The 109,251-nt window shown below is 42.5% G+C and overlaps 3 protein-coding genes across 3 annotated transcripts; all 3 read right to left on the bottom strand.

Moving 5' to 3' along the window:
* Positions 1-22,651: 22,651 nt before the first annotated feature.
* Positions 22,652-66,737, bottom strand: LOC139474974 (uncharacterized). Its single transcript, XM_071258176.1, has 4 exons — positions 66,374-66,737; positions 35,317-35,413; positions 26,270-26,330; positions 22,652-23,087 (listed from the first exon to the last, which is right to left on the bottom strand). Exons 1-4 carry the CDS (start codon positions 66,380-66,382, stop codon positions 22,904-22,906), a joined length of 351 nt encoding a protein of 116 aa, XP_071114277.1. The 5' UTR covers positions 66,383-66,737; the 3' UTR covers positions 22,652-22,903.
* Positions 66,738-86,608: 19,871 nt separating this feature from the next.
* On the bottom strand, positions 86,609-92,546 carry LOC139473565 (fibrinogen-like protein 1). Its single transcript, XM_071256224.1, has 4 exons — positions 92,209-92,546; positions 91,611-91,686; positions 86,846-87,398; positions 86,609-86,702 (listed from the first exon to the last, which is right to left on the bottom strand). Exons 1-4 carry the CDS (start codon positions 92,503-92,505, stop codon positions 86,609-86,611), a joined length of 1,020 nt encoding a protein of 339 aa, XP_071112325.1. The 5' UTR covers positions 92,506-92,546.
* Positions 92,547-96,356: 3,810 nt separating this feature from the next.
* Positions 96,357-103,159, bottom strand: LOC139474749 (ficolin-3-like). The gene is made up of 3 exons (XM_071257867.1): positions 102,850-103,159; positions 102,595-102,670; positions 96,357-98,461 (listed from the first exon to the last, which is right to left on the bottom strand). The coding sequence occupies exons 1-3, from the start codon at positions 103,141-103,143 to the stop codon at positions 97,800-97,802; spliced, it is 1,032 nt and encodes a 343-aa protein (XP_071113968.1). The 5' UTR covers positions 103,144-103,159; the 3' UTR covers positions 96,357-97,799.
* Between the last annotated feature and the right edge of the window lie 6,092 nt (positions 103,160-109,251).

Below are 109,251 nucleotides of genomic sequence, written 5' to 3'. Positions count from 1 at the left end.
AAAGTTTATCATTCATCAATTCAAATCTGATTGAAAATAAAGTTTTGAATGTTTAATTTAATTTATTTATTTCAAGAGAAGTGAACGTAACTTAATTTGAAGGTGATTATTGCCTCTCATGGTTTATTCTCCCTTTAGCGTTTTTTTGTACGATAAACAACTCCCACTCGTCGTTTACTTCTCATATAAGATATCAACATTATATACAGCCTCTTTAAGGATGTTGATACCTGTACCAGCGTTAATAACATTAACCCATAATTTAAATAATGATGACTCCCTGAACAGAATTCGACATCGGAAATGTCGGACAAGTCCATTTTAAGAATAGACAGGTTAAGTTGGGTATTTCCCGCACATCCTCACAATCCTCACGTCGATTACCTGTACCTTTTCTCCTAATACCGATTGTCATGTCTCTAACACATTTGGATGCGATCGTTCGGCCACTGCGTTTATCTGCGTACCCCAGCTACATCTGTGGGGAACAACTTACTTGACACTTCCCTCTCAAAAATAACATCGTCCAATATATGACGTCATCAAGTTGCGTCGCATATTCGAAATATGAACGATGATAGAACGATGTTTTATCGTGAAATAAACCACGCTTCGTTCTTCATTGCTCTTTGCGATTTATCGCGTAGCTATATATATATGAATGAGTGAGCGAGTGAGTCAAAAGTTAATATCACATCCACACTATCTCGGGTAAAATCGAGCATGCTCTTTCTACGAAGATTTCAAAGAGCTTTATAAGACTCTTACTCCGAAGTTGCTTTAAGAGCGTTACAACATTCAAGGCCTCATTAAAGCTTTCAAAAGATTTATGGTAGCCATTTTCTCGTGCGTTTTTCAGGTGAACAGTTTGATGTGCCTTTGCATGTGTTTGCGACGGATGCCATCGGTACGGGCAGGATACGCTGACCTTTTTGCGAAAATCAGCTATCTTTGTAGAGAGTTTATTTCCTCCATAAATAATACATCAGTGAATTGTGAGTGACTCGCGTAATCTAAAAGCGTGGTAGATATATTTAGCAAGTTGTGTAATAGTGTATTTACATTTAGAAGACATAAGATTTACAATTTTTTCATAGGATGGATTAGTGTGAAAATATATATATCAATAAAATGTAAACGTAATGTTGAATATGAAGTACAAATAAGAAGGAAATGATGCTCATTTTCAATGTAGTTGAAGTCCAATTTTTGACATTGTGGGCAAAATCTTTTGTTTTCTTCTGTATTGGTATGACGTCCAGTTTCGATCATAAGTTTATGGCAGCTGCATCGGAATCTTGTTAGGGTTTCTTGATGGATCTTTTTGTTTACTTCCTGAAGGTACATTTCTATTGTTAATACCGATTTGAAAGTTAAATATGTTTTAAGTTTTGATTTTTGAGATAGGTTTTCAATCCTACGTTGTTGCCCACAGTCCACGATACGTTGTTTGAATTGTGAAATGAATATTTGCGGATCTCCAACATCTTGAATTATCCAGGCGTAGCCAAATCCATACTTGAAAATCAGCTATCATCACTATTTGATAGTGCTTCATGCTAACACATGATATAGTCGGAATCGCACAATTGACTACGCTTTCTTGTGAGATTTATTGTGGTTATGGAAAGGGTTTTGTCACTTTATTTAAAATAATTCCATCCAATTCAGACACACACACCCACCCACCTCAACTTATCACAAGTGTCAAATCCACTCATACACGTACTTCAAATTATCTAAGGATCGGTAAATGTATCTTTCAGGCGGGGATATCTTGCCAACATAATCTAGCAAAGGAGGTGAGGTGAGGTGAAATGGGGTTTAACGTCGCGTTCAAGATTATTGCACTTATATAGCGACGTGCATGCACGTGTGTATGTGTGGCTGCTTGTACTTGCCCGGACTGATGCCGATTTATAGTGCTAGTTCACTGAGATACCATGCCGCAGTTTAACATGAATACCCCACTCAGACACAGTATACTGACTCCGAGCCGACCAGTCCCTCAATCCCAAGCGCCAGACAGGGTAACAACAAGTACCATCATTTAAAGTCTTGACCAACAATCCAGTGATTTACATTTTGACACCGACAGCATAACATACATAAAACGTCCCTCCTTCATTGTACATTTGACTATCATATTTACAATTGTTGCATCATTTCTTTAATTCTTTCTTTTGTTCGTGCGGAATTGGAACTAATAATATCGTTTGATACAAATACCTTTCAGAAGCTGGACCAAAATTTACAATAATACACAATCCAGCATGTTTTGCTCTCAATCATATCCCATTATTGTCGTTGAAAGGGTTATGGCGCCTGCTGAAATCTGCTGGTATTTTATTTGACACAGAGAAGTTGTAAATGTTGTGCTGACACTATCTATTTAATATGTACTTGTCTGTTGGAATCTATTTCCTTCATCAGGTAATAGGTGATGTGAGGGCTGGTAAAATTGGGTTTAACGTCGCGTCCAAGATTATTGCGCTTATATATTATAGCGACGGGCATGCACGTGTGTGTGGCTGCTTGTACTAGTCCGGACTAAGGCCGATTTATAGTGCTAGCTCACTGAGATACCTTACCGCAGTTTAACATGAATACCCCACTTGGACACAGTATACCAACTCCGAGCCGACCAGACCTTGTTTTAGCGCCTTTATGCCGAGCGCCAGACAGGGAAACAACAAGTACCATCTTTTAACGTATTTTGGTATGACGCGGCCGGGGATCGAACCCCGGACCTTTCGCCTTCCGCGTGGACGCTCCACCTCTAGACCACGGAGGCGGTCTCAGGTAAGAGGATACTATTAATGAGACCTCTCGACGGGAAGTCCATTCGTCACCAACTCGTCTCTTTCCGTTACGTGCAAGGAGACCAACCAAGCAATGATATGAGCGAAAAAAACGACAAGCCAACCAGAATGCGCGTATAAGAATAAGTACTCTGGTCAAAGAATCCCTCCTCAATATGTTGGTTTGTAGGTGTAGTCTATTATCTACAACTAAACCAAAGTGACCGTCACGGTTGTTTAACAAGTGGTGTAAAATAGCGACTGTGTTATATTCACATAATGTCCATGTAAACTTAAAAAAGGCATATGTGGTACATCTTCCCGAAGCAAGGGCATTAACGGACTATTAAAAATCCAGTATCTACCTTTGCCGAGGTTGGCTGGAATTCCGGAGTTACGTTTTGGCTGGACTACGAGTCTAAGCACAGGCCAATCAAAACAGCGTAACGAACTAGACATCCATGCAGATTTTGGTCGACTGCCGGTTTTGCAAAGTATTTGTACCGACAACTTGGTGTCAACAGATATTTCCCAAACCTTTTCATGTTTTTAAAGGTGCTCAAGTGGTTATGCACCCGTCGTGTTACAGTATAGATCTTGTTTATCGATCAGGTCGTCTTGACTGGGCGCCGCCATTTTGTTTGAAGCAAATCCAAGAGGTGAAATCTGATTGGTCAATTGGAGGGCCACTGGTAGCGCTACGACCGAGCCTGGAAATTCCAGCCTATTTTGGCAAGGGTGGAAACTGGATTTTTATAGTCAGTTAACGCCCTTGCCTCGGGAGGATGGATGTGGTACAACACGTTGATAATTTGCTTCGCTGTTCCCATTTGAGAGAAGAAACAAAGTTGATCAAATGAGTAAGAGAGTCGCCATTCAGCTTGTTCCGGAATAGCACGAGTTGTCACGAGTAAGTGAGTTGGATTTTAACGCTGCTTTGAACACTATTCCCGTAATATCACGGCGTGTCATCTTGATGAGGGAGGAAAGCCCGAAGGTCTCAATGCAGGTCTCAGACGTTTTCACTTGGGTGAAACCCATGTGCACAGGTAAGATTCTGACAAACCTAGAAACAGAATCCGGGCGAACCGGGATTCGAACAAATAATCACAGGTTTCTCACGTGCCAAGGGCCACAACTTTGCACAGCGAATTGCGGCGTATTAGACGACTGGGCCACCCGTGCTCCCTAACAAATCAGAACAAAATTTCTTAGTTAACACAATGCTATAACAGCTAGTATTTCAGTAAAAGAACATCTCATGAAGTGTTTACTTGACACACATATACACAAGGTGATCAATTTAGGATAAGTCAACATGGAATTAATCTGCCATTGTTGATTTTACAGCTAAATGGTATCTGTCGTACATAGAGTAGTAAGGGTATCCAGGAAACCGGCATGCCTACAGCTGTGTAATCATGGCATTGTGTGTCGTTATGTTATGTGTAAACTCGCAGAGTATGAAATTAATACTGTCGTCCAAATATCATATTGTCATTTGCCGTCATCGTAAATTCACAAAACATGTGCATAACAACGTGACCGGAGGTTATAATTGGTCAATAAATAAAAGTGACAAAACCTTTTTCCACATCCATCAGGAATCTCAGTAGATTGTACGATTACGTATCCTACCCAACCGCTGGCACACGTCACAAAAACATGCAAGGCAAGGCAACTTTCCCCTAAAATAACACGGGGACATATGGTACAAATTAAAATAGGGCAATGTATAGAGGTCATTAACGGGATCGGGTGGTCAGGCTCGCTGACTTGGTTAATGCATGTCATCGTATCTCAATTGTACAGATTGATGTTCATGGTGTCAATTAATGGATTGTCTGGCCCAGACTCGATTATTTACAGACCGACGTCATATAGCTGGAATATTGCTCAGTGCGGAGGTAAACAACAAACAAGCATTAACCACGCATTATAAACAGCAGGGGAAAAGATAGTAAACACTTGAAAATTGGATTTGACCCCAAAAAAATTACAACCGTCACTGGGGTGGAAACAGTCGCCGAAACACGCCATACTTAGGTCCAAAACACAACTATGATATTCATATCACAATCATCGAATAATCATTTTTCTCTTGTTCCATTTTCAACCACCATCTAACATTGATGTACACTTTTTTTTGGCAGTTTATATCAGCAAAGCTCTGAATATAATATTTTCCCTTGTCGTCCAACATCACCACGTTTCACGATGCATTCTTGCTTTTATTGATTTGTATGTAAATAATTGACTATTATGTTTTCGTAGATTTATTGTTTGGTCCTGTAGATGAACATGAATTGAAAAGAACCAAATATATTACCTCCCTGAAAACTACATACTATCTGAAGCTACAATGTACCCGTGATTGCAATGATGTTTGTTTCTGCCAAAATGACATTAGAGATGAAATAATGGTGGAAACGGAACTGGAAAAAAACTACACTTTCAAATCCAGCTGTCATCCAAAGTCTGGCTGCTGCAGTTTTTAGTTGTTCCCACTGACAAGCCTCAAATAACATAACCTTTGTATGTTGTTTGTTTGTTTGTTGTTTAACGCCGTACTCAGCAATATTTCGGCTATATGACGGCGGTCTGTAAATAATCGAGTCTGGTCCAGACAATCCATTGATTGACATCATGAGCATTGATCGACGCAATTGGGACACGATGACATTCATCAACCAGGTCAGCAAGCCTGACCACCCGATCCCGTTAGTCACCTCTTACGGCAAGCATAGTCGACTTTAACGGCAAGCATGGGTTGCTGAAGACCTATTCTACCCCGGATCTTCACGGGCCCCGTTATATGTAAGCATCACTACATTAATGGTTTGATGAAAGAACTTAGTATAAGTGACATATAAAATAATGCTACATATACATACGTTAATTTTATTTAAACCGACAATTCCAGTTCCATAATAATAGAAATCTCCACTGCAAGCTTAGTACAGTGTACGATTACGACTAAATCATCATGTGTAGGGCAGGCCATGCTTACCCTTTTCGCGTACACCTGGCGTCATCGCTGATTTTCAGTGGTCCATTCATATAATTTTCACAGCTATTTTACTATTTACGTCAATCGGATTCTGTTTCGGCCGCGGATAATCTGGACTGGTTATTCTCTTCAACTGACAATTTATGTCTATGAATCACTATCAAATGGTGATGATACCAAATTTTTGCAAAAAAGGTGAGCGTATCCTTCCTTACCAGTGGCCTCGTCACATACACATGCAAAGGCAAGTCAAATGCTACTCATTTGCCCAGTATATTGACTAAGGTAGAAATCTGCCCAAACCCACGCGTCAGTACTATTACCCTTTTTATTCTAAAACCCAAAGACGTGTCCATTCCTCTTTTTCAAGTTCCAAAAAAATCTGTACAAAGAGATAATGTACGCCCCAGCTAATGTACCACTAAAACCTTATCTAAAACAATCACCATAATCCTTAAGACAATCAAGGAAGGTCTTTTTATGTATGTTGTGGTATCGTTGCTCCAATATAGATCACTGGATTGTTGGTCCAGACTCGACAAATATAGAAACAACCTTCAATAATCCCGGTTATTTCCACTCATGTTCTAGTGGTCTAGTTGTAGAGCGCCCGCCCGGTGAGCGGAAGGTCCGGGGTTCGTTAAAATGTAAATCACTGGATTGCTGGTCAAGACTTTGAAAGATGGTACTTGTTGTTACCCTGTCTTGCGCTCGGCATTAAGGGGCTAAAACAAGGTCTGGTCGTCTCGGAGTCAGTATACTCTGTCTGGGCGGGATATTCATGTTAAACTGCGGCATGGTATCTCAGTGAGCTAGCACTATAAATCGCCATCAGTCCGGACTAGTACAAGCAGCCACACACACACGTACATGCACGTCGCTATATAAGTGCAATCATCTTGGACTCGACGTTAAACCCCATTTCAGTCGTATGATGCTCTTTGAAATCTTGGTGAAATGAAGACATTTAAGGCTGGAGCTGCTGGAATATTGGTAGACATTGAGGGAAAGTTGCCTATTGGAAAGTTCAAGTCATCCCTCTTGTCATACAGTCTTGTGGAGAGTGTTTTTACACTCTGAACCATTATGAATAGATCTAAATGTGAATCAGATGAGGCGGTCTCACTGGTCTCCTTTATTTCTGGTTCCGTTTGGTAAACCAGTGGAAGTGAATTGACTGTTTGATGATTATTGAACGATATCAGATCCCCTTAAACCATCAGTGGAAAGGAGTTGGCTATTTGATGATTATAGAACGATATCAGATCATCATAAAACCATCCCTACGTCGGAAGTTAACAAGAACGCTTTTCAAAAGCCATAACCAGAACTCTAACTGTCAAGATACAAAGTTGAAAAGGTTAACAGTTTTGAATGATGCTGATTCGCAACACCAATCTTACATCTGTTGAAAAGTAGCAAATTAAAACAATAGAAAAATACAACTGCCATCTCCATGTTCACTTCCATCACAATCCATCTGTTGAGGTTCAAGTCTAATGTGGATAAACCCCTTCGGGGGAAATCTGATTGCTGTGCGTTAGAATGGGGGAATCAATCTGTACAATCAACGATGATCTTAATAAAAACTACACGTGGGCGTTCATTCAATTAACTCGTTTTCTCTGAGGATCGGGACTTAAAGTTCTGCTGAAAATAATCATTCGACTGTGTCAAATTGGTTCAGTTATTAAATACCGAGACGAAAAAGCGATCGACGTTTAAAATGGCATCAGTGAACATTATTTACTTTGGGCATTCTCCCCAGACTTGAGCAAATTGATAAATTACTGCTATTCAAAACAGATTAAGGTTTCTGCGTGCAGGGTTCGAGTCAATAAGGACACAGTGCCATTGTACGTATCGTAATAACGTCATGCTTTTACGTATTATCGAAGGAAACGTTTTGTTATAGAGGCATGACATCTTAATATGTTGGTTATCGATGACTAAATAGATCTTTAATGCACAATTGCGCTGCCAAAACATCCTACACTTCACGGATAGATGACGCAGCATAAGAATAACATTGTTGAATATATTGTGGAAAGGATACAAAAAGTTCACGCTAGGCAATCATCGACTATCAGCTCAAACAGATTATGTTGGGCGTAACAGGCATAGATCGGGACAAAATTATATAAATGGATCGCTGAAATCAGTGATGACACCAGGTGTTCGCGAAAACGGTGGGAATGTATGTTTGCCACGGCAGTCGAGTATTTTTCGAGGTATCATTTTCATCGGTGGCTGAGCTCTGTGCAATAATACCTCGCTAGTCCGGAGACCGTTAATGCAGAAACTTTACCTTCTGGGGGTGTACTGCTTGGAACGTTAACATGCAAACACAGTGGCATTATTCATGTCAGATAACTCCTTAATGCGGACATTTGTTAATCCGGACGATTTCAGTGATTTGGAAAACACCCGTATTAACGGGGCCTATCATCTTCACTTCGTCCTCAAACACACTTCAAAATGCTATCAATAGTTTTAAGTCATAATATATGAACGTTTTATTGATTAAAAAAATAATCATGTACCATTGGTTATTTTGGTTTAATTATGAGGGGAGGTGAAGTGGGGTTTAATGTCGCGTCCACGATTATTGCACTTATATTGCACTTATATAGCGACGTGCATGCACGTGTGTGTGTGTGTGTGTGTGTTCTAGTCCGGACTGATGCCGATATATAGTGCTAGCACACCGAGATACCATGCCGCAGCTTAACATGAATACCCCACTCAGACACAGTATACTGACTCCGAGCAGTTCTTGAGCGCCAGGGGGGCACGGGTGGCCCAGTCGTCTAAGGCGCCGCGATTCGCTGTGCAGAGTTGCGTCCCTTGGGCACGCCAGAAACCTATGATCGTGGGTTCGAATCCCGGTTCGCCCCGATTATGTTTCTAGGTTTGTCAGCACCATACCCGTGCTCGTGGGTTTCACCGAAGTGGTAAACGTCTGAGACCTGCATCACTTCGGGCTTTCCTCCCACATTAAGCTGACACGCCGTGATATAACTGGAATACTGTTAAAAGCGGCGATAAACCCAACTCACTCACTCACTCACTCTTGAGCGCCAGACAGGGTAACAACTAAATGTGCGGTTAGAGCTGCGTTTCATTTCGGCTTTCATTTGAGTTTCACGTTAGTGTTTATGAATACCATGATGCACGGACAGCACGTGACACGCCTTTGAAGTGGCGGAGATATCGCTGTGAAGAGCTCGTGGAAATGCAGGCGTACATGAAGTATGACCTTTCGCCACAACTCGTATCTTTCCGTAACCTGAGGGGGGCAACGAGGCTAATATCAACTGTAAGTAAAACCATTTTTACTAGGGTCTGCCAGCTCCCCCAGAAATAATAAAAAAGATGCTCTGAAACGCTAGTTCCTCTATTTTGGTGACCGTTTATGTAAGGTTTTATTTCAAACAAATATTATTAATTTATTTATCGCATTGTTTTATTAGTAATTAATATATACGAGTTTCACCCACACATTTTCGACTTTCGTTCAAGAAACATCTATGACCAAAAATGAAATTTGAAAAATAAAACGAATCGATAATATTACTTTTATGTGTTTTTACATGTTCATTCTTAATATAATATGGTTATTTATTATTTGTTCATATTTTAACGTAAGCCGACCTTTCATTATACTGAAAATAATTGTGTGAGCGCGGTTTGCTAACGTTACAAACCATCTTCCAATAAAATCATTAAGTTATAAAATTATATTTTCTAGTTAGACAATAAATATCACGTTCGACATGTAGAGTTTAAATACATAATTTACTGCACAGATGATAAATTGAGGTTTACTTCTATAAAAATGTACTTTGTTTAAGGTGTAAACAAATTGTGTTTTGTTTTAAATGTAAGCAATTTCTTTTCAGCTACAATGGTAGTTTCAGCACTGAACCTGTTCAATTAGCTCCATTTGTCGAAAAGTAGGATACCAAAAAAACAGCGTGTGAGGACTGTGATACGGTAGATTCTATTCCCGATTGCTAAAATTAATAATGACAATATGAGATGTTTTAAATATTCTAAAAATCATACTCCGCCGCTTTTATACTGTAACGTATGTGAAAAACAAAATGTTCAATGAATTGTGGATGTTACTTGTCGGACCAGGGGCGGTGTAGTAGCTTAGTGGTTAAAGTGTTCGCTCGTCACACCGAAGACCCGGGTTCGGTTCCCCACATATGTACAAATGGTAAAACCCATTTCTGGTGTCCCCCGCCGTGATACTAATGGAATATTGCTAAAAGCGGCGTAAAACCATACTCACGCACTCACTTGTTGAACCAAACCTTGTACAGTTATAGTGAGTGAGTGAGTATGGTTTTACGCCGCTTTTTTTTAGCAATATTCCAGCAATATCACGGCGGGGGACACCAGAAATAGGCTTCACACATTGTACTCATGTCGGAAATCGAACCCGGATCTTCGGCGTGACGAGCGAACGCGTTAACCACTAGGCTACCCGACCGCCCCTGTACAGTTATAGAATGAAACGAACACGTGCGTTTGATTCCATTCAGGAAACGCCTGATTTGCCAGCTCATCTCTACGTTGGCCCATAAGGGACATGGAGTCATATTTGTATGACAAATCGTGTTAATTTGCAAAAGGTTTCGATAACAGTAAGTGAAATATCAAATTATTGAAAAACCGACTCCATGTCCCTTATGGGCCACCGTACATCTATGATGGAGCTCTCAGTGTGATAACTAGGAATATTTGAGTGTTGCTGTAACTGACACACGGAAATGGGTTGTCACTCTTATCGAGGAAGGACGCGTGTTGGTTGCGAATGAAACCATGACCTCATGACGGTGCTAGCCCTCACCTCCAGACATCCGCCATACTACTTAATTTGTTTTGGCACTCAGTTTATGAACTCGTAAACACAGCTGGGAAAAATGAATTAAACTTTTTTCACGTACAATGCATGACCATGTACGACCAGTGACGACGACTACTACTACTACTACTACTACTATTACTACTAATACTACTTCTGACCCGTGAAGATGCGAGGGAGAACAAGTCCTCAGCACCCCACGCGTGGATCGATCACTGGATTATCTGGTCCAGACTCGACTATTTACAGACCGCCGTCACATAGCTGGAATATTGCTGCGTGCGGCGTTAAACAACAAACAAACAAACACACTGTCTATCATCTGCAAAGCGTAAACACACAAACAACTGGCAAACCAATAAATGGTTGGCAGCCCCGATCATGTGATTAACAACAACTCATACGTCTTTGTGATGATTACTTGTTAACCAAGTACCCATTAATGTACTTGAGTGAGTGAGTGAGTATGGTTTTACGCCGCTTTTAGCAATATTCCAGCAATATCACGGCGGGGGACACCACAAATGGGCTTCACACATTGTACCTATGTCGGGAATCGAACCCGGGTCTTCGGCGTGACGAGGGAACGCTTTAACCACTAGGCTACCCGACCGCCCCTTAATGTACTTGAACTGCCATTAATAGTAGCATTGTTTAGATTCAATACCATCGCAATCTTGACTAATCTTTCAATGCGTCTGTTGTATTCAACTTTCATCAAATACATGTAGACCTAATGCTGGTAAAATCCTTCGGTTGAAGGTACATCGACGAGCAGCAGTGAACTGGGTTCCGTCTGTGAAACTAATGACAGTCGTAATGAAACTAACGCGGGGGCGGTGTATTCAATAAACCCATTTTCCCCATGGAGCAGGATTTAGATATAAACTGCAACTTACCTATCGAATGCGTGGGAGTAAAATTTGTGTTTCCAATTATTTAGTACTGTTCTCTAATAAAACAGTGCTCTCGAAACAACATTCAAAGTTAAAGTGATATTAGGGAACATTATTCTGCTTGAGGTCCTGGCTGCTGATTGAACCAAATTGGATATTTGCTTCTATTTTGGTAGGGGGGGAAAGGTTTCTAGTCCGACTGAACAGTACCGTGTCAGCCAAATAGATCACCTACGCACAAGTTTAGTCCGACATAATTACAAGCATATAACGTCAACGTCAGAGAATTGCATCGGGTTGAAAAGGCAAAACAGCCGTTAACATTATACATACTTGTTTGTTTGTTGTTTAACGCTGCACTCAGCTATATGATGGCGGTCTGTAAATAATCGAGCCTGGACCAGACAATCCAGTGATTGACATCATGAGCATCGATCCACGCAAATGGGATCGATGACATGCATCAACCAAGTCAGCGAGCCTGACCACCCGATCCCGTTAGTCGCCTCTTACGACAAGCATAGTCAGCTGTTACGGCATAACGGTTTCTGAAGACCGATTCTACTCCAGATCTTCACGGGTCTGTATATACGAATAGATCACTGAAAAACAGTGATGACATGTGTTCGCGAAGACACGTCCTCGATGACAGACCCATCTTGAAGGACTGTTCAGGGGGGCCATAATACACAATAATAGGCTTATCTAGCCCAAGTATGCTGGAGATTATACCTCGCATGTTCCAAATATCAAATACCTGTGAAGATCTGGGATAGAATAGGTCTTCAGCAACCCATGCTTGCCTAACAGGCGAGTGTGCTTGTCGAAAGAGGCGACTAACGGGATCGGGTGGTCAGGCTCGCTGACTTGGTTGATGCATGCCATCGTATCCCAATTGCTTGGATGAAAGCAAATTATAATGTTGTCGATGTGTATGATGTTTCAGATGATGACCTTGAAACCTCTACCGAAAGAGTGAGTGAGTGAGGTAGATTTTACGCCGCTTTTAGCAATATTCCAGCAATATCACGGCGGGGGAAACCAGAAATGGGTTTCACACATTGTACTCATGTCGGGAAGCGAACCCGGATCTTCGGCGTGACGAGCGGACGCTTTAACCACTAGGCTACCCGACCGCCCCCTAACCAATAGAACACATAATGTTGAACCAAAGCACTTCGATCATTTAGATGTTGTGCAGACTTTAGCTTCAGACAATAAGGACATTTTATATTTTCATATCAATATTTTGTTTCTAAATAAATATTCAAGCCCCTGCTTTAATGAAAGAATACGAAAGCCTGTCATTATAGGAAAAATATATATAATTTGCCCTTTTCTTGCAGACACGTGTCCACAGAATACAGCCCGTTATTTTTATATATTCTATAAAGACATAATTTTATACCTCTTTATGTTGGATATAATAATTGAGATCCTAATATTGAAAAAGAATGCCGACCCCAAGCCAAAATCCGCCCAAACCTGACAAAAAATGGTCCCTCCCTAAGTTTTCTTTCCTTTTAACCTATTTACTCTTAACCATTACACAAAACATATTTCATTATGTCCAGCTGATGTGCTTAGGTCTGGCGGTAATCCTTCACAGTAACATCCTATTTGACAGAAGACATAAATTCATAACATAGAAACTGACAACCAAGTTGCCTATACATATCAACTGGATTATGTCCGTGTCTAGTGTAGCATCCATCATTCCATTATGTTAATTCCCTACAAATATAGTTTCATCACTTGATATAAGGGCGGACGCCACGGCTGCACAAAGACCAATAATTGGATTTGTTTCAGTGCAAGTCTTCATATTGGATGACCTATAGAGTTATAAGAATCGCGTTTCAATTAAGTTGCTCACAGATCCAGCTGACTTATTGCCATGGTGGATTTTATAACAATAAATATAAGTAACAAAACCCTTTCTATATTCATAGGAAATCTCTGCTATTAGCAGAGTTGATTGTACGATTCCGACTATATCATTGGCATGAGGTTATGAATCACTCTCAAATAGTGATAATACCAGGTTTACCGAAAAGGTGAGCGTATCCTGTCCGAAATAATGTCGACTCGACCTAGCAATATCATCGAAATACGTATGTTTTATTATTAAAGGCAACAAAAACATTTCCATAATCTCAAGAAATTTAAAACAGAGTCCGTTGTACGATTCCGACTATATCATAAGCATGTTTATGAATCACTAATAAATATGGATTACACCAGGTGTTTACGAAAAGGTGAGCCTATCCTGCCCCACCAGTGTCACAAACACATGCAAAGGCAAGCCGCCCTGTATAAATAATAGCACATTAGCCTTTCGCTACCATACAGACGTTTACCTTATACTGCATGTTCAGTTAAGAATTCTACCCTTTGTGAAAATACAGGGACGTAACGTCACGTTGCAGCAGGATAATGCCCTCCCACACGTTGCACGTGTAGTAACAGACTTTTTTTGGACAAGTCTCTTGTTACATTTCGCTCTAAGTAGTATCCGCGTTGGAAAGTGAAATCGCGGAAGTTTTAACTTCTATGGTGTCCAATATCAAGTAAAAATGAACTATTGAAATGACCAACACACGAATTCGATCTAGTTCAGCTATATAAAACATAAGCACGATTCCTTGACCCAGATGTATATAAGGCGGTTAATTTATGTTTAGATAATCTGGAACCTATAATCCTGCCATTGTTGATTTTCTTGATCACCTTCTATCATCACTATTTGTTTTGGTTGGTTTGTTTGTTGTTTAACGCCACACTCAGCATTAGTCCTGCTATATGACGGCGGTCTGTAAATACTCGAGTCTGGACAGGATAATCCAGTGGTTGACTTCATGAGCATCGATCCACGCAATTGGGATACGATGACATGTCAACCCGATCCCGTTAGTCGCCTCTTACGACAAGCATAGTCGCCTGTTAGGGCAAGTATGGGTTGCTGAAGACCTATTCCACACCGGATCTTTACAGGTCCATCACTATTTGATAGTGATTTATAAACACATTCTCATGGAATAGTTGGAATCGTACAATCGACTCTGCTTTTAGTGAGGATTTCTTATCGATATGGAAATAATTTTTGTCGCTTTTATTGACAGCAAAACCCGTGTCCTGTGTACACAGTAGGGATGAGGTGGCCTTCCGGTTATTGAACATCCCCCAAATGGTTCTTGAAATGTGGACACAGTCAATGTATGTTTAAATAAGGAACAAAACAACCTGCCATTACTGATCGTTCACCCAGAACTCAACCCTGTGTAAACCATAGGACGGGACGACAGCCTTGAAATACACACGCCTAGAAGCTATACAATCATGACTATATTTATTGCTTGTCTCTGACTCTCAGAGTAGGAATTTCATAACACAGTCCACCAAATATTACGATATTATTTTCAATACGTCCAATAAACACATTGTCAGTTGCCGCCAAAGCCACTGTGAATGGTTGACCTTATCTCTTTAAATGTGTTTTACATTAGGATAACAACTGACTGTTTATCAACTGACACTTGTCCACAAACATCAAAACATTCCCGACGCATTCACTGGTTATATTTCTGTGGACGACTGATGTGAACAAACGATTCAAGTTTTAACTTATCGTTTTTAGTTTCAACAAAATCAGTAAGAGCTATCGTCTTGCGATTTTCGTTTTTAATGTTTTGTAGCTCAATTGTTTAAAAAATAGTTTATTTAAAAATAAATTAAATGACAAACCGTATTCTTTGGACACTTTGATATATTCTGCAAGAAAAGCGAACACTAAGCTTTACCAACAATGCGAGTCATGTTATTATTTTCCTACAAACAGGCTTGATTATTCTTTTGGACTCGATTTTTTACAGATCGCCTTCATATAGCTGGAATATTGCTGAGTTTGGCGTTAAACAGTAAAAAAACAACAACTAGAAATTGAAGAAACACGACCTCTAGGGATGGAATCAACCTGTTTTGTAACCTCCGGAAATGCAAGGGTCACCAGAGGTAAGACGGCTCAAACCATCATTCTTCATAAGACCATTCTCAAACCAAAACTCTGTATAAAATAACTTAATTCGCTAAATTTGACCTCAGACGACAGGCAACACGACATTGTATCTTCTGTCACTTTCTGACGTTAACAACGTCAACGTTTTGCCTTGCTCAGCTCACTCTCCTGACATGTTGCCAACTGGAGATATCTGGGACCACCTTGATCGTCACACGAGAAAAACCCTCCCGCAAACAGCCGTAACTTAATACAGGGAATAATGGCCCGGGTTACCGAATGACATAATCTGACGTCAAACAAACTCGGATTGGTGAAGTCCTGCTTTGCCGAAAGCCTAATGTGGTTATAAGAGATTAAAATACACGGTTGGTGATTTGCTGGTTATCGTCTGTATTAGTAGGTAGTACTCATTTTCAGTCATCCTAGCCTCTAGCGACATGTGAACTGTGTTCTCTCATATAATCCGGTACTGAACTCGTATTTCACAGATTTTGAGACAGCGGCCCCGAATACAACCCGTGCCGTGTTCGAGTGCCAGATGAAAGGTCGCATGTTCCATTTCCGACAAGCCGTTTGGAAATGTGTGAAGAACTGTGGTCTAAGAGGAGCCTGACAGAACAACGATGGTTTGAGACTATTCACCAAACGTGCCTTCGCTCTACCCGTGTCAAGATTGTGATATTGAGGACTTGTGGTTGTATTCCTTGGGGCAGGTAGATCTCCACGTCGTGTGTCTTGAAACCAATAGACACATGCGCTACCGACTGGTATCATTTCAATTTCATCCACGCAGAGTGACTTTAATTTCAAGTATATTGTGTTTACAGGTACTGCAAACTGACAGTATGCCCCAACGTCTTTGTTGGCAAAGCAAGTTCTTCATTTTCGCTGCCAGTGCCTTGTAACTGTGTCATGGTGTCTGTTTGGTTATTACATGACCTCAAACGCTCCCCTTGGATGACACATGATTCCTGATGGTATAGTTTCTGTTCCTGTGAGAGTATAAATCGACGACATCAGGCAGCTGTCTGGTGACCAATGGCTCATGGCACGTGCTTCATGATGGTATAGTTTCTGTTCCTGTGAGAGTACAAATCGACGAGTTCAGGCGGCTGTCATCCTCTCTGGTGCCCAATGGTTCATGGCACGTGCTTCATGGTGGTATAGTTTCTGTTCCCGTGAGAGAATAAATCGACGAGATCAGTCAGCTGTCACCATATATGGTGTCCAGTGGTTCTTGATACATGCTTCATGATGGTATAATCGGTGTCAGGATCGGGTGGTTATGGGTCTGCTTACGCTTATATTACGCAAATACTGGCCTCTGATGTCTGTGCAAAGCCAGCTAACAGTAACACGGTGACGTATGAATGTCCATGTGTAGCTGTGTGATCCCCACATTCACCTCCATAATCCGGTGTCTTCGCGATCCTAAAAAAATATGTCGACATATTTTGGTAGAATATATAGCAAGATCGGAGTTGAGTATTAAATATTTGATATGTTGTGTGTGCTCTTATATGATTCGTGACCGCCTCCGTGGTCTAGTGGTAGAGAGTCCGGAGTTCGGAAGAGCGGAAGTCCGGAGTTCGATCCCCGGCCGCGTCATCCAAAAGACATTAAAAGATGTGCCTACCTGGTGCTCGGCATTAAGGGGCTAAAACACGGACTGGTCGGCTCGGACTCTGTATGCTGTTTCTGAGTGGGATATTCATATTAAACTGCAGCATGGTATCTCAGTAAGCTAGCACTATAAATCGGCATTAGTCCGGACTAGCACAAGCAGCCACACACACACACACACACACACACGTGCATGCACGTCGCTATACATATATAAATGCAATGAATCGGACGCGACGTTAAACCCCATTTCACCTCACATCACCTTATATGATTCACAGCACATGACGACACAACCTTTTCGTTGCACTGAAGGAGACATCGCTGTGAAGAGCCTAAGGCATTACAGGAGCACGTTTGATCTCGTGAGATTGTCGTAATGTGCGTGGTGGTGCGACATACTTTTCATTTTCTATACGTTAGTCCTAATTCCAAGTAATGTTCACTTCTGGAATTTTGAGAGAATTTGCCCCTAGCTACGTCTGCTTGTCGTACTTAAATATCTGTCACAAGATGGCCTGGTGGAGACCCGGAAGTTTACGGGCCGTCGTCATGTAGGGGCTGTTTACGACACTAATCAACAAGGAACACGTGATGTGACCAATGTTACTTTACATCAGTTAAGACAGCAATACAATTTGAATTTTTTGGAAGATATTTGCATGTCAGGAGGTGTGTGTGTGTGTGTGTGTGTGTGTGTGTGTGTGTGTGTGTGTGTGTGTGTGTGTGTGTGTATAACGCGACTCTTTTTTTAATTCATGTTATGTAAGACAGTTAGCCTTTTCCCCAAAAACCTGTTTTGCAAAATACCAGGCCCACAACCAGAAGATAATATAATGAAAAATCTCGGTAATTTTGAACCCAGAAATGACATGAACCTTAAACACTTACTTCCAAGCCTCCCAATGGGCTGAATGCTGGGTATTGCAGCGGTCAGACATTGTAAGCACCCGTGTGTGTGTGTGTGTGCCTGCGTGCGTGCGTGCGTGTGTGCGTGCGTGCGTGTCTGACTCCGAGCTATTTTCCTTTAATCATTCTTTTAGCCCCTTAATGACGAGCGAGAGGCAAGAGTAACAACAAGCATCATATGACGAGTGCAGATCGAACCCCCAACCACCCACTTTCCGCAGACGCTCTATCTACTAGCGTCACAAGTTATACATGGAGACCATTGTCTTTATTTGCTGAAATTCTCAGGATACCCGTCTTAAACACTCATGTTTTCCCAGCAACAATCAACAACCCAATGACAAACAACTGCGACTAAAAAGACATGTTTTCACTAAATACACGTGCTCCACTAACCATGATACCTGATGCTGACGCTTGTCCATTTGACGACATTTGACATTTCCATCACAGAAAGACAGCAAACGTTTGTATAACCTGAATTCCCTTCTTTACAGTTGAAGTGCAATATACATGTATGATTTAAACAAACGAATTTGACCTTTAGTAACTGGTAAATTATAAATGTTACTGAGAACAGTAAATCTAGACTGAGATTTGAAGTTTGATGAACTGATACCTGATCATGTACCTTTAAGTTCGGTTTTAATATTCAGCTGGCGAGAAGCCAATGTCTGTCGGATACTAATCCCCCTGCAACTGTGTACGTAAGAAAAATAATCGATCTAGAGAGTTGCAGTTAAACATCGATGGGGTTGGAGAGTGGCGTGTGTATGCGTGGGAGGCCATATGTTATAAGCAATAAATATACCATCAACTATTCAAACTACAGAGACGGTTCTTTCTCCGAAGCAGTTGCCTACATACATAAACTTGCAGCTCAATGATCTTGTAACGTTTCATGTTTCGCCAGCATGGCTTTTTCGTAAGGAACAAATATCCATCGACTATCTGAGAAGCAAGTCCTCTGACATGTCAAACATTAACATAGCTTCACGGATGTCTGCTTGAAACAGCACCGGGTTATCAATGTGTTAACTCCAACAAACGAACCCAGAAACGAATGAATTTTTTCCCTTGTTACCGGACACAACAGTAGTTAAAGCGTTCGCCATTTCACTTCCCAGCGCGGATACGACGTAGAGCGAAAGGTAACAAGAGACTTGTCCAAAGAAAGTCTGTTACTACACGTGCAACGTGTGGGCGGGCATTATCCTGCTGCAACGTGACGTTACGTCCCTGTATTTGCACAAAGGGTAGAATATGATCTCAGATGATGTCGTTCTGGTAGCATACGCCATTCAAATGGCGCATTAACAATGGTTAGTTGTGTTCTCCCATGATTTGTTGTCTATGGTTTTACGCCGCTTTTAGCAATATTCCAGCATTATCACGGCGGGTGACACCAGGAATGGGCTTCACACGTGTGGGCAATCGAATCCGGGTCTTCGGCGTGACGAGCGAACGCTTTAACCACTAGGCTACCCGACCGCGCCGTGTGACGTGGAATCAGAAGTGGGCGTATCGCTGGACGTCGATTGCGTACGGTTCTTTCACTAATTGGCTTCCATCTTACAACTCGCCGTGCTGTTGATGTGGGAGTTTGGTTTCAATGCACCAACCGAATATGGTTGTCTTGACATTACATCACACGTTGACTTCCGGCCCTTGGCGTGCGCGCACACACACACACACACGCAGAGAGAGAGAGAGAGAGAGAGAGAGAGAGAGAGAGAGAGAGAGAGAGAGAGAGAGAGAGAGAGAGAGAGGCATGCACGTCGCTATATAAGTGCAATAACACGGAATTACTGGTAAACATACATATATTTCCTTCTTACACTTGACCTCAACACATATACCATCCCGGTTCGATACAAACGACGTCAATTAGAGTGTTTTCCAAACGAATGTTGATGCATTTACCATTTACCGGACAAAACGCCGCCATTCATATAACACAAGGAACTCATGCATGGAGATTTTGGCATTAAACGTCGGTATAATATACACAATCCTGGAGAGTGGTTGATATTAATCAATGTCAGATTCGACGTTCAATTACCAGTTAAGTGGTATAATGTATATGGCCATGAGCGCTAAACTTGGTCATTCATTACACGTCATGTATCGACATTCTCAATGAGGTTAAACCACCGCTTGATTTGAAACCATGCTATTGTTGTCTAGACATGTTATCATTACATTACATTTCCTTTCAAACAGAGTAATTATTCCATCATTTATTTCGATTAATAATCGTCCAACCAAAGATTCAGTGAATGAAATACTTCAGCCTGATAGTTGTACGGCACGATGACTGCGACCCCAGCTGTTGTTATTGACCGAATATCAACTTGACGTATACCTGATAATCCAGATATGAACTAATCACGACAGTGGAAAGTTTCCCACGAAATGAATGACTTTACCGTGGTGGGATATTATAAGTTGCAGATAGACCATGAGGGGCACAGGGGTTTATGCGTCCAGAGTGAGGTTTAATGCCACCAGCCGGAGGCGAGGGACGCATTAAACCCCATGTACCCCGAGTGATCCTACTAGAACGAATTAATCTTACCGACATGTTTTAATGTGCCATTGTAAAAGAATTCACACAAATTCAAAATTAATAGAAAACGGCTTTTTCCACTGAGCTGAGGTTAACTTGTGCTATGTCACGTGACTTCCGTTGACTCGGAAAAAGCGGGGGCGTTTTGCTTTGAAGCGGGGTATAAGGGATTTATTCTGCCTCTCAGAAATGATCACGTGGACCAATCAGATCTCATCATTCTGACATGGAGGTATGATAAAAGGGTATCAGAACATGATAGGATTTTTAAAACATATTTGTAAGGACCGATTACTTTGACTGCCCCAGCCGTCTATTGCAACACTCTGTGTATTGTTCTAATGACATGAAACCCTAATGATACATCAAACCCTAACGATACATCAAACCTTAATGATGCATTCAAATCTTTATGTATCATCTGATAATGACATCATTATAATCGGTTATATAAAACTTTCGTTAGCCCATCATTAATGTGTTCCTATGCGTTCAAACTTTATATTTACAGTCATATGTTTGTTGAACATTCATTACATTAATGTCACTCCACTAACATCACGACGGCGTTAAACTTTCATACAACGGAATTTAGTCCACATTAGTTGATTGAGGGTTAATGACACGTTAATAGATCATTAAAGTTTGATGCAGCCAGGTCCAGTTAATGATCCTTAATATCTTGACGGGGCGGTAGCGTAGCCTGTAGGCCCACGTGGGTATCAACGAGTCCAAATGCCAATGGTGGTGTTTGATTTTCTCTCAACGTGTCCTATCAATGGGGGTGTTTGGTTTCTATCAACGTGTCCTTCTTCCAATGGGGGTGTTTGGTTTCTATCAACGTGTCCTTCTTCGAATGGGGGTGTTTGGTTTCTATCAACGAATCCTTCTTCCAATGGTGGGGTTTGGTTTCTATCAAAGTGTCCTTCTTCCAATGGTGATGTTTGGTTTCTATCAACGAATCCTTCTTCCAATGGTGGGGTTTGGTTTCTATCAAAGTGTCCTTCTTCCAATGGTGGAGTCTTCTCAACGTGTCCTTTTTTAAATTTTGGTTTCTGTCCGTATTCTCAGAATTTTTGAAAAACTAACTTATAGTCACTATAACGAGATAATTCAGTTCGAATAGTTTATCCTTGTAAAGAGTTGACCCACGTATGGGATTTATGTAAGCCGAGTGATGTAACAGTAGTTTGTACAGAGAGTGAAAAGGGGGACATATATTCTAAACCGTGTTTTCCTTCAGTCTCCATGCATCTTTATACTGGCAACATCCAAAGCTAAATAGGTGAACAACTATAATGAATCCGGTACCAGCTTCCACCAAGCTGCGGGAAAGGATCATTGTATGTGTCAGCGACCTGTACTACTTCGGACTTTCCTCCCAGGTTAAGTTTACGCAACCTGATGTAACGAAATACAGTTAAAAGCTTCGTTAAACCCATCTCACTCACTCTCACTTTATCTGCAATTTTAGTTCCCCCAAAGCAGTTACACTGCATACTCAGCCTAAGGAGACTATGGGTAAGGGTGTCAATGTTTTTTTATGAATCGGTTAACAATTAAGCAATCCCATGTACTTGGCGATGCCTTAAGCTTGTGTCAGAATTTGACCCGAATGAGTACATGAATACGCTATATTTCCTTTCAACTAGGGGGCACGGGTGGCCCAGTCGTCTAAGGCGCCGCGATTCGCTGTGCAGAGTTGCGTCCCTTGGGCACGCCAGAAACCTATGATTGTGGGTTCGAATCCCGGTTCGCCCCGATTATGTTTCTAGGTTTGTCAGCACCATACCCGTGCTCGTGGGTTTCACCGAAGTGGTAAACGTCGGAGACCTGCATCACTTCAGGCTTTCCTCCCACATTAAGCTGACACGCCGCGATATAACTGGAATACTGTTTAAAGTGGCGTTACATCTTTACATAAGACTCAAACATATAGCTGCGTGTAAAACAAATTTAATGCCATATAGTTGTTAATATTTACAGAAGGAGCACAACGAACAAAGACGATAGAAACTGTTGGAACACAGTCGGTATTCACAGTAACCGTACATATTAAACATACAAAATAACTGACATTGGTCTGTTTCTTGAACGCCTTCTCCACCACCTTCGCAGACGACAGGAAGTCACGTGACAGCCCACACGAGATTGACAATCTTTGAGCTGATTGGTTGAAATTAAGATCCCAGTGAGTGACGTCACTTCCCCCATGCTCTCGACACGCATCTGCAGTTCTGCATCCAGAGGTTGCATCTACAGACCAGCCTGCGGGGGTTGCAGCATGTCTGCTCGTACTCCGAGGACCATGGGACACAGTACTGGTTCCAGTCTCGACACTCGAGGGTCTTCCGGCGCTTGCTCACGTACCTGTAGGACACGCGTCTGGAAAAGGGAGACAACTCTTAATTTTTGCTCAAAACAATTTGCATGTTTCCTTCATCACTGTAGATACAGGGGCTAAGACGACGACTTTTTCCAACATCTCTATTCCTATTATTACCACTGATTACAAAGTCCACCGTTACAGTTCTACAGCAACTTCCACCTCAATAGGGGGCGGTCGGGTAGCCTAGTGGTTAAAGCGTTCGATCGTCACGCCGAAGACCAGGGTTCGATTCCCGACATGGGTACAATGTGTGAAGCCCATTTCTGGTGTCCCCCGCCGTGATATTGCTGGAATATTGCTAAAAGCGGCGTAAAACCATACTCACTCACTCACCACCTCCATAGTCAAGTGGAGAGACCGTCTGCCGGAGAGCGGAAAGTCGGTGGTTCGATCCCCGGCCGCGTCATACCAAAATGCTTTAAAAGATGATACTTGATGTTACCCTGCCTGGCGGGAGACAGTAAGGGCTAAAACAACATGCCGGGGAGCTATTCGTAGCCATCTGGTTCCAATGAGAACACTTTGGGAAAACGTCCAACCATTAATAAATTTGATCCAGCCGAAAGACGAAATGTAATGCTGAGACAAAATGTTTTTTAAACCCGTATCAGTTATGACATTTGTAAAATGAATATTTTTACCAGTCGGACATAAAAAGCGATTCTATACAACAAAGCATTATTTTAGCGTTGTTCTTAGGTTTGGTAATCTGAGAATTTACTTAAAAACTACAATCACCGTCCTATTTAATAGACCCGAATGATGAAACTCGATTCGACCACGCACGTAAACACACTACCGCTGAGGGCCTCGAAGAAGCGGTTTCGCCTTACACCGAACTGCGACTTCATGAAGTCACGGAAGTAAAATAATCTACGTCACTGATAAATTGACTTATAAAACACGATAGAGCAATAAAATGGAGGTTTATGAAGCTGCACTAGTATTTCGGTATATGTAGTATTCATGGCGGGTCTGCGTACGCCATACACTGGCTTCTGCATTCAACAGAGGAATCGAACCCTGCACGTTTTTACTCACTGTCAGCAAGAAGCCAACATTATATATTTTCTTGTTATACACAGACCGGGGTACACTGCCATGAGCGGTATTTGAATTTATTTGTATGCACGCCCTGATATAATCGGAACACGGAATCGGAATGGTGGCGTTAAACCGTTAACTCACTTACTGGTAGTGCACGACAAGTAATAAAATGAATTAACAATATTAGACTTGTATACTCTGCATACAACGACATCCTGCTTTCCCAACTGACCAAAATGATGTCCAATGCAATCCCCTATTTGGGCTGCTACCACATGTTCCCGTGTGAGTTCAGGTGAACAGTTCACTTGCCTTTGCATGTGTTTGTACCTCGGAGGGTGGGTTGGGTTGGGTTGGGGTAGGGGTGGGGTTGGAGGTGGGCAGGATACGAACACCTGGTGTCATCACCATTTCATAGTGATTCATAGACACATAGTCGTGGTAAAGGCGGAGAAAAGATCAAATATCTCTTTGGATGACAACTTCTTTATTTTATTGCTGTCTTCCAAAAAGATATCGTGTCTTTAGTGTTACTTACCAATTTCAAAAAAATCCAAAGAAACAGTTCGTTATAGTCGGAAACGTACAATGGACACTGCTAGCTGAGTTTTTTTATGGCTTTAGGAGGAGTTCTGTCGCATATATTTTCATGAAGAAGTTTGAATTTGTTTTGTTTTCATTCAGAACAAGGAACTCGTCCACGTTTATTGATTTTGTATCATCTATGAAATGACAACGCTTCGCAATGAAATAAGAAAGTGTAAATAATTAAAGGGAAAGGCTTGCTTTTCGCCCACGACGTTTTAACAACTCGTTAAAGTTTGATCATGATTTAAGCACATGTCTTCCGCGGAACTCCGGGTTAGAATCGATAACACGCAACGTATACTTCCTACACAACCTATATGTCTGGATCGGGTGGTCAGGCTATTTACTTGGTTGAACGCATGTCATCGTAAACCGATTGATGGCAGTCAGTGGATTGCCTGACACATACTCGATTATTTACAGGCCTCCGTCATATAGCTGGAATATTGCTGAGAGCGGGGTTTAAAAACAACAGAAACATCTGATGAGATTAGTTCTTTTTGTGACCGTGTACGTCATACCAATTGCCGTTTGTCTTTTTGTTTCTCAGTTCCAGTCAGATTTAGTGTTTGTCTGCGTAAAACCATACTCACTCACTCACTCAATACAATTTCGGTTTGAAGATGAACAAATGAGTTCCGAAAGACTTGATCCAAACTTGCTGGGGCTGACATCTTCCTGCGTATAGTGCCCCTTTAACTGAATAGTTTCACTGAACACGTATTACTGACAAATAAAATTTATTTTATTCTCCTTTTATGCTGTATCCCCGTGGAATTTCCCGCATAGAACTGACCCCCCCCCCCCCCCCCCCCCCCCCCCCCCCCAACACACACATACTCTCCTTCAGCACACCAAGCAGGTCTTTCTCATAGTATCAATCAATTAATTGTCTGGTGAAGACTCGATTATTAACAGCCGCAGTTTTGCTGGAATATTGCCGAACTGGGTGTAATATAAACAAAAAAAACAACGCTTTGACGACCGATTGTGAGGATTTTGCATTCACAGACTGGACAGTCAATCAAAGCATGTAAAATTGAGCTGTTACTATAAGATCATTGCGAAAGATGTAAATAATAGCGACAAAACCCTTTCCATATTCATAAGAAATCTCTGCTATAGCATGAGCATGTGTGAGGAACCACTATCAAGTATTGATGATACCAGGTGTTGTCGTAAAGGTGAACGTATCCTGCCCTACTGGTGGCAAACGTCACAAACACATGCAAAGGCAAGTCAATTGTTGTTCACCTGAAATGACACGATAACATCTGGTAAAAGTTAAAACAGGGAATTGCCACGGACATCATTTTTGTCAATGAAAGCCACAATCTGATTCAGCAGCTGCAGAGATTAAGTATTTGGTAGGCATCCTTGGCTTCACATATCAAGGATGATTCGAGGTAATAAGTACAAAAGCTTCGGGACATGGCTTAATGACATCTGATGGCATGTTTGCCAATGGCTGCATGCAGATGACCTTAGAATATGAGGACATTTCCCCGAGCATAGATAAGACCGAGTTTCCATGGTTACCAACCTTTTTATACTCCTAAGTTGTTGTAGAGCTTCGTCGTTCCTTCTTTGTCTGTTTATTAGGTCTGGAAAAACAAAATGACAGAATTAGATTCCACGATAAGTATTATCATCCCGTAGAGACCATGGATGATTGTAGGGAGGACGGGAAACCTATCAATCATACATCTACACTAAATGGACAAAATACCCATAATAACCTCTCACACGTTCCACAATTTCACTTAAATCGGCTCGTAAAGTCGTAACCATATACAACACAACTAACGCAAAACAACATTATGGTGTTCCATAGAGCCATTACGGACGTGTTCCATTTCTAATGAAAAGTTTGTTGACACATATCAAACAAATATGAAAATTAAACCCTGAAAGCACACAAATCAATAGAAATGTGTTTATACTTTATACCGTTTGCAAGGACTATGATTACATGTTCGACAAGGGCGGTCGGGTAGCCTAGTGGCTTAAGCGTTCGCTCGTCACGCCGAAGACCCAGGTTCGATTCCCGACATGGGTCCAATGTGTGAAGCCCATTTCTGGTATCCCCCGCCGTGATATTGCTGGAATATTGCTAAAAGTGGATTAAAACCAAACTCACTCACTCACTCACATGTTCGACTAAAACGGTATCGCCCACGTGCATATGAGCGTTCTAAGATAAATACCACAAGCATATGAGACACTGCGATTTATATAAAGTCGTCCTAAAATGTATGTAAAATCGATGTACTGTTATGTATGTAAAGTCGACGTACTGTTATGAACGTAAAGTCGACGTACTGTGAGGGATGTAAAGTCGACGTACTGTTATGTACGTAAAGTCGACGTACTGTTATGAATGTAAAGTCGACGTACTGTGATGAATGTAAATTGTATATAAAGTTGACACCTCAGAATCATGTTAAGTCGACGTTTAAAGATGTATATAAATGACAACTGTCTTATCAAATAACTGTTCATAAGGTCACCGATGCTTTCATTCTGATGGAGAAAATCGAACCCAGGTCTGCGTCGGGACCAAGCAAACCCCACAATCAAATAACTAAATCTAAAAAATCAGAGACTAAAGAAAGCGTATTTAGTGTGATGTATGTGGAAGTATATGCCGCTTTTCACATCATTCCGTCAATATTTAGGCGGGGGGACAACAGAAATAGGCTTCACACATTTTACCCATGTAAAAAAAAGAATCCGGGCTTCGGCGTGACGAGAAAACACGCTAACTATTTGGCTATCCAACAGTTCAAAAACCTCTTCATACACATATGTGAATATGACATAAACACGTATGGAAATACATTCGCTAAAATAATATTTTATCGATTTCGTGAGTTTTAAAAGGGCAATACTGGCATGTTTGTTGAGCTATCAGCATTTGTATTTGAAAGGTTTAGTATTACATATTGGCGTGACGTATCCTTGAGGGAAATGTTGAAATCATTTGTTGACTCAACGATATTTCTCTATCGAAAAAGGCCACATTTCGAAATCAATCTTCTCTCCGTACAAGCATTCAGTAAACTTTGTGTTATGACAATAATCTCTAACCCGTCCATTCAGTAGTATGAATTATCCCTAGCTTATTATCCCTGGGTACGCCTCCGTGGTCTAGTGGGTAGAGCGTCTGAGCTAAGAGAGGAAGGTCGGTAGTTCAATTCCCGGCCGCGTCATACCAAAAGACGTTAAAAGATGGTACTTGTTGTTATCCTGACTGGCGCTCGGCAAACAAGGACTGGTTGACTTGGAGTATGCTGTCCTGGATGGGATATCCAAGTTAAAATGGTGGCATGGTATCTCAACTGGCTAGCACTATAAATCGGCATTGGTCCGGACTAGTACAAACAGCAGCATATATGGTTTGAACACTATTCCACAAAAGTAAATTATGTCGAGGATAACAAAAATGGCTGCGCCACACTCGATAAGATCTACATATTATTTGGCAAGAAAAGCCAAATGTCTTTTGAACTGGAAGATCGTATTGTAGCATTCAGACAGAGAATATATTGGGAGACAAATGAAGCGGCCAATAATTTTCGATCGAGTGGTTCCAATATTGAAATGAGTTTCAATTTAAGCTATTTGTAGACGGAGACCAGTGTAACGGTACCTGAATAGGCTGACTTATCTCGGAATCCTGGTTCATAACGAGTATGTGTATCATCTGTCACATATTGCTGCAGATTAATTGTAATGATAGCTGAATAAGTATGTTACGAGATCGTGAAACAAAAGAGGAGAATTACAAATGGCACACTGCATATAGTTTCTGTTCATAAACATAAATTCTATAACAGTCATAACTTAATGGCTATCGTGTACTTTATTAGTTGTTCTAATTACCCTGGTCAAAAGCCACAACGGACGGACTACCACGGACTGTGTGGTTACATAGGTCCGTGCACCTCCTTACTGCACAATTTCATATGGATATACAGTAAACTACGGTTATAACGAATTCAAAGGGACCACTATTTTTAGTTCGTTATAACCGCAGATGCATATATACAGCAAATATATAGCCAATTGACGGGGCCAAAAAATCAGTTCGTTATATCTATCAGTTTGTTGTAAGCGTGTTCGTTATAAACGTAGTTTACTGTATACAGAAAAAGCTGAGAAATGAGCATACTAATATTTTTAATGTTTAAACGTGTATCCGAATTCAGTAAGAAACCTTTAAAAACACGATTGCTTGGATTATCAATGTAAAGTTGGATTATCAATGTAAAGTTGGACTGTCAATGTAAAGTTGGATTGTCAATGTAAAGTTGGATTATCAATGTAAAGTTGGATTGTCAATGTAAAATGTATGTAAAATCGACGTACTGTTATGTATGTAAACTAGTGTCCAAAAGAAACGATACCAACTTATTTTCAAAATTGTTTTTTACTAAGTGAATTGTCTAGTATGAAAACATGCCAGTTCGTATTGCACATCCCAAACACAGCATAGTCGATAAAAAATACCGGGAACACGTGATCACTTCCGGGAAAAAACGTAAATTTCGTGAAAGTGACATTTCCCTCTCTAGTATGTTCTGCACGTGCAAAAAAAATACTGTATAAAACGGCTGATCAGACACGTTGATATCACAGCAACAAAAAGAACACAAGATATGCCACGTTTGACAGCCATCGAGAGAGAGAGAGACGTTGGAATGGTCCAACAAGGAGCGTCACACGTCGACGTCGCCAGAAGGTTGGGCTGCGCACGCATCACTATCACCAGGTTGATGCAGCGGTTCCGTCAGATAGGTCAGACGTCAGACAGGCCCAGGAGCGGAAGACCACGAGTAACCACGCCCCGTGAAGATCGTTACATCCGGGTATTACACCTGAGGAACCGCACCGTAACAGCGACGTCCACAGCGGCTACAGCACTGGGACACTGGATCAGTCGACAGACCGTCTACAGGAGACTACGGCAGTATAGTATCCGGCCACGTCATCCCTACCGCGGACCGCTCCTGACGCCTCGACACCGGAACAACAGACTGATCTGGGCCAGGCGAGTTCGACGTTTGCAACGGCGGGACTGGGCACGTGTTATGTTCTCTGATGAGAGCAGATTCCTCATCTTCAGAAACGATGGACGGCAGCTTGTATACCGACGATTTGGTGAACGTTTGGCGCCTAACTGTATCCAACAGGTCCGGCCGTTTGGAGGTGGAGGGTTAATGGTTTGGGGTGGCATATGTGGTGACGTCAAAACGATGCTTGTCGTAATTCGTGGAAACCTGAATGCACAGCGTTATCTTGATGACATCCTACGGCCTGTTGTGGTGCCCTTTATTCAGCAACAGCCTCGTGGACTCCTTTTCCAACATGACAATGCAAGGCCACACACAGCAAGATTGACACAGAACTTCCTTGCCAACGCCAACGTACAGGTTTTGCCATGGCCGCATGTTCACCGGACATGAATCCCATCGAGCAATTATGGGACCAGCTCGATCGGCAAATCCGACGTCGCCGTGTGCCTCCAGTCAACGTCCAGGACTTGGAACGATGTCTCCTCGAGGAATGGCAACGCATCACTCCCAACGTCATCAGTCCGTAGGCGTGTTCTGGCATGTATTGATGCTCACGGTGGACATACCCGCTACTGACATGACTTTGAGACGTGTGGTGTGACATTTCCCGTTGTTTCTGTGATCAGTGCTCTAACGAAATGTTCATTTTTCGACCCCACCCATCTTTAAAGGCTTGTCATATTGGTTGTACAGATTTTAATGAAATGAAATTTTTGTACAGATGTTGTGAAAGGATTTCTCAAAAGCATAACACCAATCCTAAACTTCTGCATTGTTTAGTTTTTCTTTTATGTCGTTGCAAACAGGTGGTATCGTTTCTTTTGGACACTAGTTTATGTAAAATCGGATTTATCAATGTAAAGTTAGATTGTCAATGTAAAGTTGTATTATCAATGTAAAGTTGGATTGTCAATGTAAAGTTGGATTATCAATGTAAAGTTGGATTGTCAATGTAAAGTTGGATTATCAATGTAAAGTTGGATTGTCAATGTAAAGTTGGATTATCAATGTAAAGTTGGATTGTCAATGAAAGGTTGGATTATCAATGTAAAGTTGGATTGTCAATGTAAAGTTGGATTATCAATGTAAAGTTGGATTGTCAATGTAAGGTTGGATTATCAATGTAAAGTTGGAATGTCAATGTAAAGTTGGATTATAAATGTAAAGTTGGATTGTCAATGTCGAATATGTAAAAAAAGTCGAGGGGCGCAACGATCAGAACTGAAAACTGAAGTTGTTGAGGTGAGTTAAAATCTGTGATCAAACAAATTAATTTATTTAATTAATTAGTCTATAAATCCTCGTGTGAAACACATCGCATCGTCCCTGTGCCAGGTTGTCCAACGTTCATAAAGAAGTGTGTCTCTCAGCGATGTTAATGTTTCAGATGGCAATGTCATTTAAGTGGTTTTCTTCTGATGATTTACATCTAAGTACGTATTGTATATGTGACATTTGTTGCCCAAATGGGTTTTGAATTAGCATCTCAACAATAAGGCTAGATTATCTGATCAATTACATCTCTTAATGAGTGTCGTTAGCAAGGGGCCTGTTTAATGGACTGGATATCAGGGCAATCATTCCAGGCGTTTTTCTCACACCATCTCAATCATACAGAACACATCGGAAATGCCTCGTGCAGAACGTCTTGATTTTATTGCAGTAATCAATACACAAACAGCAGTGCTATATAATCACTCAACGGCTTGGTGTATTCATACCAAGAGGAGAAATTAGCGAGGCTTCCGATCAATCAGTGTTAGTCACGCCCACCCCTTCCACGACTTATCATTACACCCTCCAACACAAACCATATCCCCTCCCCCCACCCTTCTACTGACAACCCACCTCTTAAAAGCACCCCCACAACCATCTGTCACAACCCCTTGACACCCTCTGACATGAGACCGCCCCCGCGTTCTAGTGGTAGAGCGTCCGCCCGGAGAGCTGAAGGTCCGGGGTTAAGGTGTTAAACAAGGACTGGTCGGGGTTCGATCCCCGGCCGCGTCATACCAAAAGACATTAAAAGATGTGACTCCCTGGTGCTCGGCAATAAGGGGCTAAAACAAGGACTGGTCGGCTCGGAGTCAGTATACTGTGTCTGAGTGGGGTATTAATGTTAAACTGCGGCATGGTATCTCAGTGTGCTAGCACGATTAATCGGCATCAGTCCCGATTAGTCCAAGCTGCCACACACACACACAGACATTCACACACAGACACACGCACACACACGTGCGTGCACGACGCCATACAAGTGCAATAATTTTTGACGCGGCCTTAAACCCCATTTCACCTCACCTCACCCCTGACATGTAACACGCTAGAAATGACGGTAAGAGGTGGACCTGGTTCTGTCCAGAACGTAGTGCTGCTTTTGGAATTTCATAAAATCAAAGTTAGGTGGTGGTGTGAGTGTTGTTCCTGCAGCCGTCCTGTCATCTGAGAGTTTGGTGCCAGCATCTATATAAATGCTTGCTTGTATTGGAAACATGCAGCTTCATTTCCTTATTCCATCTTTGTACGAAGCTACAGCTTCATCCAGATATAACAAGGTTTGAAATAACCCATTGTTGCGATCACGCTGGCTCTCTATTACCCACAGGCAGAATAACCCAGGCAGTGGTGTTTCAATGATACAAAACCATCACAACTTGGGCATAAATATGCAATTAAGAAAAATCAAAGTTTGTTTGTTTCTTTTTTAACGCTGCAGCTATATGACGGCGGTTTGTAAATAATTAAATCTGGACCACACAATCCAGTGATTGATATCACGAGCATCGATCTGGGATACGGTAACATGCATGAACCAAGTCAGTGACCACCCGATCCCGTTTGTCGCCTCTTACGACAAGCTTAGTCGCCTCTTACGACATGCCTGGGTTGCTGAAGACCTGTCCACCCGGGATCTTCATGGGTCGAGGAAACAGGTGGCCCAATGGTCTCACACACAGCTATTCACCTCATCATCAGGTGTCATGGGTTCCTGAAGACCTATTCTAACCCGGATATTCACGGGTACATTTGAGTTCATCTCAGCAGGACGTTCGTTCTAAAGTAATGTTCTTCTGTCCATGTTGGGCGGTCGGGTAGCCTAGTGGTTAAAGCGTTCGCTCGTCACGCCGAAGACCCGGGTTCGATTCCCGACATTCGTACAAAGTGTGAAGCCAATTTCTGGTGTCCCCCGCCGTGATATTGCAGGAACATTGCTAAAAGCGCCGTAAACCCATACTCACTCATTCACTCACTCACTCATCTCAATACAAATTCCCAGCCACGGAAAGAAACGGTTGACAAATATTTCAGCGTTATGGAGGCTAAACTAACACGTCGATAACGCATACTAAACACAAAGCACGTTTCAATAGTCCCCACTTCAGATACCATTCTTAGTCAATAAACAGCAGGACACGTAGTGATTTTTCATTTATTTCGTACACTTAAACTAACCCTTCCGATAAATTTCCCGTGAGCTATCGGCGTCTGCGGTTGTCAAAGCGCATGACAACACCAGTCATTCACCGCAGCTGCGAGATAAAGAGGTCACCGAGTGTGTCTGTTGGACGTACAATCCGTGCAGCACGTGCTGAGAAGGCTGGGCGTGCAGACAGTGGGTTCTGTGGTTCTGTGTTACAGTGGGGCGTTGGATGACCCTCGCTACATCGGACAACAACAGCTAAACATTTTAATCTTTCTTATGTTTTTAAAAGCATATGATAACACATTAATTACGCAATACAGAAGTATTAATTTCGGTGGAATTAGAAGATTAAACAATTTGTCGATGATTCAGCTACATTCATATTGATGCCAATCAAATAATTTGATAGAATACATGAAGACGAACTGTATCGTAAAATATTGCAATAGTCGGTGTAACGACAATCTAACATGTTTTCACAAAGATGATAAAAGCGTGTCTCTGACGTCATATTAAAGTACCCTAATGTTTTGTGTGTCAACACGTGCGTAAATCGTGTAATCATCTTCATGATGCTGCAACAATAACATTCTCTGCATCTTTGATCCTAAACATGATGTGGTACTTAATTTCAAATAAAAAAGATGCATTGCAAAGCTGCATATGAGGACGCCGATTAACTGTTTAGATACCACAAAATAGAATCTAATAAAAAATACAACGATTATGTTTCGTAATTGCAATTGTGTTAGTTCATGTTTCTAATAGCGTGTATGGTTGATAAATCACATCCACTAGAGAGTTGTAAACAAGTAGGGATGGTTTACACCGCTTTGTGTTCACGTGGTGAAACAGCCTGGGTGTGAGGGGTGAAACTTATGCTTTAACCACTGTGCTACATCGCTTGAGTGAGTAAGTTGGGTTTAACACTGTTCTGAACAGAATTTCAGTTATTTCACGGTGTTAGTCAATTTTGGTACAGAAGTCGAAAGAGATGCGGATCTTAAACATTTACCACTTTGAACCCACGAGCACATGTGGTGATACACCAGAATCAGAATCTTGACGAAACGAACGGATCGAACGGAGTCAAACGCACGATCATAGGATTCTGGAACGACTAAGGGAGACAACTCTACACTGCGGCACCCTCGACATGTGGATAATTCAGGACATTGGGTTCTACCTACCATCTATCACACATGGAGTCTACACCACAGTCAATACAGTATAGCAAGTGTACGTCAGAGACACAAGAGTCAACTGACTTCATGACGTAAAAGGCGACTATGCTTGTCGTAAGAGGCGACTAACGTGATCGGGTGGTCAGGCTCTCTGACTTGGTTCATGTTTGACATCGATCTCAATTGCGTGTTCCGATTATTATGATGTAACTTCTGGATTGTCGAGCCCAGACTCGATTATTTACACACCGCCATCACATAGCTGGAATTTTGCTGAGTGCGGCGTTAAACAACAAACAAACAAACAAACTGACTTCAAGATAATATACCTCGCAATACCCCTGTCCTCTCACGGCTTGGTTCTGCGAGCATTGGCTTCAGACGTTATGCTTTAAACGGGATATCGTTCTGACGGGCGAACAAACCTTTTAACCTCAAGGCTTACCCACTGACAGTAAAAAAATAACACGTAAACTAAGACAAATTTGTACCATAAGTAAATACAAAAGAATAAGGTTTTGGCTTTATCAAATTAACTGTTAAATTTCATCCCCGCCCGTCCCACTACCAAAGACCCCGCATCATTTCACACTATTTTATATTTTGTCAAACTACGCCACACACTTTCCAACAAAACATTCATGCTTCGTGTGAGCAACATCCGTCGATAGGTATTGTACACAGATGCCTTGAATTATTTTACAGAAAAGACATGTACAAATTTAAATGCATTGTACCTACGACTTACTTTTAAGACAAATTTGGAAGAAAGTCTTAAAAGTCTTAATTTATTGTGGCCTCAGATCGACTCAGTACTGAGACGAGGGTGTGGATAGATAATAATGCTACTGTGAGACGGAGGAGAGAGCGTAGTAGCGGGAGAGCGAGGAGAGACTCACCTTACCTCTGTCGTACTGGGAGGATGCGGACTCGGGTACTAACAGCAGCAGCAGGACGTAGAGGACGCCGGACAACTGCAGCAGCGACACCTTCCACCAGCTCTACAACACAACACGGAGTTCATCATAGATACACATCGACACCTTCCACCAGCTCTACAACACAACACACGGAGTACAACATAGACACACATCGACACCTTCACGGAGTTCATCATAGACACACATCGACAACTTAACGGAATTCATCATAGACACACATCGACACCTTCCAAAGGCTCTCCAAGACAACACACGGAGTTGATCATAGACACACATCGACACCTTCACGGAGTTCAACATAGACACACATCGACACCTTCCACCAGCTCTACAACACAACACAACACACGGGGCGGTCGGGCAGCCAAGTAGTTAAAGCGTTAGTTCGTCACGCCGAAGACTCGAGTTCGATTCCCGACATGGATACAATATGTGAAGCCCATTTCTGGTATCCCGGCGTGATATTGCTGGAACATTGCTAAAAGCGGCGTAAAACCAAACTGACTCACTCACTCATTCATAGACACACATCCAAGAACATATGTTCAGTTCGCCTGTCACATGTATATCCAAGAACACATACATTTTCAGTAAGTTTATCACAGATAGACATCCACGATCATATATTCAGCATAGTTATTATAGATATCTCACGGTGGCTTAAGATTGATCCAGTCGCCACCAAACAAACCAGTTCTTATAATAGTAGCGCAACGTACCATTGGGGACGAATGTTTCAAATATAGTATCAATTCTGCCACGTCAGCAAGTACTTTGTAAGCTGCGACTGAGGTATTGCGACATGCCTCAGGAGCCTACGATTATACCCCCTGGTCGAATGAAGACAAAACACCGACACCGACACCGACACCGACACAGACACCGACACCAACACCAACACCGACACAGACACCAACACCGACACCGACACCGACACCGACACCGACACCAACACCAACACCGACACAGACACCAACACCGACACAGATACCAACACCGACACCGACACCGACATAAACACCAACACCGACACAGATACCAACACCGACACCGACACCGACACCAACACCGACACAGATACCAACACCGACACAGATACCAACACCGACACCGACACCGACATAAACACCAACACCGACACAGATACCAACACCGACACAGACACCGACACCGACACCAACACCGACACAGACACCAACACCGACACAGATACCAACACCGACACAGATACCAACACCGACACCGACACCGACATAAACACCAACACCGACACAGATACCAACACCGACACAGACACCGACACCGACACCGACACCAACACCAACACCGACACCGACACCGACACCAACACCAACACCGACACCGACACCAACACCGACACCAACACCGACACCAACACCGACACAGACACAGACACCGACACCGACACAGACACCAACACCGACACAGATACCAACACCGACACCGACACCGACATAAACACCAACACCGACACAGATACCAACACCGACACCGACACCGACACAGACACAGACACCAACACCGACATCGACACAGATACCAACACCGACACCGACACAGATACCAACACCGACACCGACACAGATACCAACACCGACACCGACACCGACACAGACACCAACACCAACACCGACACCGACACAGATACCAACACCGACACCAACACCGACACAGACACCAACACCAACACCGACACCGACACAGATACCAACACAGACACAGACACCAACACCGACACAGATACCAACACCGACACAGATACCAACACCGACACCGACACAGATACCAACACCGACACCAACACAGACACAGACACCAACACCGACCCCAACACCGACACCGACACAGACACCAACACCGACACCGACACGATAGTACATATTGTTGAGGATATGAAGCCAATGCGGATAATCACCACAGTCTATATGATGACATAGGACATGTCTCAGCCAGTAGACGATGGCTTCAATTGGATTGACAAATTATGGTATTTACGACAAGCTACAAAGGCAACTATATGTGCCCACAGATAATTGCTGAAACCAGATAAAGCTACGACCTCATCAATCAGAAGTACCGTCTTTCCCTCCCACGCCGATATTAGCATCATCTCCCACTGAGTGAATTACGTCTAATCCCGCTATACTTCCAAATTTCATTTGATCTCATCTCAGCATATTATTCTATGTCCGCTCCAAGCGAGCAAGATCACTTCTAGGTTTCGATCAGGCGGCTCACAAAGGCGTGGGATATTTACAGCAATAGTTTTATATGAATAATGTTTATATTAATAAAGATTATTGATTACTGATGGAAGTGGGTAATAACTTGTAACCATTGATGCTGATAGTGGTGTGAATCCGAGGCATTAATGGATGATTTCTGTAAACGCGCCATCAACTGTGACAGATTCAGGGCAACACTTGAAATGCGTGCACTAATCATATTCCTCTGTCAATAAACTCCAGATGTAGTGGAGTCTTAAGATACGAGGCTTCTCAACTTTATAGCAACCGACATCCACAAACACTGCCACACGAAATGGCTGGTTCGAAACACCTACAAGATACAAATCAATCTATACTGAGCAAAACAAGTTAGGGATAATGAATATTTTGTGGATTTTTTATGAATTGTGTGTTCAGTCTTCACCAGGGTGAGTGAATGAGTGAGTAAGGTTTTAAGCCGCTTTTAGCAATATTCCAGCAATATCACGCCGGGGGACACCAGAAATGGGCTTCACACAGTGTACCGTTGTCGGGAATCGAACCCGGGTCTTCGGCGTGACGAGCGAACCCTTTAACCACTAGGCTACCCGACCGCTCCAGTCTTCACTAGAAACAAACATCCCCCAAAATAATAATGATCCCGGAAGTTACCATTTTTTGTTCAGTATAGTTCGATAGCATATCGATATCCCTCTTGCTGGAAGTCATGTGCTCCTGATAGAATGTCAAGCAGATTCGGGGGGCACGGATGGCCCAGTCGTCTAAGGCGCCGCGATTCGCCGTGCAGAGTTGCGTCCCTTGGGCACGCCAGAAACCTATGATTGTGGATTCGAATGCCGGTTCCCCCCGATTATGTTTCTATGCTTGTCAGCACCATACCCGTGTTCGTGGGTTTCACCGAAGTGGTAAACGTGTGAGACCTGCATCACTTCGGGCTTTCCTCCCACATGAAGCTGACACGCCGCGATATAACTGTAATACTGTCACTCACTCACTCTAGCAGATTCGTTCATAGTATTAAATTGATAACAAATATATCTTTGATATGTGATCGTGAGTTCCAATCAATTGCTGGAGGCGAGGTGTAGTGAAATGGCGTTTACCGTCAGGTTTATAGCACTTATATAGCGCGTTTCCAGGCGGGCGAGCGTGCGGGCGTGCGTGTTTGTACTAGTCCGGACTAATGCCGGCGTTATAGCGCTAACCCACTGATATGCCATGTCACAGTTTAACCTGTATACCCTACTCAGACACAGTGTACAAACTCCGAGCCGAACAGTCCGTGTTTTATCCCCGAGCGCCGGGCAGGGAAACAACAAGTAATATCGTTTAACGTATTTGAAATGACCCGGCCGGTGATCGAACCACCGACCTTCCGCTCTCCGTCAGTTGCCCGATCTTTTAGACCACTAAGCTGAACCCAAAGCGCTGGACGTCTAATATGCTTGCATCACGAAGTTAAGCAGACACCCTGAGATATAACCCAGCTAATGTTGCCGTTAAGCCCTCACACTCACTCATTCACTGACTCACTCACTCCTCGCTACTGCGTACACCTGAGTAGCGACCAGTCTCTGTCCGACTGTATAATCAAAACTTCACCGCAAGAGAATAACCAGCCTCTCTCACCCGCCGAAACAGATTCCACTGGGCGTAATGGAAAAAATGGTGATGAACATTATATGAATGGCGGGGCGGTCGGGTAGACAAGTGGTTAAAGCGTTCGCTCGTCAAGCCGAAGACCCGGGTTCGATTCCCGACATGGGTACAATGTGTGAAGCCCATTTCTGGTGTCCCCCGCTGCGATTATTTCTAAAAGCGGCGTAAAACCATACTCACTCACTCACTTATATGAATGGATCACTGAAAACCCAGTTGAGGGGTGGAGTGAGTGAGTATGGTTTTACGCCGCTTTTAGCAATATTCCAGCAATATCACGGCGGGGGACACCAGAAATGGGTTTCACACATTGTACCCATGTCGGGAATCGAACCCGGGTCTTCTGCGTGACGAGCGAACGCTTTAACCACTTGGCTACCCGACCGCCCCTAGTTGAGGGGTGGAATTTTCAGGGCTGCTATACAAACTTGAACGAATGTCGACAACACGGATCAACGTTGTTCTATTTGGGACAGTCCATAAACCTATATTTTACGTATGTGTTTAACCGCTATGAACGTTAACGCCTTCCAAAAGATTACTGTTAGGAGAATATGACACCTCTTTAACATTGAACCTTATCTATGACAAGTATATATATAGGCTTTAAAATGGGAAGACTGTGTCACATTTCAGCTGATATCCGTTCCTGCTAGAAGGAAATGACTTAGGACCCGTGTCAAAATCGTGGCGCTAAGACGATCGTACGTACACGATTCAGTAAATATTAACGAACAAATACATCTTACAGGATGTAATCGGGTTTTTTGTTCGCATTACCACTGTGTAACGCGCCACTGCAAAACACTCCTTTTCCGTTGACCTTGTATTCAACCTTCGGCGTCTGCTCTGCTGTTGAAAATGTCTGTTCTATTTTTTGTGTGAAAATGAAATAAAAGCCAATCCTATCGCAGGCAGAAGTCATTATGTGACGTGGCGTACACATTGCCGAGTCTGGGGGTGTTCGCAAAAGTTGAAGCTGATTTCAATAAGGCTTTATTGCGAAAAGGACAATAAATACTAATACGCAGGTGTTCGTCGTCATTTCGGTGAAGGTTAAAGCGGACGTGGAATTCAGTTTCGACTTTTCTCAAATAAATCGGAAAGAGCAAAACTACATAGCTGAAAACAATATAACTATATGTCTACAGGCTGATATAGTCCCTTAGATGGCGGAACGAGACGAAAGTAGTCGGTTCTTTCTTAATCGTCTGGAAATTTGATTACGCTCAAAAGCAATTCAGACATGGCAGTTTGGGAAGGAGTTTTGGGGTAATTGAGTGCTCCTGTCTGCACTGTTTGCCATCACCGTGCGCTGGTTAGCAAAGTTCATCACACAGGCAATATGTAACGGAGATCACCTCATCTCAACTTACGGCGATTTCTCTATCCTACGTTGGCAATACCAAGTGAGTATATCATGAACAACGATGTTCAGCGTACCGTTGCTCTGCGTTCTAAATTAACAGAACAAGTCTGGAATATCACTTTAAGCCCGTCAAATTTGATGTGACCACAGCAGAAATATGCCGACGAGAGACATTCGTTCACATTTCTGAAATAATTTAATCAGCCAAGTCACAGAGTCTGACCACTCGAGAATTCACGAGAATTTTTTGTAACCGAGGTCCCCACTGGGTTCTTATCTTGAGAGATTTTGTCATTGTTCTACCGCTTGACTGCCATACCAAGTATTTTGTAAACAGTGATGCAAGTCTAGCGACCCCTCTGCGTCTCACACCGACCCAAAAATTAACTGAGAGTTTTAATGTCTAGAATTTCACTGACAGCCAGTCAAATCCGTTGTTACCACAGCAGAATGATATGTACGAACTAGAAGCTCCGCTCCACAAATCCATCCTAGAGCTACGACTATCGTAAGTCTATGTTAAAGTGTTGGAGTTACGATCGTCTTTGCGCAACGATCGCTTTGTGACACCGGGCCCTCTTCATGACATCATGAAACATTGATCCACGCAAATGGGATATGATGACATGCATTAACCAAGTCAGCGAGCCTGACCACCCGATTCCGTTAGCCGCCTCTTACGACAAGCATAGTCGCCTTTTACGGCAAGCATGGGTTGCTGAAGACCTATTCTCAGGGGTCTGAAAGCATCAGCTGGGATCTATGCCGTCGGGTTACGATGACAAGCAATCAGGCACAGATCCCGATCACCTCATCTTAATGATGTATAAGACCTGGCTCTGACCCCGGTATCGCCACTGAGATATATGAAACGTTCAATAAATTATTTCTGATGATACCGCGATCAATGATATATTCATAATGAATAATGTATTGAACTCCTATTGATATTAACTATATATATGATCAAGTTTAGATGTGTAAGTTACGAAATTTGTGTCACGATATTTTCCTAATGTGATAAAACTGATTTTTCATAAATAATTCATACTTTCATAAGGAAACGTTACAAGACAAAACGCTTTAATCACGTGCGTGGGATATCTTTATACAAAGGAATGTGAAATTATCGATTGTTTTAAAAAATGAGGCAAAACTACCTTAATGTAGCAAACTGCCGGTTCAATTGATAAATCATTAAATTTTTATCATTCTCTGGTGCAAGCAGAATGTGAAGAGAAGAAAATTGCAGTCTGAAAGACTATCCATTAATCTTCGAAATGTGTATAATGTGCTAGTTATCAAGTCTGATTTGATTTTATATGCTGTTTATCAAACTGCACAGCCTCGGAATGTTGGCGTATCATGTCAAACAGAATAAATTGCCCGTTTATCATTTAGAAACATTTTTAGCCACAGTGAATGACTTAAACCACTCCTACGCATCTAATAATCGAAGAGGGGCGGTCGGGTAGCCTAGTGGTTAAAGCGTTCGCTCGTCACGCCGAAGACCCGGGTTCGATTCCCCACATGGGTACAATGTGTCCAGCCCATTTCTTGTGTCCCCTGCCGTGATATCGCTGGAATATTGCTAAAAGCGGCGTAAAACCATACTCACTCACTGGTAATCGTAGAAGTTGTCATCTCGTGATCCAACATATGCCTTTTTATGACCACATAATGAATTGTGTGAATGATGTTTTACGCCACAGTTAGATTTTTTTTTTATCAATGTACGACAGACTATAACTATAATTAAGCCTGTGAGATATTCGGCTAAAATTTTATCGAACAAAATAAATTGTCCTCAAAATTCTGAAAAAAATAATTACGCCAAAGACTGTTAAAGAAAGGGAATTACCCGCCTAAAAAAATACATTGTCGCAAGGTGATTTTTTTAAAACAAATTATTCAGGCTCTTAGTTTTAAACAAAAAGATATCTGGTTTTGTAGTTGGAGCTGAAAAAATATCTGATCCCATAATTACGACCGCCTCTGTGGTCTAGTGGTAGAACGTCCGCCCGGAGAGCGGAAGGTCCGGGGTTCTATCACCGGCCGCGTCATTCCAAAGGACGTTAAGGGATGGTACTTCTTGTTACCCTGCCTGGCGCTCGGCATAAAGGGAATGAAACAAGGACTGGTCGGTTCTGAGTCAGTATACTGTGTAAACTGCGGCATGGTATCGCAGTGGGGTAGCACTACAAAATCGGCATTAAAGTACTCACGGAAATGAAAAAAAAACTGTTTTTCTCAATTTAAAAATCGACACAAAGTGTTACGTAGCTGTAAATACGAAATAACAAAACAACTCGAAAAGTACTAGTCTGGATTTGCTAGTTTGATCTCAGTGAACAATACAAAATGTACTTTACAGGAGGTAATTTGTCGGCACTTTCAACATTCAAAAATAAAGCTAAGTCCAAATTGACATAGCAGAAACAGACTATAGGCATTATGCACCTGTTCTCACCTGTCGTCAAGGTGTCATAGGTCACCTTGATCTACTTACACCTGGTTATGCCCTGTTTCACAATAGTCTGTTTTATTCACAGTTTTACACACTTTTACGTCTAAAAAGGCATAAAAACATTTGATACGCTGTATTAGTACTTGTATCCTCCTATCCCCCCCTTCCCCCTTCGCTTCCCCCCCCCCCTTCCTGTTCCCTTTCCCCCTCCTGTCTTTCCTTTCCCCTCCTTTCCGTGAGTACTTTAGTATAAGCAGACACACACACGTGTAGGCACATCGCTATCAAGTGCAACAATCTTGAACGCGACGTTAAACCCCATGTCACCTCACCTAATCTCATCTCAATACGGGGCGGTCGGGTAGCCTAGTGGTTAAAGCGTTCGATCGTCACGCCGAAGACCCGGGTTCGATTCCCGACATGGGTACAATGTGTGAAGCCCATTTCTGGTGTCCCCCGTCGTGATATTGCTGGAATATTGCTAAAAGCGGCGTAAAACCAAACTCACTCACTGGTCAATACAAATTCCCAGCCACGGAAAGAAACGGTTGACAAATAACCATATAAACAGAATTGAGATATTTCAGCGTTATGGAGGCTAAACCAACACGTCGATAACGCATACCAAACACAAAGCACGTTTCAGTAGTCTCCACTTCAGATACCATTCTTAGTCAATAAACAGTAGGACACGTAGTGATTTTTCATTTATTTCGTACACTTAAACTAACCCTTCCGATAAATTTCCCGTGCGCTATCGGCGTCTGCGGTTGTCAAAGCGCATGACAACACCAGTCATTCACCGCAGCTGCGAGATAAAGAGGTCACCGAGTGTGTCTGTTGGACGTACAATCCGTGCAGCACGTGCTGAGAAGGCTGGGCGTGCAGACAGGTTCAAGGTGCCCGCTTTCTGTACAAACAAGCCAGGTTATCAAGTTCGATGTTGTTCCGCGTTATGTGTATAATACTGACGAATCGAATCCACACATGTGAATTAGCGCTGAGGACCAATCCTTAGTTTATTAGGTACACGGAGATTAAGAAATGGTATTAATAATCATATAGTTTGACGTATATAAATAGATCAGTCCGATAATGCTAGAGATGTGGTGATGAAAGCGGTGGGCACGTTTAATCATGTTTCAAATGCAAGTGCTATGTCAAACACATGACGTAGACATCATGACATATTAATCATATTACGAAGAAACGATTCCCCCAGCCATAAACAATTCGTATTACAAAAGGACGCGCCCCCTCAGCGCTAGAATTGGTCTTCGGCAACCCATGCTTGTCGTAAGAGGCGACTCACAGGATCGGGTGGCCAGGCTGGCTGACTTGGTTGATCCATGCTGTCGTATCCTATTTCCGTAAAGAAATGCTCATGATATCAATCACTTGATTGCCTGGTTGATATTTACAGCTGGCTATAATATGACTGTGCGGTTTGAAACAACAAACCAAAAAAACAAAGTACTCCCAACAAATTTCTTCAACAAATGTATCAACCCATTTTGTGCAATATCTTGCACGTGTTTTGTCTGCACGTGCAGCATGAGGAACTCTTGTAGATCATGCAAATATCCGATAGGCGCTTTGTGTACAAGCAATGAGCACCTGTCTGTAAACTGACATTTTGGTTCCAACAAGAGGCTTTTACAACGCCCTGAACTGGATATAGATGATGGTAGGACGAAAATACTTACAAAGGGCACTTAGCTGTTACATCAATATATTTACATCTGTTTACACCGTTCGTGTAAACTATTTATAACTCTGCTTTGAGATCACACAGAGTCGTTTCCAAGTTCTTTGTTTAATGTTATAAACAGAAGGCATGTCTGTGCAGCACTATGTAACGGTACATAAATACCATTGAAATAACAAATGTCAGGCTTAGCGGTGATTACAGTAAATAACTCCAGCGAAAAAGAAATTATTTCCAGGAAGTGGAGTAATTATGTGGAAACATCGACTAAAGATGTGAAAACACCATGAAATGATTATGCTCACAACTTACGAATAAGCCATTAATGAAATATGTTCCGGGTTGTTACTTCAAAGGAATTCAAATATTATATTTGTTTCACGGCAATTTAAGAATCTGTTATTAAATATTCAAATAGTTTTTACCTATTTCAAAGCAAGGATAAAGAATTAAATCAATAATGCAACGAGATTGGATAGGATATGATTCTATGGAGAAATACATAAATATCATTCTGTTTGTATTTCCATTTAATTGTCAGCTGATTATATATGTTCGGTGAAGCAAACGCGCTCAGGCCAAGCATCATATATAGTCCCAATGAATCTAGGATTCAAACTCATGAAACCTGATAATGAGGCGAATAGCTGTGTGTGAGACCATTGGGCCACCTGTTTCCTCGACCCGTGAAGATCCGGGGTCTTCAGCAACCCATGCCTGTCGTGAGAGGTGACCTAACGGGATCGGGTGGTCAGGCTCTCTGACTTGGTTGATGCATGCCATCGTATCTCAATTGCGTGGATCAATGCTCATTATATCAATTGCTGGATTGTCTGGTCCAGACACAATTATTTACACACCGCCTTCATAAAACTGGAATATTTCTGAGTGTGGCGTTAAACAACAAACAATGTGTTTTCTCAACGGAATGACATATTTCGTATCCCTATCCAACTGTGAGTGGTATGTGTCGGTGTGAGTCAGTGTATTGAGCATTTTATCTCGGTAGTAACCTTTCAACATCAGAGATACTTGCAGTCACTTAACGCTCTCCTAGCCAACTGTGGACTTAGATTTACAGGTCGGTATTGGCACGTGGGTGACAATCATTGCGCTACAGTAACTCTACATTGACATTTCTTATTTGGTTTTATTTCAAAAGAAACGGAGAACAGAAATCCGATTACAAAATCCATCACAACATCACCGCTTTTGATGTAATATGGGGGCGAAGTGAATAAAATTATTAAAACCTTATCTATGAACCTTTTTTTCGTTTGATCTTAATGTTTTCAGGAGAAGAAAGACTTCAAACTTCTTTTGATGTATTTATTGCCAAAACGCAATAACATCAGCTTTTGAATATGATGCTGTTTGTTTCTGAAATTCTTGTAAAGGTCATAAGACGTTTGAAATAAGATTTTTAATTGTGCGGACATAAATCCTTGTATCACGCCCATCGCGGAGAGAGTTCTGTAGACTGGCCACATCGGCATGACGAACCACATTCTAATATACCCTGGCAGGTGACGACTTAATCACCTGGGGTAGGTCGTGTATATTTGGTTGTTCTTATAAATCGCGAAGAGGCGGTTAAATCAAGCATTGTGGTTAATTCACTCGCGCGTCAGGGCGAAAACCCTGGTTTATGCCAATAGGGGTGCAATATGAACAGTTCATTCTCGGTGTCCCGGTTTGTTTGACTGGAGAGGGAGAGAGAGAGAGAGAGAGAGAGAGAGAGAGAGAGAGAGAGAGAGAGAGAGAGAGAGAGAGAGAGAGAGAGAGAGAGAGAGAGAGAGAGAGAGAGAGAGTACACGTACAACCACTGCAGCATTCGAGGCCTCCAGTTGGACGTATTGTTTGTGTGTTGTTTAACGCCGCACTCAGCCATATTCCAGCTATATGAGGACGGTCTGTAATTAATCGTGTTTGGACCAGGCAATTCAGTAATTAATATCATGAACATCGATACACGCAAATGGGACACGATGACATGCATCAATCAAATCAGCGTGCCTGACCACCCAGTCCCGTTAGTCGCCTCTTACGAAAAGCATAGCCGCCTTTACGACAAGCTGAAGACCTGTTCAAACCCGGATGTTCACGGGCCATTTGGATGTAAGTAGAACAGACTGTATATGCCATTGGTAATTGAACTCTGGTTATCCGACCTAATAGGTTTACACAAATGGTTCCAACACACACCCACACACCCACCCACACACAAAACAAACACTCACACACGCAATCTAACCCCACAATCCCCTTCAATTTGACGTAAAGGGTCGTAGTGCCGTATCATGAATTATTCATATCTTCATGAATATTCATAACTAGTTGAAGCTTCATTCACAAGAATCCCCAGCAATATAAAGTTCCCCGATCTGGCCGGCCGCTTTCTATATTTAGCTTTGCTTTCCAATTAGAAATTACCCATTCTCCTCAAACGTCAAACAACACTCAACCTTCAAGGTAACATGTCGCTGCTTTGGTTTTAATGGCTCCAAAGAAAATGGTTCTATATTCATGCAAGGCTGATGATGCCACTCAGAGTAATAACGGTTCATGATTAGGTGACATTAACTTTCAGATTTGGGCTTTATTTAATCTGTTCAACTTTCCCACCTCATCGGTGATGGTGCTTTATGTATTACGGATGTAACTAAGTCAGTTTTCTTCTCTCGAATCTATTGAATTTTGTCGTTGGATGATGGTAATTTAAGAAAGAGAAAAAATAATTCTCATGTTGGACTTTGGTTCCACTGGTTTGAACTTCGTTTCCATCGTGGTCATAATTAAGGGGGAAAATTACGAAAAATAGAGTTCTGGAGTGACTCTTTGCTTCTTCCGAAATATTAATCTCGTTTAAAATGTATGGTGTGTTCCGAATGTTCCTATGGCGAGACCACGTGATCCATTCGGGTCATTCTGGATCGTACCGAGCGTGTAGTTTATGAAAAATTGGAGTGACAATTGAAGAGAGGGTTCAGTACCATTTGTCTCAGAATGATGTACCCTGGGAACAATAAATAAAAGTGACAAAACCCTTTCCATATTTAAACGAAATCTCCGCCGATTGAACTATGTACTATTCCGACGATATTTTAATCAAATAGTGATTATACCAGGTGTTCTCTAAAGGGTGAGCGAATCCTGCCCCCTCCCCGCGTGACATCCGTCACAAACACATGCAAAGGCAAGACAACTGTTCACTTGAAAATAACACGGGGACATATGGTACAAGTCAAATAGGGAATTGCATCAGACATCATTTTTGTCACTGAAAATATCCTTCACATGTCTAACATAATTCTTTTTGAAATCTTTACCGAGGTCTTGAATATTGTAACTTTGATCAAACAACTTCTGAGGAAGAGTTGTATGACGCTCATTGTATTCTTGGTACAAAGAGCATGTTCGATTGCTGTGAAATAGAAATATAAATACCAAAGGCTGGATCTGCTGGAATATTGCTCGACATGTAGAGAAAGTTGACTTTTGGAAAGTTAAAGTCACCCCTCTTGTCATACAGTGTTGTGGAGAGTGTTTTGTAACTCTGAATGTTTTTATGCATAGATCTAAATATGAAACAGATGAAGCGGTCACACTCGTCTCAGTTGGGTAAATCTGTGGACGGGTATATTGATGGTTATTGAACGATATCAGATCATCGATATACCTGAAGCTTAAGTCAAACTTCTTGGCTATATTACATTCTTTAGATTTCCCAATAAGAGCAGAAATTCTGATTCATATGCATAAATAAACACATCAGCAAGAAGGGGAGTGTAATAGCTGCCCATGGATGCCTTCTCCTTGCCTGAAAGTCTCATCAATGAGGAAGTCCAGCATTTCACATATTGTTTTCTCAGTAAACTTCAGATGGCATTTGCTATCATTTTGACAAATTGACTCGAACCTGTGAAGATAAATATATAACTAACTGCATGTATGGTCATCACGTTTGAAACAAAAAATAATGGATCCAGGAATAAAGGTTTTGCTCAGTTCTTAAACACCACCTTTTTGAGCAAGGGCAATCCCTCCCCCCCCCCCCCCCCCCCCCCCCACACACACACACACCCACCTCCACCCCCACCCCCACCCCCCCACACACAAACACATACACACGCTATACACTATACGGAAACTGTATTAAGTATCTTGAAATTTATTAAATGAAGTAATAGATATTTCCTTTATTCATATTACTTTAATAAATATTGTATTCAGTACTGACAAATGGCTCTATCACGGATGTGGTGTCGACAGAGACCTCTAGGGGGAACCACATATCATGTATAGGTAACGTTACGGGGTTGACAGGAAGTGTCCACGCACAACTTGAGGGAACGTATAGTAGTCAGTGTCTCCAAACATCTCGCTTTTCGCCTGACGTCAACGCGACATTCTCCGAGGCAAGAACTGGAGCAGGCTGACCTATGGCCGTGTAACTCTTCATGACATATTATCACGAGTCTCTCCTGCGTCGAGATATGTCATGCGCAGAGATTTTAAAATTTGGAACGGAAACTGCACAAGTAGGCACTACTCAGTTGCATCTACGCTTGATGGTTCATTCAATAACAAAACACGTAACGGTTTCTATTTGCTAAAAGATTGTTCAATACTTCAATACTTGCTGAATTCAGTATAATGTTAAAAAACAGACGGATCAATCCTTTAACGTAGTAGTTGACGACAACAAGAACCATGTCCTTTAGAGTGCTGCGTCAGCAATATTTCTGCATTGGAAGCGATACCTTATTTGTCATCATGTATGCGTGTTGAAGGTTATATAAAGCTGCAATTGTCTAGTCAAGGCAAAGCAATGGTTGGTGGTGTGTGTGTGGCTGCTTGTACTGGTCCGGACTAATGCTGATTTCATAGTGCTAGCCAACTGAGATACCATGCTGCAGTTTTAACATGAATACCCCACTCAGACACTCTATACTGACACAGAGCCGACCAGTCCTTGTCTTAGCCCCTTGATGCCGAGCACCAGACAGCTTTAACGGCTTTTGGTATGACGCGGCCGGGGATCGAACCGTCACAGAGTAATCAGTCAATGCTTATCACATATCTACTCGAACGACCTGCATATGTACATACCGGAATTATTTTAACGATTTAACTTTTCATAACAACAGTGAGTGAGTATGGTTTTACGCCGCTTTTAGCAATATTCCAGCAATATCACGGCGGGGGACACCAGAAATGGGCTTCACACATTGTACCCATGTCGGGAATCGAACCCGGGTCTTCGGCGTGACGAGCGAACGCTTTAACCACTAGGCTACCCGACCGCCCCTTATAACAACAATTATCCAGGTTTATCTACACCATCTACTGAGTGCATGGATGTTTTTACGACGCGTTTAGTAATATTCCAATCATATCACGGTAGGGAGCATGCAGAACAGGCTTCATTGTTAATAACACCAAAGCAAAATAACAACAACAACGCTTTCCCTTTAAGTAATCTCTGCTAAAAGTAGAATCCGTTGTACCAGTCCGATCAGGTTCTAAGCATGTGTTTCTGAATCAGAAGCAAATAGTGGTAATACCAGTAGTTCGCGAAAAGGTGAGAGCATCCTGTCCCCATCACCCAAACCCCTCTCCCCCACCACCACCACCACCACCACCCCAGTACTTCTACTGAAACAACTTACCGTATTCGACGTAATAAGCGCCCCGCTCACGGCGATATTTGCTAAGATATTGTCTCGTGAACAATCCCAATTAGCACCCTTTCCGATTGATCAATGTACACACTACTTATTTATTCGCGTATAATACGCACGCGTGTGTTATATGCACCCTTAATTATAGGCAATTAAATTTTGGAAAAATATATCTCTCGTATATAAACATTTCAGGCTGTCAGCATAAACCACGAAATTTATCTTTCAACTCCGACAAAATAATATTCTATTAAGAGCCCCCTATTTCTAATTTTGCGAGAGCCCTGGGCGCTTATTACGTCGAATACGGTACATATCAGTTTATGAGGCTGTTGACCATTCCCAAATGAAGGAAATTGAATGATTTGTTCGAAATGTTTCTTAATTCTCGGTGAATATTATTCGCACTGACAACATAATGAGAATGGGTTTATTTGCAGGATCTAATCGAACAATGGTTGAATTAATCTTGTTTATAGGTAAACAATCTAATCAGTGTGATGGATATTAGTAAACACATAATATCATCAGTGTCAAAAAATCAGAATAATTGATTTCATGGCGACGGAGATCTGGAGCGAAATGCCCCAAATTTCCTGCCGATTCACGAGGAGCTGAAGCATCTATGAAATATGTGACCAAATTCAAGGGCACGTACGATATTATTTCAGCAATCTGAAACCTTTTCAGCCCGATTTAACACGATTAATCTGCGTATTTGGATCCAATTTCAGACAGACTGTTCCTCCGAGCGCAAAACAGATTTAATTTGTTCACATTTTGATTAATGTCACGTTTCGCTGGTAATATGCTGGTCTCGGCGTACGAGTTTGGCCGTGAAAAATGTACGTTAATGTGTCGTAATATTCACGATACGAGGACGCAGATAAATAATTATCATATCATGAGATCTGATTGGTTCACGTGATCTTGAAAAAATACTGTATTGAGTGAGTGAGTGAGTATGGTTTTACGCCGCTTTTAGCAATATTCCAGCAATATCACGGCGGGGGACACCAGAAATGGGCTTCACACATTGTGCCCATGTCGGGATTCGAACCCGGGTCTTCGGCGTGACGAGCGAACGCTTTAACCACTAGGCTACCCGACCGCCCCAATACTGTATTGAAAATGTGGTTAATTCATACCAATCCACATGGATGCTAATACCCGCATTCAATAAATCAAGGCTTGAGGGAAGGTTTTCCACAACGACGGGAAATTAGGGGCATAAAGCGCTTCGCCGTTAGAGCTGTGGCATTTAGTCGTTTCAGGATCCGCTGGTCACGGATTCGAATCCCACATTTCCTCTGATTACGATACGTGCTCGGGGGTTTCATCAAAGTGATAACCATCTGCGACCTGCATTACCTTGGCTTTCCTCCCACATTAAACACTATTCATAATCAGGAACAGTCTGGGATTCGAACTCGCGTGTTATTAAGAAGAAAAAATACGTCATGACGATAAGAAATCACGTTCCACATTTATCCCATTGAAAAACTCTTTTTCCAGTTTGGATACCACTCTGTGTGTGGAATATACTCAATTTCGAGCTTCCTGCTTTATTTTCCTCAGACCAAAAGCTATTTTCGATGCTCCTAATATTGGCCACTGGTTTGCCAACTTCAGATCTGATTAGATTGCAGGGATCAGTTTAGCTGTGATAGTGCTGACTGCAGCAAAAATCTTATAAAACGATATCAGTGGTGTCTGCGGGTTTTTTAGGACTGGGTATAGGTTGATTGTCGGAATGTAATCAACACGAGTGAATTCATCTGTCTGATGGATCCGGGGTTATATATAGCGATATATTATGAAAGCTGACCATCCGGTTGGAGATAATTTCGATACACACGGCAGAATGAGACAAGAAGTGCCAGCCACCGCCAGTATTCCTGGCAGGCTCGGAGACATTTGACATTTGGTCCTCTCTAGCATGGCAGAATATTGAAATAGGTTTCATTTTCACTTACACGGAGACTGAAAACAACCGAAATTGCGAGTATGTAACGATCCCAAATATGATTTGATACATTTCCGAGTGGCACTTCTAAATTGTCAGAACGTCGTGTTAGTCAAACATACCGTCACATTTTAATCAGTCATTCGTGTTGACGCTTCGATGCGATGTTTTTAGGGGATTTTGGTTGGTTGTGTGAGTCTGGTCTGACGCCGCTTTGAACAGTATTTCCGTTATATCACGTTGTGTCAGCTTAATGTGTGAGTTTCAGCTGTGGCTACTTGGTGGTCCAAGCGGTGTCTGGAGGTGGAGGTATGGTGGTCCGAGCGGTGTCTGAAACGTGGGGTGGTGATCCGAGCGGTGTCTGGAGGTGTGGGTATGGTGGTCCGAGCGGTGTCTGCAGGTGGAGGTATGGTGGACGGAGCGGTGTCTGGAGGTGGAGGTATGGTGGTCCGAGCGGTGTCTGAAACGTGGGGTGGTGATCCGAGCGGTGTCTGGAGGTGTGGGTATGGTGGTCCGAGCGGTGTCTGCAGGTGGAGGTATGGTGGACGGAGCGGTGTCTGGAGGTGGAGGTATGGTGGTCCGAGCGGTGTCTGAAACGTGGGGTGGTGATCCGAGCGGTGTCTGGAGGTGTGGGTATGGTGGTCCGAGCGGTGTCTGCAGGTGGAGGTATGGTGGACGGAGCGGTGTCTGGAGGTGGAGGTATGGTGGTCCGAGCGGTGTCTGAAACGTGGGGTGGTGATCCGAGCGGTGTCTAGAGGTGTGGGTATGGTGGTCCGAGCGGTGTCTGCAGGTGGAGGTATGGTGGACGGAGCGGTGTCTGGAGGTGGAGGTATGGTGGTCCGAGCGGTGTCTGAAACGTGGGGTGGTGATCCGAGCGGTGTCTAGAGGTGTGGGTATGGTGGTCCGAGCGGTGTCTGCAGGTGGAGGTATGGTGGACGGAGCGGTGTCTGGAGGTGGAGGTATGGTGGTCCGAGCGGTGTCTGAAACGTGGGGTGGTGATCCGAGCGGTGTCTAGAGGTGTGGGTATGGTGGTCCGAGCGGTGTCTGGAGGTGGAGGTATGGTGGACGGAGCGGTGTCTGGAGGTGGAGGTATGGTGGTCCTAGCGGTGTCTGAAACGTGGGGTGCGTGATCCTACCGGTGGCTGGGGGAGGATGGGTGGTCCTACCGGTGGCTAGAGGGTGGGTTGGTGATCATACCGGTATCTGTAGGGTTGGTTGGTGATCATACCGGTATCTGGAGGGTGTGTAGGTGATCATACCTGTATCTGGAGGGTTTGTGGGTGATCATACCGGTATCTGGAGGGTGTGTAGGTGATCATACCGGTATCTGGAGGGTGTGTAGGTGATCATACCGGTATCTGGAGGGTGTGTAGGTGATCATACCGGTATCTGGAGGGTGTGTAGGTTATCATGCCGGTATCTGGAGGGAGGGTGGGTGGTCTGAGTGATGGTTGTATAGGGGTGGGGGTGAGTGGATGTGAGGCGAGTGGGTTTGGTTAAGCTGGGGATCCAACCTTGAGTTATGATCTGGATCACGACATTCAAGACAACAAAGTATTTAGCATGTTCCACGTTTACAGCATTCCATTCAAGGATATTTGCACAGTGTTCTGAAGATAAGCTCCCCACATACGATCGATAGAAGGCTCCCACTTGTCGTTTTATCTCAGTTTAGATCTACAATCCAATAAACCACATCGTGTGCACGACTTAACACCATTAGTCGCCGTGTCGAGGTACTCAGACGACCTATGCCCTGGAACTAATAAAGCTGGCTTTGTGAGGGCTCTCATGGGCACCCTCGGGCACCCTCGGGCACCCCCGGGCACAATAATTCGCAGAGGTCGGTGTGGGATTCGTAAGGGGGCTGGCTATTCATCCTGCTGGTCAAATCTTTATTCGGTCCTTCCTAAACAATTATACTACTCAAAACAAGTTAAGGACCACCCGATTCTTTCATATTACTACAGTTAAGCTGTCATTCTTCTTTTGAGTAGTATATTATCTACTCGCCAAGTATAATTAATATACGCCTGTCTCCAAATACCCGTTCGCTGCTTCATCAATCCATCAAACAAGCACAAATATCTGCCCACACATCAGTTCCTTTTGGGGATTCCGGGGCTGATCCCAAGTAGCTATGCTTGTCAGACGAGGCGACTGGATGGATCGGGTTGTCTGGTGATATGGTTGATTGCGTGTCATCATACTCTGACGGCGTGGGATGGTGTTCATTGTATCAACCACTGGTTTGTCTGATCAAGACAGAATTATATACACGCTATTGGAGTAAAGCTGAGCGCGGCGTTTAACAGCAAAACGAAACACGAAATGAAATCACACTTCAGACACACAGGGGCAGTGGGGAAGCCTAGCGGTTAAGCGTTCGCTCGCCACGCCGAATTCCCTGGTTCGATTCCCTAGATGTGTACAATGTGTGAAGCTCTTTTCTGGTGTCCCCCGCCGTGAAAACCATTCTCATTCAACCACTCAAAACCACATAAACCAACGATCCCTCCATTATTGGTTTATCATTGTTCCTTACAGCCTTAAGTCTCCCCTTAAGTCTCCCCTTAATCTCCCCTTAACTCTACCCTTAAGTCGCCTCTTTCACCTATCATTCCATCCACCTAAGCCATCTACAAAACAACACAACAATATTCAATCCATCCACCCGACTATACATTGCTCTCAAGACCCAAACACCCACTAGTTCATTTCTCTTCCCATCAATCGATCCATCATAATCCGAAATACATCACTTACAATCAAATTAACTCATGATAAGAGAAAACCCATTGGTCTAAGACTTTCCTCATCCTTAGTGTGTGTGTGTGTGTGTGTGTGTGTGTGTGCGTGTGTGCGTGCGTGCGTGCGTGCGTGCGTGCGTACGCGGGCGCGAGTGCGTGTGTGTGTATGTGGGTGGGCATCTTCTTATTTTACTGACCCGTGAAGATCCGGGTTACAATAGGTCTTCAGCAACCCATGCTTGCCATAAAAAGGGGACCATGCTTCTCGACAGAGGCGACGAACGGGACCGGGTGGTCAGGCTCGCTGACTTTGTTGCTACATGTCATCGTATCCCAATTGCGTGGATCGATGCTCATGATGGCAATCACTGGATTGTCTGGTCCAGACTCGATTATTTACAGACCGCCGTCATATAGCTGGAATATTGCTTTGCTGAGTGTGGCGTTAAACAAGAAACAAACAAACAAATCTTATTTTTCTAATAGTTTCGAGTCATCTGCAATTCGGGTAAATCATTATTCTGGAGAGTCGGAATGGACACTGTGTCCCTTTCATATTCTAGTGAAGGTAGCCTATGTCTTTCTATGGTTTCCATATCATATTGTCGATCATATTATCAATCGTATAAACTTTTGTTAATCCGAGTTTTTGTGGCCAATCGTGTCAAATTAATTTTGAACTCCAATATTTCCCAAATGTCTGCAACTGATCTTGCCCGTAAGATATACCCAATAATTCTCTGCAGGAAAATAGTTGGTATGATTAAACTATATCCCCTGTCCAGAGCGAGCTAATTGCCACTGCTGACCGCTGGTTGACCTACTCCACAACTAACCGGCAGATATCAGGAAGTGCCTTGAGACCAGTCTTGACAAACAAATCAACCCGTGTAATTTCTCTGATAGTATTCCCCGGCTTGCAAATTAGCTACGATAATTAGCTGTACAGATAAAATAACTAATTGACAAGCTTCGGGCATCGGGAGTTAATCCTAGCGATTTTCGATGTTTAAATATACAAAGAAATGATTTCATGCTTCAGAAAAGGGCGAAATAAGACCAGGATAGCGTCTGAAGCTGATACCCGCCCACGTTTATGTTAGGACAGGATGATTACTTACATTTACTTATCCATCCTGTGTAACTGTAATAGATGACAGTGTTATTGAAACAGACATTTAATCACGGTGCTATCTTCGCAAGAACTTTAAATCAAATAGATGCGCTCCTACACGTGTTAGTCAAATGTATTCTCAGGAGAGATTTGTGGAACGTGAAAATTGATCACAGCTATAAGGAGAAAACAGAATTTGATTTCAGTTCAGATTCCAAATTGTCTTATTTGATCAAGTATAGCGTAAAAAAAAACGAAAATTTGACCAACGATTAATCATTTTTTCCTCTTGGATTCTTAATCCCGTTGTTGCCAGGCTCTGCAAGGGTTCCAAACAGCAAAATGGATGTTATATCCCGGCAGCAGTAAGCCAGAACAACACTACGTGTGTTGTTTAAATGAAATGTATAATCATTACCATGGCAACCAATCCTTTCAATAAATAATGATGGCCATGATACACTCCAGCTCTCACAAAAGATCATCATCATCAGAATAGAATGGTATTGGATCACGGTTCTATTTCAACTTAACTGAGTAAACTCAACAAACTTGTTTGCTCAAAACGTACATTTATCTCACGCTAGGCAAGGGTACGTGTGTGTCTAGGATGGGTACGTATGTGTCTAGAAAGGCTACGTATGTGTCTAGGATGTGTACGTATGTGTCTAGAAAGGGTACGTATGTGTCTAGGATGGGTACGTATAAATCTAGAAAGAGTACGTATGTGTCTAGGATGGGTACGTATGTGTCTGGTAAGGGTACGCATGTGTCTAGAAAGGGTACGTATGTGTCTAGGGTGTGTACGTATGTGTCTAGAAAGGGTACGTATGTGTCTAGGATGGGTACGTATGTGTCTGGTAAGGGTACGCATGAGTCTAGAAAGGGTACGTATGTGTCTGGTAAGGGTACGTATGTGTCTAGAAAGGGAAAGTATGTGTCTGGTAAGGGTACGTATGAGTCTAGAAAGTGAACGTATGTGTCTAGAAAGGGTACGTATGTGTCTAGAAAGGGAACGCATGTGTCTAGAAAGGGAACGCATGTGTCTAGAAAGGGAACGTATGTGTCTAGAAAGGGTACGTATGTGTCTAGAAAGGGTACGTATGTTTCTAGAAAGGGTACGTATGTGTCTAGAAAGGGAACGTATGTGTCTAGAAAGGGTTCGTAGCTCACCTTCCTGACTTTTCAGCTGATGAAAATAGTGTACGTTACAGAACAGGCGATTCTTTCATACGACTATAGTTGATCTGTCACGATTGATAGACTAATAAAATAATCAGGAGTTCTTAACTTCTTTTGAGTCGTACATGTTCGTTGTAAATCCATTTGGAAAAAAATTGTTCCGAATGAAAAGGCCACATCGTGCACCAGGTATTTTCAAAATGGCTAAGATTGCAGCCATTTACGAACGTCGATAAGCAGAGAAGGTTAACTTCAAAAGTTAAGGAAATGATAAAGATAACATACAAAATGGTTTGTTTATAGGTTTCTCCTAAAGTATCTTATTTGCGTCTATCATAGGCGTTGGTGAGAATATCAAAGAACAATAACTATTATCATCATTCAACGCAGACAGGAAAAGAGAGATTTGTTTCATAAAATTCCACATTTCGCAAGAAGTAACTGTTAGTTGTTAAATGGAATTGAATCTCGAGATATGTCCAGGGGTACTTGCGAGTTGGCTTCGTTACTGTACGGCTGACGGCGGAAATATGCCGACGCCGTTCTAATAATGACTCCGTTGCATGTACTCGTGACGTTGATTGACGGATGCTTATTACAAGTCTGTTCAAGTATTGCAATAGACACTTGGCACATTTGGCATCGCCATGAATGAACTGAGCGAACACATGGACGTAATGACTGTCGTCATTGACTGTGATTGTCAGACGATATTGTCAGCGAGATCCTGGCTTAGACGGAGCAACAATGGGGCTCTATTCCCAACAGATGCTCAGCTATTATTGTCGGCCCTAACAGACCTGATAATTACAGCCGGGATGCAATTGCACTGCCCGACACAAAGTCTGATCGGATTCTGAAATAATATTACTGGGTCTTTTAGTAGGCATATATCCCGGTCTTTAAGATTGTGGCAGGAATTATTGCAATCTGAACAGCGAAATTAAAGATGTTTCGCCATTGATTTTCAGTGGACCACACGGAGCTATTTTGCCATTTACGCCAAATGGAATCTGTTTCGGCGGATAATCAAGACTTGTAATAACTTTGCATTGACATGATAGTTACATTAAGCGTCAGTACTCCCCTTCTTGCCTCACCGATATCCATGTGATGTGTTTCGTAACTGGGCAATGGGCTATTTGTGGAAAATTGTTTGGTTACTTTTGTTCGACATCGGATCGCTTAGGTCGAAGCTGCGATTGGGTTTCATCTTCAATATCTAATAAAATAACCCATTTCAAAGCAATCTTATTAAAATCAGATCAGATCTACTACTCCGATACGATGTCTCTCTGCCTACAGAACTGACTACGCCTACATAGGAGGTGGTCAGGTGATCTTTGAAATTAGCAAATCAGCGTCAATAATTCAAAATGCTCTCTACAAGTGAGCGCAGCATTAAAAATGCATATCTGAGTCGAAGAAAATAAATCGATGAAATCCGATTGCGAAAAACACCGCGGTTTATATGATTGTGGTTATTTTATACCCCCCTGTCGTTTGCAATCACCATGGCAACAACACCCAAAAGGGTTAATATTAAGGGATAAAGAATCGAATCGAAATCAAGAGGGTAAAGAAATGAAAGCTGACATCTGATTGAACCCAGACACGTAACGTATTGTTAAAAGATACGATAAATTCAAAGAATATTTTAAGCTCCAGAGATTCAGCTGATTTCTTCATAACGTACAAAACAACCAACACGGAGATACAATCCCCCGCATGTGCCAGAGATACTACCAACAAGAGTACCCGTGAAGATCCGAAGATCCTTCAGCAACCCACGCTTGGCGTAAAAGGCCACTATGCTTGTCGTAAGAGGCGACTAACAGGATCGGGTGGTCAGGCTTGCTGACTTGGTTGATGCATGTAATCGTATCCCAATTGCGTGTATCAATGCTTATGATGTCAATCACTGGATTGTCTGGTCACGACTCAATTATTTACAGACCGCCGTCATATACCTGAAACATTACTGAGTGTGGCGTAAAACAACAACCAACCAACCCACAAGAGACAGATCAGCGTCTAGGCTAGCAGTCCAGATCGTATATCAGGCCAATCTTGAGACCAATAACACGTGAAATGAAAGTGTTACCGTAGTAAACAGATTAAACTTTGCCTCTAGCTACTGTTTCCATATGTTCGTGGGCTGACTAATTGGTTATCTTAGACACCTGGGGGAATCTGACTGAAATAGGCGACTCTGGCAATTTAAGAGAATGTTACACGCCAAGTGACAACCGTAAATCCTGAACAACGAATCTGTTTTGTCAACGGAAACACGATTCTTTTGTGTTTGTTTGATTTTACCTCGAAACTGAACTGACTACTTTATACTAACGACAATTATGGTGTCAGAGGTGATGGCTTCACCTTTTCCACTAGGATAAGGGAGAAATAGATACACTGGTGGGCATAAGAAAGTGAGCGAGTGAGTGAGTGAGTTTGGTTTTACGCCGCTTTTAGCAATATTCCAGCAATATCACGGCGGGGGACACCAGAAATGGGCTTCACACATTGTACCCATGTCGGGATTCGAACCCGGGTATTCGGCGTGACGAGCGAACGCTTTAACCACTAGGCTACCCGACCGCCTCGGGCATAAGAAAGTATACCCTTGAAAATAAGATTTGACCAAAGACATACAAACGTTGGTAGCTTGAAAACAGTCGCCTGTTGTGAAATCCTCATTGATATGATGCTTGTAATATCGCCTATGATACCCAATCAAAAGCCATCGAAAAAAACAGTTTTTGTTTGTTTCACATTTAGCCACCATCAAACATGGGTGTATACTTTCTTTTGCCTCCAGTTGACTTTCGACAATCCTCATTTCTCATCTCAATCCTCATGTCTGAAGTCAATAGTTTTACTAGTTCACGTGACTATCACATTACACACCACAACCTAGCGGCATTCTTGATCATCATATGATTGCTGGATATCCTATCAACGAAAGTTGAAAATTGTAAAGTTTCTCTCAAATGTGGCGGCCATAGAAATCGGTGGGAGTTTGGTTTATATTATTCAATTGCTGCCAATTGCTGCCCGTTGAGGGAGTCAGGTGGGAGTGGGGGTGGGGGTGGGGGTGGGGGAGCTTGTGGTTAAAGCGTTCGCTCGTCAGACCGAAGACCCGGTTTCGATTGCCCTCATGCGAACAATGTGTCAAGCCCATTTCCGGTGTACTCCACCGTTATATTGCTGGAATATTGTTAAAAGCGGCGTAATAACCATACTCACTGCCCGAGGTATTAACAGACGGAATCCGTCGGGAAAATACCAATAAATCGTCTAAAACGTTAAATTGCATTAATGAATTGCTGGACGAGTTTTCCCTGTCCATACACTTATAAGGGGATTATACGGACGCTGATACTCTATCCGTCCAATGGGGGACAAGAAACGAGCCCCGTTCGTTCGTCCGTCGGCACGGTTGTGATTCCAGAGCATTACTCCTGTACCGTCCAATATTCTTTCGTATATTAGCACATGAGACAAATGCTCAACGGTGCCATTAGCTATTAAGGAATTTGAATAAAGGGCGAAATGGATGATTTTGTTTTTCTTGTTAATTCGTGTATGTCCGCAAATACTCTTAAGGGGGCAGGAGTGGAACAGTGGTCCGAGGCGCCACAATTCGCTGTGCAGAGTTGCGTCCCTTTGTCACACAAGAAACCTATGATCGTGGGTTCGAATTCCGGTTCACCCCGATTATGTTTCTAGGATTTTCAGCACAATACCTGTGCTCGTGGATTTCACCAAACGTCTAAGACTTGCATCACGGGTTTTCCTCCCACATTAAGCTGACACGCCGTACGCGTGATATAAACTGGAATACTGTTCAAAGCGGGGTTAAACCCAACTCACTGACATTTATTTAAGAATTGACTTTCACTTTGAGTGACTTCAGTGGATTATGAACCTTCATAGAGTGAGGGCCAAACTGTATGAAGGTCGGAGCTTGCGAAAGAAAGAACGCTTATGTATGTTTTCGTGCTAGGGAATTCCCAGGGGTTTCCCCGGGAATGTGGAAGTAGTCCGTCAGTGTTTACGTCATGTCAAGAACACGGTCTCGTGAAAAACGTATGAACGTCAAATTGTGTCGTTCATACACTTATGAAGGTCAATTTCACTGCCATGTGACCGACCTCTCGTCCAATGGAAAAGCCGTATATCGTGTAAACGTCAAATTAAAAAATTATTACACAATGTCCCACGCCCATACTGGATTCTTGAGGAGTTGTGTTCTTCATTACCAGTACCGGCATGTATCTTGTCACCTATGTAACTCATATAATTCTGTCCCCTAAATTACCATTATCACAATGCCACTGTGATATCAGCCCAGTAGCCGTACGATGGTGTTTGATAAGTAATGAGATAAACTCCTTTGTATAAAACGCCACTAATTAAGCTCGGAAGTTATGATAGCGGAAATTGGTCTTCGGTTGTGAGTTTGTTCCATTGTATAACTGTTACTATATGACAATGAACGTAACATTCCGGAATACCATTAAATGTAATAATTGGCGAGGGAGTCCAGAAACTTGTCTCATCGCCTCCTTAGATGAGACTAGAACAATGAGAACGTGAGTTAGACAATGAGCGAGTAACGAATGGTATTTCCTGGCAGGGTCGACTTTGCAGTCCCTGAGCTGCGCGAGTGAGTTGGGTTTAACGCCGCTTTTAACATTATTGCAGTTATATCACGGCGTGTCAGCTTGATGTGGGACAGCTCGAAGTGATGCAGGTCTCGGACGTTTACAACTTCGGTGAAATCCACGAGCACGGTATGGCCGTGATATTGCTGTTATACTCACTCACTAAAGGCCGCTGTGAAAAAGCTGGGATATTGCTTACAGTGGTGTTAAACAACTCTCCAGTTTAACGATTTCTGTGTAAATTACCCGCGCAATACTGAATGAGAAGGATAGGCGCCTGCGTGATATGATTCATTGCCAAGTGTTCTTATCTTTATCTCAATATTTAAATATGTAATTCATAGTAAAGCGAATGATTTGGGCTCATGGCAGGAAACGAACTCGGAAACGAGACCGGCGACAACACCCGCCCCTGCCCTACTTGTAAACACAGTATTATTTTAAGTCTATGTGTGGGGCGGTCGGGCAGCCTAGTGGTTAAAGCGTTGGATCGTCACGCCGAAGACCCGGGTTCGATTCCCGACATGAATACAATGTGTGAAGCCCATTTCTAGTGTCCCCCGCCGTGTTATTGCTCGAATATTGCTAAAAGCGGCGTAAAACCATACTCACTCACTAATTTAAGTCTATGTAAATATAATTGTAACCTTTTCTACAAACCTTCAGCTGTGCCGTTTCCGAAAAAAACCACCCAACGTGAGTTGGGTTTAACGCCGCTTTTAACAGTATTCCAGTTATATCGCGGCGTGTCAGCTTAATGTGGGAAGAAAGCTCGAAGTGATTCAGGTCTCAGACGTTTACAACTTCGGTGAAACCCACGAGCACTGGTATGGTGCTGACAAACCTAGAAACATAATTGGGGCGAACCGGCATGCCCATGGGACGCAACTCTGCACAGCGAATCGCGGCGCCTTAGACGAATGGGCCACCCGTGCCCCCACATGTATCAAGAACATATCTGTATTAATATCCGGGATTGGTTTGTCAATACAATAATTATTCTCTTTAAGACCCTCCGATCCTTGGCCGACAAAATAACCCGCAGCATTAACTTTTCGTCTGCCTCCGCAATCACCCACTAAATCAACATATTCTCTCGCCTGTCAGCGATTGGGGGAGTGTGCAGGTAATACAATATCATATCAGGATGAGTCTACACTCGTGTTTGCTTTGGTTCAGGGCACAATCTCTGAGCGAAGTCAGATCAATAGGCGCGATTTCCTGCTGTCATCAATGTTGAATGACCTCCCAATGGTGGGAGAGTTTGGTTTAACACTACTTTGAGCAGTATTTCAGTTACATTGCATCGATATCGAGGGAGAGCTCGAGATAATACAAGTCTTTCATGTTCACCTTGAGTGAAATCAACGGGCATTGGTATAGCGCTCACAAAACAAAATTACAGATTTCTGGTTCAACAAATTAAAGGGACGCAACTCTGCTCAGAGAATGATCCTACTTGAGCTGGTGGTGGTTGTGGTGAAATGGGGTTTAACGTCGCGTCCAAGATTATTGCACTTATATAGCGACGTGAATGTACGTGTGTGTGTTTGTGTGGCTGCTTGTACTAGTCCAGACTGATGGCGATTTATAGCGCTAACTCACTGAGATACCATGCCGCAGTTTAACATGAATATCCCACTCAGACACAGTATACTGACTCCGAGCCGACCAGTCCTTGTTTTAGCCCCTTAATGCCGAGCGCCAGACAGGGTAACAACAAGTACCATCTTTTAACGTCTTTTGGTATGACGCGGTCGGGAATCGAACCCCAGAAGCTCTCCGGGCGGATGCTCTACCACTAGACCACGGAGGCGAATACTTTAGCTGAATATAAGAAAAATACACCCTCATCAAGCCAGTGTTTTTTCTTTTACGCCCAATAAGCAATATTCCAGTTATTTTACGTACCCTATGATCGATTCTGGCCAAGACAAACCAGTGGTTCATATCATAAGTAGCGGACTATGTGACAGGGTATGACGGCACAACAATTTTCAGCTACATCACGACGGCGTGAATATAATCGAACCTGGACAGACAGACCGGTGGTAATAGCATGAGATGGGACCAGACACATTGTAACCCTCGCCCACACATAAGTCGGGCTTAGGATAACGGGGCCGCTTTTGGCCTATTCTGTCCACGCGGAAATCAATACAAGGGTGTATAATGACGTTAGGATCCTGGTTCAGATACTTAGTTTTCCTTTACAAACTATTTGTATTATTTGAATAGATATTTCAACAGGCAGGCGTTGTTTTTTTCCAACGTTTAAGGCCTATGGTCTAAATTACTTGAATGTTGAATGACACAGGTATAAAGTACAGAAGCCTAATGTAAATGGTACTCATCTTCAAAATAGACAATAACTATACATGCCTTATTTGATTTAAATTATAAAATATATTACCAAACATTTACACATTATTAATACGAATAGGCCTTTGTGCTTACATATAAACCATCAACACTTTGTATATATGATTATCAGATTACGAGTGTTAGCACCTGTAAAACCTACTCACACCAATATTATCTTAAGGGCCATTAGAAGAGTGTATAAGCACACGCCTTAAAGGTGTTTAATACACACTTTAGGAGTTCAGGTAGAGTAGCACTGGTATAGTGCTGACAAACCTAGAAACATAATTGGGGCAAACAGGGATTCGAACCCATATTCATAGGTTTCTGGCGTGCCCAAGGGACGCAACTCTGCACAGCGAATCGCGGCGCCTTAGACGACTGGGCCACCCGTACCCCCAAAATGGGGTTTAACATCGCGTATTATTATTGCACTTATATAGCGGCATGCATGCATATGTGTATGTGTGTTTTGCGTGTGCGTGTGCGTGTGCGTGTGCGTGTGCGTACGTGTGTTCTAATGCTGGTTTAATAGTGCTAACCCACTGAGATACCATTCCGCATTTTAACATGAATACCTCACTCAGACACAGTCGACTCCGAGCCGACCAACCCTTACTTCATCCCGTTCATACCGAGCGTCAGACGGAAACTTGTACCATCTCTAATGCATCTTGGTATGACACGGACAGGGATCGAACCGCCGACCTCCCGCTCTCCGGGCAGACGCTCTACCCACTGGACCACGGAGGCGGAGAACATATCATAAAAGCAGGATTTGTAAGCATGTGGACTGGGGTTTGACATCTCTCGCATTAGTTCGGTTTTATGTATCATGGAGTATCATCTTTCTCTGAAAGCCCAAAATTGGGTATTGGTATTGACCTTAAATATGGTGTAATTGAACAATGATCTAACCGAAACGATTCTGAGATTCGAACCCACAACTAGCGGATCCTGATGCAAGGGACGCAACTCCTTAGACTACTGGACTACCCGTGTCCTAATGATCGGCCAACTTGAATGTGTTAGTGAGTGAGTTGGATTTAACACCGCTTTTAGCAATATTCCAGCGGGGGACACAACGAACAGGATTCTCAAATTGAACTTGTTAAGCGGCGTTAAACCAAACTCACTCACTAACACATTCAAGTTGGGCCTTAATTGTAAAGGTCAATACCCTGCGCAATCTTGGGCTTTCAGAGAAAGATGATACGCCATGATATATAAAACCGATCTAATGCGAGAGATGTCAAACCCCAGTCCACGTGCTTACAAATCCTGCTTTTATGATATGACGAAAAGAAAATGAGAGGCACTTCCTCGCGCTCGATAGAACAAGTGCATTAACAATTACCATTTTGGATCACACTCAATGGAATTATTTTCAAAACGAAACCTTTGTACTTATACTTATCAATGCTTATCTATGCTTAAGTATGTCATTAAATGTTTTCATATAGACATGAAACTCAATGAAAACCGTATTCTTGCGCAGAACCTCGAAAAATCAATAACTCTGCTTCCCAGTAGCAATCATAGTCTTGACAGTTTGAGAACACATACTTTGATATCAACTGGACTATATTTCAGAAAAAAATCAATATAGCGATTTAATATTATTTATAACGACTTTAATTTGTCCAATCTAAATTTATCCTTCATGGGTTTCTTTTAGTATTTCAAGAATATGCATAATTGTAATGGAGTGGATATGACGCATTTTACATATACACACCATCGTTATTAAAATATATTTTTTAAATATTTGTAAAAAATATGCCAATGACATAGTCCACATGGACAGAAAAAAACGTTAAAAAATAACATACGCTTACCTTTTTCATTTTGTGCTTTAGCTGCTAAGTGACGTCCAGTCTTATTAGAGAAGATCCACAGACAACTATGTTCCCGTAACAACTCGCCAGTAACAACCTTCAACATAACGCCGTCCCGGGGGTCTGCGGGTGGACCGGAAGTTGGCGCTGATTGGCTAGTCAGTGGCACCTTCTGTTTGCCCGAGCCACACACCATTCGAAGGGTTTGGCTTTCTCCAATGAAGCTCCAGGAGTCGATTGAGGGGAGGGCCGGATCGGCAAAGTGGGGGAGACGGTGTAGGGGATCTTCACAAGGGGTAAATACGTCACATTTGATTGCTGATGGGTGTGAGAGGATGTGTACGTGCGGTGGATGTCTATGCCGTGACGACTGTGGTTACGTGCGCAGGAAACCATTGCTTGGGACTCCGAGAAGCTGTGTGTTATTGTTTCATTGATGTCTATTATATTTGCAAACGTATATGCGTCGGCATATGTGCCTTGATAAACACCGACAACACGCGTCACACATTACGATCTGACATTCGCTCAGAGATGATGCGTTCCCGGCTTGTCGAACGGACATGGTGATGTTCCATGATGTGGGTGTATGACGCGCGAGCATGTGGTGATTATTCTGCTTCGTTTATTTGCTGAGCGTTTACAAATGGGAACTTGCTGTATGTATGTATAGGTTATATATACCCACCCCAGCGGCGTTTTCTGTTATGGAGAACGTATGTGCTACTCTCTCTCTCTCTCTCTGTTATGGAGAACGTGTGTGCTACTCTCTCTCTCTCTCTTAAAAAAGTAAAAAACCAAACCGACCCCATTCCGTCGTTAACATTCCTGTCTCCCTTGTTTATTTTGTTTTATGCCTGATTCTGTCTACACACCCTCCTTGCCCCCACCCTACCTCATTTCCCTTATACTCCCCTACCCCAACCCCCAATTTAACTCCCCGACCCGAAAATGCCTTGTAAAGCCACCCCACTGCACACAATACTACCATGTATTGATCCAAACCCACACCTACCGTCTGCCGCTCCCGTAGAGGGACATACACCAACAGTAAGCACATTAAACACAGAGCGCCCACATGCATGCACGGCACGTGGCCAATGACTCCTAGGCAGTGACAGCTAATGAATGACAATGTGATACGTGGTGATCTGACACATGACGGTAGCCTCAGTTAAGATCTGACATAACGTACCGTTATCACAGCGACTGTTATAAATCACCGTAGCAGACTGACGTTACCATCATTTAAGATATTACGTGACACACTATACATTCATATATGTTGATATTCCCTCGTTATGTCGGGACTGGCATTATAATAGGAATACACTGATGTGCAGCTGCAGAAACATTGCGAATACTTAATTCATGTGAATTATGTACGAAGCATTAAAAATCCTGGTTGAAATTGGTCTTCAGAAACCCATGCTTGTCGTAAGGGGCGGCTAACGGGATCGGGTGGTCAGGCTCGCTGACTTGGTTGCTGCATGTCATCGTATCCCAATTGATAGCATCGATCCTCATGAGGTCAGTCACTTGATTGTCTGGTCCAGTACTCGATATATTTACAGAACGCTGTCATATAGCTGAATATTTTTGAGTGCGGCTTTAAACAACAGTCAACATGCATGCGACATCGGAGGAGATTAGGGATGTAAGGACTGATCGAGCTATCGATACATTACAAGTGGGGGGCACGGGTGGTCCAGTCGTCTAAGGCGCCGCGATTCGCTGTGCAGAGTTGCGTCCCTTGGGCACGCCAGAAACCTATGATTGTGGGTTCGAATCCTGGTTCGCCCCGATTATGTTTCTAGGTTTATCAGCACCATACCCGTGCCCGTGGGTTTCACCGAAGTGGTAAACGTCTGAGACCTGCATCACTTCGGGCTTTCTTCTCACATCACATCACATCAAGCTGACATGCCGCGATATAACTGGAATAATGTTAAAAGCACCGTTAAACCCAGCTCACTCACTCACTCACTCACTCACTCACTCACATTACAGGTGCTCTTTCTCCGGGGTCGAAGATAAACTACCGGGCAAAAGAAAGTACACACTTGAAAAAATTGGATTTGAGAAAACATTTACAAAACAATACTGACGGCCTCCGTGGCGTAGTGATACCTCACCTCACAAAATGTTACTAGGCTGAAAACAGTCGCCGAAACACTGCAAACGTTAAGTCCAAAACACAACTACGATACCCGTATCAAATACGTCACCATCAAATAACCATTTCTTGTTTGTTTAATTTTTAGACACCATCAAACACGTGTGCAGACATTCTTTTTCCGTGAAAACATCCCCAGTTGATATGGAAACCATGAGGACTTGTGTGAGTGCGAGAGGCTATATTTAGCGGCATGTGCAGCGTACGTGCATTACCAACACGAACTGAAAGAAAACAACGTGCAGAAGAAGTATTTAACGCGCTAAATATAACCGCGTGATCAAAACAAAACTCGATGATGATTATCATTAATAAAACGGATATTTCTTGAAAAGCGCACTGAAAGTATTATTCCTTATCACCGGGATGGCTTATTTTCACTTTGCAAATTATCAGCACCGATGCAGCTAACTTCCTTAATTAATCATCGCAACATTTCGTAATTCTATTTCAAGTAGTGAGGACTATATATAGCGATAGATTATAAAGCCATATAAAATATCAAAATAATAACTCAACACCTTATTGTTAATATTCATGAATACTCGCAATGCGGTATGGCAATGTGAGGCCAGGTACACACAGTGCCGATTATGGCTCCCGTTTCAGATCAGACAGCGCTACGACATGAAAAGTGAAAAAGTCGGATAACTATCCTCAATGATCTGGAATGTCCTATCATTGTCTGAACGCAGTCGTATACGTTCGTAACAGAGTCCTACGGATCCATTCGTCATCACTCGCCCCTTTCCGTCACCTGCAAGAAGACTCGTCCCCCTATCGATGAATGTTATGTGCGAAAATACGACAAACCAATCAGAATGCGCGTATGATTTCAAGTTCGTCGTCAAAGAATCCCTCGGAAATAATTTTTGATTTTATATATGTCTTGCATCTTAAAATATACCCAAGACACAGTTAAGTGTGTTCAATCATACTGTATAATTCCGCATCTCCCGATGTGCTGTAACTTGCATCTGAAATATATACAATATATAGGGAAATATATGTGAACCATTACGAAAAGAGTTGACAATTGTTTTAGGTATGCCCGTTTGCGCAAAGACGGAACCCGGTCGCAAAAATGGCCACCAGAGGGGCACGAGTCGCTATTCGGCTTGTCCCGGAATAACACGAGTTGGTCACGAATGCTACGGATCGGGAAAGGTCCAGAGAGGTCGGCCAAGCACTCCCGACAGTATGGTGCGTCTACTTCCGTAACATTCGGGAAACTCAGCCGATTTTGTCCAGTCGGAATACAATCGTGACTATGTCGTAACAGGTTCTACTGTATCGGATCAAAATCGTAACAATGTCCAGCGTTGTCTGGGCGGTGTCCTGTGGATCGGGACGCTGTCGTGATGAACGGGCATGAATTGTTCATTGACGTTTCTTGTCGATTGAGTCCAGATCTTTGTCGGTTCACTGTCCGGTCACTGTCTGATCTCTGTCGGATCGCATTCGGGAGAGTCTGGACGCTGTCGGGACAGATTCGGTCGTTTTGTACCATGCGGAGGATCCCAATCGGATCAGATTCGGATTGAGAAGGGGAGAATCGGTTGTACATATCTGATTGCTTATGAATTTCCCGCCACGAATCACAGGATCTTGATTAGACATTTGACAAATTTTAATCGGGAATGGTCCTATCAAGGACGGCAGTAGAAGCCCTGAATGTGTGACTGAGCCCACAACTCGTATCGATTTTGAAACCTGTTACTGTAGAGTATCTGAGTGGCATTAAAAGCTTCCGGATTACAGTGATTAATGCAGTGCAAAACACTTCAAGAAACATTTAAACGCATCGTTAATAGAAATATAGCATTAATCATTTGTAAAAAGACAATACTATTTTTATAATCCATTTAATAAATTTTGACTAGTAACAAAGGTTAGGTCGTGTGCATTTTGTAAATGCATGTAAAAGTATAATATGTATAGGCGTTGGTTTAGGTGCATGTGTGTGGTGTGTGGTCTTGTGAAAAAGGAAACATCTTACATGGCGCTTACTAGTTAACCAAACACTGAGATCCCTCTCTTAACACTACTACCCACACCCACCTTAACTTACCGCACTCTCACCTCTATCCCACTCTCAACACTACTACCCACACCCACCTTAACTTACCGCACTCTCACCTCTATCCCACTCTCAACACTACTACCCACACCCACCTTAACTTACCGCACTCTCACCTCTATCCCACTCTCAACACTACTACCCACACCCACCTTAACTTACCGCACTCTCACCTCTATCCCACTCTCAACACTACTACCCACACTCACCTTAACTTACCGCACTCTCACCTCTATCCCACTCTCAACACTACTACCCACACCCACCTTAACCTACCGCACTCTCACCGCTATCCCTCTCTCAACACTACTACCCACACCCACGTTAACCTACCGCACTCTCACCTCTATCCCTCTCTCAACACTACTACCCACACTCACCTTAACCTACCGCACTGTCACCGCTATCACACTCTCAACACTACTCCCCACACCCACCTTAACCTACCGCACTCTCACCGCTATCCCACTCTCAACACTACTACCCACATCCACCTTAACCAACCGCACTCTCACCGCTATCACACTCTCAACACTACTACCCACACCCACGTTAACCAACCGCACTCTCACCTCTATCAACACTACTACCCACACCCACCCCACTCTCACCTCTATCCCTCTCTCAACACTACTACCCACACCCACCCCACTCTCACCTCTATCCCACTCTCAACACTACTACCCACACCCACGTTAACCTACCCCACTCTCACCTCTATCCCTCTCTCAACACTACTTCCCACACCCACCCCACTCTCACCTCTATCCCTCTCTCAACACTACTACCCACACCCACCTTAACCAACCGCACTCTCACCTCTATCCCACTCTCAACACTACTACCCACACCCACGTTAACCTACCGCACTCTCACCTCTATCCCTCTCTCAACACTTCTACCCACACCCACCCCACTCTCACCTCTATCCCACTCTCAACACTACTACCCACACCCACCCCACTCTCACCTCTATCCCACTCTCAACACTACTACCCACACCCGCCCCACTCTCACCTCTATCCCACTCTCAACACTACTACCCACACCCACCCCACTCTCACCTCTATCCCTCTCTCAACACTACTACCCACACCCACCCCACTCTCACCTCTATCCCTCTCTCAACACTACTACCCACACCCACGTTAACCTACCGCACTCTCACCTCTATCCCACTCTCAACACTACTACCCACACCCACGTTAACCTACCGCACTCTCACCTCTATCCCTCTCGCAACACTACTCCCCACACCCACCTTAACCTACTGCACTCTCACCTCTATCCCACTCTCAACACTACTACCCACACCCACGTTAACCTACCGCACTCTCACCTCTATCCCTCTCGCAACACTACTCCCCACACCCACCTTAACCTACCGCACTCTCACCTCTATCCCACTCTCAACACTACTACCCACACCCACGTTAACCTACCGCACTCTCACCTCTATCCCTCTCTCAACACTACTCCCCACACCCACCTTAACCTACTGCACTCTCACCTCTACCCCACTCTCAACACTACTACCCACACCCACCTTAACCTACTGTACTCTCACCTCTATCCCACTCTCAACACTACAACCCACACCCACCTTTACCTACCCCACTTTTACCTCTATCCCACTCTCAACACTACTCCCCACACCCACCTTAACCTACTGCACTCTCACCTCTACCCCACTCTCAACACTACTACCCACACCCACCTTAACCTACTGTACTCTCACCTCTATCCCACTCTCAACACTACAACCCACACCCACCTTTACCTACCCCACTTTTACCTCTATCCCTCTCTTAACACTAGAACCCACACCCACCTTTACCTACCCCACTTTTACCTCTATCCCTCTCTTAACACTAGAACCCACACCCACCTTTACCTACCCCACTTTTACCTCTATCCCTCTCTTAACACTAGAACCCACACCCACCTTTACCTACCCAACTTTTACCTCTATCCCTCTCTTAACACTACTACCCACACCCACCTTAACCTACCGCACTCTCACCTCTACCCCACTCTCACCTCTATCCCACTCTCAACACTACTACCCACACCCACTTTAACCTACCGCACAGTCACCTCTATCTCTCTCAACACTACTACCCACACCAACCTTTACCTACCCCACTCCCACCTCTACGCCAATTGCCTCTCCACCTATGTCACTCTCTCCACTATCCAGTCTTCCGCCCTGAGCAGCAAACGTTTACTTCTGCTTATATATAGTTACTTTCGTCTCTTAAATAACGTGCTACCTTCAGACTTTGGGCCGTACCGGTAGTCTGGATATTAAAAGCTTTTGTCCATTCTACGCCGAACCCCTTGGTTAGGTTCCCAATTTTGCTGGAATTTGTGAAACATTTTCTTTATTCTTCGAAGTGATATTGCCAAAGACTTTTCTAATGACGATGTGATATTGCAGTGAAAAAACTCACTTCCTGTATGACATAGCGGGTTGTTGAGTGTAGTTTTACCGCCGCTTCTATCACTATTTCTGTCATGGCGAGGTGAGATGAAATGGGGTTTAACGTCGCGTCCAAGATTATTGCACTTTTATAGCGACGTGCATGTACGTGTGAGTGTTTGTGTGGCTGCTTGTACTATTCCGGATTGATGGCGATTTATAGTGCTAGCTCACTGAGATACCATGCCGCAGTTTAACATGAATACCCCACTCAGACACAGTATACGGACTCTGAGCCGACCAGTCCTTATTTTAGCCCCTTAATGCCGAGCGCCAGACAGGGTAACAACACGTACCATCTTTTAACGTCTTTTGGTATGACGCGGCCGGGGACGAAACCCCGGACCTTCCGCTCTCCGGGCGGACGCTCTACCACTAGACCACGGAGGCGGTCATTATCCGTCAGGAGGTTCGGGGGGCATCAAACCGATCAGACGCTTTAACTTGGCTGAGCTAATACATCTAATACACCCTAAATGATTACACTTGTCACCATAGTAACGTGTACACTTTACAATGTCTGGAGCCGTTCTATGTTAAATTATTCCATTTCAGGGTGACAAGGATGCTTATTGTTCGGCAACTCTCGCGTTATGATCATGCCGCTCCCACGGGAGCACCGGGAGCACCGGAAGCACTGTTATATTACCTCGGCTTGACTGATATGAATGTCCCAATATAGTTCATGTCTCCGAAGACCGCTCATGACGTCACATACGATTTAATGTCACATCCTTCCAACAAGAATTTGACTGTCCTGGAAATCCACACTTTGTACTGTTTTCTCAGAAAACGACTACAGTACGAGTATTATAGAGAATAACTTACATGCATTAATAGATTATCCGTCTCTCGTGAATTATTGTTGATAGTTCTTCGTCAGATACTCAGTTGAATAATTATTGTGGTACCAGTCTTATGGGTTTCATCAAAGTATCCAAGTTGTCTAATTCATTGTGGTACCAGTCTTATGGGTTTCATCAAAGTATCCAAGTTGCCTAATTCGTTGTGGTACCAGTCTTATGGGTTTCATCAAAGTATCCCAGTTGCCTAATTCATTGTGGTACCAGTCTTATGGGTTTCATCAAAGTATCCCAGTTGCCTAATTCATTGTGGTACCAGTCTTATGGGTTTCATCAAAGTATCCCAGTTGCCTAATTCGTTGTGGTGCCAGTCTTATGGGTTTCATCAAAGTATCCCAGTTGCCTAATTCATTGTGGTACCAGTCTAATGGGTTTCATCAAAGTATCCCAGTTGCCTAATTCATTGTGGTACCAGCGCTTATTGGTTTCATCAAAGTATCTCAGTTGCCTAATTCATTGTGGTACCAGTCTAATGGGTTTCATCAAAGTATCCCAGTTGCCTAATTCGTTGTGGTACCAGTCTTATGGGTTTCATCAAAGTATCCCAGTTGTCTAAGTCGTTGTGGTACCAGTCTTATGGGTTTCATCAAAGTATCCCAGTTGCCTAATACGTTTTGGTACCAGTCTAATGGGTTTCATCAAAGTATCCCAGTTGTCCAATTCGTTGTGGTACCAGTCTTATGGGTTTCATCAAAGTATCCCAGTTGCCTAATTCGTTGTGGTACCAGTCTAATGGGTTTCATCAAAGTATCCCAGTTGCCTAATTCATTGTGGTACCAGTCTAATGGGTTTCATCAAAGTATCCCAGTTGCCTAATTCATTGTGGTACCAGTCTAATGGGTTTCATCAAAGTATCCCAGTTGCCTAATTCATTGTGGTACCAGTCTAATGGGTTTCATCAAAGTATCCCAGTTGCCTAATTCATTGTGGTACCAGTCTAATGGGTTTCATCAAAGTATCCCAGTTGCCTAATTCGTTGTGGTACCAGTCTTATGGGTTTCATCAAAGTATCCCAGTTGTCTAATTCATTGTGGTACCAGTCTAATGGGTTTCATCAAAGTATCCCAGTTGCCTAATTCATTGTGGTACCAGTCTAATGGGTTTCATCAAAGTATCCCAGTTGCCTAATTCATTGTGGTACCAGCGCTTATTGGTTTCAGCAGAATGGTAAACGTCAAAGACCTGAATCAGGCCGGGCTTTCGTCCTACATTAAGCTGCCACGCCCGTGCTATAAAGGAAATACTGTTGAAAGCGGCAATAACCATCAAATTTACAATTTGTTATTGCAACAGAACAGAGTTATGAAACAGCCGTACAACAGCCACTACTACTGATGATAATAATACTTATAAAGTACATTAATTATCCATTACTGAATTTTGTTTCACTTTGGTTTTTTTTGGTCTTTTATTCAGACATGACTGTGGCAACACAAGAGTGTCGGTCTTAGTTATTGCCACACAATGAAAAACTTTTAAACTGATCAATTAACCTACATGTGTGTCTGTTTTTATGAAATTCGTTGTCATTATCGATACCCGCGAAGACACTCGGCGAAACACCCCATTATTTGCAGTGTTTGCCTTTTAAACCTAGAGTGAGTGAGTGAGTGTGTTGGGTTTAACGCCGCTTTTAACAGTATTCCAGTTATATCGCGGCGTGTCAGCTTAATGTGGGAGGAAAGCCCGAAGTGATGCAGGTCTCAGACGTTTACCACTTCGGTGAAACCCACGAGCACGGGTATGGTGCTGACAAACCTAGGAACATAATCGGGGCGAACCGGGATTCGAACCCACAATCATAGGTTTCTGGCGTGCCCAAGGGACGCAACTCTGCACAGCGAATCGCGGCGCCTTAGACGACTGGGCCCCCCGTGCCCCCTTTAAACCTAGAATCTTCGTGTACGTATACGTATATCCAATCCATGTAACCCATGTACAATTTCGTTTAGGTATAGTTTTCTTTCAAAATGTTTCATCTTTGAGAAATATATCCCCGGTCGCATAAATCTTTCAGAAAGATGTTATATCATAACGGGGATATTCTAAGAGACCCGTCATTCGTGAAATATTTGTATCCAATATCGGTCTTTGATGCCAGTACGCGTGTTTAGAAGTACCCACACATTACCGAACCCGACGCTATAAACTCCAAACCACTACTAACATACATTCTGATCACTTTATTATTCATAATGTCCCCTTCTCAAACCACGCACTGCGAATCAATGATTTCCTTCCTGGTTAAGATTCTCTTTCATCGTTCCATGAAGAAGGAAATAATGAATGGTTTTCTGAACCGCATTGATATTTATAGCGCTGCGCCCTGACTGCTGTCGAACTTAAAAGGCATAATACTCTTCCAACCGTCCGAGATCTGAAGACTCTGCCAGAGACGGGACTAACAGATGAAACTGCGTGGGTGAAGCAATTGTTCATCATTGCCGTGAGTTCAACGAGTATGCCTCGCCGATACACGAGTCAAAAGTTTCTAAGCTCTCACTGAATGTATGCAGTCAATTAATGGGAGTATATTGAACAGAAGACAGTAAAGGATTTTTCGAAACGGAAGTGAGTGTGTTTGGATTAACGACGCTTTAATGAGTATTCCAGTTATATCACGGCGTGGCAGCTTAATGTTGGAGGAATGCCCGAAGTAGTTCAGGTCTTTGACGTTTTCCACTTTGGTGAAACCTGCGAGCACGGGTATGGTGCTGACAAACCTAGAAAAATTAATCGAGGCGAACCGGGACTCGAACCCAAGATGCCCAAGGGACGCAATTCACAAAACAAGACTGACCTCGATGATCCTATTGTAGTGAACCTGTATGATTTGAATACATTGATGTATACCAGCCACAAACTCAAATGCTATTATACTTGGCCATTGTACATTGTACGTGCGGCTACTGTGTCGCATGACATTAGCACATTTTTGTGGTTGCTCCTGCATATTATATTATAATATATATATATATATATATATATATATATATATATATATATATATATATATATATATTATATCCTATATTTAATCAAGCGCGATTTCTTCCATTATCTTAAGAAATCTCTACTAAAAGCGATTGTACGATTCCGACTATATCATAGGCATGTGTTTACGGATCACTATCAAATAGTGATGAAACCAGGTGTTCGCGAAATGGTTAGCATATACTGCCCCGCCGATGATACCGACACAAATACATGCAAAGGCAAGTCAATTGTTAACATAAAAACACGGAAACATGTGTGGCAAGTCAAAAGAGGGAATTGCATGGAATAAAACAAGGAATTACTGAGATGTAAATTGGCACTAGATATCTAGTCCTTGGCAAACTGCCCAATAGTTGAGGTATCATAAGGACAAGAAGAAATTTGCCATTTTAAAGGTTTTGCTATATGTTATCATTAAAAGCACTAATGGACTAAAGATGTTAGTTTCTATTGTTGAATTAAATACTAAAGCATGCGACGATTTCAAGAGCGTCATACAACTTTTGCTCAAACGTCATTTCATCTGGGGGCACGGGGGGCCTCGTTGTCTTAGGCGCCGCGATTCGCCGTGCAGAGTTACGTCCCTTGGGCACGCCAGAAACCTATGATTGTGGGTTCGAATCCCGGTTTGCCCCGATTATGTTCCTAGGTTTGTCACCACCATACCCGTGCTCATGGGTTTCACCGAAGTGGTAAACGTCTGAGACCTGCATCACTTCTGGCTTTCCTCCCACATTACGCTGACACGCCGCGATATAACTGGAATGCTGTTAAAAGCAGCGTTAAACCAAACTCACTCACTCACTCACTCTTTTCATCAAGGTTACAGCATTTAAGGACACAGTAAAGTTTTCAAAATGTTTTACGGTTTTATGTGGAAGACATGACCAAATGTGACGCATCAGTGACAAAACGTATGTCCGATGAACTTCCCTATTGTGATTTGTACCATATATTCCCGTGTTTTGGAAGTAAACAATTGACTTGCCTTTGCATGTGTTTGCGACTGGTGCCATGATAGGGAAGGGTATACCCAGCCGCCTTTTCGAAAACATCCGGTATCAGTCGTCATTATGCCAGATACACCAAGGCGGGCTGTAAATAACACAGTTTGCCCAGGGAAACCAGTGGTGAATAAAACGATCAACGTCCCACGCCTACCGGATACGATGACATGAGGCCAAGTCACTGAGCATGACCACCCGTCTCAGTCGACTTGTCCGACAAACACATCTTCCCGGGGCAAGGACGTTAACTGACTATAAACTTCCAATTTCCACCCTTGCCGAACTAGGCTGGAATTATGGAGTTAAATTTTGGCTGGACTAACGATGCATAGTCCAATCAAAATCGCGTAACGAAAACGACATCCGGTGCGTTAACTGACGTGCAGATTTCGGCCGATTGCAGGATTTGTAAAGCATGTGTACCGCCAACATTGCCTCAACAGATATTTTCCAAATCTTTTCATATTTTTTATCAAGATGCTCACGTAATTTGATGTTCTTCTTGAAGTATGACCCGTTTTATCACAATATAGTCTTTTATTATCGATCAGATCGTCTTGATCGGCCATTTTGTTGAAGCAAATGCATGTGATATGAGAAGTGGTATCTGATTGGTCAATAGGAAGGACATAGACGGGACATAACAAATAATAGCCAGTGGTGGCGCTACGATCGAGTCCAGAAATTCCAACCAAGGTCGGCAAAGTTGGAAACTGGACTTTTACAGTTAGTTAACTCCCTTGCCCTGGGAAGATGGACAAAAATGATGTATTTTGGCTCATACCAGGCCTTTTACCCCACAGGGGTACTCTTAGTCATATGATGCACTGAACAAGGTCAGATGCAAAGAACAAGGTCAGAAGTACCGCTTAACGTGACACAACATTGACAGTGCATTTATCGCAATCAAGTAACTGGACCATGTAAGTCTTAATCAATACGGCTGAAAACCAAAGCCATATAATTTCAAAAATAGAAATATAATTTATAATATCAAAATAAGGCACACGTCTCAATTATAATAAAAATGTCATTAAAAGAGAGATCAGAGAGCAGTGTGCTTATCACATCTGAACCTGTAGCTACAGCTGGATTATTTCATAAGCGTTAATGACTTAAAAAAAACCTGAAATTCTGCTTCGCCAATCAAACAGATCTGTCTATAGTTTATCCAAGATATAACAATGTGCTGCAATCTGTAATGGTCTTGTCAACGATTAAATACCGCACCTTCCCTAGAGCCATCTGTTAATATTGCACACGGAAATAGACAGGTACAGATCGCCCCCTTTTGATCAGTCAGTGAATGGAAAACGTGCTTTTCTCTTACCTATCGTCCGAGGCACACGAGATGTAACGTTTATGGTGAGATCCGAATGACTCCCGAGGGATTCTGATTGCGCTCTATAGAATATTACTTCAATCACAACCGGAAGTCCCTACTTGTTTGCTTCCGCATAGGGATTAGCTCCTGTTGGACAGTCGATTGGAGTGCATCAGTTTTAATCCTTTGGGAATAGTTAAATTGATGAAAGCCTTTGAGAGGATGTGTTACCGTATTGAAGCAATAGTTAGATCTAGGTTTACACGGTTGGGAATATTCTGTAATGATGTCTGAATTACTGAGTACACAATTAATGGATTTGTTATGGATTTTATAATGCCATATTTATGATGGTGTCCGTGTCATCAGTTTTTGTAATACGCCTAATTCATTAAAACTACAATTATATTATTGCTCATATTATAAACTAGAAACAAATTTGACACAGTTTAGTTTGTTGAAATAGCATAGTCTTCATATTTATATATCACTTTTTTATAATGAGAGTCTGTGTAAATGTGCCGTTGTGGCGCATCGTCCTGTAGTTTACTAAATAGATTCGAATAATTCTATTGAACGAGTTTCGTGTACCAATGTCGCCAATGTTTAATTAGTCAATAACTGGTGCAACACAATGTTCTTGATGCGAACATCGTAACCGCTTACCGAAGACACAGTCTAGTCACCTAATTGTAACCACCCCCCTTCCCTCCCTCCCTCCCCAATACGTCAATACGGAGAAAAAAGATGCAAAAGGATCCAAATTTAACTCATCAGTGACAACATTTTCTACCTTACGTTCTCATGCATTTAAGGTGAAAAATTGATTTGCCTTTGCATGTGTTTGTGACGGGGCTACCGATGGGACAAGATAAGCTCACCTTTTCGCGATCATCTGGTATCATCACTATTTACTCAAGCCCATACAATGGACTCTCAATGAATTTCTCGTGTTTATGAGGGGCGGTCGGGTAGCCTAGTGGTTAAAGCGTTCGCTCGTCACGCCGAAGACCCGGGTTCGATTCCCGACATGGGTACAATGTGTGAAGCCCATTTCTGGTGTCCCCCGCCGTGATATTGCTGGCATATTGCTAAAAGCGTCGTAAAACCAAACTCACTCACTCAAGATTGTGGGCAACAACTCACTAGACACTTCACAGTCTCAAAATGTGCATTTTCGAATCTCCAGACATGACGTCGTGATAGGACAATGTTTTATCGTGAAATAAACCACGCATATAATCAAATAAATGTTTTGCATTCTTTAGAAAACAGCAGTGTGGAGCCCCAGTGTATCCGCATACAAGTTCTGTCTAAACTGTTTTATCAAGCGGTGTTTGACCGACTGCTCCCAAGGGAATTCTATCACCCTCGATACAAAGCAAGTTCAAGTCAATATCGACCCGTGCAGATTCCGGGGTAGAATAGGTCTTCAGCAACCCATGCTTGTCGTAACAGGCGACCAACAGGATCGGGTGGCCAGGTTGGTTGAAGCATGTCATCGTATCCCAATTGCGTGGATCGATGCTCATGATGGATTGTTAGGTCCAGACCCGATTATTTACAGACCGTCGTCATATAGCTGGAATAGTGTTGAGTACGGCGTCAAACAATAACCCAAAATTATTATTTTTTAAATTGCCTCAAATATTGTACCTTTAACGGGAATCGAACCCGGGACTTTGGCGTGGCGAGCGAACACTTCATAAGGCTACCCACCGCTTAGAATCGTAAGTGAGCTTGCTATTACAATGAAGTAGTAGATGAAATTTCACTTCATGTAATTCGAATTATGAGTCTTATATATCAGTTAGAGAGCTAAGTAATCCTTAATAAGATGGGACCCGTGAAGATCCGGGCTAGAATAGGTCTTCAGCAACCCACGCTTGCCGTAAAAGGCGAGTATGCTTGTCGTTAGAGGCGACTAACGGGATCTGTTGGTCTGGCCCGCTGACTTGGTTGATGCATGTCATCGATCCCAATTGCGTTTATCGATGCTTATGATGTCTGTCACTGAATTGTCTGGTCAAGACTATTATTTATAGACCGCCGTCATACAGCTCGAATATTGCTGAGTGCGGCGTTAAACAACAACAACGACAAAAAACTTAATAAGATTGACGAGTGAGTGAGTATGGTCTAACGCAGCTCTAAGCAATATTCCAGCAATATCACGGCGGGGGACACCAGAAATGGGCTTTACACTTTGTACCCAAGTCGGGAACCGAACCCGGGTCTTCGGCGTGACGAGCGAACGCTTTAACCACTAGGCTACCCGACCGCCCTGATAAGATGGACGAAATGTCCACACAAGGCAGGTTTGTGGGAATACGTGGATTTGGTCTGTTACTTGAGCCATCAAGATATCGTATTTGCAGTGACGATTTATAACAATGGTATTCTCCATTAATCTTTCAATGACTTGTACCTGAAAACGCCTGTACTCAAATACACTTTTAATCAACCTCGTGATTCCGTGATTACTCCACAGCAAAACGCAAAGCTCTCTATATAGATAATCTCACCCGAGCGTCTTGTGATGTCAGCTATATCAACGAGTGTTGATATATTTGACATCAAAAGACACGAGGGTGAGATTTTATTTATCATCCAACATCATTCTTCCAACTTTTTCAGTTTGTAGACAGCAAGAAGCAGTGTCTTAAGTGTAAAAAGTACTGCGAACAGCTTCAGTAGTAGAGCCATTAGTGATGTCATTTGATTGTGACGTCATGGTAACCAACGATGTCACAATGGTCAGCAAAGCATTGTGATGCATTATCATTGCAGCGATATATACAATGTAGATATCGCTTGGTTTCACCCAAGCGATATCTCCTGTGGGAGCCAGTTTTGGATGATTAAATGTGATATCAAGAATGAAGAAAAATCTCACCCTGTAAATGTAAAGGGCTGGGGCGTGTTTCAAGATTATACGTTCTCTTCACCGATATTGATGAAAATGTTTCACACTGGTTGCGTCCGTCGGATATGTTGACTTGTAATGTGACATTAGTGTGGTTAAGATTAATTTGAAAATACTATAACCGGTGATCCCCTAATAAAACATCAGCGAAGCTATTAATTGTTTAATAGGCATTACTGAGAAGTTGACGGATTAGACTCAATGTATGGATGGGGTATTCGCAGGACGACGACCCCTCGAATTTTTCCATTCGCAGGACGACGACCCGCCAGTACGCCTTTGACGTGTGGTGTTGTTTTAGGAGGGGATACCACTCGATACCCATTGTTTAACTAGATTGGCGGATTAAAATATTCGCATGACGACGACCTCACTTTTTGCTAGTTTGTTTTCATACGACACAGGGGGTCGTCGACCTGCGAATGAACCGTATGGATAACAACTTCTTAAATTACTTTGAAGGTGACGTTTCGGTATAGACCCTTATACCGTTGTCAAGCTACATGTAGGTGAAGTTTTTGTCCATATGTCATTTGGATCGTCTGTCTCGTTAACAGTAATTGAATAAACGCCTTATCAAGCGTTCTGTTCAATATTTCAAAATACTTGATCAATTATAACAACACTGCGAAGTTGAACTAAATAGTCGCAAGTCTGAAAAGGCTGATTTATCACGTCTAGTGGGACGCCAGTTGCCGTCAGGGTCGCGTCCCTTAGCCTGTTCAAACTGAACTGATACAAATACACGTCAGATTGATTCTAAAAGGCTGATCATTATTGAATTCAAATAAAACATTTCATTCACTATTGAATCATGATTGCAGTGAAACATCGACGTCATGGGGACCATCTGATGGACGACGAGTTATCCGCTGTTCGAGATAAGCGGAGTGCCGCTATTAGACCATAGTTCTGAGTTAACAACATCAAGATTACTGTTAATAAACCAGTCAAAGTCTTTCGAGGTTAACTACTTTATAATTTCATAAAAGCAATAAACAGACAGACATAAAGCAAATAACCAATTTCCAGTTGCATCCCTACAATCATAGACCTTTGGGTTTTACAAGTGTAACAAGGGAATGCATTGATAACACGGGTCAATGAATTATAAGGAGGATTAATTGACGACTATGACGCCTGTATCTGCAAGGACGATCTCAAAGATGAAAATATGACATCCAAACCAATGACTGTTCTATGTTGTCAACATTGTCAAGCTTTTGTGGCCGGTGCGCAGGTTAAATGCTGAGTAGAATAGGTCTTCAGCAAGCCATTCTTGCCGCAAAAGGCGACTATACCTGTCCTAAAAGGCGACTAACGGGATCGGGTGGTCAGGCTCGCTGACTTGGTTGATGCATGTCATCGATCCCAATTGCGTGGATCGATGCTCATGATATCAATTACTAGATTGTCTGGTCCAGACTCGATTATTTACAGATCGCCGTCATATAGCCGGAATATTGCTGAGTGCGGCGTTAAACAACAAAACAAACCAAACATATAGCAGGAGTATTGCTGAGTGCGGCGAAAGACAGCAACAAACCAAACCAAATGCTTGGTGTTAGTATTTCAAACAAGACCAATCAGGCGAAAGCTGAATTAAACAAAGGACCGACCCAAGCTACCAATCCAACGCCACAGCTGGTAGAAGTTGAACAAATGAAGAACACGGCAGCTATACAGGTTTATTCAGTTCAATGCAACACAGTGAAAGATTAAAACAACAATTCATTACAATACATATAAACTACAGAAAATACACATATACACAACACTGCCAAACCAGCAATAGGACCGCCTCCGTGGTCTAGTGGTAGAGTGACCGAACGGAGAGCGGAACGTTCGATCCCCGGCCGCGTCATACCAAAAGACGTAAAGATTGTACTTTGTTGTAACACTGTCTGGCGCTCGGCATGAAGGGGCTAAAACAAGGACTGGTCGGCTCGGAGTCAGTATACTGTGTCTGAGTGGGGTATTCATGTTAAACTGCAGCGTGGTATCTCATTGGGCTAGCACTATATATAGGCATCAGTCCGGACTAGTACAAGCAGCCACACACACACACACACACACACACGTGCATGTACATCGCTATATAAGTGCAATAATCTTGGACGAGATATTAAATCCCATTTCCCCTCATCTCTAAAACAACAGCGGAGCAGGGATGGCCAAGTTGCCTAAAGCGTCGCATTTCACTTTACTGAGTTGCCAGGATTCTGTGATCGGAGGTTCGAATCCAAAGGACAAGATCATCAGGGGGGATGAGAGGCCTTTTGGCATTTGGGCTATGCATAATTCAGAAAGTGGGAAACACGTTTACATATCATTAAGATAGTTATCAGATGTGTTCATACGACTGAGAACTAGACTTTGAACTAATTTCAACAGATTCATGCCTGGGGCTTATAACACAAAACAAATCATTGGTAAAGCTAATTTTAGAGTTTTTTTAAAGCTTTTTTTTCTATTATTTGAACGAAAGCAAGTCTTTGCCCAAGCTAATTTGCTAAGGTGATGTCTTGACTCACGGACACGGTCATATATGGACTGTTTCTTTAAGTTCGAAACGTCGACCATTTCAACTCATTTTAACCCCACAATCATAGGTTTCTGGCGCGCCCAAGGGACGCAACTCTGCACAGCGAATCGCGGCGCCTTAGACCACTGGCCCCCCGTGCCCCCTGAACCGAAGAGGCACATGTTAACGTTTTAGAATTTCATCACCTTAAAGTTTCTTCGCACATCAAGCGTTAAGAGTGAGTGAGTTGGGTGTAACGCCACTTTTAACAATATTCAAGTTATATCGCGGCGTGTCAGCTTAATGTGGGAGGAAAGCCCGAAGTGATGCAGGTGGAACCCACGTCAAGCGTTCAGAGGGGAATAACAAATGTATTACAAAATTCAATAAGTTTGCAAATCCATACAAATTACTGCACAATAATTACAATGGCAGTACACAATTACACAATAAATGTGTATGGTTTTACGCCGCTTTTAGCAATGTTCCAGCAATATCACGGCGGGGGACACCAGAAATGGGCTCCACACATGGTACCCATGTCGGGAATCGAACCCGGGTCTTCGGCGTGACGAGCGAACGCTTAAACCACTGGGCTACCCGAACTCCCCTCACAATAAATTGGTGGTACAATATTCAATGGCAATATGTAACGTGATAGCCGTGGTCAGTATCAAATTTAAAAATACAGTGGTGATAGCAAAAGTCAGTGATAATAATATATATTCACCCAGCGGCGACAGTGGTCAAGCTTCCATGAAGCGCTGGGCAGGGAATCAGGGATGATGAGCGATTCTCACACGAAAGCTGGCCCCGATGTAATGAAATGCGTGAGAGATACCTAAAACACGCTCTTGTCCAATTGTATACCGTCTAACTAGCTACTGGAAACTTCTACACAGCGCCCCCATCAGTCCATTAAATAATACTACATTCCTGAACACCAATCACTGTTCAAACACAATGCAGTGACCGTCTACCGAATGTCAACAGAAACAATGCAACACAGTTACAACCATTGTTAAACAATCAAATACACTGCCAAATACCACTGTTCAAAGCAGTTTGCAACCAAACTCACCCACACATGAAATAACACTATTTCAACAATGCTCTCATGCACGCGGTTAACATAGTGCTTCAATTTGGGAATCGACATATTCAGTAGTATTTAGAGATGAATTAAGGTTATATCGAATCCTTTGTCTGGAATCCGATTATTTCGAAATATCACAAGAATCCGAACTTTTGATTAATCCACTGATATTGTATGGTATTTCTACAATCGCACACAAACAAGCAAACCAGAAAATGCATGAAGTTTCATTGTTGTAATCTTTTGTCCTTTTGACGCCAGCAATATTCCAGCTGCATGACGGCGGTCTGTAAATAATTGCGTCTGGACCTGACAATCCAGTGACTGACATCATGAGCATCGATAAAAAAAAACGCAATTGGGATACGATGTCATGCATCAACCAAGTCAGCGAGCCTGACCACCCGATCCCGTTAGTCGCTTCTTACGACAAGCATATTCGCCTTTTACGGCAGGCAAGGGTTGCTGAAGACATATTCTCTACCCGGATCTTCACGGGTTTGTCGAGTGAGGTGTTAAGCAACAAACATGGTTGACAGGCAGTTGACATTTTAGACACTGGCGCATCCACGGATCACACTCGGAATAAACCTGTGATTCGAAGCCACCACAATCGACTTCCGTAAAGTGCTGCACCACCTACGTTTCCTCAGACACGATGAAGGAGATTACTAATAACGAATAATTACAAACAAAATGAGGCTTATTTCTTCAATCACCGCTGCTCAACATTTCAATCACTTCGGTTGTTAGACACCAGTTATTCTGAACAAAGAAGAAGGAACGATGTCATCACCCTTATCATAACCCACTTCAGCCTCAAGTCAACTAAGGGCGTGGCTACATGGGCGTGGCTATAGCTCTGTCGCTGCCGAGCTCTCTTCGCTTCTATTTTTGCATGAGTCTGATGAGTGAGTACTGAAGGAGTTGGTCACCCAACGTCTCCACCCATATCATTCTCACGACACCGGAGTCAGCTGTGACATCAGCTTGGGACACAAGCGGGGCGTTCAGGTTCCCCTTGGTGCAGTTGCTCGTCGGCGCGTACCACCATCCAGCCGCCATCTTGGATGCGCAGTTATTGTCGTTGTCGTAATTGTAGGTGGAGAATGTAGCGTTGTTGATGTTGTCCACGGCGACCAAGGAGTCCCCGCATCTTGGACTGACGGCAGTCGAGTATTCTCCGATGGTTATTCTATAGCCGTCTTCCTCACCGCCGACATGGCAACGGTCATAATACACCTGACAAAAACCGGATGGTCCATCAAGTACGATGTTACATTTCATCTCTCCCGTTGCAAATAAAAGACTGATACGTTTGAGGCCAAGCCAGCAGTTATACCTTGGACGGCCGAATCCCTGTACGAAGTCCTCCATGGATCTGTTGAAGTCGACATACGATGCTGCCAAGTCGCGAGACTGGATCGTAGTTAGGCCACCATATCGAAATTCGCAGAGCACTTCAAAGGGTTCTTCGGCACCGTCAGGTTGGATGTAGGAGAGTTTTTCCTTTAGATCTAGAAGCCCGTGATGCTGGCCTTCACTGCAGTCTGGAAGAAGGATCAGTGATGAGACATTACCGGTGGTATTCATGATTCATTATCTAAGGGGCCACGAGACCACTACAGTTGGTGGGTTTGTTGTTTAACTCCGCACTCAGCAGTATTCTAGCTATATGACAGCGGTCTGTAAATAATCGAGTCTGGACCAGACAATCCAGTGATTAATATCATGAGCATCGATCCACGAATTGGAATCGATGACATGCATCAACCAAGTCAGTGAGCATGACTACCCGATCCCGTTAGTCGCCTCCTACGACAAGCATGAGTTGCTGAAGACCAATTCTAACCCGGATCTTCACGGGGCGACCAGTACAGCTTGAGATCGTTGCCAATTTAAAAACACAACGTTAAAAACGGAATCAGTTTTCTTGAAACCGACAGTAATCTGGTCTGGGAAAAATGTTATTGTGAAAAACATGTGTTGTGTGAAATAGATTGAGTTGGTGAATCAACAACAAACATCGAGGTCACGTGGAGGGGGGGGGGGGGGGGGGGTATTGGCGGGACGCAGCAGAATATAATCTGTGTCACATACAGTATAACGTTAACACTGACGTCAACTAGCAAACTGCATCACACATATACGTTGTCAGGCTGCAATCTTGTCAACTAACATTATGCTTGGCATTAATGGCCCTTTAAGGGCTATTTTCTTTTGTAAGTTGAAATTTTAAGATATTGATCTTGAATTTTCAAGATGCTGTGCTGAAATTTCAAGATTCACAAGTTGAAATTTCAAGGTAATGATCTTGAAAGTTGAAAATAATAACTCGAAATATCAACTCAGTATCTTAAAATTCAACTTAGTATTTTGAAATTTCAACTTGGTATCTTGAAATTTAAACAAAGAAAGAAATGGCTCTAAAAGGCTTCTTTATCATGGAGTCCATATACCAAATTGATTTGTCTACCCGACACTGTTACAGCGAAAGTATTGATACATTACGTGTTTTGCGTGTTTGTTTGTTGTTTAACGCCGCACTCAGCAATAGTCCAGCTATATGACTGCTTTCTATAGATAACGGAGTCTGGACAGACAATCCAGTGATTGACATCATGAGCATCGATCTACGCAATGCGGATAGGACTACATGCATCAACCAATTAACGAGCCTGACCATCCGATCCCGATACAGAACATGACTGAAAGGGTGGAGTCATGTTGACCTGCATGTCATAAAAAGTAATTGTTTAAACCAGTGAAATGCCCATATTTAAAAATCCTGTTAGATGCATTACGTGACTGAATGAATGAAGTCATCTTGACCTGATGCCATAAAAAAGTAATTGTTTAAACCAGTGAAATGCCCATATTTAAAAATCCTGTTAGATGCATTACGTGACTGAATGAATGAAGTCATCTTGACCTGATGCCATAAAAAAGTAATTGTTTAAACCAGTGAAATGCCCATATTTAAAAATCCTGTTAGATGCATTACGTGACTGAATGAAGGAAGTCATCTTGACCTGCATGCCATAAAAAAGTAATTGTTTAAACCAGTGAAATGCCCATATTTAAAAATCCTGTTAGATGCATTACGTGACTGAATGAATGAAGTCATCTTGACCTGCATGCCATAAAAAAGTAATTGTTTAAACCAGTGAAATGCCCATATTTAAAAATCCTGTTAGATGCATTACGTGACTGAATGAATGAAGTCATCTTGACCTGCATGTCATAAAAAAATAATTATTTAAACCAGTGAAATGTCCATATTTAAAAGTCCTGTTAGATGCATTACGTGACTGAATGAATGAAGTCATCTTGACCTGCATGTCATAAAAAGTAATTGTTTAAACCAGTGAAATGCCCATATTTAAAAATCCTTTTAGATGCATTACGTGACTGAATGAATGAAGTCATCTTGACCTGCATGCCATAAAAAAAGTAATTGTTTAAACCAGTGAAATGCCCATATTTAAAAATCCTGTTAGATGCATTACGTGACTGAATGAATGAAGTCATCTTGACCTGATGCCATAAAAAGTAATTGTTTAAACCAGTGAAATGCCCATATTTAAAAATCCTGTTAGATGCATTACGTGACTGAATGAATGAAGTCATCTTGACCTGCATGCCATAAAAAGTAATTGTTTAAACCAGTGAAATGCCCATATTTAAAAATCCTGTTAGATGCATTACGTGACTGAATGAATGAAGTCATCTTGACCTGATGCCATAAAAAGTAATTGTTTAAACCAGTGAAATGCCCATATTTAAAAATCCTGTTAGATGCATTACGTGACTGAATGAAGTCATCTTGACCTGCATACCATAAAAAAGTAATTGTTTAAACCAGTGAAATGTCCATATTTAAAAATCCTTTTAGATGCATTACGTGACTGAATGAATGAAGTCATCTTGACCTGCATGCCATAAAAAGTAATTGTTTAAACCAGTGAAATGCCCATATTTAAAAATCCTGTTAGATGCATTACGTGACTGAATGAATGAAGTCATCTTGACCTGATGCCATAAAAAAGTAATTGTTTAAACCAGTGAAATGCCCATATTTAAAAATCCTGTTAGATGCATTACGTGACTGAATGAATGAAGTCATCTTGACCTGATGCCATAAAAAAGTAATTGTTTAAACCAGTGAAATGCCCATATTTAAAAATCCTGTTAGATGCATTACGTGACTGAATGAATGAAGTCATCTTGACCTGATGCCATAAAAAGTAATTGTTTAAACCAGTGAAATGCCCATATTTAAAAATCCTGTTAGATGCATTACGTGACTGAATGAATGAAGTCATCTTGACCTGCATGTCATAAAAAGTAATTGTTTAAACCAGTAAAAATGCCCATATTTAAAAATCCTGTTAGATGCATTACGTGACTGAATGAATGAAGTCATCTTGACCTGCATGCCATAAAAAAGTAATTGTTTAAACCAGTGAAATGTCCATATTTAAAAATCCTGTTAGATGCATTACGTGACTGAATGAATGAAGTCATCTTGACCTGCATGCCATAAAAGTAATTGTTTAAAGAAGCAAAATGCCGACAATTATGAAAAACTTTTGAAGGAACTGTCATTATTAGTATAGTAGAAAATCTTTCTCAGTCTTGGCTTTGTCATGATGTGTTTAACGATTTTATTGGTTGCACTTTCACGCGTGAGTGTGATATGTTTTGATATAGATTTTGTTTCAGATTTGCCAATTAATATTTTGGTGCCCGGGGATTTCTTTTGCCACACGGTGCTTGTAAACTATCTAACTACCAGTATCCAACATTAAATATTAAATGTCGAAAGAAACGAGAAGAAAGTTTTTTACATCATGTCGTGATGTTATAATAACTCGCAATATTTCGACAGAATGTGATAGGCAAAATCCATATGTCGTCGATGAAGCAAGTTTACAACGACTTAAGTATCGACGTCTAAACCGATTCCGGTGTCACTGATGGCCCTGATTTCATGTCGTGTTGTGTTTATTGTCCTTGATGTTATTGGTGACTTTTTTTCTTGCCTATAGATAGGACCCGTGAAGATCCGGGGTAGAATAGGTCTTCAGCAAGGTGAAAGGTCTAAGGCGCCGCCATTCGCTGTGCAGAGTTGCGTCCCTTGGGCACGCCAGAAAACTATGCTTGTGGGTTCGAATCCCGGTTCGCCCCGATTATGTTTCTAGGTTTGTCAGCACCATACCCGTGCTCGTGGGTTTCACCGATGTGGTAAACGTCTGAGACCTGCATCACCTCGGGCTTTCCTCCCACATTAAGCTGACACGCCGTGATATAACTGGAATACTGTTAAAAGCGGCGTTAAACCCAACTCACTCACTCACTCATGCCTTGTAAAAGCTTCTCTTCATCATGCACATTTCATGTTTAATTGCAATGTTTCTTTGACGTGTTCCAGAATTAGCCTCTCCTTTAAAGCCTTTCAAGTTGTAATCATTTATTAATACACAATCTATGATTAAAATTTTAATGAAAACATCATTTAAAACTTTCTTAATCGCATCCTTGATATCTTCATATAAATGGGAATAGTGAAAAGTATGTCGTTCATTCTTTGCTAATGTGCTTAAGGAGTACTGTTATTACACTACTGTATTTATTTCGGTATTGTTCAGAATTGTTTTGAATTAAACCCAAGAAGCAGAGTTTAAGTTATGTGCTCGAAAAGAGTGATCTGTTGTGTATTTTTCCTTATCTTAAGTTGAGTCAACAAAAATATTACTTACCTTTAATCACCTTTTCGCAACTGTTGCCATAGTAACCAATTGCACACGTGCATACTTCGTCCTCACATTGTCTCATCTATAAATACATATAAATCTTATCAGTGTTATATCCAAACAAACGGAAAACCAATTTTACGATCGTAGCAAAACCGCTTCACCAATTACGACAACAGCAATCTAATGTGCTAAGTAAATTTAATAAAGGCGTTTTATTTCAATTGAATAGCTTTTAACTCAAATTTAACAAAGTTTTGACACTTTCCAACCTGGTTTACCTGCACCACATGTATCGTATGTTCACGTGTTTTTTTTCAGGTGAGCAATTGACTTGCCTTTGCAGGTGTTTGTTACTGGTGCCAATGGTGGGACAGGATACGCTCACCTTTTTGCGAACACCTCGTATCATCCCTTTTTGACAGTGATTCATAAACACATGCTCATAATATAGTCGGAATGGCACAATCGTCTTATGAATATAGAACGTTTTTGGCGCTTTTATTTACATAAGGTTTACATATATGAATACGTTTTGTTTCTTTATCCTTCCTTTGATTCTAGGCGTGCTGGAAAGACGTCATCATCATACAACCATCCTTACCTTCTGAAAACACGTGCATTCGAGTCCATTTGCCGCGTGGGGGCAGTCCTTTCCGTCCTCGTATAACTTGCAATGACCGGACATGACGTTTTCCTCGCAGAACTTCACACGCCGACAGTCTGCGTCTTCATAACATTCTTTGGCACATGTCATCAAAGTAACACCCTCAACTGTAGTCTTCAGACCATCATCTAAGACTTCTTCAAAGATTTCTGTTTGACGAAAATTTGAAAATTTGTTTCCGCTTCCAAACTTTACAACCTGCATAACGATTACCCAGCCTACCACGAATCTCATCCTTTCAGTTTAACTGTGTATGACCAGTGACTTCTCCTAATATCAACCAGTCTCTCGGCCCGCTTTCTGAATTATGATCAGAAATGCTCTTATAATACGCCACGATGGCAAAATCGAACCACGTTTCCTCTCGATTGTTTTTTCATCGATTCAGAGTCGACATTCACAAGATTGTGGATTACATATTCATGAAGCGTATTATAAATATATTTCGTTCTGTATGCATGTTTATCTGATTCTGATTGTTAATTCCAATTTCAGTTAACGAACGTGCTTTACCTGATATGGAAGAACAACAACCTGAAATGTATATTTCAGACGTATGTCAACCTATCTAACATAAAGAAGTTGTTCAAATGATGTTGAATGTTGAATGTCTACTGATTCAATCATTAGATTCACCTTGCTAGACGCCCTTCACGTGGCACAGATTAAAAATACAATTATCGCGGGACATATTGCTTATTAAAGTGAAGTATTTTATATGACTGGAGGATCAATATGCAGCGCAAATGATTATTTGTATATAACTTGATACAAGCATACATGAGGTGAGGTGAAATTGGGTTTAACGTCGCGTCCAAGATTATTGCACTTATATAGCGACGTGCATGCACGTGTGTGTCCCCTATGTGTGTGTGGCTGCTTGTACTAGTCCGGACTGATGGCGATTTATAGTGCTAGCCCAATGAGATACCATGCCGCAGTTGAACATGAATACCCCATTCAGACACAGTATACTGACTCCGAGACGACCAGTCCTTGTTTTAGCCCCTTAATGTCGAGCGCCAGACAGGGTAACAACAAGTACCATCTTTTAACGTCTTTTGGTATGACGGGACCTTCCGCTCTCCGGGCGGACGCTCTACCACTAGACCACGGAGGCGGTTCCAAGCATACAGGGTGACCTTCATCATTGTCTTCTTAGCGACCGACCATTTCCTATTCTGGGTTTATTTGTTATATAGCTGGAATATTGCTGAATGCTGCTTTAAACAACAGACAATGCAGTGATTGACATCATGAGCATCGATCTACACAACTGGGATACGACAAGCATGGGTTGCTGAAGTCCTGTTCTCTATCTTATGTTAAGTATCTCAGCGAAGATATTTGTAAAGTGATGAAGAATATATAAATTGTTGGGAGATCAAAATGTAAATGTTGCAGTATGTAAGTTCAGATATATCATACTCTACTGTGCAAAGACAGCTGGTGCTGTTTCTGTAGGATCTTCAGGTAGACAAAGATATCAGCCTCCTGGTTTGATAATGGAGTGCGAGTTTCTGAAGTCCGAAAAAAACAGACTTTTGAATAAGCTGAAGTTGTAAGTGTGATTCAAACTTAAAGCAGTACACATCAGCCAAAGGTGGTTTTAAGAAATGTTGCAACAAGAAAACCCTTAACTATGACTTACATCTAAATGAAGAAATCAATACCGCTGCTAAACACAGTGATTGTAAACAGTTTTGGAAGACAGCGAAAAAGGCCATACAGCGACGTCCACTGAGAATTTATTTATACTGAATCAAATTAAAAACTTCACATTTTTATAAGTAATCCCAAATATGATAACGGACAAATGTATCAGAGAAGGTAATTCTTAATCATTAATGTCCAAAGAAGGATTTTAATAAACGGTGGTAACCATAATTTGTTCCAAGCACCTACGGTATTCGGTAATAACATCAACAGTTTAAATCATAAGTCCCAAGCACGAGAATCTGATGACACACAAGTTCAGTAGCGTGTATGGCCACCATGTGCGTTGACAACTGCCACACAACGCATCCGCATGGACCTTGTGATGCTTGTGAACACATGATTGGGAACACGACGCCATTGTTGCTGCAAAATGGTGCCAAGATCTTGCAAATTCTGTGGTTGGTTCTGGAGAGTGCGCAGACTTCTGCCAAGAGCATCCCAAACGTGTTCGATGGTATTGAGGTCGGGAGACATTGACGGCCAGTCCATGACGTTGACTCCCGCATTCTGAAGGAAATTCCTTGTCAAAATTGCTGTGTGGGGTCTGGCATTGTCGTGTTGGAAGATCAAACCGGGTCCATGCGCTGCCATAAAAGGCAGAAGTTCTGGTGCCAGTACCTGGTCGCGGTAAGCAGCAGCGTTGAGGTTGCCACGGATGACAAGAAGCCTGGAACGTGCATTGCCACAGAAAGCACCCCACTCCATGACACTTTCGCCTCGAAATCTGTCAACTTCCTCTACACAACACTGGGCGTAACGTTCATGACGGCGCCTCCACACCAGCGCTCTACCATCAGAGTGCCCGGGTTTGCCCAGGAATACGGCTCTGGGTAATGCAGAAGGCTGCAGTGTTGGGATTCGTCACATACTCCGAAAGGTTCTGGGTGGGTTTGACTAGGCACCGCTTCCTGGGAGAAGTTCCATTTGCTGTCTGGGCTGCGTGTAGAGGGGGCAAGGGCCCTGAGCTGATGATGAGTCTAACCAGCCTGGATCCTGTGCCAGGATCACCCAAACCCTCTTTGCTGCATTTTGTATTGTATTTTAATCTGTAAATAATAATAATAATAATAATAATAATAATAATAATAATAATGATGATGATGATGATGATGATGATGATGATGATGATGATGATGATAATAATACAGAGGTCCTTCCATGGTACGACACGGGATATGTAGAGGGTGTGATGGAAAATAATAACGCACTTGTATCACCTGGGCTTCCCGCTTCCTTACACCTGTGGCACTTGCAGGTGTAAAGTCAATTAACTAGTGTAAAGAGAAATTATAGTTAAGACAACTTTGTTTTGGTTCTCTTCAATTTAAAGCTGAATAGGTCAGAGACAGAATCTTGGACAGAAGTCACGGCTTGATCGGTAACCAGCGGAGTTGATGTGACACAGGTGTTATGTTAACACCCAAATTGATCCACGATGACCTTTAATTTAAAGACCAAGCAAACTGAAAAAATGATTGCGATTGTGTTTCGTCATTTTCCAAGAAAGAAATATTCAAAATATTCGTAGACGGTATTTAAATGTCCCAGTGAAAGTGTTGAAATCACTCGCTCATTTAATTAGAATATCCCGACCGAGCTCAGACCACTGGAGATATAGGACATATTCAAGAAATAAATAGGTACAGTACATGTAAATCGGGTAAAAGGCAAATCGCCGGATAAAAAAATTCACACAGATGAATAATTAGGGTGCCTCCAAACCCTAACAAAATTAATGTAGTGACATTAATATTTATTTGTGTTTCTTTAGGATACAATCAGTGAATTTTAAAAAGGTTTGCTATTGACTTACTGCTTCCCAGGTGAATTTACGTCTTTCTGTTCAAACTGTTTTTTCAGATTGCGGTCTAACAGGAAAGCACACAACTTCCCTCTGATATACCCCGTTCACATACACCTCTTTAGATGTGTGTGCACATGTGCATACGTGTGTAGAAATACAACGGGATCGACTGGTCAGACTCGCTGGCTTGGTTGAGGCATGTCATCGTTCCCAATTGCGAGGATCGATGTTCATGATATCGATCACTGGATTGTCTGGTCCAGACTCGATTATTTACAGACCGCCGTCATATAGCTGGAATATTGCTGAGTGCGGCATTAAACAACAAACGAACGAACTTAGAAATGCATACGTGAGTACACTTGTCATGTAAACACGTTTACTCATGTGTGTGTATTTACACCAGGAGCAAATTTACATCATGTCTGGAGCAGGTGCAAATGTAAATTTGCACTGTGTGTATATGTTGCAATGTGAACGTTTATATTAACGTAAGAGGACGATCTACACTCTTAAAAAAAAGAAACGCAAAGTTAAATAATAAGGATATTTATTAAGCGGATGTAAAAGTATCTACACAGAATATGCGTGAACACAATCAAATGAAATTAGACACAGTGATCGACAAAAGCATTGTCGTCATTGTCAGCATTACTTCAGTTCAGTCATTGCACATGTGTAGCCACAAGGGGGCGTCATGGTCAGTACCTGGTCACACCACCTCTTGCAGCCGTCACTGCTCGACACCTCCTTGGCACAGATTGCACAAGAATTTGGTCTATGTATCGGTTTGCTGTAAGATTGCCCTGGACAACCACTAACTGTGATCTACCCGTGTAGGACATGGCTCCCCACACCATGACACGCCCTCCACTAACGCAGTTCCACGTCGGTATACACGTTGTCTTCCATCCCGTCGTTGAAGAAGAGAACGTGACTCATCGCTGAATCAAACGCGTCGCCTGAGATCTGTTGACGGTGTAGACGTCGCAAGACAGGTCCAACTTTTGGTCGTCTCGCTCGAATTCCCACTTCCCTCAGACGATTTCTGATGGTTTGGTCGGAAATTCTTCGCATACCAGGCACTTGTCCTGCAGTGTCCGTTTCGTAATGCAATTCGTAATGAACTGATGAATTTTGTACGGTCTTTTATAGTCAGTGTCTCTACTCTTGTTTCCAAAACTTTGCACGTACATTGTGCTGAAAACCTTTTCTAAAAAGCAATTTCCGTACATCCTTTGCATTTTTGCTGATGAACGTTTACAAAAAAACATTTTGAAATGTCGGGAATCAAACATAAGAATTGTCTTTATGACGATTGCTGGGAAAAATAAATCTTATTGGAATTCTCAAAACACTTTTTGAAGAGTGTAATTAATATCTGTTTTTTGCCAACACCAAACAAATTGTCAACAGTTGCCAACTTTTATGCGTATATACAGAGTTGAGCGGACGGTGTTTTCTTTTGGTTTCAAGGAGTCAAAACTTTGTGTACAAATTAAATCAAACACATGATGCTTCACGCGAAATTTTCAGGGAAGTAACTCTCTACTGGTTCAATTTTGATTGGAAAACAACCTGTTTTGTGTTGAAAGTCGTGAACGGATTAAACGAATATGTGTGCCTTACACAATTTACAAACTTTATTTACACACATAAGTTGAATTTCATGTGAACGCATAGTAAACTTACATATACATGTACACACGTATGTATAGATACACATGTGCAAAATTAATTACGTTAGTAAACATTGTGCATGTGAACGGGTATTACATTATCCCTATACATTATCCCTATACATGTTAGTTAAAATGAAATTCAAATTGGCAAACAAAGAAAATAATTCAGCTGGGGGAAGAGTATTCGGCGTCAAGACAGTCATCGTTTGATTGTCATCATAACGGTCGGTTGCGAGTGGTCTATCATAGCGGGGAGCTGTGACTGGTGGCAGCGATAGTATAGAGAGCTATTAGGTATGTCGCTGCCCGAGCTCTCTTCCCTTCTATTTTTGCTTGAGTCTGATGAGTGAGTACTGAAGGAGTTGGTCACCCAACGTCTCCACCCATTTCATTCTCACGACACCGGAGTCAGCTGTGACATCAGCTTGGGACACAAGCGGGGCGTTCAGGTTCCCCTTGGTGCAGTTGCTCGTCGGCGCGTACCACCAGCCAGCCGCCATCTTGGATGCGCAGTTGTGGTTACTGAAATCGGAGTCATAAGTGGAGAAGGGGGCGTTGTTGATGTTGCTCACGGCGATCAAAGAATCTCCGCAGTTTGGACCATAGGTAGAGAAATCACTGAGTGTTATTTTGTAGTCGTCGCTCTCTCCCCCAAAGCTGCAACTGTCGTAAAACGTCTGACACGACGAGGAAGGGTATTCAAGGTAAATGTTGCATTTCATTAATGCAACACCTGAGATGAGACTGAGTTTGTTCAAGCCTAGCCAGAAGTTGTATCTCGGGTGACCGAATCCACGTATGTATTCCGCCATGGACCGATTGAAGTCGACAGGGGACGCCGTCAGATCGCGGTTCTGGATCGTCGTCAAGCCGCCGTACCGGAACTCACAGAACACTTCGAAAGGTTCTTCTGCACCATCGGGTTGGATGAAGGAAATTTTCCTCGCTAGACTCTCAAGATTCTGACCAGTGTCTTCACTGCAGTCTACAAGAGAAGAAAATAAGATCGTTATATACACTGTGATCCACTGTGATAACTGGAATACTGTTAAAAGCGGCGTTAGACCCAACTCACTCACTCACTCACTTATATCTAAGAGGTCTATGGTTCTTGGAACCATATCATATGGTCGCCCTCTTAGATATGAATCGGGTGGGTCACAGTGACACTGTATATAACGACATACATACTATGCAAAAAGATAGGGTATCTTATATTAAGGTGAAACTATAGGAACATACACCAATGTCTGATAATCAATGTAAGTGATCCGAGCGTTTCCAAAAAGAAATCCAGGTCACAAACACAACATTGTGACAGTCTGAAGCACGTGACCTCCGTCAGAAGGGGTGGTATGCCAGATTTACCACTGTCTCTTCGACTCGGTTGTGAGCAGACGCATAACGTTTTCTTAGAACCAAACGCCCAAAGACACTTTATTTAAGACATTTAATCCTTGAGGAAGCAACGCCATTGATTATGTTGCAGGTGGACACGCGTCAGAAAATTGTTGCCCAAACGCTGCATGTTTCTCAATATGTCATCCGCAGATTGTGGGTCCGATACCAACAAACACATAACGTCGATGAGAGACGCCGCTCCGGACGCCCAAGGGCAACAGCTCCAGCCCAGGACAGATTAGTCAGAACGATTGCATAAAGTAACCGGTTGAAAACTGCCACTCAGATTAGGGACCGGTTGCAACAGGCAACTGGTGTAGGAGTACGTGCCCTGGCGGTGCGAAATCGTCTGCACTGATGGCATTTGCGTGCACGACGTCCGCGTGTCATCCAAGCACTTACTGCACGCCCTTTGAACTAGAGTCGTCAGTGGTGTAGGGAACGTCACATAATAATACTAATCGACGTTGGGCTGATGACATGTTTTTTGACGAATCGAGGTTCACTCTCGACTTCCATGACCGAAAGAATCGGTTTTCATTTTTTTGACGTTATGGGCGTTTCTTTTTATAGTGAGTGAGTTACTTCGTATCGTTTTACGTCGCTTTTAGCTATATCCCAGCAATATCACGGCGGGGGACACCAGAAATGGGCTTCACACATTGTACCCATGTCGGGAATCGATCCCGGGTCTTCGGCGTGACGAGTGACCACTTTAACCACTGGGCTACCCCATCTTCTACCTGGCGACCATTGGGCGACCACTGTGCCTTCATTCTGCAACAACGGCAAGGCTCTTGCCTCCCTTCTGCCTCTTTTGAGCCACCTTTGAGCAACCAACCTCCTCGGCGACCTTTGTGCGACTGTTTTGAACATGTTCAAAAATCCACGGCGACCATGGCGTCCATCGTGATGTCTGAACCTCCCATGTACTACCTTGGAACGACCTAGGCAACCATTCTGCCTACGTTGAGCCTCCAAAGACAACCTGGCAAATTTCATGGTCGCACATGGGAGGCACAAAGGTCGCCATCCTGTGTAAAGGCCCCATTACCGTCTGACTGTTGCAGTTCTTCTCGTCTCTTGCCTTGATTGACAGGTCCCATGAACTTTGTTCTCATCATAGTCTCCGTTGATGGCTACTGACTTTGTGGGCGTGCTAGGTTATGTGCATAAATTAAACAATCATCTGATTCATGTCAGGCCACAATGTGTATTTATACACCTGGAATGTTTAACAATCTCGTCATTTTTGTCTGCTTTGATATATACAACTGTTTTCGGTTAAACTATTGTAGATAACACATGTTTTCGTTGTCGAATTTAATTATAAGCATTGACTGCGTATTTTTTCGGTTCATTGAGGTATGAATCGAAAAACCGATGTGCAAACTGTGTGAATCCGCCCAGCGGATTCTTACAAAAGTTTGCACATCGGTTTTTCCTTAAGTAAGTATATATTTATCCACCTCCCAATATTTTATTCAATAAATAATTATAATTGATTGTAACCAGAGAGAAGTATCATAAAACTGTCCGCAAGGTATCAGGTAGAGTGCCAATCAATGTAATTTAAGTATGTTCTCATTTTGCCTCACGATGTTATGAATCACGTTGCCATGGAACGTCATGGTTAATTTGCATTTATTTATTAAATCAACCTACATGGCGTCTGAGTGTACGGGCACGGCTCAGTGCATTGGCGTCATTGAAGGTGCGCATGAACTGGTGATATATTGAGTTACGAACATGGAAAAGCACGTAAACATGGTTACACCTGGAAGATTTGTTTGGGGCAATAAAAGAATTACGGATAACTTTACTGACGTTAGATTTGGCGATCCCAATTTTATTTCGCGCATACCCCTATTTGTTTTCTCCCAGGGAAACAAATGACAGTCGGTTCGGGCGGCGCTGTCCAGAATAGCGCCCGCAATGAGCGAAAAACGTTTGGTCGTGGGTTCGAATCCCTTTTCGCCCTCTGTTTCGTAAATTGATAAACGTCTAAGACCTGCATAAAGTCGGACTTTTTAACCACCGCATATCAAACTGGCACACAGTGATATAACTTCAAAATACTTTGAACAAAGTGGCGTTAAACCAAACTCACTCATCCACTCAACTAACGTCACGCGACTCTTAGTGATGTAATCCATTGTTGGTGACGAGCTTTGTGATCATGCTTGCCGTAATAGGCAAGTGTGCTTGATGTAAGAGGCGACTAACGGGATCAGGTGGTCAGACTCGCTGACTTGGTTGATGCATGCATCCGAATTGCGAAGATCCATGCTCATAATGCCAATCACTGGACTGTCTGGTCTAGACTCGATTATTTACATACTTTTATTATTTATTATTATTTATTAATATTGTTATTATCATACTATAAATATCAATTGTATCGTACGTGGCTCAGACGAGCATTATACATACTATCTGATATTTACGACACGGAAACATACGAGGGTAATAAGGTCATTCTTAAAATCACCGAGGACAAAGACATATGTTAATTCCCAATTTAACTAACTTTTTCAACCGCGTGTGATTACAATACCAGACCTAACCGCCCTTTGGCCATTCTAGTGCCAGATAATTTGCAACCATTTATATTTACAGAAGCACTCACGCATCAGGCAAACTCCGTCTGAACGAGGTCGGAAAGCTATGCAATTGTTTATGGAGCAATTTGACATCGTATCGATGAGTAGAATATATCAAACGGAGCTCCCGCAATGTCACCTAATTTGAAGATTGTTCGGAACGTCATTCAATGGTTATCGGCAGTAATAAAGACTATGCTGTTGTGGATATGATCCGTAGGTATTTGGTTGGAATTCCAGTTCCACTCCCTTTAGGGGGCACGGGTGGCTCAGTCGTCTAAAGCGCCGCCATTCGCTGTGCAGAGTTGCGTCCCTTGGGCACGCCAGAAACCTCTGATTGTGGGTTCGAATCCCGGTTCGCCCCGATTATGTTTCTAGGTTTGTCAGCACCATACCCGTGCTCGTGGGTTTCACCGAAGTGGTAAACGTCTGAGACCTGCATCACTTCGGGCTTTCCTCCCACATTAAGCTGACCTGCCGTGATATAACTGGAATACTGTTAAAAGCGTCGTTAAACCCAACTCACTCACTCACTCCACTCCCTTTATGATGTCCGGTATGCGTTAGTTCTCAGTGGCTTCAGTAAAGTGTAAACATCTGCCGTACAGTGAAATATTAATAACCCCATCAAACCCAACCCCGTCACATTTGTATCACTCAGACAACAGCTTGATGTGAAAAACAGGATTAACATCAAAGCTTGAATCAAATGTTTATATGCAACCTGTTATTTACGTGCGAGCGTGTCTGAGCACTCGCAATATTGGCATGACGGCCATTACCATTGTTAAATATCAGGAACTTTCCTTGTTTTGTTTTGTTTTTTAAATCGCAGCACCTGACATGCAAAATGACATGCACCTCTGTCTCTACAAATCATTAATGTGTGAATTGACGGACTATTAAAATGATGTCAAGTTAACAGGAAATACAACGGAAACAATGTACATAAACATGAAAAAATAGAATTTCAACATTTTGTTAACACTGTAAACACTCACTAACTCCACTAAGTTGTTTTTTCAATAAAAGACTCGCATGAGCGAAAGATGTTAACGTACATATTGTATTTGTTTGCAGTAAAAGAGTGTGATGTTTGCATATAACAACTTACGTTTCATCACATATTCGCATCTGTTGCCATAGTAACCGATTGGACATGTGCATACCTCATCTTCGCATTGTAGTTTCTGAAAATGTGTAAAGGAAGGTGTTATCTTTGAAAAAAGCAGACAGGAAAGTGGTAAGTGTTCGTTATGGATAAAGAAGAGGATTTTCTTTTCAAATAGCTGACCTAATTGGTGAGTTATTGCGGAATACGTGTTTTTTTAACTTTTTTTTTAAATTACAAAATGGTGCAAACAATTACCTTCTGGAAGCATGAACACACTTGACCGCTGTACACGTTGGGGCAGTCCTTGCCATCCTCATACAGCTTGCACTGTCCAGATGTAGCATCGGTTTCGCAAAACTTGAAACGCCGACATTCGGATTCACTTCCACATTCTCGCGCACATGACATCAAAGTTTCACCGTCTATTGTCTTTTGGTGACCGAAATCTAAAATTTCTTCAAATAGTTCCGTTTCACGAAAATTTGAAAATTTGAAACCAGTTCCAGTTCGGACAATTAGCAAAACCACTAAAGCCCCTAAAACAACCATACTGGAGATATATCTATGCAACAGCGTCGTGGCAGTCTGTCCTGACACTGAGCTTATGCAACGTTTACAGTTCGATTATTGGTGGATACAAAACGAGGTGATGTTTACCGTTTGATGAATAAAGAATCAATGACAAGGTTTCGATTAATGATATGGGGTTTGAGTGTAAACGTCAACAGAAGCGTTAGGTCTGTTAAGTGTCACGTGGGTTAAGAGCGCAGCGCGAACGCCCACTATGTTGTTGTAGGGAATCAGCTGAGCGAAATTACAGCTTGATTATGGAGGCCTGGAAATAGTCGAGTCTATGTCAGGTGAAGCAGTGTCTGATGGCATAAACACCATGGGGGGCGATGACAAACAGCTATGTAACACATTGTGCCAATTCCATCCTTATTTTACAACATGCAGGCGGTGATAAGAGACTATCATATACTTAAATAAAAAAACGAGCATCAACTTAATACCGCTGTACCATCATGTATAATAAAGGAAAAAAGTAGCTGTGCTTTATATAAAGTGGTGTAAATGTTATGTTATTGAAAATAGCATATTTGGTCATTCGTCTGATCAATGTTTTATCATTACAAGTACATTGACAAAACCCATACCTGGTTACCACGATACAGTGCAACACGCCCTAAAACAAGAGCGCTGTAACAACTCAACTAACACTGTCAGTGTTTGGTATGACCACCATTTGCGTTGACACAGGCGATACAGCGACATATTATTCAACACCCCAAATGATTGGCAACAGGAACCCGCTGATTCCTGTCTTGACGTGGGCGTCGTTCCATCTCATCCCAGACATATGTTCTATAGGGGAGAGGTCTGGAGAAACAGTCGGACATGGCTCAGTCCTGCAATGTTATGCTGCCTTTGAAAGTCTGTTAAAACACGTGCAACGTGTGGGCGGGCATTATCCTCTTGCAGTGTAATATAGCGTACAGTTGCATTTCCACAAAGGTGAGGTGAGGTGAAATTGGGTATAACGTCGCGTCTAAGATTGTTGCACTTATATAGCGACGCCCATGTACGTGTGTGTGTGTGTGTGTGTGTGTGTGTGTGTGTGTGTGTGTGTGTGTGTGGCTCCTTGTACTAGTCCGGACTGAGATACCATGCCCCAGTACCATGCCCCATATACTGACTCCGAGCCGACCAGTCCTTGTTTAAGCCCCTTAATGCCGAACGGCGGACAGGGTAACAACAAGTACCATCTTTACGTCTTTTGGTATGATGCGGCCGGGGATCGAGCCCCGAACCTTCCGCTCTCCGGTCGGTCGCTCTACCACTAGACCACGGAGGCGGTCCTATTGCTGGTTTGGCAGTGTTGTGTATATGTGTATTTTCTGTAGTTTATATGTATTGTCATGAATTGTTGTTTTAATCTCTCACTGTGTTGCATTGAACTGAATAAACCTGTATAGCTGCCGTGTTCTTCATTTGTTCAACTTCTACCAGCTGTGGCGTTGGATTGGTAGCTTGGGTCGGTCCTTTGTTTAATTCAGCTTTCGCCTGATTGGTCTTGTTTGAAATACTAACACCAAGCATTTGGTTTGGTTTGTTGTTGTTTAACGCCGCACTCAGCAATATTCCAGCTATATGTTTGGTTTGTTTTGTTGTTTAACGCCGCACTCAGCAATATTCCAGCTATATGTTTGGTTTGTTTTGTTGTTTAACGCTGCACTCAGCAATATTCCAGCTATATGTTTGGTTTGTTTTGTTGTTTAACGCCGCACTCAGCAATATTCCAGCTATATGTTTGGTTTGGTTTGTTGTTTAACGCCGTAATCAGCAATATTCCAGCTTTATGACTGTAAATAATAGCTGTAAATAATCGAGTCTGGACCAGACAATCTAGTAATTGATATCATGAGCATCGATCCACGCAATTGGGATCGATGACATGCATCAACCAAGTCAGAACCCCGGACGGACGCTCTACCACTAGACCACGGAGGCGGTCGCATTTGCACAAAGAGTAGAATATGATCTCAAACGATGTTGTCCGGTGGCGTGCGCCATTCAAGATGCCATTAACAATAATGAGTTGTCTTCTCCCAAGAGTTTTGATGCCACGCCAAACCATTACACTTTCATCCGCAAACTGTCGACGTTGAGTAACGTAAGCGTCGCTAAAACGTTCTCCTGGACGCCCGTACACCCTTGCACGAGATGTCCAGATGGAACCAGATGAAACCAGTATACTGTACCGGTCTTGTCGCCTGAACCTTGGATGTTGTCAACACCAAACTAGGCGTGTCTGACGGTGACGTGAAAGCAATAATTGTACGTATCGCTGGACGTCGGATGTTGTGTTCCTTGCACGGACAAGTACGGTTAGGTCATTAAGTGGTCGCAACCCAGGAATTGTCCGAGCTGTTAAGGTGCCAGATTGGTATCGATTCAGTAGATGCACCAACCGAATATGGTTGTCTTGTTAACGTGACAGGAGTGTTGCCCTGCATAGATAACGTCTCCAACAAGATGTGCTACCGCTTCTCGGTGACCATAAAAGTTCGTTATGCGTCATACCTGTTTGCAGCATACCAACGGCGCGTATAGACGTTGAGTTTCAGAAGACCGTGGCATTGCGTAAGCGTTATTTACGGTTAAACAAAGGTGTTTTATGAGTAACTGATAGTTAAATCATTGTGTGGTGCGTATTATGCTCCCAACAAACACGCAAACATCCAAATTGTGCGCAGTACACCAATTGTGACTCACGGCCTTAACGTCGAGGAGATGTCTTCATGAATATGTATTGAAATATGCATTATTTAATTTCAGAAGAAATAAATTTTTTGAACTTTTATATTATTCAAAGTTACTTTTTCCGTTAGTATACATTTCATTCCCAACAATTTTATCTCGCAATGGAAGTATATCGGTGGTGAATGTCGTAATAATCTTTTTTATTTGGCTTCAACTTGAGATATTGAAACTAATGCACTCAGTCTCGTCAGATACCATTCTTTACAAAAAGATTGGATTTTCTAATACAAAAGTATGGTATCTGACCGAGCAAAAGCCCGAGTTACCACAGAAAGTATCCTCGTTTCGTACAAATGGTTTCTATGAAAATGGTATCGGTCACCATGACGTCACAATCAAATGACATCACTAATCTGTCTGCCAGAAGGTTCGCTGTACGTTTTACACTCAAGACACTGCTTATTAGTGTTTACAAACTGAAAAGGTTGGAACAATAATTATAGATGATAAATAGAATCGCATCCTCGTGTCTTTTAATACAAAGTATATCAACACTCGTCGACATAAGTGTGAAGCCTCGGAGTTTTACAGACTCGTGTTGCTATATTTGATATCAAAAGACACTCGGGTGAGATTTGGAACAGCTGAATGTGTTTGTGACGGGTGCCCTCGGTAGGGCAGGATACGTTCAGCTTTTCGCGAACACCTGGTAGCATCCCAATATGTCAATTATTAATAAACACATACTCATGATATAGTCGGACACATACAACGGCCTCTTAAGATTTCTTATGAATATGGAGCCGGTTATGTCACTTTTATTTACAAGTACGTATCTGTTACATCCATTGTCATCACCAACAACTTCGTAGTTCGACGACGAGTGAGTGAGCGAGTTGGGTTTAACGCCACTTTTAACAGTATTCCAGTTATATCGCGGCGTGTCAGCTTAATGTGGGAGGAAAGCCCGAAGTGATGCAGGTCTTAGACGTTTACCACTTCGGTGAAACCCACGAGCACGGGTATGGTGCTGACAAACCCAAGGGACGCAACTCTGCACAGCGAATCGCGCGCCTTAGACGACTGGGCCACCCGTGCCCCTGCAACTCGAGGAGAAACTCCAAGATATGGCGTGCAGAGATCGGAGAAACAACCTGATATTTCATGGAATGTAAGGAGGCAGTCGTGAGACTTGGGACGAAGCGGGGGGAAACGTTCCATATTTACTGAGTTGAATACAGAAAACTAAAAAGATGTTGAAATAATAGTGCTCACATACTAAATTAAAACAGGCAAGACTTTCCCATTTTTGCAAAAATTCTTCTAACCACGGGCAAAGGAAACGCGTTTGAAAAGGCCCGCGAAATATTCGGAAGGGATTCTTCAACAAAGTAACGGTAACGTAAGATTTTCCACAACATCGACGAGCGCTTTCCCCATGGCTTGTGTAATCTAAAGATAGGGGCCAAGGCCTCGAGAGCGGCTAAACAGGTTAATTGTGCAATAAAATAAAATAAAATAAAATAAAATAAGCAGTAAACACATATAAAACCAAAATATCTCGGGCAGAATCGACACAAAAGGGACGCACCTGTTTGGACCCGGTAATGGAGGAACGCCCCCATTCAGGGGAGGTAACTCCCGTACCATCATCACCAAACTAGAACAATTTGTGAAAATGTTGTCTGGGTCCTATTTTCTACGGTATATCATGGAACACGTGAGGATTGAATAAACCCGATTACAGAACTCTAAGGTAAAACAATTCGGTGGTGACTTTCACTTGATTGCTTTCTCGGAATCTTTTTCTCGCAGTGTCCACGACGTTTCACAACTGAGTCCGGTTTTCGGTCATTCAACAGTATCAGAGTGAAACGAAAACAGCTCGACCGCTAGAGTGGTAGTGTCACTATCCTAATATGGGACCATTGTTTAAGTGACGTGTTTATCAGAAGATTATATTACGATTTTGATAATACAGTGTTTTTTCTGTTTTATACTTCTAGACTAACGTGACAAACTAACACTGTTTTAACACTGACACATATTTCACCATTCGTCACCACTCGCCCCTTTCCGTAACCTGCAAGAAGGTTTGTCCCGGAATAACACGAGTTGGTCACGAATGATATTTCATCTGTAGCATCTCCAATATATGATGATGCAGATACAGATGGCGTGTCAAACTGAGAGGATTGTTTGACTGTTTTCTCTGATGACCACACAGAGAAAGATATATTTCTTGCTGCAAATTTATATGCGAGGACAAAACCCTTTCAAAATTGTTAACTAGAAAATAATATTATTGATTTTGTACATAAAGACGTAACGGTTCTTGATATCCCAACAAGAAATAGTAAAGACTCTGCGACATTTAATAATTATGGAAACAAAAATGTTTAATTATGCAAAATATTTACGGTGCACATCCTCAATGGAAGATGCCCTCATGACAGAGAAAATCACCTTTACGACACAGTAGGAGCCAGTGTCAACAAGGTCAACACTGAGTGTGGAGGACAAGTTGTGTGTAGAAAATGATATTTCTGTTGATCCAAAGCCAAATAAAATGAATTACTAGAACATCCCTTATTTATCTGCCACTGGAGCTGGTTAGATGTACGTTTTACGCTCAAAACACTGCTTATTGCTGTTTATAAACTCAATCTTCGACTGAAGCTGCGCTTTTCATATTAACACAAAAATATTCCTGATAGGTGAACTCTGTGCGTGGAGGAGAAGTTGTGTATATACAATGATATACGGCCCAGATACGGGTGGCCCAGTCGTCTAAGGCGCCGCGATTCGCTGTGCTGAGTTGCGTCCCCTGGACACGCCAGAAACCTATGATTGTGGGTTCGAATCCCGGTTCGCCCCGATTAAGTTTCTAGGTTTGTCAGCACCATACCCGTGCTCGTGGGTTTCACCGAAGTGGTAAAAGTTTGAGACATGCATCACTTCGGACTTTCCTCCCACATTAAGCTGACATGCCGCGATATAACTGGAATACTGTTAAAAGCGGCGTTAAACCCAACTCACTCACTCACTCACTATTGATGCAAGGGAAAGTCGTATACATACATATATAATAATAATAATAATAATAATAATAATAATAATAATAATAATAATTTGCCTTTCCAGTTTTAAGATTTAATGGCGAGTACAGCAGATACAAGCTCAATACCCTGTTTCCCCTCGTGCTGTCCTTGTAGCGCCTTGTCAATGCCGTCTCGATGGATGCAAGTTAATTATAAACATTGATCGGAATGAACTGGTAAACAAATGCAGGGTCCACTTGTACAGAGCGACCTGACACGATCGATCTTAGACGTTTACAATATTTGTTTAATCACTACCTCAGTCTTATTCTACCCGATCCTAGCCGCGACT

Source organism: Haliotis cracherodii, unplaced genomic scaffold, assembly GCF_022045235.1.
Source record: "Haliotis cracherodii isolate W230 unplaced genomic scaffold, xgHalCrac1.p SCAF_3, whole genome shotgun sequence".
Lineage (NCBI taxonomy): Eukaryota > Metazoa > Mollusca > Gastropoda > Lepetellida > Haliotidae > Haliotis > Haliotis cracherodii.
The sequence above is the reverse complement of the archived record's forward strand: the minus strand, read 5'-3'. Positions and strand labels throughout refer to the sequence as shown.

Coding starts and splice junctions, on each gene's coding strand:
- LOC139474974 (XM_071258176.1), bottom strand. Junction 26,331..35,316: donor ATCCTCCCAGTACGACAGAG/GTAAGGTGAGTC, acceptor TTGTTTTTCCAG/ACCTAATAAACAGACAAAGA. Junction 23,088..26,269: donor CAACTTAGGAGTATAAAAAG/GTTGGTAACCAT, acceptor TCCCTTTTCCAG/ACGCGTGTCCTACAGGTACG.
- LOC139473565 (XM_071256224.1), bottom strand. CDS start 92,505: ATGAGATTCGTGGTAGGCTGGGTAATCGTTATGCAGGTTGTAAAGTTT. Junction 91,687..92,208: donor AATGCACGTGTTTTCAGAAG/GTAAGGATGGTT, acceptor ATGTATTTATAG/ATGAGACAATGTGAGGACGA. Junction 87,399..91,610: donor TTGCGAAAAGGTGATTAAAG/GTAAGTAATATT, acceptor TCCTTCTTCCAG/ACTGCAGTGAAGGCCAGCAT.
- LOC139474749 (XM_071257867.1), bottom strand. CDS start 103,143: ATGGTTGTTTTAGGGGCTTTAGTGGTTTTGCTAATTGTCCGAACTGGA. Junction 102,671..102,849: donor TGTGTTCATGCTTCCAGAAG/GTAATTGTTTGC, acceptor ACACATTTTCAG/AAACTACAATGCGAAGATGA. Junction 98,462..102,594: donor ATGCGAATATGTGATGAAAC/GTAAGTTGTTAT, acceptor CTTCTCTTGTAG/ACTGCAGTGAAGACACTGGT.